The sequence below is a fragment of the Patella vulgata genome, chromosome 1 (genome assembly GCF_932274485.2).
Source record: "Patella vulgata chromosome 1, xgPatVulg1.2, whole genome shotgun sequence".
Taxonomy (NCBI): Eukaryota; Metazoa; Mollusca; class Gastropoda; family Patellidae; genus Patella; species Patella vulgata.
In genome coordinates this window covers 37,670,592-37,801,184 of record NC_065879.2, presented here as the reverse complement: position 1 = coordinate 37,801,184, position 130,593 = coordinate 37,670,592, and the positions used below count along the sequence as shown (strand labels likewise).

Sequence of the window (130,593 nt, the reverse complement as noted above, 5' to 3'; positions counted from 1 at the left end):
TACAATTTTGTTTCATACAATTCATTTTATTTAAGAAACGGCTAATCCTTCAACCACCACTTATAGAAGTTGATTCACAATATATCAAAAAATGCTACCCTGTCTGTTTCTATGACGTACGCGATAGGACTGGCATTGTACTAGTAACCTTAAGAATAGAGTTATAATAATCTCAGACATTGCCTATACATAGACGGCAAACCAGGTGCTAATAGATTGTATAACCATGAAAAATGTCATTCATTCAGCAAAAGTGTACCAAAATACTTTGAAAACAGATGGTAAGATTTAGAAGTTAACTAAAAGAATTCAACAGTCAACCAAGATGAGTATTTTGGGGGGCTTATTTATACCCGTGAACTATATTTTAAAATCGAATAAATTTTCACGATTTATCACCTCCAACCATGGGCGTGGATTTAGGGCCCCCTTAGAATCGGAAGGGGGGGGGGGGCGAATTCGCCAGGACAGATCTTCAGGTTTATATCCACACGAATGTCCCGTTCCGAAGGCTATCTAACCACTGCCTTGGGTCTCGCCACAGTAATTCATCTTCACGATATCTTCCTCCTTAATTGTAGCCAATTTTACTATATCATCATATTACCCCTAGTTACAGCTTTCATCGAAATAACACTGGTAAACTGTTCGTAATTATTATTTTGGTTTGGTAATGAAAGGTTCCAGGGTTCGCCCCCCCCCCCCCAATAGTTCTGACAAATCCACGCCCTTGCCACCAACAGATCATGAATCTCTAAACACTAATGCCAAGTCCGAGGAGAACAACACAACAATTTTATCTGATTATATTGTTCAAAATGCAATTGATGTTTGTGGAATAATTGAAAGTGGCTGAATAATGACTGTTCGGATTCATCGACAATTGCAGCTTTAGTAGCCGATGGATATTCTATACTATATTGCCCTCGGAGGTTCACGTGGAAGAGGTGTAGCACTTATATTTAAGTCATCTATTAAATGTAAGAAAGTCCGTCATGAAAGAGGGTGGGATGGCCAAATTGTTAGCACGTGCGTGCTGTATTATGAGGTCTGTCATCGAGTCAACTGACGCGGTTTCGATTCCCCGGTTGTACATGACAAGGAGTTGGGTCGCCTGTCCAACCTCGTGGGTTTTCTCCGGGTTCACCGGTTTCCTCCCACTGTTAAAGACCCCTATTGAAATAAAATTGAACCATGTTAGTCCCGAAATGACCTAGTTTGTGTCGAGTAGATGTCCCCCTCTCTCCCCCTCTCTCTCTCTCTCTCAAGGAAACTAGGATTATTACAATTTATCGCCCACCCAATAACAAATTGTGTCAAAAATTTATGGAAGAATTTAAATTTTTTCTGGACCAGCTGCAAAGTGTAGCTGCAATATTATACACACTTTGCGCAAGTAAAAATAGCTTAAACATACGTTATGTAAGAGCTAAACCTGCCTATTGCAGGTCTTTCTTTAGGCCTGAAATGTTTTCTAAATTATTAATTAACCTATCCAGGCCATAATCAACCCTTGATGGCATCGGATTTCTCCGATATTAAATAGATTAGAACAGTTCAGCCATATTTTGATTTAAGCTAAAAATGGATGAGCGAACAACCAGTACGCTGGTTGAAATTATTGCACACCTCTTGTCAGACCTTCAGAGGCTAATATTTTCGCTCGCAATAGAGTAATTTAAATGAAAGTTTTAAATTATTCATTTTACATTATCTATTTTCGAACTATTATAGCAAGAATGGCTAGCTCTTTATATAAATCTTACATAATGTATCTTTAAATTGCAAAATTTTCAACGTCATCACAGTTTGCATGGAAATAAGCAATTATGTTACAAATAGTGAAGAATGGAACACTGAATTCTCAATCTTATCTTACCGAACAGTTTTTGTATACTTTTGAGGTGACGCGAAATCGCGTGCGTTTTCTAATTCTGGTTCGGTGGCCATTTTAAACGGGACAGAAATATCGCGTAGACGCTTTATTTGATTAAATTTATGAATTTATGTTAAGTTTCACCTTTAATTCAATGGGAATTGGTTTATTATATGTAGTACAATTAGGTCAGTTTAATTGGAATTAAAGGAGTCCTTAGAATGACACCCACTATTGTGGCTGAAACAAGACGGAAGCCAATCAGTAGTGGAACCATTTCTAGACTAAGTGTTGTACTATTATTACGGGTGGGGGGGGGGGTCATGTTGATAATTACATTTACTCTACCGCAGTTGATTTTTGTGAAATGTTGAATAACAGATCTTTCGCACAACATGTGTCTTCTTCAACTTATAATGGTGGACATATTCTCTATCTGGTAGCCTAAATAGAAAATCTCCTACGAGTCTTTTTTGATATAAAAAATATCAACACAAGTCGATAAAGTAAAACAAATGAGGCCCTGCTGAGGTTTTCTTATTTACTTTATCGATGAGTAAATTATGAAATTTATTACACAAGCGATATCTACTGTAGAATGTATTATTGGGTGATAATAACTAATCCACGTGATCGTAAACTGAATAATCTCGGTGTCTCGGACAAATTAATATCCTATCATTCCCCGGCAAGTTTTGATCTTAAAATCAAGAAACCACAACTGACAAGAAAGGTTGTAACATAGAGGGTTTAAACACTTGAAGCGGAAATGGTTGACTTAGATTTCAATGGGATTCAACGTAGTGAAGATACAAGAGAAATCAACCCAGTGTCACTCTAAGCTTGCTCAAATTTTGGACTCACTTGTGCCTCTAAAATATTTACTGTTCGTCCCAACACGCAGCCAAAAGGGGCCGTGATAAAGTTGAACATCTGTGGCGAAAAACAAATCTACATATCCATAAACATATTTATAAATGTTTAATATAAACTAACAGAAGACGATAAAATTAAATTTTATCTGATATAGAAAATGATGAAAACAGACAAAAGAAACGTGTATAAAGTTGTGAATTCACTATTGGATCATAATGCTGAGCGGACTATTCTCCCGGACACTGATAAAGACACTAAACTCGCGAATTTATTCTCGGATTACTTTCATATACAGAAAATACGAATCGAACTTGGTGTTTAAAATTAAATAACGCTACTGGCTTTAACGCTCATAAGTTTGATAAGTTCGAAAATTCTGTTTATTTAGAACAGTTTAACTTGGTTAGTGAATCTTTTGTTTTAAACCTAATAAAATTTTCTGCTCCTAAATCTTGTGCATTAGATCCTGTTCCGACTCTTTTTCTTAAAGACTGTTATTCCTGTTTTTACCAATATTATTTATTCTTGCATATCATCTTCTACTATTCCCGACGTTTTCAAACAATATTATGCTACCCCTTTAATTAAAAAGTTTGCACTGGTTCCTAATGTTATTCAAAATTACAGACCTGTCTCTAACTTAGAGACAATATTATGGTACCCCTTTAATTAAAAAGTTTACACTGGTTCCTAACTGGGGTTCCTCAAGGTTCTGTTCTTGGTCCGATTTTATTGACCCTTTATACGCCACTATTAGGCGATACTTTCAGAAAATATGGTCCCAGCGTTCATTTGTGTGCAAATGATACTCAGTTATATATTCCCTTTACACTTTATTATCCATCTTCTTTCAATTAATCAAAACTACAACTTGAGAACTGTATTAGTGAAATTAAAAAATGGATGTCGAAGAACAGAATGATGATATAACCGAATATTTGTTATTAGGTTCAAGGCATCAATTAAAGATACATCAGTTTAATAAAGAGTTGGTCATCTTTACTATAATAATTCAAATATAGATGATAAAAAAAGAAAATATTGAAAATTTCATTCAAATTACTTCATTCTCAGCCAAGTTATCATTGTTTGTAGTTTTGACAAGATGTGTGCACAGTTGTAACCAGAGCACTGGTATAATCGGGACTTAGCCTCGCTTTTACATTTTTAAATTAAATTTTTAAATGCCGAACCGTTTTAATCTAGTTAAAATCTCCAGTATCCTATGCCATCGAGAGTCGATTATGGTCTTGTTTTGTTAATAAATGTCTAATTAATAGTTTATATAACATTTCAGGCCTAAAGAACGATCTGCAATAGACATATTTAGCTCTTGCATAATGTATGTTTAAGTAAATTTGTACACAATAATACCCCTGTTGTAATTGGTATTTCCCCTTATTCTGCTCGTAATATTAGCGCACTTTTTGATATATGCTTAAGGGGGTTCAAGTAAATGATATTTGTACACTGTGTTATTTTATTATCAGAAATATAGGTAAAATACGTAGAGGCCACTAAGTCACTTGTTAATTCTCTGGTCACTTCTCGACTAGATAACTTTAATTCACTATTTAGTTGGTTTACCTTTAAAGCTTATAGATAAATTACAACCGTACAGAATACTGTTACTTTAACTAAGAAATGTGACCCCCATAATTCCTGTTTTATACACTTGTCACCTGTTATATATCGAATCTCACCGATTTCTCACTTCAAGATATTTTCTGAATATATTATATGGAAGAGGGTATAGTTTAAGGATTTTGTCTAAAGCTAGTGAATTTACCAAAATTTTATCTGCACCGTTAGCTATATACAGATTCTACTGTACATGTATATGATGAATTCCCTGTGCAGAAGTTCAGACACTTCGTTTATTTGTATGATTAGAATGGCTAGCCCCGTTGCTATAGGTTGCGGTGAACTCACATGTTTGAGATTACGTAAATTACTGTTAATTTACTTGGCACAAAGCCCGGATAATAGCTAACGAAGCTATTCAGTTTGTCTATGCCCCCTCACTAATCATGGTCATTAACACATACCCTTACTATACTACAGATATTTTTTTTAAATTTCTCCAAGCTTTTCGAAGAAAGCCGGAATTATTTAAATAAAAATGAAACGAAATGAATTGGTGACGTCCTACTTCTCTATCCGGCAAACGACGACAGACATACGCCTTGCAAGATGCACTGAGGGACATTTGCCTGGACAGCGGTGCTATGATTTGCTCTTATATCGAATTCCAACTACCAATAACAATGAGAATACTCATGCTGAAAATCCAGTGAGTCATCTTGTTACGCACTAAACCACCATGGCTTCTCTGTTAAAATGTGTTCGTCCGTCACTTTTTTCAATGTTAAGCTATGGAGGGAAAAAAGCGACGTCGCCCTTTACAAAGCGACGCGTTGCCCTTTGCGTCGCGCGTCGTTTTTTAAAATTATTTATAGATTGACTTCCCTTACTCTATAATAGGGAGACTTCATTATTTTACATTTTTAAACATGCATTATGCAAGAGCTAAATCTGATTATTGCAAGTCTTAATTTAGGCTTCAGATGTTATAGAAATTATAAATTAGATCTTTATTTAAACAAACAGATCAAAATCAACTCTGTAGACCCACGGATGGCTCGGCTACAGCTCGGATTTAAATAGGATTTCACTAATTGATTAAATCAAATAAGGGGTAACCTGATGAAAATACGTCAGTTAGATCGAGGCTAAATGATAGAGTGTACCATTGAAACCTTTACTTGATAATCGAGATATGTAGGTGGAGTTAACGCCTGTCAATCAAACGATCGGCGAAGGTGAAGACGCATTTCGCTACCATTTTTAGTCAAATATTACAACGATGATAACTATGTTCAGAATAAAGTAATTTTACTGAATTTTTCAATATATTCTTCTTTCATCATCTACTTTTGAACTGTTATAGCAAGAATGGCCAACTCTCTATAAAAATCTCCCATAATGTATCTTTAAATGTAAATACAATTATTCTTAAAAATGCAACTGCATTTTTGTAAGTTATTATTTTTTTTTTATTATCAATTATTATTTCATTTATATCCTTATATAATTTTTTTTTTACTCTCAGAAATTTTGTACTAGCAGTAGGGCCTCGCATAGGCGAGGGGGGGGGGGATATGCCCGGGGCGACACTTCTTGGGGGGGGGGCAAATTATCTAAGTGCATAACATAAATATTCAGAGGGGAGCCCTTTGAATATATATATAAGGTCTAGCCTCGATCAAATGGAGGGTTGACTGGGAAATAAACATACAAATTTTACATATTTGTTGATTTAATAAATAGTTATTTAGATTAAGTGTTAAAAGTATAAAAAATTGGATTTTGAAATTTCTTTAATCATAAAAAAAACTGAGTGCAGGCACTGGACAAAGAAGTTACAGTATGCAAAGGGTGGGGCGTCACTGAAACTTTTGCCCCGGGGCGCCACAATTATGCTTGTGAGGGTCTTGCTAGTAGCTGTCTTTTGTTACAATATCTCATTCAATGATTATCGACTGTATGTCTAGGTTAACTAGTGCAGAAGTGAACGTAATCTTGGATTCTTTCAGTCTTAATCCGATTTCTTCAGGGTTGCTAATTTATTCGTCGTTTTTTTTTATCCCCCCCCCCACCTCCATTATTCATTATTTTTTTATATATATTCTCGTATTAATTCTGTCTGTAAAATGTAAAAACATCAAGGGATGTTCATACTATAAGTAATACAACACTTGAGAACCTATGATGTAAATAACGGAAACCATACCCACACGTACGTAACTAACTTACGAAAATTAATTGGTGGCTAGCTTTTTTTTTTCGCACGTATACAGTGAATGGCCATTTTGCTCAGTAATCCCAGCCAGAATTTGGCTTTTTTCTAAATTTGCGTTAAAGTTTAAAATATTTGTTTTAGAATTGAAATAAATTAACTATTAGACAATCCCAACGCTAAAAACATCAACAGAATTGATTGTTTAGATCTGAAATAGACACGATCGACGTACAAAATAGTGCCAAGATGGCTGCAGACGCTGTCAATAGTGTCATTGACGACAACGTCAATTCTATGAGTTGTAAATGTTATTTTTGTGAAAAATCATTGGAAGAAGAGAGAACAATGTTGGGACTGTACGAATTATATAGTCTTAATGGGTACAAAGGACACAATGCTGAAGATAAACCTATTGCATACAATGTAAGGTGTTGTTGACCTCATGACCCATTGACGTCAATGTCATGACCTGTGATGTGTAGATCACGTGATATGGACAAGATGGCTATTGACTGTGTCTGAGATACTTCTCCGCAGGTAGCGTGTCTCAGATGTTCAGAATGCATACCCACATTGTTATCAGTACACTGTCATCATGTGTATGACTGTATGTGCACGAGGTCATCCACACTAGAGTTTGCGATTTTAAGTTTAGAACAGAACTTTAAAACATAACATATCTGGATATTACAGGCCCGGCGGAGTGGGGGGGGGGCTAGGGGGGGCTATAGCCCCCCCCCCCAATAATTTGGCCGCAAGTACTCTTTTCTCCAGGTTATTGCGGCCCCTGGACCGCGCCTATAAGGACCTAGGATGGAAGCCCCCCCCCCCCAATCAAGAATTGCTTCCGCCGGCCCTGTATTATAGAAATGTCTTGTTATATAAAGGATATTATGGGCAGTTCCTTGTGTCCAATATATACATTACTGTATTGAAGATAAAATACCAAACGGCAAATAAACTGCAACTAAATTCTCCTGGTACATGCTCATTTTATCACCAAAACTATAAACAATATCGGTTTAGAAAAAGCCTTTTAAAGGGCGACTTCGTGTTAAAAAGTCGACGTCGCTTTTCGTTATCTATAGCTTAACAATAAAAAAGGCGACATTCGCGTCGCGCGTCGCTTTTCTCAAGGGCGACGCGGGAAATGGCCGAAATGGAACACCATACAATAACAGTCTGTATCTTATGACTAATAAGTACTATTAAGTAGTCGATGTGTATCCCGTACTAGTGACATGGTTCATATTTTTCTTTGTTGCTCTGAAATTTATATGGTGAAAAAAATAGTTGATATCATTTATATTTTTGCACGGAAATGTACAAATTTTACTAGTCAATGTTTTAAAAATTTAAATTGGCAATACAGAAAGATTGCACGAAAGCGGCACAAACACAAATCGATTTTTTAATTATGTAATTTCTTGGACTAAATGCCAACATTCTCAAAGGGGCCCATAGGAGAAATGTGTCCCGTTAGTGCCTCTTATTATACATCTATGTACAAGCGAAACACCATTATTCAGACCAAATTTATTGAAAAACCAAACTGCACAAATCTACTTTATATACCTACTCCTGTATTTTACAAATTAACTCCTATTTGTCAGAATTTGGTGATATATCTGTCTGTCGAGCCTCTATTTTTCATCTACTTCCAATTGTAAAAAATTGGTGCGGAGGTAACCAGATCTACCTGAAATACTGATTGTTCTATAAACCGGACAGACACCAGGTCCATGAATTATATGGGGTATTATAATGGCCTATTGTTCGAAACAGCAAAAGCAACCATAAATCTATCAATATCATCTAAAACCAACTTGGAGGCCTAATACACTTGATAATTACCTGTATGGTAAATGTGCAATGTACGATCTTATCTGATTGAAGGTCGTGTGAAATGCTCAGATTACAGTTATTTGGTCTGCTGATGCTAGAAAGTTGACCCTTTAGGTCAAAGGTATTATTGTTTGTCAGCTGAGAGTTAAAAACATAGTTCCAGCCTGTATTTTCGTAATATTGCCGGCTTCTGTAAATGACAAATGTCATGGCCTTTTTCACTTGGGTTTACTGCTAATTAGATCCCAGCTTATTGGAACGGTTAAATTGTAGTAATTAATCAGGATTTTAATAGTGACTTTCAACCAGAAGCTATGTGAGTGGGACCAATGGCGAGCTTTGCGTCATGGTTTTGAGTTTTTGCGCCCCCTTGAGTTTTTGTGCCCCCCTCGCAAATGGCAAAAAATCGAGCGGTTTCATAATCATAATCATAATTCCTAACCAGTGTCAAACATATACCGTGGGTCAGATATTCCACAAATCGACTCTAGCATGTTTCATACAGCCCAATATTAGCCGGTGGCACGTGGGAATGGGGGGTTCCACCCCACACCCTCCCCCGCACACACATATAAATTGTTTCTTGGGGGCTGCAACGGGATCTTGTTCCTCATGCAAAAACATGGGTCACCACGCCCCTGTTTTCAACATGCACTAATGTTACGTTTATTATTGATTAGACCGTATCTACTGTGATATCATTAAATAAATAAATGGAATATGTATGTCCAAACAGTCACATATGAACCAAGTTGCACTATTGATTGTATTATTGTAGATGGTATAACGTGTCCATATTGCAGTCCACAGTCTAGTTTACTTGAAGTAAAACGTCCCCGGGCATGTCTTCTATATGGCCATGACCTGTCTTAAGTGTGGACATTGGTCAGTTTGATTGATGTAAAGCACACGCTATAATAAATAAACCAGTCTTGGTCTGGGCCTCTAATTGTTCTTCCAATATCCATTGAAACCAACAACTGATATGTCTGCCATTTATAATAGATATTGAGGCTGTAATGATTAAGGAAGATTTTTGCCAGGGCGTTGTTGCAAATATGTCTTACAATTTACAACAATCCGCATTTAACGCATATTGTTGGAAACGGGTTTTGTCTAATGAAAGAAAACGAAGTGAAACGAATAATCCGAATATGGTTACAAAGGCTATGTTATTGACGTTTTCCACTTGATCTTTGTAGTTTGTCGTGCAGGTTCGACACAATATACCGTTATTGTGAACAATCTGCATATTTATCAGATATATTATGACAATGTATACATAAAGTAAATCGCAAGCTTTGACTCTGTGTCATTGTTAATTTGTATGTCGTAAATCGTACTCGGAAACACCTGGTAATGGTATTGATTTTTAGTCTCGGTCACTCAGAACCTCCTAGTCTTCAACGTACGGAGGCACTTGGCAAACCTCCGCAAATTCCAGGACCCTACATTTAGTCTCGGCCAGTATCTTAGGCCAAGTCAAGTAAGAGTTGCGCCCTTTTCTGCTATAAACCCCATAATTATTTGATTATTATAAACAACCATGAATCGTGACGACGAATTGGGATTAATTAAGAAACACGAATATGGCCTATGAAGCGAGAAATTTTACAATAAAAAAAATTTAAGTGTTGGCATGAAATGGCATGCTTAATTAATTTCTTGGGCGTCGACATTTTGTTTTAGGACTAGTTACCTCCCATAGACATTGTTTAGGATAATGTAAAAGACCGGAAAATCTAGCCAATATTATTATTCCCAAATGTTGACAAGACAACGCATCCAGACTCATATTCGTAGAATATTTTTCTCGACGATAGAGACTAATTGATTTTAGGCGTCGACAACTTGCCTTTTGAATTTATAGCCATAAACGGTTGTTATGAGAATAATGGGTTTAACAGGAAGATAATGGTTTCGTTGTCTAGTTTACCTGTATCATTTGTAGGCTAATGGTGTATATAAACTCAGTATGAGAATGAAAATAGTTTTCTTGGCCTTGAAGCTTGTTTTAGAATCTCTCAGATAATGTAGGATGACCATGAGATTAATGCTGATCATAATGTGTACGGTGTTCACAAATTGTTAAGAGTCAACCCCAAAGGCGGCAAAGTTAACTCCATTATTATAGCTATCTGAAAATTCCGATATTTGATAGGGTTCAAGCCCGGTCTTCATTTGTCAGGAGTGGCGCCCGCTAGGCAGATAAAGAAAGTGTGCTTAGTCGTTCGGATGGAACGAGAAACGACCAGTGTACCTATTCGCGTGAACGCAAGAGAACCATTAATAGCAGGAATTCGTAGAAAGGTATAGGGTAAAATTCATCGATCTCATAGTAAAAATTACCACGTGTTTTTCTCAAAATTACTGAAGTATTACGTTGACGAAACATTGAACATTCCATTCCATTGTTATCCACTGAACAATTCGTGGGGATTTCTCATAAGAAATATTCAAGTTCTGACATGGGATATAACGATCATGGGATACCATTGATACAACGTGAGAAGGTTTTTCATCATTTGCTATCCACAGCTAAGATCAGACTTCTCACATATTAATTGATACGTCATTGTGTAGGCGTAAAATATCACAAATATGTCACCGCGTCCCACCCTTCACTTACATCCGTCTAGAAAATAATGCCTGGGGTTAGTGGGGATGTTGAACATAGCGATACGAGTACTCTTTTCCACGCTTGATTTCCGAGGTATAATGCACCACCAATTGGTTAGTTTGAGCTTTATTCACGTGTTGTATTCATTCAAATATTTGTACATTAGACAGTCAAATGTACTCAAATATCTTACAAAATCACATTGCATACATTACATAGCAACTAAAAATGTCAGTATGTCATATACAGTTGAACGAAACATTGTTGATGAGACAATGAATTCTATTCAATTCCCAAATAACATCGTTTGTCGAGGTTTTTTTACGTCCGCTTCCACCTTTGGTGATATCGCAGACAAGCCCCAAATAAATGTACTTCATGCCTTTTAAAGTTAAATGTATGCTTGGCTGCCCATGATAGCAAAAACAATTTGCGGCTGAACTGGCGCTTCAAACATACAATAATCACGCGATGTGATAGGAATAGACAGCTTACATTCAACAATACGGGCAGCTACCTTTTTACACCGACTCAGAAGTACATTATCATACATGTATTTACAATCATATTATGTCTGTAGAAAACTATAAGTTATGTACATGTGTTAATCCAATTTAAATTTATTCGATCAAATTTAATATAATTTGAAAACTTATTATATCAAGACCACCTAGACCACGTCGTTGGATAATTGCAATTAAAAGGCGAACATTGTGATCAATTAAAATAATTAAGTATCTAATACACTCACAAATTATGGTGCTCCCTCAAAGGTGCGTAACTTTCGCGAGGACGTATTTACATTTTCCGGTTACATAAATTCTTTCTTTCTCACGTTTTTAAGTCATTCACAAACATTCAAATTATCAAATAAATAACCATTCACCCTTCAAAAACACACACGTTTATTACAGCTGCCTTGATGATTCTACTTAAATATGAATTGAAATGCTAAATTATATTGTTACTTTTGTACGGGTGCCGTCTGGGTTCTTGTCGTACATTCGCGTCCTTGAAAACAGATGGTTTTATGATAATCATTCTGTCTGCCAGGACTCGGCACCCATATAACGTTTATGAATATCAACGTTCTCCAGTTGATATATAAATGGCAATTTGTATCCTCTATGTAAAATAAATCACTGCACGGAGAGTCTCGTATTAGAAAATAATTGTAGTTTTTAAACAAAAACGTCCTGATTGTCAACAAGACTGAATGAATCCCCATATTTATTGATCGAACAAGAACTTTCTCTGCTCCACTTTCAGTACATGACACTCATCTATAAGCCAAATGACGAAATACTGCCAGAGTTCTGAGTCACTTCGCCCTCGTAACGATGAGTTAAGAAATTTGCTGTTTCTGTCAGTTGATGTAAAAGTCCGAAAATGCCTTGCAAGTGGTGTCTAAACGCAGCAGAGGTTTTTTTGGAACTATCGTCTGCGTTATCCTCCAGTTCGCAGAAATCACCATCACGGGCAGGTCCTGATATGATTTCGTGTTTCACGGCATTTAGCATGGAATAAAAACTATATAAGTCTGAACCAGCAGGTATGCAAGGCACTAATGCCTTATTATTATTTTCTTCCGACAAAACACCAGTGGACTCCCCGACATCCATATCCCTCAATTTACTTGGAATCATAACAGCTTCGTCCATATTTTTCACGGCTTGTACGAATTTATACAACGCCGATAACAACGACTGTTGTTGAAATTCTGTTCCATTCGTGGTATTTGAAGCTTCATCCATTCTGTTTTCCATTTTGATCAGTTAACGGTATCAGTAAATCCCAGTAACAATTTAACAAACTTTATCATTCGCCGAGAACCTTTATATATACCGGTAAATTCTAGTTAATCATGTACTCACTATCAGCATGCTTTTATGACGAAATCAACCGGGAGAGCTTTTGAGCACATCTAACTTCTCATTCAAGGGGTGTCCGTATTTTTATATCAATTTTTCCTGTCGATCGCATCCCCATTTAATAATCCCAATATCAATGTGCCATACTAGATAAGTATATAATAAGAATAAGTGGGTGAGTATTTATACGTGGATATTAAATTAATATAAAATCTCTTCTCATAGCCAAAGATAAAACTATATGTCCCTAACGATCAAATGGACTCGTCCCCACAAACAAACGAAGCCAAGAAGGCGAAGCTCGTATAGTCGCTTCCGATTGGCTTGTTTGTGTGGTGTGTGAGTCTAATTCAATATTACGTGAGGTTGAAATGCGGAACTTTCTTTAGTCAGTTCAATGGGACCAGTTAAATTATGATGAAGGCAAGGAGAATTAAACTGAATATAAAAAATATTCACTTCTGCATACATTTTGTTGACATTTATTAAAAGGCTCCCAGGCTATGCAATTTGGGACGATGGCATGATGCTATCTACGTTTCGTTTGGTTGTAGTTTCTCAATAAAGGTAGTTCGTCAAATATAGATTGATTATATTTACAAACATAGGATGGACACAGTAAACACAAATTACTCACGTTTTCGGCTGTTTTTAGAACCGTGGGCGTGGCTGAAAATAACGGAACAGGTATAAATTACATGATCTACACCGTACGACAACCCCAACATTCATAAATAAATACAAATATAACAACATAATAATTATATAGACTAATAACAAACAACATTAAATTATAATATTAACTGTAAGTCGAAAAGTGGTTCATTTTGTCAGTTATTATTATAACTCAATACTTGTTTTAAAACTTTGTAGACCAAAACTTAATAGTATCCCTTCAAAGCACAGAATAGCCCACGTCGATAATCTGTATTATAATTGTTTCGTATTTCTATAACTCTTTAATTTACCTTTAGCGACTTAGTTATATCCGATGTATTGTCCAACAATTAAAGGTGTGATAATCTGGCATTCGATATGGATTGTCGATATCTAAAATAAACTATTCTACCATAGTAATGTGTTTAGTGATTGTTTCTTATCCGAAAAACGTGTTCGAAATTTACGAACTGAAATATTTTAATTTGATATGGTTCTTTAGATACAAATTTAACAAATCTAAAAGCTAAAAGGTGTTCTTTTACAAGATCGATTAAGACCAAACAAAATGTAGACGATACTGTATTGTTTTCGATTTATGTGGATGGAAATTATTTATCCCTCAAATCTATGGAAGGGTATCGCTGCCAATATTAAATGCTCTGCTACAATGTCTTTTCCACTGATTATATGTAAAAAGTACAATGTACAAAATCCTAATACCGGTAATGATAAAGTCAAAATACCTCTAAGGTAAGAGTTAAATGTAAAACGTAAAATGTTAAGTGTTAAATGACAAATGTTTTGTTGGAAAATGTTTTTTTGACGTGTCAACATTTTACATTTCTCTCATTACATTTTACATTTGCGCTCTGCCACATCCCATTTGTCATTCACGCTTTCTACATAGCAACTTTCGCACAGCATCAAATTCCATATGCAAATGTAGGATATCACGTGACTTATTAACATATACGGAAACCTGGCACACTATAATCCAGAACAAGGATATTCACGACACTATTACAGGAAATCAGCCTAGCACACAATAAAAATTTACTTAACTTGACACTTTGGATGGTACTTTACCATGATTACGGGGGTGGGTGTGGGGGCTGTGCAATGTTCAAATACGAAATTCCAGGTATCATGTTACATATTAGTGAAAAGCACGTTCATTTCTGTTTGTAAATATATAAATATTTTTCTGGTACAATCGTATTTTCATAATTCAAATCCAATAAATATCACACTATTAAAGGGGTATTCAAGTAAAAATACTGGTCTAAATACGAAATTCCAGATACCATGTTATACGTACCACCGATTGCTCTTTTCAAATATGCAAATAATTTTCTGGCACATTCATATTTGCTTAACTTTACAAAATAAGATTAAAGTTGAAGTGACAGAAGGGTGGGTGGGGGACTAAACTAAACTTAAATAAAGATATGGGCTTTAATCAAACATTCTGTATGTCCATACTAAAAAGTGTATAGTCATTCCTCTCTTTAAATACATTATTTTTTTGTTGGGCACAATGCTTATATATTGTTGTTTTTTTAATGGATCAAAGTTAATTAGGCTGTACTCAACTCTGTTTATAGAGAGACAGGAAAGAGTGGGGGTGTTTAAAATATCAAAATACGGGTATTAATACGAAATTCTAGTTATTGTGTTATAAATTACTGGAAAGTATGTTTTATGGTTGTTTGAATCTATCAATTATTTCCTGGCACATTCATGATTACGCACGGTCGTCTAGATAGTTTCTTACAGTGTCCCAGCTTGATTTACTGTTATCGTGCGGTGAATATACTTATAGTGTGCCGGTTTATAGTGTGCCGCGTTTCCGTATATGTTAATAAGTCACGTGATATCCTACATTTGCATATGAAAGTTGATGCTGTCCGAAAGTTGCTATGTAGAAAGCGTGATTGACAAATGGGATGTGGCAGAGCGCAAATGTGAAATGTAATGATAGAAATGTAAAATGTAGACACGTCAAAAAAAAAGCATTTTCCCACAAAACATTTGTCATTTAACACTTAACATTTGACGTTTTACATTTAACTCTTGCCTTAGAGGTATTTTGACTTTATCATTATCGGTATTAGGACTTTGTACATTGTACTTTTTACATATAATCAATGGAAACGACATTGTCGCAGAGCATTTAATATTGGCAGGGATACCCTTCCATACAAATCAGGCAAGGATTTATCCCTCAAATCAGGCAACTATATGATGACATCATGAAATAAAAAGAAAAGAGTCTTACGTAAGGCGGTTTTAATAATTTATGAAGCAATATGATTTTTTAAAATAAAAGTACTCCTTTTTTGCGTATGAAATATTGGGTTGTTAAACACGTTTGGTGTTTACTGTCATGAGCAGCGTGGTGGGTAACCGAATCATTAACGCGTGCGCGTTGAATCCGAAGGTTTGTCATTGGGTCAAATGGCGTGGTTTCGATTCCCCGCTTGTACGTGACAAGGAGTATGGTCGCTTGTCCAACCTTGTGGGTTTCCTCCTGGTCCTCCGGTTTCCTCTCATTGCTAAAGACCCCTATGCGCAAGCGAATTAATGAAATAAAATTGAACCATATGTTACTCCCGAAATGACATAGTTTGTGTCGAGTGAACGTTAAACCCCATTCCTCCCTCCTCTCTGTCATCAGCAGGTACTAATAAAGGGTGTTTATCGTCTGTCATGTTTATGTTTATGATTACGTCATGTGTTAGTTTTCGTCCCATTTGACAGACTGAGAGAAATAGAGAGAGATGAAATGAAATGGGGTATAAACGCCCTAGTGTTCTGCTCCGACTGGGCAAATGGAGACGGAAATTTTGCCTGGACAGCGGCGCAACGGCCTACTCTTACATCGAATTCTAACTGCCTCGGGACCTTTAACGTGCACGTTAATGTGTACACGGGACCTCGTACCATCCGAACGACTATACGTTGTCCCTTGCCAGGCCCTAGGTCCTACACAACTGACAAAGAGAAACCACTTTGTCACAACCAACGCAGGGCTCGAACACGGAGCCTCCAAGTTAGCCAGATAAGTTCGTACCTACTGACTCCCAAATAGAGATTACTATTCAAGCAGCACAAATAAGTCATTTCTGGACTTTCGTATATATAGCCGAATCATCAAGATTTGTTGATATTTCTACTATTAGTATTAATGTTAAAAATACTCTACCAATTAATATTACTCAAGCACCTGTTCAAACCATTCGCAACGCACTTCGATTGAACACGAATGCTCAAAGTTGTTCAAACCGTGGCGACTCATTGAGAACCGTGTCTTCGATGAAACAAGGTCTGCAAAGCCCATATCTACAACGCATACGGCAATCTTATAGATTTTACAACGGCAACTATATTGGCTTCTTAATCTTAAGTCGGGAATACATTAGAGATTATTGAATATGATAAACATACATATTGTAGTGGTGTCTGTGATGAATACAACCAAGTTAGAGTAATATTAATCAAAAATATTAAATCTAACAAATTGTCTTACATAACAGTTCAGGTAACAGGTACGAACCGATCCATTACTACGTAATACAAACATAAATCATTCAAAATCTTATATATGCAAAATAGTTCTAACCTGTCTTTCAACATCTTATTAAACATTCAAAATACTCTAGGCGTTTTCTTTCTCTATATAAAAAGTATCTTATTATGAAATACAGGTGACGTCTGTATATTTGAATTATGTGGTCTCTAAAGTCAATGACTTGGACAGAGATTGTCTACACGCTATAGCGAATATTATACAATTTTGTTTAGACCATGTATTTTTAAAACCAATGCTGAAAACCGATGTGGTTTATTCTCTCATGACTCTGATGCTACACACCAAAACAAATCCGTTATAAACTGTAGCTCTATATCGCGTTCACAAGGTTTTCTTAATAAAAGGGGTCGTGATTCCAAACAGAAAGTCGCAGAACGCTGAAAATCGATAGGGTTCGTCCTTGAGAGAGAGAAAAAATCCCTTAATAACCGTAGCCTTTGTATTTTATACGGTTTGTTTTCCTCTAACGGTACTAACCCTAATACTTCACACCGAATTTGGAACTCGTCCTCTCAAGACCTCCATGCTCCAACAATAGCCCCACTTCTATCGCGTTCACAACCCAGTTGTTGACGGATGGACCAACGGACAGGGTGACGACATGATACGCCAACACTATGATACTGTATTATTGAAAAGTGTATTACATTGTATATATTTTAACACTGTGACATTGGTATTGTGGAGCTATGGAAATTGCAAATTGTAAAACTAAAATACGTATTTTGAACTGCTGACATATGCAGTTTGTACAATGAACATTTAAATAATATTGACAACGTTATCCTTCCATATCGATCAACCCAATTTAACATTTTATTTTAACACAATGACTCTATTGCTGTGTTTTGTGTTTGGCATAGAACGACTTTGCAGACTGAAACTCAACGAATACCGCTTGCCAAAAATCTCCCTGCTTCGATTTTAATATTTTATGTTAATGGTTTTGTGTTATATGACAATTTTGCCATGTTATGAAGTTGTACGTCAAAATATGTTTTATGTGACAATTTGATGATTTATTAGAATTTAGTATTTTATGTAACTGATATAAATATCTACCATATGAATTATGTTCATGAGGAAACATGGTTTATTAGACAAATTATGTCCAGAAAACATGGTTTATTGGACAATTAATGTCTAATAAATCAATTATTCAACTTGTTACATAACAATGTCTATATATTTATATAATAACGTATAAAAATGTCAAAACAATAGTTTGATATGACGCGTCGTAGATTTAGAAACGGGAATACGCAGGGGCGCCGGAACCCGAGTACCATGCAGGGTATACAAATGGTTACCCCTGCCCTTTTCTGGGGTATACATGTATACCCATGCCCTAATGATGAAAGTTTTCAACCTTTTTACTAGTCTATTCATTTTTAAATGATAGATATGTAATTGCTTTCTGGTCGGTCGCGAATCGGCTCTCGCACTCTCATTATCAGCTATCAGTGCATCCCTTGGCCAGATGCGACATCTGAAAACCTGGACTAGGTCCACAATGTCTCAGAATTCTCTGAACAATCGACTATTTGCCAAAATTCACAAGTTGAGAATGGACGAAATAGACATTGTGAAAATATTATATGAATTTATTGTGAAATCTGATCAGCGCGTCAATTATTTCGGTCGATTATACTCTCATTACAGTGTCTCGTCAACACTTGCTACTGAATATGAGCTCTTGCAAATATTGTGTCTTTAAATCTACTGTCTCGTTCACAAAGCCTATTCAATTTTCTAGAATTGCTCATGATACGAAAATTGTGAATAGTCAGGCTTTTGTCTCTTTCATTATCATGTATTTTAAAGGGTTTTATGTTAGAGTTTGGAATACTAGAGGCGCTCTAAACAGCGTTCTCGGAATTGACGAATTTCAAAATTTTCTAGAGGCCGGGGGACCCCCCCGGACCCCCTATCTTTTGGTACCCTGGCCCTCGCGCCGTTCCGACGCCCCTGGGGTTACGGAAGGGTGACTGCTATACCTGTCACACAAAATCCATGTTATCCTAGGAATAAAGTACTTCTACGATTAGGGTCAGGCTAGCTGTTGCCTCACATAAGCTTTTGATTTGAATGTTTAACTTGTCGATCCCGGTGTGGGCCGAAATAGTTCATTGGATTTTACAGCGTTGTTCCCCTTATCAGTGGAGCAGGACAGAGTCTGGCAAGGGGCAACGTATAGTCGTTCAGATGGGACGGAAACCCGAGTTCCCGTCTACTCGTTGGCGTACACATAAAATAACCCCCGGCAGTTGGAATTCAATAGCCCGGAGCAGAACAGTGAAGCTATATTAATTATTTATTATGGTTAAGTCTAATATTTTCACTGTGTTAGAAGACCTTTTTGTTTCACACTTGAGTGGACATATTTTGAAAGATTAAAATATTCCATTGATTGAGGTCATCTATACATGACATCTGAAAAGTATAGCAGCTGAAATGCTGAAAATAATCAAGAAGCTCATAATAAATAAAGAGACAATGGGTTTGGATCCACGGAGACTGTAAACCATTTGCTTCAAATGCAATGTTATCTACCCAATAACTTGTCATTATAATTATTTGACACGTCCATGGGCTCTACTCTAAGCGTTTTTTATTATTAGTTTATCCAGGGACCACCTTCATTAGACCGGTTGATGCAGAAAAGTAGGATATTAAATCTCATTTCATTTCATCCATATATCTTTATTTCTGCACTACATGGAAATAAGGATTACAAAATTATATTATTATTATGTTGTTTCTGCAGTCAAAACATTATCCATATTCCATTATTTTCCTTTCATTTTCAACTCAAGGTTAGAGAATCCTTAGATTGCAACTCCAAGCGTCCTTGAGAGAATGGAGTGCCAAGTTCAATCATAGTAGAAAACAACAAGAGTCATAGGCGTGATATGTGAATGTTATAGACCCATGTGTACTGGTGTACCGGCTATTGACCTGAAGAGGAAAAAATAATAAGCGATAAATAACAGTTTATGAACTACATGGACGGTGTGTGTGTGATAAGCAGTAGCAGTAGCCCATGCCTTAATTCATGCGTTGTTGCGCGTGTAATAAAATAATTATCTTCGGTGTATATGGCTCTACTACTGTCACAAAATCAAGGAGTTAAACTAAAACATATTTTAAATCCTACCCAACTCTAAGAGACTCTCCCATCCGTTTTCTCTGTTATCTGATGTTATTCGTCGATAAGTTTCATCAGATTATTTGACATATATCATGAACTATTTGTTAATTAAACTTGAAGAGCAATATAAAACATATACGTAGTGACCGCAGTTTTGTACTATAAAAACACTAATCTTTATGAAACTTTGTACACTTTTCAACCTATTTGACTTAGTTTTTAGATATAATATTCATTCCGAAGCATATCTCATAAACCGTTCTTCATCGGGATTTTCCGACCTGGTTTCCCCTTGTCAGTGGTGCAGAACAGAGGGTCTGACAAGGACAGCTGTCTAGTCCTTCGGATGATATGAAAAACCGAGGTCCCGTGTATACATTGGAATGCACGTAAAAGATCCTTTGGCAGTTGGAATTCGATATATGAGTAGGCGATAGTGCCGCTGCCCGGGAAAAATTTCCCTCATAGCACACTGTATGGCGTATGCCCGTCTTCATTAGCCCAGTAGGAGCAGAACTGTAGGACGTTAAACCCCATTTCATTTCATTTCATAAACCGTTCAAGATATCTTTTTGAAACTTTATACAAATATCAACCTCCTATAATAGTTTTGCCTTGGGATTTAATAGTTTTAGTGTTTAAATAAATTTGACTTAGTTTGTGGTCTACAACTTTTATTCCGGAGCATATCTCACAAACCGTTCACGAAATCTCTGTGAAATTTGATTAAATACCAACCTATTTTACCAGTTGTGCCTATAGCAAATTAGAATTATCTCGGATTTAATTATTATTGTGTTTCCATGGAAACAAGTTTTGTCCCGATTTCCTTTCCGGAGTATATCTCATAAATCGTTCACGATATCTTTATGAAACTATATACACAATTCAACCTACTATATCAGTGATTCCCAACCTGGGGTGCAAGTCCCCACAAGGGAATATTTGATACAAATTACTATCGCCTGTCTGTCCTCCTCCATACACATTATCGTGCATCTGGCACCACCTCTACGACAAGGATTTCATTCGGCTTGTACAAAACTTAATTAGTTTTCGTATCAAAGGGGGGCATAAAATAATTTGCAATGTTGGGGTGTGGCATGGTACACAACAGGTTGGGAACCACTGAACTATGTAGTTGAACCTTTATCCTAATTTTGAATTTCTTCGATTTAATAATGTTTGTGTTCGCATGGAGACAAATGTATCTTAGGTTTTGGTTTACAATTTTTGTTCCGGTGCATATCTCATAGACCGGTCAAGATATTGTTATAAAACGAGAATTAACCTTTTGTGCCTGTGCTATTAGATACTCTTGGATTTAATAATTGTTGTTTGTGTTATAGGTTGCCTGATACTATATATCCTGTACATACTACTAGTATTGATTTATATAATCACCTATAAAATACGATTTTAAATCCCATTTTATTCTATCCACAAACCTTTATTTCTTCACTGCATAGAAATGAAGATTACAACATTACATTACGTTATTGTTTATGCAGTATGTCCGAGAGCGCAAAGTATTGATGACGGTCCTCTTGTACGTATATGTAGTAGAACGGACTAACGCCAACTTTCTCCGAGAGTAATATAATCTCCTCGGGTGTGCTGTGGGTTGCTTTCGATGGTTTCTGATGATAGAAACTAATCTAGGAGATAATATTTTATAGTAAATCTCTATTCAAGCTATAGACTGAAGTTACTATTTCAGAAATCTTGGACCAAATAAATCTCAACCACACAGATGAGTGACGCACTTGAGGTCGTCAGTTTGGTAGGTCGTGTACAACAGATGGTACAACTTCTCACCCACACCATTTATTATTTTGAATGACTATTAGAATTTAAAACTGGATTAAATACAAGTTAATGTTCAGTTAGTTGTTATATTGTATCCTGACCTCGATGTTAAATGATGTGGAGCCGGCTTCGGCCAATATTTGGGGTAAAAAAAGCGTAACGGTCATCAAATTACTGCCCAATGGGTCTGAATATCATATAGATAGTTATATTGTTCACAAGAATAGAGTGTATACAGTATTATATTTATTTATTTGTTATCATCCACTGAATAACCCAGAAAAATATAAAGAATTATGACCATTATGATAAAGTTAGTACGTGTATTCGATCCTTTATTCTATTATATGGTCAGTTTATAATTAGAGCTTTACTAAGTACATGTATATGACGTGTAATATTTTATAAGAAAAGTACAACGTCAATCAGACCAATAATAGAGAAATCATGTACATTATAAAGCCAAGTGTAAGCCTACCTATATAATAATCTCCTAATTTACAGTATTTTTAAAGTCAAGTCAAATATTATATGGTAAGACCACTGGTCCCGAGTTCACAAAGCATTCTCAGACTTAAGTTAAGAATTTACTCAACTTTCAATCATTGTTTATGAGAAATATCTTTGATCCAGAAACACAAAACTTTGCACATAGTTTCTTATTGAGGTATTTGATACATTAAAACAACAAAAGTTTTATAAAGGGCTATATTTAAGTTAAAATAAGGCGAACAATTTTGAGTAAATTCTTAACTTAAAGGAGCTAAATCACTAATATTTGGGACCTAGAAATTGACACAAATGGGTTGCAAAGCATATAATAATGTAATGTGAATGTATATAAACTGATTTACATTTAATCGCTCCCGTTTTTACTGTAATTTCTTCTAATCAGTTATGTTCGACGAAATACGCAGAAGTCTCAATCGAATGGTAATCTCTAGCGTCTGGTTATTCCAGTCTACACCGACAGTATTTATTGCGCATGCTCTCCAGATAAGAATATGCGGTCACCGTTTGACTTGACTTTTGGAATATGTCTAGCATCGTTCTTCGAGTTCATTGTTACAAATGGCACTGAAACGCATTATGGTACACGATTCGTGTACAATGCTAAAATGTTTATTTTGTCTTAAATATTAGATATCAGAAACCCATATGTTCCCGGTAAGATCACAACATCAATGTTGATTTAAATTGACCAAAAATTCGTGTTTTCAATGTCGAAGACTTTGGATGTTATTGAGTTAGAGACTTAGCTACTTTAAGTCTGAGAATGCTTTGTGAACTCGGGGAGAGGTTGAACAATGGGCGTTGTTCTAAAGCTCACATAAAATTGCAAGAATTGTGCGATTTTATTACGATAGTTCTCTGGTAGCGTTCAGTGTCAGTGTTTATGGTCAACTCCATTCGGATTTATGGTGGATGAGTGTGGTTTAGTTCAGCTGGACTTACAATCAGCTATGACGTTTGTATAAAATGAAAAAAAAAAAAAACTTGACTGTACAAACAACAACAACAACTTTACTGAACACAACATATTTAGCATGATTCCAGAAAAGGTTACAGAATAGTTAAATATACTATTCAAAAAAAGTAGGGGATATTTGATTTTTAAGTGTTATTAAAGTCACCTAATGAAACTGACGAAGAAACAAATGACAAAATGAAATGAAGTTCACATTCATCGATTTATTCCAAATGATCGTTAGACTAAGTAAGGCACAGACTGACCATTATAAGGGTAAAATGATACCCGGGGTCAAACAGCAAAGTAACCACAGCATCACAACCAAGTCAGTAACGGGTAAATCCTCCTCTGTTTGCCAAACAAGCATTGATCCGACGTGGCATACTCCTAATGAGACGTCTAAGGTCATTTTGGTCCAGATTGTCCCATTCCTGTTGCAACGCAGCAGCAAGTTCTTGGACATTGGCAGGACGTTGTTGACGTTGACGTAACCTCTGTCCAAGCATGTCCCAGACATGCTCGATGGGGGAGAGGTCGGGACTCAGTGCTGGCCAAGGTAATGTGGTGATGTTCTGTTGTTGGAGGTAACCTGTAACGATCCTGGCCCTGTGACATCTTGCGTTGTCATCCTGGAAGATGAAACGGCGGCCATGACGTCGTGCGAACGGCACAACATGGACTGCCAAGATGTTGTCCCGGTAGTACTGGTCTGTAACACGCCCTGCAACAACATGTAAAGCCGTTCTTCCAGCAACAGTGATGCCTCCCCACACCATAACAGAACCACCCCCAAATCGATCATGTCTGATGACGTCAACGTCTTGGAAGCGCTCGTTTCGACGACGCCACACCCTCCCACGTCTGTCCAAAAAATCAACAGTGAACATTGACTCATCTGAAAACATCACATTGCTCCAGCGTCGATTATCCCAGTGTTGACGATCCCTACACCAACGACGTCTTGCCTGAATGTGATGATCTCTCAAACAAGGGATCACGCGAGGACGTCGGGCGCGAAGGTGACCCCTATGCAGTCGATTCCGAATCATCTGGCCACTCACTCTCACACCAGTGTCTGTTTGAAGACGAGCGCTGATCTGATTTGCTGTGATGACACGATTTCTCAAGGCCAAGGTACGGATAAATCGATCCTGGGCTTGAGTTGTCGCCCTTGGTCGACCTGAGCGTGGTCTGTCCTGTACAGATTGTGTATCACGGTATCTGGACCATAGCCTGCTTATGACAGACTGAGAAACATTCATCGTCCGCGCCACAACCGCCTGTGTTGTGCCGATCTGTAGCATGCCAAGGGCACGTAACCTTTCATTTTGGGTAAGCCGACGCATATCAAAATTTGTTTTCTGGTCACTAAAACAATTAAACTGATGTTTCCACCCTGGAATTCAATGCCACAATGACTGTAACATTCAAAGTCAGAGTCGTGCAAATCTTGGGTTGGACCCCCATGATGATCCCAAGCATCACCTGCATTCCATGCGGTAGCTATTGGTGCGTTTGGGCGTCACATGTAACTGGAAATGTTCCTTCTGTTAGGTTCTATAGTGACTTTTTTCGTAGTCATTTGCATATTTTAGTATTATGCCCCCAAAATCAAATATCCCCTACTTTTTTTGAATAGTATATTTAAATAAATTCGTTTATCCCATTATTCTTTTGCAAATCAGTTCTTAGCTGCTCGTATAATTAGATGAACGAAATAAAAAATTTACCTTTTTAAGTATCTATAATCTTTCTGTGTTTGGGTCAAATATAAAAATAACATTATTATCTTATGAAGATGAGAAGGATAAAACGTATCAAGATTAGTTAAATTGTCCTATAATATGAATCATTCACGGTGCATTAAGTGTCTACTTATAATTTATCATGTGCATACATCTTAATGAAACGAGCTGGCGCTGGAAATTTGGAGTAGAGTGTCAGGTCAGTAGTAATCAGTATAGAGATAAGTTCAAATAACCTAGCTGTGGTGACCACTGATTTTCCACAACAAGGGCGGGTCTAGTGGGACGCACCAAGCACGTAAGGAGCACGTAAAATAACCCTTGACAGTGGGTCATAGCGCCGTTGTCAGGGCAAAATTTTCCTCATACTCATATATAGCGCACTGCATTGCGTATGCCCTTGTTCGTTGGCCCAGTCGATGCCGAAAAGTGGGACGTTAAACCCCACTTCCCAGTTGTTCATTTCTGGTAGTTCTGTGTTTCGTTTTCTGGAGACATATGGATGTCTGTCTCGAGAGTATTAACCAGGTTCTTCTGGCAGCCACGCAGTAGCACGACTAGATTTAAAGGAGCTAAATCGCTAACATTTGGGACCTAGAAATTGACACAAGTGGGTCGGAACTCATATAATACTGTAATATGAATGTATATAAACTGATATACATTCAATGGTTTCCGTTTTTACTCTAATTTCAAATCAGTTATGTTCCGCGAAATAAGCCAGCAGTCTCAATCGAATGCAAATTTCTAGCGTCTGGTTATTCCAGTCTACATACGCCGTTTGGTTTGGTGCAATATGTCTAGCCTCGTTCATCGAGTCTCTTGCTAGAACTGGGGCTGAAACGCATTATGGTACACGATTCGTGTACCAATGGTAAAATGTTTATTTTGTCTTAAATATTGGATATCAGAAGCCCATCTTTTTCGGGTAAGATCACTGCAGCATCAATGTTGATTTAAATTGACAAATAATTTGTGTTTTCAATGTAGAAGATTTTGAATGATATTGAGTTAGAGACTTAGCTACTTTAAATATAAAACAGCCTAAAAAAAATATGCAAGACGATGGTCGGAATAAATAAATTGTGCAAATAGTCGCGGCTTTATTAGCAATGAAGTGTGGTTAATCTTGTCACAATTTATCTGCTTTATTTAGTTAACTAAGGTTAAATTTTTGATATCAAATTCACTTATACTAATTAATTTATTCGATGTAAAAAATAATAGGATATTGATATTATGATAAATACAAGTGGAGGTATCGAAGATATAAGTTATATTATATTGTGTAAATGTACGTGATTCTATAATATAGATTACTTTCTTATCAACATGTCAATTATATAGGTTCATGACAACGAGGACCTTTACAAGTACACAACTGGTCCTATCAGTGCGTGTGATGTACAGGCCTCACGTCGATAGCGTGATATGATCCGTCGTTAACTTATTTTAAAGTAGCTAAGTCTCTTAACTCAATATCATCCAAAATCTTTGACAGTGAAAACACTGATTATTTGTCAATTTAAACCAAAATTGATGTTGTGATCTTACCGGGAAAAGATGAGCTTCTGATATCCAATATTTAAGACAAAATAAACATTTTACCATTGGTTCGCGAATCGTGTACCAAAATGCGTTTTCCTCGCGCGAATCGTGATAGTGGGTACCTAGCATTAAGACTGTTATTAACATCTTCTATTTCTATTTTAACACCTCACTCGTTTGCACGAATAAAATGTAGTCAGACCTTTTATGCTCCTTAACACCGTCACTTGTGTAAAATAAAATAGGTTTGAGTAACTTCCTTGTTGAATATGTATGCCAATAATAACATATAACATGAAGCAATATATGGTTAGGCCGCGGTTAATTAATTGTCAGTTTCTCATGACCTGAGTTTGTGAAATATACATGCTAAATAGTGTATTTTAATGCGTCAATTCATTGTTCATATTTAAAGGCAAACAAATATAGTTTTAAAGGAAAAATTTTGGAGCTCACTAAATTTGACCAAATAATTATGGAAGTGCGTAATTATTACGGATGAAAACAGACATGCGGGTGGGTCATGAGAAACAAACAATTAATTAACCGCGGCCTTAGTGTAATTCATTATTTATACATTTGGATCATGGCGTGACTCTTAATTTTTTTAATAACCAGAAGTCCGATTACCAAGATAAATCTAGAAATATCAGATAAATTTATACAAGAAATGGTCCCGTGATGCATAGGCGTACGAGCTCGATGAATGTTTGAAAATTTAACTGCTGCAAATGCGTTTTCCTGCTTTTCCAGCCCGTGAATACAGCAACTTCAATGTGGTCCAATATAGCCTACCTATATGACTTGCCTGAATCCCAAATCCCAAACAGCCCATGAATTAAGCAACTTCAAGTTTCCAGTCGGTTTGCAACCGAAACCCCACTCTATGCCGTCCTGAATTCCAACCACCCAATCAGACTGTTGCAGCTGCATTCACAAATGATAATTGATACCCGAAAACTGTTGCACAAAGTAGAAAATGTCAATTCAGTACAAATTCGTGGTACGGTATTCAATTAAAAGAAAGGTAAAATTATTTTGCCAACTAGATGAAATAAATTATGTTTTCAGTTTACCTGTCTGCCCGAAAAGTAAGGCTGTGCAAAAATATCGATATAATCGATAATCGGTAGAAGTTATTTAGCGATACGATAATCGATATTGAAATTCAAATATCGATTATCGGTATATTTACCTTCTGACGGCAAGTTACGGTCACTTTCACATGACTGAACTTGCCGTAGTCTGGCCTGCAGACGAATGAACGAATACACAACGTCAACACAACAACTTTTTTCCCCCTCTGCTTACAAACTGGCACATTTTAAATATATATTATTGTAAAAAAACTAAACTTTAAGATTAAATACATTATTTTAATATTTTCGTTGTTTTTGTTGTTATTACTAGTTGAAACTAAAATAGGTCACGCACTTTGTGAACAATGACGATCGCACGTGATATGGACACAGATCACCAAATATTTTCAGGCCTCTTTTTATGTTGTCAAGTCTGTCATGACTACTTTTTTGACTTCATTTTTTCAGGAAATTAATGTAAAGTTCCAGACATCTTGCTTCAGCACAAGGATTGCAATACAAATTTGTAACATGCCTCTGAGGTTTGAGATGTTGGAAACATTGAAATATTCCCAAATTTGTGAAAATTGTGTATTCTGTGACCCTTCTGTTAGAGAGGGGTGATCGTAGACCAAATATGGCATTTTTTTCATTCATCAAGGCCTATTTTTAACCATAATTCATATTTATTGCAGACGAATGAACGAATACACAACGTCAACACAACAACTTTTTCCCCCTCTGCTTACAAACTGGCACATTTTAAATATATATTATTGTAAAAAAACTAAACTTTAAGATTAAATACATTATTTTAATATTTTCGTTGTTTTTGTTGTTATTACTAGTTGAAACTAAAATAGGTCACGCACTTTGTGAACAATGACGATCGCACGTGATATGGACACAGATCACCAAATATTTTCAGGCCTCTTTTTATGTTGTCAAGTCTGTCATGACTACTTTTTTGACTTCATTTTTTCAGGAAATTAATGTAAAGTTCCAGACATCTTGCTTCAGCACAAGGATTGCAATACAAATTTGTAACATGCCTCTGAGGTTTGAGATGTTGGAAACATTGAAATATTCCCAAATTTGTGAAAATTGTGTATTCTGTGACCCTTCTGTTAGAGAGGGGTGATCATAGACCAAATATGGCATTTTTTTCATTCATCAAGGCCTATTTTTAACCATAATTCATATTTATTGCACCTATTTTAGTTTATATGTGCATATGTTAGCCAGGGATGGTAAAACATAGCTGTTAGACAGACTCCTTTGGTAATGTAAGTTCTGCAACCATAGATTAGATTAATTCAATCAGTGGCATGTTCAGGGGGTAGGCATACATGTTTCAGTATAGATCTCTAATATTACAATCATTGCAACTGGTTTGCATTTTTTCTGTTTGCATATTGTCCACAGATTCTAAAAATATATTTCTTGTCCGTCCGGATATTTAAAAAAGTGGAAAATTATTGGTATTTTGAGAGATGCTACATGTAAATTTTGTACATTTTTCATCACATGGCAGTAAAAAATTATATTTTTGAAAAAAATTCCAAATTATGAGTGTTTTGTATGTAGTTTCTTTGTTACTTGTCTAATTTTTTCACAGAACTCAGATACTGCCTTTAATAAGAAAGATTTTTAAATTTTAGCACAAAAGGCCTATGGACCTGAGATGCACAAGTGTACATAAAGCAGCATGTGTACTTAAAGGGCCATCATTTTTACAGTTATTCTTTGATTTTGATTACGAAACAAGGGCCAAAGCTATTTTTAGTCTTCCTCTCCCTTTTCCTTTTTCCCCCTTTTGCATGGCGATTTTTGTTGACTTTTTGGTGTAGAATTGAGGAAAAGGGTTTGAAAATACATTTTCTGCCAGGTTTTGGTGAATATTCATAATTTTGATGCGGAAGGATACAAGAGTTGAGAGGTTGGTTACGTTGAAATGTAGGGCCTGAAATTGCATGTTTACTTGTCTCTACTTCCAGCTTGTGTATCTCAAGTTTTTCATGAAGAACCTCATACGTGCTTTTGGGCAAGTGGTTGCCACATGTTGCTCCATCTGTGGTAGAAAGCGTTCTACCCAACGAAAATTTGGGAAAAAGTTAGAGCCGGTCTAAGATACGAGAATTAACATTGGAGTCAATGGGGAAATCTTTAGTGAACTGTGTCCATATAGTAGAATTATCTCCCTTCTTTGCTCTTGATTGATTTGTAGAGAAATTGTCTGCTTTCACGATAAAACTAATTGTATTATTAATGATCAACTCAGCTTTTATTACTAAATCATGTCAGATACAGCCCATACAAAACACGTTTTTGACTTCCCGGGAAAATATCTATATCTCTCGTAATTTCTTGGAAGAATTCTACTTTGGTTTTCGTCAAAATTAACCAATCATAAAAATTCTACTTTGAAAGCCGGTAATTATTTTTTTATTGTCCAATCAATAGACGCCTTCTATTATATTTTATTCTATTATTAGTAACACTGTGTGATCGCCAGTAACTTGCAAAGGGAAACCATGTATTGTCTTTGTATTTATCGGAGATATTGGAATAAAAAAAAGGTTCAAATGAATCAAGAACAAAACGTAGAATAATACTCAAGTTAATCCTACATTTAGCAACTAATTATTTTACATTAATTGATTTTTTACGTACATCGGCACAGTATTAGACTAGGATAATAACACTACTGTAACTCGATCAACACAAATAACAGGCCGGTAAAGTTCGGTTTTTCCGGAAGAATGATAATCGATTATTATCGATAATCGCTGACAAATTCTTGCCGATAATCGATATTGAAATTTCATATCGATTCCCAGCCTTACCGAAAAGTCAGATTGCCAGAAATTTAGGGAGGGGGGGGGGGCTGCCCTCCCCCAGCCCCGTACGACTATGGACACACAACAATTATTATTCCGCGAATGGTAAGCACGTGTGCGCTGTATCATTAGGCCTGTCATTGAGTCGACTGGCGTGGTTTCGAATCCCCGGTTGTACGTGACAAGGAGTAGGGTTTCCTGTCCAATCTTGTGGGTTTTCTCTGGGTCCTCCAGTTTCCTCCCACTGCTAAAGAACCCTACGCGCAAGCGAATTATTAAAATAAAATTAAACCATGTGTTAGTCCCGAAATGACCTAGTTTGTGTGAGTGGATGTTAAACCCCATTTCTCTCTCTCTTTAGCGGTCACAATTTTTATCCGATTTAAAAAAAAGTTATCGAGTTTGAATTTTGGGAAATTGCCCGACAAAATGGCCGCTTCTTGTACACAAATTGTGTAAAAGTATGTAAAACGAAGATTGTAGACCCTCTATACGTCACAATTCTTGTTCAATTTTGATGAAACTTAAAGTAGCTAAGTCTCTAACTCAATATCATCCAAAATCTTCAACATTGAAAACACGATTTATTTGTCAAATTAAATCAACATTCATGTTGTGATCTTACCGGAAAAAGATGGGCTTTTGATATCCAATATTTAAGACAAAATAAACATTTTACCAGTGGTACACGAATCGTGTACCAGAATGCGCTTCAGCCCCAGTTGTATCGAGAGACTCGAGGGACGAAGCTAGACACATTTCACCAAATCAAACGGCGTATGTAGACTGGAATAACCAGACGCTAGAAATTTGCACTCCAGGAGACTGCTGGCTTATTTCGCCGAACATAACTGATTTTGAAATTGGAGTAAAAACGGAAACCATTGAATGTAAATCAGTTTATATACATTCATATTACAGTATTATATGCGTTGCGACCCACTTTTGTCAATTTCTAGGTCCCAAATGTTAGCGATTTAGCTCCTTTAATATATCTTTATCCCAGAGATCTTAGTCCCTTTCAATATTTGCCTATTTCAGACAATAACTTCCTGGGTTATGCCTATGGCCCCTGATTGTACGAAAAAACGCATTTTATTTTTTAACTTGCAAAATGTGGGGGTTTCTTGCCTGGCAACTGCTGGTTATTTTTGTACTGAACTTGCATGTTTTACTTTCCACAAAAGACAATACAATCAAATAGAATGTTACAGGGTCCATCAGTAAATGCTTGTTCAGATCATTTAAAAGCCCAAACACCTGTAAACTTTATTCTATTAGAGTTTGCCATTAAAACGCAACACAAGTTCTTTGCCTTTTCAGTCAATAATAAAAAAAAATCATGAATGGTAACAACCCAATTTAATCAAGCTCATGCATAATATAATGACAGCAGTCATCTTTAAATCAATAATATTTGATGTAAGTAAAATACATACATGTATATATCTAATGACTAAATAGTTTTTAAACAATAATCTAATAAAAAGTACATATTTTTCTAAAGAATATGATTACATGATTTTAATAGATAATTTTTACATAACCATATGGTGAATCTGTGACTTAGAATGCAAATAAAAATGAAAGCTTTATTCCATGATCAATATTGCTGCACTGTAGCCTAAGCCTACATACATAGATAATTAAATATGCACAAGGTAAATCTGACTAATGCAGATCTTTCATTGGCCTTAAATGTTACATAAATTATTAATTAGACATTTATTCACATGCCAGGTTTATAATCAATTTGGATGGTTTGATTTAAATACGATTGGCAGTTAATGATTTTTAAATTTCTAAATGGATATCAAGACTTTGTTTATGATCATAACAATGACAATCGAGATTACACTGTTCTACAAACGCTGATAACTTCGCTCAGAATGAAGTAATTTCAACATATTCCCTTTTCATTATCTATTTTTTTAACTATTATAGTAAAAACTGTCATCTCTTTATCTAATTCTTTTATAATGCATCTTTAATTAAAACAAAATAAATCTCAACATTATGATGAAATATGTCTGAAAAACAAAATTTATAACTACTAATAATTTGACCTCTGCCAATGAACACTATACAGTTGAAACTTTGAAACTGCATTAAGAATTGGAAGGTTTGCAGTTCTTAATAGCAATGGTACATTCATGTACATAATATTATAGCTTAATGGATCATGATTATTTGAAAAAAATTTAAAATGCGGACAAAAGTGTTTATAACAGAAATCTAAAAAAAAAAAGAAGAAAAATAAGAAACAAAAATAAAACAGTATATGAATAATGCATAGTATTGTACCACACCTTCACATATTTTGAATTCATGTCATAAATAATTATTAATATTTCAACAATACAGCATGCATTTAACAATTACTAATAAAATTGTCTAAGGTATTATTATTAATAAACATTTAACCAGAAGACCTTGTCATAGGTGATTTAGTATTTAATAATTTTAATATCTACAGTAGTTCAGCTATATCCTCTAATGTCCCAATAATTAAGGCAACGATTCCTTGAACCATGAATTCTTAAACAAATTGTCTACATTATATTTAATAACATGTGGTCTGTACTGAAGCTAACGTAAAGTTATGTACACATAATAGAATTGTGGAGAAAAATGTTTGAGTGACTTGCACTAAGTCTTACATGTGCTTTGTGAAATGGGAATCATGTAATCAATTTCTGGAAAACTTTAAATTAGCTTACCAATATTTGTGAAAACTTGTGAAAATTTTGTGAAATTCAGAAACTTGAAAATTTAGTCTTCCTCGCTGTAGACTTGTGATTTGGTTTCAACATTTTAAACTTTACTTGCAATTACAAACAGACAGAATTACATGTTTCTCAATATACGAATATTTTACATTAAAAAGAGAACCTGCTCCATTAACTTAAGTTTCAATTCAACCACTGCATTCAAGAAAACCATATCTCTTGGCCATAGGGCTACTGTTCTGTAAAATTCCATAATTCTTGTTTCCTCCTGAGATATAGTTGAAAGTTGGACTAGTTACTATAGTTATGTTTTTATTTCTTATTTTGTTCATCATAGGCCTTTTTCAGTCTTTTCTTCAGTTCTCCAGGAAACTTGTCATAGCATAGCTTACATACTGGCTTAAGATCAAACTCAAAAAATTTTGTTCTGAAAAAAAAATGAATAAAAAAAAATATAGCAAGACTGCAGTAAGGTAATTGAATATATGAGGATGGCATTAATGTCTGGGTTTAGACAATAAACTTCTATTATAAAGGGAGCAACGGTGACTCGGTGTGCAACGTTTACCAGCTTGCTAACCAGAGCAACCTTTGGTTATTATGATTTCTTTACTATAGTCGAACTAACTGAATCCGAATTTCATTTAATCTGGACCATAATCAGAAAATACTGAACCATGCTATTGTAGCATGGTCAGAGTATTTCCAAGATGGCGGGTATCGATGACACATACATGTAAGTGTAGAATATGTAGAAAGAATCTATTTTTATTAAGCATATGATTTTAGGAAAGCTTGAAAGAATTCTAAATGGTTGCTATTTCTAGGAGCAGATATTTTTTGTCTCATATGTTACGCCGGAATCTACGTTGGTCTAAAAATTATGCATTATTTCAATATTTGTGTTAAGAAAAAGTAAAGTCAAATTACAAGGAATTTTGTCCTAATTTGAGTCGTGCAGTTTAATTTCATGGAAGTAGTATTTGTTTATTAAACTGTATAACATCATATAGCATATGGTCAAGTTCTAAAGTATAGTAAAATGACATCACCATGTCCATGGGAGCAGCCATCTTTGAACAGATGATGGTCCGGACCATCCGCCTTTCGGTTTCTAGTTCTGACCACTAGTCGTCAAAAAATTATAACCGAAGGTTGCCCAGATTCAATGTTGGTATTTGCTGAGAAAGTTCCCTGGGATTTTCCAGCTTGCTTTCCCCTTGTGGTGCAAGATGACATACCGGGGAGAAACAGTGTCTAGTTGTTTAAGTAGTGCATCAATAAATCAGATTGCTGTTTATAATTATCTCAAGTCAACTATACAAATAATCTAGCCATCAGACTGCTGTAGGTTATAAAATATGCCCAATACCAAGTCAAATTTAGTTGATATATTATGTTCATTAGATGTAATTTTATGCAAGCCACTGTAAAAATGAGATCCATTCACAAAGCTGAAGTAACCTTAATGCATTTTAAAGATGGATGAATGAACTGACTAGTTTAATAGCCAATTAGAATAAGGTTATAATAACAATAAATTTTTACTTACTTTTGACTCATTTTCCTATCACAAATAGAACAGGCGAAATGATTTACACACCAAGCCTTGTTGAAGGCACTAAAAACTGTAAAATAAAATTACATTTCATGACACAATACTCCTTCAAACAATACCTAACAAAAGCTGTAATGTTTATAATATATCTATACTAATATTTGTGACTGTCGTTTGTCTGTCTGTCTGTAGGTCTGCCCCGAGTATGAAATTTGGGGTATAGGGGTAGCTCGGACCGGGGAGTAACATAGGCCAGGTGGCGTTAGTCTACCGCTTCAGGTTTCGGGGTTATGACCCCCGGGCTGTTCGGGGTTGGCGGCTACACTAGGTCTGCCCCGAGTCTGAAATTTGGGCTATAGGGGTAGCTCGACCAGGGAGTAACATAGGCCAGGTGGCGTTAGTCTACCACTTCCGGTTTCAGGGTTTTAACCCCCGAGCGAAGCCAGGCATTCTGCTAGTTATAGATAAAAGCTTTGTCATCCAGACATAACTAGCAGTTTACAGTTTCTATAAAGTAGGTATAAATATTCATGAGCTCTATCAATGTTATCTTGAAGGATCAATATAATATTTTTTGAAAAAACAACTAATTTCAAATTAAATAGAGGATATTTGTCGTTTTGTCGTGAATAACATATTTTATTTCATCGAGAAGTAAGAAAACTTATATTTTCACGAATGCGTAGCATGAGTGAAAATATAAACGTTTTCTTGCTTAGAGATGAAATAAAATATGTTATTCACGACAAAACGACAAATGTTCTATTTATTTTATGATTTTACAATCATTTTAGGTAAAAACAACATGGACTTCTGCTAGCCAGTGGAATAACACTTTTATTTCACTGATAAAACACGGTATTCCACTACTGATCATAAAATAAAAATCTATCTTACCATCTCCATTAATAATGTTATTACATACAAAACAGATGTTCCCAAATAACTGAAAAAAAAAAAATCAATTTTTACTGATAATTTATATACCTAGTACCACTGGCACTGATCCTACCAGATACAGATGGTACGAATCACCCATTTCACAATTATTGAATTTAAAGAGACATATTTAATTCAACAAAACAATGATTGTAGTTCAGTATAAACTAAAACAGTTGACATAAAATTATTGTTGAACAAAGGGCTTTTGAACCTGGTCATTTAAATACAGTGTTACCCATGCACTGAAATAACATGTATTCAATATTATGTAATGATGTTAATCATAAAGTTTCACAACCAAAGGTAAACAAATTTTATGTTATTTCCGAGTTTTGAACAAAAATATATGAAGATCTGAGACTGACATACAGTATGTTTTTCTTTCAATAATACTGTGGTTTTAGCAGTGGAAAGGACTTCAACTTTGTCACATAACAAATGTGAGATGGGACTCATAACTTGGCATTGATGGCAGACACTGTGATGTACAGCACATGCTTGTATTAAGTTTACTTAAGTTTTGTATTGCGAAAATGACCTTAAACACTGCGAATGAATTTCAAGTCAATCAGATGATAATTTGGTCTCTAGAGCATCTACAAGATTTTTCAAAAGTTATCAAGGGCCATAACTGCAGCAGTAATTATTGAAAATTGCTGAGAATCAGATGAATTTGAAATCAATTACAAGATTTTTCACAGGGATGAAGTTCTGTAAGTCTGCCTCTGGCAGTAATTATCGGGAATCGTTGAAAATCAATAGGATTCCTTATCTCTTGGCCATAAACACTATGTATAAATATCAAGTCCAATCGTATATTAACTTTAGCCTCTAGAGCGCCCACAAGATTTATCAAAGTGATCAAGGGCCATAACTCTGGCAGTAACTATTGGAAATCTCAAAATATCAATAGGTTGCTTCATCTCACGACCATAGACACTGTGCAAAAAATTAAAGTCAACCGGATTATAAATTTTTGCCACAAGATCAAGGGCAATAACTCTGGCAGTAATTATCACAGATGCCTAAAATCAGTAGGATTTTTCTTCTCATGACCATAGACATGGACGGATGGTTGGGGTGATTGCAATACATTTCAATGTGGGCATATAAAAAGAAAGTATAAAATTTACTTGATGATAATGAAGTTCACAATAGGCCAACCCTTTCTTTTCATAATGTCGTGTTCCTAAAAATGGTTTCTCGCATTTGGCACAAACAAAATGCTGAAATTTACAATAAAATATATTATTAGATTCAATTTAATATAATCTTAGTTCAACAGATCAATATAAAAATCCGCATATTTCAATGACAAAATTAAATTCCACCTGTGACAAATTTTTCTATATGCACTGATATATGATGCCATGTAGCTCATGACCATCCATTTGGAGCATCAAGAAAAGATTATGAAGTCATTGATAGACATTACTGATATAATACAGGCTTCACTACAATAGATATAACTTTGACTAACTGACCGTGGTGAGCCTTAACAAGAGACTGGATCACCAGATATACAGGTAGTGACTACAACAATATACCACCATATTTAAATGTTGGTGTAAACGAAATAGAGGAATGCTATGACTTACCTCAACATGCCAAGCTTTGCCTAAAGCATGAACAACACGTTCTTCAATAGGTCTCCTGTAAAATAATTATAATATTAATGTCTAGTAAGCCTTATAACAATCTCTTCATGGTAGAATAAATCATTATAAATACTAAACAGTGAAGGTGCTGATGGTCACAGTTGTCTAGCCTGTGACAAGTTGGGTACACTGGTTAAGTTTGTGAATAATTGATGAAAATAATATATGTACAGTGGACTCTGTCACATCCGACATCGTACGGGATCGTTACAATAATTCGGATCACACAGCGTTTCGGAATACCGAGCTTTCTCCAAAACCGGAAATACTGGAACTTCGAAAACCGGAAGTATTTTTATATTGTAGCTTCGAATCACCAGAATGCTATTCCCATTATAAATGATAAACTTTTCTGTACTTTCAAAATTTTATTATATTAAATAATTAACAATAACAATGCATGCGTACAATATATTCATAAAATCGTTTACATGTAATATCAATGCATGCGTACAATATATTTATAAATATCAATGCATGTACTCGTTTAAGGTAGTTTGCTTAAGATTACCGGAAGCATATCGTAAGGCGGAGTCCTGGGCATTATCTTCTAACAAATGAATTGTTGCGATCATCTTTTCGTCCTTAATCTGTGCGAAGTGTTTAATGTCGTTGAGCATGCGTAGGAATTTTGAATAGGTCAAGTCTGTCGTTAATGTATATTCTTCATCGTCCCCGTCTTCAGTCAATTGTCCACTGTTGTTGTTGTTAGTTAGTTGTATTTTACGTCCGCTTCCACCAAGGTGATTGTCCACTCTGTTACGTGTTCATTTATAATCTGTCGTTCTATGTCCAGTTTTTCAAGCCAATCAAAGTAAACGGCACCTGTCATCCAAGCTTTGCGATTGGCCGACCAATTGACTGGCAGGTTGATCTTGTCCACTCCCTTAAAACATCTCGGGTTAACTGCTTTACCGATCAAAGTAATCAACACAGACCGGCTCTTGCGAGTTTTAATCTCACCGATAATTGATTGGTGATTACTTGTTAATCTTTTCTGGCTTCACACCCATTGTGTTTTAATCTCACCGATAATTGGATGCCTCACACCCACCGTTTGAAGTACGGATTATACGGTGTCGATTCAATGGAAATTATGTTACGGGACGGCTGATTGATTTCGGAATCCGGAACATACAGAATTCGGATTTACCAGCGATTTTTTGGCTGAAGTAATAAGGAAATAAATCGGGACATGAAAATCATACCGGATGTCACAGCAATCCGGAGTGATCAGAGATCGGATGTGACAGAGTCCACTGTATTGGTGTGAATTAAGGTTCAGATCTTTCATACTGCTTGAATTAATATTAAAGACTGATTCTGACAGTTGATGAAATAATACCTACCTACAGGCACCACAGATAGGTATACCCATCTTATCATGACAACGTAAACAAAATAACTCTCCAGTTTTCTCTCTAGCATCTGCTGTCAATTCAGTACTGATAAAAAAAATATTACATTATATATAGTTATATCAGAATATAACCTCAGTACGTTTTTCTATTAAATACATTAAGAAAAGATGAATGTTGGGCACTAGCAAACGAACCATACTAAATTTATTATGTTCTTACCTCCCTTGAAAGATAATTTGTCTGTTTGATAATTATACAGGCATTTGTGCAACATGGCATGTTTACATGATACATTACTTTACCTTGCACTATCGTATTAGTTCTTAATGTAACATGGGGATAAGTACATAAGAAAATGCTATTGTTTTAAAAACTTAAAAATGGCCTATTTAATGATAAATTTGTTAATACGAAATGTCAATGTTTACAGTAGTCGTAAGTTTAAAATACTAACCTGCAATTTGAACAATTAAAGTGATAAGGATGATAAGCTTCACCTTTAAACTTTATATGACCTTCTTCTATAATAGAACTGAAATTAAATATGATAATTGAGACTTATGTTATATCCTGGATTTTAAATAAACTGAACAAGTAATATTGTATATATATGTAAGTTACAATTCCTTGTATATTTAAACAGTGCAGGAATTGTACAGGTTCTATATATTCTGGTGTGTAGCACCAGGGACCTTGGAAGCACAGTTCTAAGTTGCCTCTTCCCCTGTAGTAGGGACTGAACTAACCAACAGTGAGCCTGATATTCCCCCTTATCAATCCCAGCAAATGACACTCATTTTAATGTGTAATTAAAGTTACTTGTTGTACATTTAAAGTATCAAGCAATCAACTTGTTTGTCACTCTGCTTAAGCTCAGCAGAAAATGCTCTGTATTAAACCAGTGTTATCAATTTGCTCATCTCAGCTTAGATGATCATCCACCTCAAGACATTCACTTTATTATCAGCTACACCAAATTTGAGCATTCTACCTCAATTCAAAGCAGATTGCTTATCTCTACTACGCTAAGTATGCTTATCGTGGAACTTAGTACTGATGCTATGCACAAAGTATAAAATATTCATTATTACTTAAAGTAGCTAAGTCTCTAACTCAATATCATCCAAAGTCTTACACGTTGAAAACGCAAATTATTTGTCAATTCAAATCAACATTGATGTTGTGATCTTACCGGAAAAAGGTAGGCTTCTGATATCCAATATTACAGTTACAAAATAAACATTTTAACATCGTGTACCATAGTGCGTTTCAGTGTCATTTGTAACAAGTGACCAGACAGAACAAGGCTAGACATATTCCACATCTCATGTCAAACGGTATGCCATCTTAGCTGGAGAGCAGGGCTCACGCTGTCGGTCGCCAAAGTCGCAATTTGCGATAAAAATATGAAAGTGGCGATTAAAATTTGATATTAGATGTTGTTTTTTTTATCCCAAAATTTTGGCAGATAAAATATTCCAGTCGGTGGAAAAAAAATATGAACATTTTTTTATATAAAAATTATCATCCATTTTGGCAGAAAAAAATTGAAAGCCTGTGTGAGCCCTGCTGGAGAGCATGCGCAATAGACTGGAATAACCAGACACTAAAAATTGCAAATCGATTGAGAATCATGCCATATTTCACTGGACGTAACTGATTTAAAATTAGAGTCAAAACGGAAACAATTGAATGTAAATCAGTTTATATACAATCAGATTACATTATTATATGCGTTGCGACCCATTTGGGTCAATTTCTAGGTTCCAAAATATTAGCGATTTAGCTCCTTTAACATCAACACTAAGAATGCACATTTTAACTTATTCAGAAACAAGAGTAATTTTTGTGTCCCAAAATGTGTGATGGACAGACTGGCAAAGGTTAACCCATTTAAATAATCCCATGCTTTCTTTAAACATACATTATGCAAGAGCAAAATCTGCTTATTACAAGTCTTTCTTTAAGCCTGAAATGTTATCTAAATTATCAATTAGACATTAATTAACTTATCCAGACCATAATAAACTCTCGATGTCAAGGCTAGCCTTCGATGTTGGCTGGATTAGATTCCTATATGCTGCTAACGGCCGTTGATAATTAAATCAACAAAAGTGGATAATCGAGATTAAGCTGTTTATATTAATGATTTTAGTAATGATGACCGAGACTATGCCAAAATTTCACCCGCTTCTTTCTCGGCTCATAGTGGATCAATTTGACTGAAATTTTCAGCAAATTACCATTACACTATCTAGTTTTTAACTATTATAGCGAGAACTGCCATCTTGTTATCTTATCTCCCATAATGTATCTTTAACAGGCGGGGAACATAAAAATTATAAACTTATATAGACTTACTGGCACTTATGGCATACATATTTTCCTGAACCTTTGGCTTTTTCTTTAGCATTACATTCTCTACACAGAGCCCTGTAAAAAAACAAATTCATTCAGATGTTTATTTTGTAACTGTAATATTGCTCAAATAGTATGAGATATCTCACTGTCTAATGAACAGGACCTATTTGTTGTCACTAATATAGCTCAAATAGTCTGACATATCTCACTGTCTAGTGCAGTGATTCTCAACCAGTGTGCCGCGAGATCTTCCTAAGTGTGCCGCGAAATTTTGAACGGCACACTAAGAAAATATGAAAAACCATGTGATACCAATTGACAATTCACTGGTGTCAACTGATAAATTCATTTAGTTTGAGTCATTCTATATTTCTATAACTAGACTCCGTCTACGGATGTATGCCGTTTGATTTACCATGATTATATATTTTGCAAAATTTAAATACTTTTTATATATATTTAGCCAGGTGTGCCGCTATTTCTTCATGTGTATCAATGTGTGCCTTTGGCAGAAGAAGGTTGAGAACCACTGGTCTAATGAATAGGATCTATTTGTTGTCACTTTATTTCCCCCTTTGTTTTATAGATTTCCTTTCATGCAACTTCAAACATACATGATGTAGAAAATTCTGTTATGCATGTTTAGGAATGTAAGCTTAAAAAATCATTGTCAGAATTTCAATTTTTGTGCCAGTATTTTGATAAGCTTTATCATTGTTATGCATTATTTTTCATTAAAATATAAAATTAATTCACCTTCCAGCATTCTTGACAAAACCTGCATCAGACAGTGGTGCTACACACAGTTCACAGCAAAAGCAATCAGGATGCCAGCTATTGTTCATGGCTTTAATAACTCGCCCAATAATAAATTCACCTATAAAATATAAAAGTATCAAAATAGATTAAAAATACTTTTTTAAAACTCTTTTTTCACAAACTTTTTTCACAAACTGTATGTAAAGTTTTGGTCAACAATCTATTTCAGTTTCAAAACTGTGGTTAATCTTGTTGGTTTCAGATTTCATAAAAGAAGATTATTTCTCAAGCATAAATTACTTATCAAATATTGGCAAATATTGGCAAAAGGACTTACCACATCTACCACAGCATGGAGCAAAGTTGACATGGAAATCATGTTCACAGTATTTTCTCCCTTCAAACTGTAAAAAAGAGTTATTCCCCTTTATATCACTATTCAAACTTTGTAAAGTTAGGCCTCCTCCTTTTCAAAACAAAGAGGCAAAATCTTCCTGAAAATATTCATTTCAGCCATACATCATGTTCATTTTCCTCGAGACTAAGCCCAAAAATTGAATGTCCGTGTTCCCCAAATAGATACCAATTATAATATACATACCTCATAGAAAACACCCTCGGGGAATGGCTGAAAGCACTGGGCACAGCTAAAAAAAATGAATAAGAACATGATGATTAACTGTTAAGAACTTTAGAGTTTTAACGATTTGAAAAGAATATCTAAGATTAAAGGTTTAAATGTAAGCTTATTCAATTGCAGCAGAATGATGACATAAAAGGGCCTACAATGTTACGATGTGTTAGCTGGTTACCATTATTAGATATGAATATATAGGTTTAATTGTTAAATAATCATGTAAAATAAAATCTGATAACACTTAGTAAAATTATTAAAATAGAAAATATTAAAATCTTGTCATCATAGAAATTGTTACTTGAGCAGTAAATAAATGTTATGCCACAAAGTAAACAAAAATTTGACAAAGAGTATTGTAAATCACAGTGAGTTAGAAATGGTTGTCATTGAAATAATTTCATTTGTTTGAACCATAATGTGTGCAAATGTGTTTGCAAAGTTCATAGAATTTATATGGTGAGGAGAAAATATATTCTTCAGAATCGGAATAAAGTTGTATCAAAGATCTGTGAACATTATCAAATTGATTCACTAGAAACAGGTTTGTAGGTACAATAATGAATGCCGTGAAATAACTTCAGATTATTCGAAGCATAAAGGTGGGATGGTGATTGATCATTCACAGTAAAAATAATACAACAATATCTAAAGCAATATCAATCATCACAACTGAAGCCATTGACAAATATAACAAATCACAACTGTTCCATCACTTCACAAAAATATCACAACAAATTATGTATAGCGAAACTAAAAACATCAAATTATATTTCAACTTTTAAAAAAAGTTAAAACATTCCCCAAAACTAGGAAAAAGGAACTGAAGTCATCACATACTCACACAAAACATCGAGGATGCCAAACATTGCCATTGTAGTTAACCATTTGCTCATTTGGTTCTATAAAATCGTGGCATTTACTACATGCCGAAGCTTGAGGCGCATGTCCAGTTCTAATAGGAAATATTGGACGAGAGGCATGGAAATTAGTATGAATAATCAATGAATAAATTAAAAGATTAATGTAAAATGATAAAAAATAAAATTGGAAGAATAAAATTATAGTATTTATATTTTGGATTGCCAACCTATGCTAGATTAGTTCATTCACAGTCCTGTTAAACTGTAATAAAAGAAAGAATATTATCAAGCTGTTAGCTGTATTAATGTTAAAGATCCATGCAACTAAATTTTCGGAGTACTTCAGATTTTTCAGGACAATATTTAAAATAATGACTCAAAGATGTCCTTGATATAATATTTTGTTACTTATTAAATATTATTAATGGGTTTGATCCGCATAAAATTCAAATTTTTTTCATCATTATACATGAAAGGAGTTATCTCCCTGCTACAACACGTAAAGTTTGTCAATACAATTCGATACAGGGCAAATTTCACTTTAAAATATTTCAAAACTTTGTGGGTTTACCCACTGAATGATCAGCTCGGGCATACAGCAAAAATAGAATTCTGAATTGCAAATTTTGCAAAGTAAATTAGCACAGAATTTCCGACAGACTTTAATAATAAGATTGGGGCTAAAAAAGGTAAAATAAAGTGAGGAATTCATTACAGCTGAACACTATTATTTATTAATCTGAGGATAAGTTAGGACTGACTGTTTCACCTAAAGTTAATTTTAAGGCAATCTGGTTAAAACACAGATCCTATTTCTTTTCGTTTTTATAGTTCAAAATTTCGTTTTACTTGTCTTTACTACACTTGGATCTGGAAGAGTTATTATTTAACTCGTATTCTGAATGGTGTCAGGGATAATCCAATGAAATGGTCTGTTATGGCGAGCTTTAGGCATGTTTTGCACGGAACTGTGGGTAATCCACTAGTAACATCAATGCTGATTGGTTAATCAAATGTCTGACATCATAGGGTCATAAGTCGGTCTTTTGACCACTGACGTGACCTATCGCTATAACTTATCAGATCTTCGTGTAGTGTAGGCCATCGAAAGTATAAAAAAAAACGAAACGAAATATAGATCTGTATTTTAATCAGATTGATTTTAAGGCTTTTCTGTAACTTTCCTCCAACAAAAGAGCAATTATACATGTTAGTCCAGCAACAATTTAGTTTATTCTAGTAGAACGCATTTCTGATTTTTTTTTTTAAATTTACACACAGTCACAAATATGATAATAAAATATTGCTGTGTAAGTTCTAGTATAAATCTGGATTTACACCCTGGAGCAATAAGCCTTTAATTTACAAATGATTGGATAGATTGTATCCAACAGATAAACATTTATTTATTTATATTAATGTTAGTATAGTTATTTCAAATCTTTAGTAAAATTCTTCTAGATTTGATCTCTAGACTAACATTCTTATGACAAGTGTATTATTTGTTTACAAGATTCATAAAGCTTCACCTCAGTCAATATCCTAACCATTTGGTTGGATTAAACTAACAATGAAAATATATTTGTTGCCATAAACATTAGACCTCACAAGATCCAAACAACGTTCATATATTACAATTCATCAGGTTTTAAGTACTAGTGTATAGTACACAATTAGACCAAAAATCTCTGACTCCCTCCCTAGCATCTTTGATGGACTGTGCTAGCCAGAATGATAAGGCCCTGACATTTGTCAGTTTTCCTATAAATGTTTGGCAGTTTTTGAGATTGTGTACAAATATATACACACCCTTATATATCTTATATTATATGTTACAGTAAAAAACCCAAACAACTTGTGGATAAAAATAAGTTCTGATGGTCAAATAAATAATGAGAAAGACAATTCACACATGCAATCTAAAACAACAGACAACACAACTAACTATTAACTAAAGGTATTAGGAAAGACAACACCAAAAGAATAAAAATAAAACAAAAAACTTAGGTCAAAGCTGAGAGTACATGGTAATAGTAAATAAAACGTGGTGACACTCATAATTTCATAATTTGGATGACATTTATTTCATTATAATTTAGTGAATACTCTAAAATCTAAAAACTGTACGTGGGTGCCCATATACCATTTCCCTTACAGAAACCAACTTTTATAGTTTATTCACATACATACTTTAGGCCTAATAAGACACTAACTACACTGTAAAACCCTTTCAAATTTGGAGACAAAAACATAACATGCCTAAAACCTCACTACTTCATGCAACAAACATAGAGTCGACAATAAAACTAAAACAGAGGGATCAAACACCAACATGAAACATAAACAAAGGAAATGCATCTAGGAGTCAAACCTACTAAGATCACTAAATATAACAGTAATAAAATACCCAACACACACATCAGTTTCATTTCAAAAGATTTTTTTCTCATATTTTTTCTATCATGTGTGTGTAAGGTTTAATGTATAAGGTGAAATCTACAATTTTTTTGCAGACAGGTAATGAAGAAATGAATTAATAAAATAACATAATTATTAAAAATAAAAACAAGTACAAGTGTACTATGGACCAGGAACTGAGCATGATGTCATGACTCATCACCACCATCTTCGATATGTAAATAAAATCAAATTCTGCCAATCGATGTGCAATTGTCCAAGGAACAAGCATGTCAAGTTTCCAATCTGTTTCACTTTCTGTGAAAGCCTTCTTATACCTCTATATTAGATGACTGACCTTCATAAGTTCAGGTATGACTTCTACAGGTGATGTCACATCACCAGGCATAGATCATTGGCTCTATGGAGCATGCTTTATTTGCATAAGATGTTGTTGCATGAACTTGTCAGGACAGAATGGTACCGTTTACTGATTTTATATACCCATTTACACTAAATAGGAAATAGTTTTATCTAGATCTACTTCAAACAACTTTATCTATTTTTCTAATACTTCAAAAAATGTTCTAAAGTTTAATTTGAACGAGAAAAAAAGTTAATATTGCGAGCTTATTAACCAGAACTGATGTTGCCTCTGAGAAGAACAACAATTAGATGAGTAGTGCTTGGGGCCCTGTTCCTGGTCCAAATAATAATATATATATGTATGCTATTATATTAACCAGAATACTGAAAGAAAATATCATAATAATCATTGCTAAACCTTAAAAGTACCAACAATGTGCATGATAATGTAATGTAAAAATAAAATCGTTTTTAAAATACTGTTTCTATCTAATTCTTATATTAAGCTTATTTTTTTAATTTCAATTTTTAACCTTTTTTGCCAAAATGTATAAAATATAGAAAGGGTAAATTGGAATAAAATACAATATTTACTACTAGGTAAATATAGATTGAGGCCCTAATTACCTAAATATACCATCTGCCTACACTACATTAAAAGGTCAAAGGTGAGGCCATCATTCCAATGTCTATGAGTAATAGGTGTGTTGATCTATTTTAAGAAATAATCTAGTAATACTATCTGGCTGTATTTAGTTGAAGATAGAGGGAGTGGAGTACAATTTCTAAGCCATCACCACTAAACATTACATATACACTTACCTCTAAAATATACACAAGTTGTATATAAAGTGGTTAATAGTAGGCTTACGCATTAATAGGGACAGCATTTTCATTTCTCAACAAATTTACATTGCCATCTTTTTTTTTGAAAACTAAATTTTCTAACATAACATTCAAACTTTTTCGGAGCAATGGTGGCTCAGGGAGTAAGGAACTGACTGATTAATCTGGAGGTTAAAGGTTCCATATCGGTGCTGATAGAGAAAGTTTCTCAGGATCCCCCATGTCATGAGTTGTACAGGTCGGAGAGGGCCTGGCAAGGAACAGTGTCCAGTCGTTCGGATGGGATCGAAAATTGTGGTACAGACTCGTGTGTACACATTGGCATGCACATAAAAACTGATATTAGTTGGAATTTGAAATAAAGAGTAAATTGCCACTGTCCAGGCAAAATTTCACTCTTAGAACACTGCATGGCATAGCACGATTTGTATAGAGAAGTAGGACTTTAAACCCCATTTCATTTAAAACTTTTACCTTCCTTAATATATAAATACAATTTTCGAAAGATCATTCTAGAGACAAGTGATTCAATCAAATATTTGTGAGAAAAATGTTTTGTGTTTTAGAAAGATAAGAAAACATTGTGAAAATCTAATGACTTATTTTTTCTAATTAATGTTCTTCAGTTCATCAATCACTTGAGATGTGGTGTGCATCAATTACATGTAGTATTAAAAAATCCTTTAATGTTTATGAAAAAATTAACACAGACTACGCCTTAATGACATGAAAATTACAAATTATTTTTTGTTCATAACATGGTTTATAACATACGAGAAAAAATTATACTTACACGAAACAGTGAGTATGCCATACTTCTCCATTTGAGTTGACTATTTGTTCATGTACTCCGAAACCCTCCCCACATCGGCGACATGCCGCATTACCCAACGACATGTTTGAACTGAAAAAATAAATGTTTCACTGATTTTAAATTAATTTGAAATGGTATAGTTTTTGTCAAAAGCTTAAATATTACCACTATTTTTCTATTCTTCACTGAGTCAACATTTTCTACACTACTATATATAAGTTATCATATTTTAGTGTTCCATTCTAAATCTGTTGTATATACACCTAGAAAACATTATACCTCAATGGATACAAGAATGTGCAGGTGGAATACATGTTTAAAACAGATAATATATTACCCTGTCAATGAGTCAAATATTTATATTGTCAACTTGTGTTAACTTCCGGGCACTTGTATCCACTCAAAACATCTAATAATTTCCCTACTTTATGAAGCTTTGATGTACATGTAGCAATGTTTATTTTTTTACAATTTGACATTAATAATAGGCTATCAATATCATAGGTGTAGCTTATTTTATAATTTATTTATATTATGGAGTATCTTTTATGTTATGTTTATCTGGTTTATGTTTTCGGTATGTAAGTTTACATGTACATGTATGTTGAAGTAGAACCAGCATGTACACTTGGTTCCAATAAAGATTATACAAGGTCCTCATCAGGTTCCAATAAAATTCAATAAGTTTGACCGATTCCCATTATTCATGCTCAAACCATTCCCAGGACAGTTGTGTATAGAACTCTTTGTGCACAAAAAAATTCAATTAAGGTATATGTCACATAGGTGGTATTCTTATGTAACTACATGCACATAGTTACATATGTACTAAAATAACCAGGCTAGACTTGATCTCAATTTACACTTCCAAAATATAAAGCATACCATATCAGTTCCAAAATGACATCACCTACCGTTCTGTCCAGTTTCCAGGTCCGTACTGGAGATTTTATTCAATCACATCATTTGATACTCATAAAAATAAAGTCATATCCAAGTTCTATTAAATCAGATGATAAAGTTAGACTTCAGTACCATTACGGGTTATTCTTAACATAATCCAGGTGAATAACTCCATATTCAATTTCAAACTAGTCAGAGATTTGATGGATAGGCCTACATCTTAATAAAATTAGATGCAAAATCTACATTTTAGAGAGTTTACAAGGTCTCTTTGATATGTTCTGACGACTCCAGCAATAACAGATAAATCTCATACTGATTGTAAAACAAATCTAAATGTTATAAAAAAAAATTCTATACAATCAAATGTAATTAATGTAGTGAACACAAAGCAAAACGTAAATGGATCTGTTTTTAAACCAGGTTGGACAAATCTCATTCAAAATCAAAAGGTGGGGGGGGGGATGTGGTGGTGGTTGACAAATAGTTTAATGTGCACGCGTTAGGTTAGCTCATAACGTTTGTCATTGAGTCAAGCGGCATGGTTTCGATTGTTGAAATAGAATTGAACCATATGTTAGTCCTGAAATGATCTATTTTGTGTCAAGTGGAAGTTAAACCCCATTTCTCTCTCTTTTCAAAATCCAATCCCATCCCACGTGAGTATAAGCTAATAGTCCATTAAAATGTGAGTACATAAAAATGTATTTTAGATAATGTCTTAACCTAGATGTTAGCAGGTACACTAAACAGTTTAATATTTCAAATGCTGAATGAGCCAGGGGCATAGAGTAGAAATTGCATACGGTACATAAAATGTACGTAAATATTAGAACTAATTGATTTGAAAGACATTAATTTTACCTCTGTCGCCTTAGGTCTTGAAAAATGTTTATGAAATCATACTTTCTGAGTAATAAACTCTTGCTTTTGTACAGGTCATGACAATTTATATAGTTTTGTGGGGAGCAGGGCGGTGCAGGAACAGGCATATTGGCACCTTGATGGTGTGACTCAATAAGTGTACCGGTACAGCGCTGGCTCAACATGAGATCTTTTGTACATGTTGGCATGCACATAAAAAAGAGCCCTTGACATTTGGAATTGAATTGATATACCAGGTAACAGTAGGTCATAGTGCCGCTGTCAAGGCATATTTTTTGTCATAGCACACTACAAAACAAGTTGGTGCATTATTTCTGAATGAATACTGATCTAAGTACTGGGGTCAGGGTCATGTCAATTGTCAAATCTGATTACCTTAAATAACAAAGTACACCTAAATAATACTTGTCAATCATCTATTTATTATATCCTCAACCTATTACAAATATATCAATGTATTACTGTTATCATTATAACATCAAGATTGAAATTAGATTCAAAAGAATAACAATCTGATTTAAAGAATAATATCTTAATAAAAGAATTTTTCTATATCTTCCATAACGGGTAGTAGTGCTGTAGGCTTCAGTGAATTCAGGATTTCTACTTACCATAATCTTTCGAAACAAACACTTGATCTTATAGAGCTTGTTCCATCATTAATAGAAATAACACCTCAGATAATTCAATATCTTAATACAATGAGGTTTGGGGCACATTTAAATTGTTTAATTTTGCCAAGTTGCACATAAACTGAATCATTTTTTGGATATTATTATTTGACACAGTTAGTTATGCTTAGACTAGTTGGTCGATTCAAATTGTTAAAATGTTTGTTAAATTCAAGTATGCATTACTTCCCTTCTTTTGGGCAGCTGATTTCACTTTATAAGCCATAAAGCTCACATAATCCTCAGCAGGAATTAATCTTAATGGAACAGTTAATAGTCAATCAATACATTGAGAAGATGTACATGTACCTTTTAACCTCGGCTAAGCTCTGGCATAAAAATCTAGGTATGGTAAACAAGTTGAATCAGTGTAAGACACAGATCTAGAGTAGAGGCCATACCTTATGATTCTTTAAAATATTCTATATTCCAGAAAATACAGTTACTTAACTACTTTCTGTAAGACATAATTCTACCAACAATCATTGAATGCTTAATTCTTCAAAACTTAACATTGCTATCACAAGATTAGACATTGAAGTTCAATGAAATAAATAAGTTATTATTTACCCCAACAAATCATCATCCGTGCCATTCTCATTTGGTGGACGTCTTCGCTGAAACAGTGGACTCTGTGTCGTAGAATTTAATGGTTGAAGTTTGAAATTACCTTTCACAACAGCCATTGTCTATTAATCTAGTTTTTAGAGTTTATGTGTATCCAATGAAAATTTTACTCCAATTTAACATTTAAAGAATTTACCCTGTGCACACACCAGTATTCCTTAATGTCACTACACAAAAAACAAATAAAACTCAATGAAGCATCAGGTAAATGTCACCAGAAAATGAAACCTGTCGTATTAATAGGTAAAGCAAAGCACCTTGAACTTGTGGTTATCACAAATTTAGCTCTCTATATACAATTAACCCTATCACTCTGTAGACCAACATTATACTAAGAGGAACAACAACTGAAATTGTATGGTTGTAAAGATTGATTCTAAATGTCTAACACTACAGCCAATGGGGCGTGAAACGACCAACCGTTTACTCAATCTCTTAAACCTCAGGTAAGAGTGGTTAATTACACTATAAAGTATACTACATGTGTCTAGGTTAACTCAAGTTTACCATGTATGCAAACTAGTCTCTTAAGATTTAAAAGAAAAAAAAACCAACTGCAAATGAAAATTTAGAATTAAAATCTGAATCCGAAACAAAAAACAAAATCATCTGTTTTCCAATACCATTGTTTAAAAATGTATATTTATTTATGTCTACACACGACTACAGAATAGCATCAAACTCTTTAATCAAATCCGACCAATAAAAACTCACATAGTAATCCTCATATTTAAACTGTAACAAACATAGATATATCCTTGTTACATTCCAATATAACAATAGTACAATAACAATAGTAGTACTAAGCCTATACATTAATTTACATACTCTCCACCATGTTATTTTGTATCACCTACTATACCAAGTTGATATTTACATAAAAACTTCATTATTTATCACTTAACAGCGAATAAACAACATACAAGATAGATGTATGACAAACTACATAAGTACATATCTATGTCACATTAACACCATTTATTCTGAATTGATAAATGTTGGAGCATGCCAGGTGAGGTACTTTAACATGATTCAGAATAAATGACCAGAGTTACTGTCTTTAACACATGGATAACAAATAGCAATTTGTACAATAAAATTCTATTCAATGATTTTTATAAAAAACTGAATTTATTTACTCCCATTCCAATATACTAAAATCATGAGGAAACTTTTGTCAGCCAACACCAGGATCAAACCCTCGATGTCCTGAGAAATGTAAGGTATTTTGTATGGGATGTAAATATAAATACAATCTTTGATAAATAAGGAATGTCTTCTGTAGTTTTTACGCATGAGTGAAATTACAATTTATAATCCATGTTTGTAGATTACGGATATAACGCCCATCCTTTAGAAGGCACTGATTTCAAAATGCAGGTGATTTATATAAATATTCATGGTCTAAATCTGCATTCCAAAACAATGCATTGACATATTCTGTGAAAAACAGGAATAATTTTAATCTGAATTTGAAATTAAATTACAAGGTAGGAAGATTACAAACTAAAATGTGATATTCTATGAAACTTTTACCATGAATATACAATAACTTACATTATGGAAAAAGAACACATTTACGCGCCATGTCAATCACAGTGACCACACAATACGATATTCCTTGGAGACACTTGATTCACAAGTACTCCCAAATACATACACTCAAAATCTAAGAATATAATCCTTTTCAGATAATGCAGACAAATATAAATCCCTTTCTACTTTCTTAAATCACCAATAATTAGAATTAAACACTGTAGAAACATATCTTTCTTAATCTATCTTTTTTTTTTACACAAACAAGAGAAGCAAATATATTAAATATATTTTAAACTATATAATCACATCCTTACAGCTGTATTACCACATCTGAATTTTCTACAAACAAATATGCATAGGAAATCCAGTGCTTGGTTTAAAAGGGACAATATCAGATTTACTATAATGGTGTCACTCGAAGCGTATCATAAGATATGGATTTCAGTGTTACTATTATATTACATTATACATACTATCAATCTTATCACCTTAAATACCAACCATTTCTAGCCGCTATTTTACTACCTCATTTACATATCAAACAAAACATCTGAATACATTTACTATTATTGTGATCTCATTAATCTCACAAATTTAGTGTAAATAGAGCATTTAACACTTTAGAAGACAAACAAACAAATGCATCTAACAATGGCAACATTAGGTAAACAGAAACTGCATAATTTCATTTAGGAACAAAAGTGTCAATTGCAACTAAGTATATAGAGCAAAGTTAAAATTTGACCCCTGAGGCACTTGTATATCTGTCGTATTGTCAGTTATAATTTGTAATATCAAATATAAAGGGTGTTGACTAGAACACACACTGGTTTTAGAAGTGGTAAAAATATCAGTTAAAAACTTCACTGTAGATACTTTTATAATGTAATGTGTGCTTTTATTAATAATCATTGGTAAAATAGAAGTCTTGTGTAATGGTTCACATGACTTTTTGTTATGAATGAAAAATAACAACAGAAGGTACATGTATATTATATGACAAACACAAATATAATACGGTAAGTGAAATGCATTGGTTGGGATTTTTAATGTCAACCTTCATTTTCAGATTATGAATACTATTTTTACAGGGTTGCAAATTTACTATTTTAATTCTCAAGTGATGTTTACTTTACTCTCAATATGAACTCTTAACCAAGGAAATAATGCAATGTGGAAATTTGCCACCTGCTTGTATGAAATTCCAGTTTTGCATCCACTTCATTTGAGTAGAAGATTGAAATTGTCAAAACATTTTTCAGGATTTGAACACCTAAGCTTAATAATATATTAAACAATTCGGTACACTTCAAAAGAGAGAGAGAGAAATGGGGTTTAACGTCCACTCGACACAAACTAGGTCATTTCGGGACTAACATTATTATGGTTTAATTTTATTTCAATAATTCGCTTGCGCGTAGGGGTCTTTAGCAGTGGGAGGAAACCGGAGGACCCAGAGAAAACCCACGAGGTTGGACAGGCGACCCTACTCCTTGTCACGTACAAACGGGGATTCGAAACCACGCCACTCGACTCAATGACAGACTTTATGATACAGCGCGCGCACGCTAACCATTCAGCCATCCAACCCCCCCGGTACACTTCAAGCTTTACCAAATCTACTACATGTAGGTAGTGTGAACACAAATTATTATCCACCTCAAGATAGTAAATATATGTGGACACATTTATTGTTTCATTTCATTTCAATGTGAAATCAAATTATGATGTTTTTTTTTTATGAATAAATAACTCCCTGTTTATACTTACAGCCACACAGTGAACAATGCATCATTCATTCAATTTATCAAACAATTCAAAATAGGAAATTTAAACCCTTTCTTGATCCGATAAAAAGGGATATATACTAAAACATTTTGGTTACACCCTTCTTTTTATTCTTATAAATAAGATTTTGTAATATGACCTAATAAAATCAAATAGAAGATGTTAAATTTAATGTAGGCCTACACAATATTGTAGTCTTTGTTCACAAACATGTGGGAGCCCTAGTGGCTAAGTGAGTAAGGTGCGGACCCACTAACCAGGAGGTTCAGGGTTTGATCTCCGTGTTGTGAGAGTAACTACTTAACATGATTTTTCAGTGTGGTTTTCCCTTATCAGCGAAGCAGGACGGAGGTCGGGCAAAATAAATCATTGAGTCATTCAGTGGGAACTAAAAAACAGGAAACTGTGAACACGCTGGTGTGCATGAACATGTGAAAGAAAATTTGACAGTTTGAATTCGATAAGGAGTAGGTGAAAACACTGTATATTGGGCAAAATTTCCCTCATACACACGACATGGTGCATGTATGCTGTCTTCATTCGCCCAGTAGGTACAGAAAAGTAGGCATTAAAATAAAACTCCTTTCAATGCATTACAATAATTACATTGCACAGACTTGTTTTTTCTGTAATAAAACAAGATCTTCAATATGGTAGTATATTTTCAAAAGGTAGGTTGCCAGGAAAAGAAACATAAGCAGCTAAGTTGTCCGGGTAGTCAACAAGAGTTGTCGCATATTTTTACTTTTTTCGTTAATGAAACATTTATAATACATTAAAATCTGATTAAAAGTAACAACTCATTAAGTAATTATCAGAAAACCATTAGAATTTGTTTAGTTTTTATAAAGTTCTGCCCCATGCTAACGTTTAGTATACGAAATTTTTAACATCATGGATTTAGCTGTTCAAGTCATAAAAATTCATTGAAAATCAATATACTTGTTCATCTCAAGACCTTAAACTCTGTATCAATCTGAAGTCAATCTGAAGTCAATCGGATGACAACTTTAGCCTCTAGAGCTTAACAAGATTTTTCAAAGTGATCAAGGGCCAAAACTTTGTCAGAAATCGTTGAAAATCAATATGATTCTTCGTCTCATGACCTCAAACACTGTGTATAAATTTAAAGTCAATCAGATATTAACTTTGACCTCTAGAGCGTCCACAAGATTTTTTGAAGTGATCGAGGGCCATAACTCTGGCAGTAATTATCGGAAATCGCTGAAAATCAATAGGCTGCTTCGTCTCATGACCTTAAACACTGTGTATAAATCTAAAGTCAATCGGATATTAACTTTAACCTCTAGAGCATCCACAAGATTTTTCAAAGTGATCAAAGGCCATAACTCTGGCAGTAATTATCGGAAATCACTGAAAATCAATAGGCTTCTTCGTCTCAAGACCTTAAACACTGTGTATAAATTTAAAGTCAATTGGATTTGGATATTAACTTTGACCTCTAGAGCGTCCAAAAGATTTTTTGAAGTGATTAAGGGCCATAACTATGGCAGTAATTATCGGAAATCTCTGAAAATCAATAGGCTTCTTCGTTGCATGACCTTAAACACTGTGTATAAATTTAAAGTCAATCGGATATTAACTTTGACCTGTAGAGCGTCCACAAGATTTTTTGAAATGATCAAGGGCCATAACTATGGCAGTAATTATCAGAAATCTCTGAAAATCAATAGGCTTCTTCGTCTCATGACCTTAAACACTGTGTATAAATTTAAAGTCAATCGGATATTAACTTTAGCCTCTAGAGCGTCCACAAGCAATTGTGCACACCAGACGGCTGGAAGGACGGGGGCGACGGCAATATACAACATTTCAATGTGGGCATATAAAAAGAAATGTGGTTATGGTATCCCACCTGCCTAGCAATTAAGATTCATTACTACTGGGAAACTTATAAATTTTATTAATATTTTTAAAGTGAAGTTTATTATTATTTTACACCAATAAACTTATTTCTAGAAGTTAGACCAGCATTTGATCCACATGTACAGATTTATTCCTGTAAAATAAGCTGATTTATTGTGGGTCTTACACATGTTTAATGTGAATAGAAACACAGATCTTGTATTATTAAAATTAAAACCAGCATTTGCATATATTTATCACAATTCATCAAAACTTTTCTTCAATCTAAGAATTAAACTTATGACAGTTGTAAATTTTTATAAGATTATATATCTTCAACATAATCTAAGAATGTGGTCGACTTTTTGTTTTGCCTGAATTTGTGTCAATTTCTAATCAATTTCTAGCATAATCAATCATACTAAATATTAAAATCTTTTTTTTAAAAATAAAACATGCACTTAACTTACTCTTCATCAACTTCATGTTCTTTATGATCAACATATTCCACCGCTTCCATCTTATTTTATTATTTTTCACAATTAATATTAAATTGATTTCAAAAATGTTATTTCGATCTTAATATCTTATTTTCAGAACACTGCTTTTAGATCACGGCAAATGTAATGCATAATCCATTACAGTCTGACTGGCAAACACATTATAAGATTCAACTAATGTTGAAAAAGGTCTCAGATCCGTTCCAGATGTGGGTATGTCTAGACCATTATGCGGGTCCTAGATCAACCAACATTACAATTTCTATAATTGGTCAATTAAATAGCGTTAATAGGTAGAAAATCTGTGTAGTTTGAATATGATTGGTCATAATGATGAAAACAAATGGGTGTTATCTACAGTTGTTCCTCTGTGTTGTATATTGGTCAAATGCGGACATGTAGTGAAATACTTTAAATATGTGACTTCCATAGTATTTCCTTTTCTCTCTTATCACACTTATCCATCATTGTACTCATGTAAGTATTAGAATGTAAGTATACTGTACCTAATATTAATCATATATCATTGTTGTTTATCACTAAATCCAGTACATAGTTTTAAACACATAGTATGACATACATTGTACATGTACCTTGGAATTTCAATTTTTAATTATTAAAATTTTTTGATAATTTTGTGTTATTATGGGATTTGTTCTTTTTGATCATTATGGGATCATTTGTGCTATTATGGGATCATTTTTGCTATTATGGGATTTGTTCTTTTTGATCATGAAAGGATACAATGCAAAAACAATAATACTGAGTCTAAAGCATTTCAAAATCTGTTGCATTCTCAGACTTCAGTTAAGAATTTACTCAAAATTATTTTAAGCCCTTTATAACTATTGTTGTTTTAGTGTATCAAATACATCAGTAATAAACTACATGTATACTAATCTAGTATATGCTGTTTGAAAAAAGGTTCCATATGAAAACAAAGATCCAAACAGATGCTTTTTCACACACAACCAATGCACAAGGAACCAAGCCAAACTGGGTACCAAGTCATACTGCAACTGCAACGCTGGAAAAGTATGCAACAACACACTGCTTGCATCATGAAGTTATTCCAAATATAAACAGCTAAATAAAGGGCAGACTCACTACAGTTGGTGAATGGGAAAGATTTGCTTTGGGAAAACAATCTGGCATTTAATGTTATGCAAGTTTTAACTGCTGTCTATTGTATATCTACTAAAGTATTTCCTTTTCCTATATATAGTTAGATTTACTGGTGTATATGTATATTAACTAGTGTGTATTGGATATTGACTGAAGTATACTATATATTTCATTTACTATCTGAAAATAGGACTGGTGTTTTCTAATTTGCAGTATATTGTATACATACATGTATATTGTTCCATATTTGTGACACCTACTGACCACTATTTATTTCTTATTCCAATATATACACTTTTCTTATTCCAATGTAAACTTTTATGTACGCCACACTGACAATTAAACATGTGAATTCACAACATCACACCACAAATAAATCCATGAAAAATGAATTTAATTTGCAGAGTTTCTGTACTTTATCAAAAGTGACTGACAGCCAAAAATTTGAAGTCTAAACCCTGGTCAGTATTGAACAAAAAAGCAATTATGAGGAAACTACCCGTTCCGATAAATGTCTCCATTTAAATAGCACATCTGACAGAAAAACATATTCCTATGAAATAATAAATTCTTCTCTTTTTTTAAAGAATTTATTGTATGTTTTGAATTTTAATTCCTTTTTTATACTTAGTACTTACATGTCAAAACTGTCTGTTATTACTGCTGGCATTCTTGACTTAATACTGTAATTAGTCTCTGTGTACTAATTGATCTTTTACAATTATCAGTGAATAAATATAGATCAACCACTATATAAAATAAACCACCTAACTCAAGTAGTTAGCAGACTGACTCAGAAGAAGTTTCAATCTTACAAGAAACAGGAATGTATAAATATATCTTCTCATTCTCTGTTTACCAGTAGTGTTTTTTATAAAAGGGTTAATGGGATTCAGATTGTTGAAGACTGGTTAATAGAGTAACAGGCTAACAGCAGTGATAAGGAACAGAGATGAAAACTTTATCAAAATATCAATTTATCGGGAGGAACCTGCTAATCTGGTTTTCTTAGACTTTAATGTTTACAACCTTTTATCCAACCGCCAAACCTGTACATGTATTCATCATACACCAAAATTTTAATGTAATTTTTGTACATAAAATGTTGGTTTAACTTCAAAAGAGTTTATATATATGTATCTTAAGTTGTTAAAAATTTTCAGGGACCAACTTATTTTGAGTTAAGTTAAAGGAACTAAATCTCGTAACTCAATATTTCCCATGATAATAATATTCAGAATTAAAAACATGAATTGGAATTCAATATTGGTCCATTTCAATAAATATTGATGGTGTTATCTTGCCATGAAAATATAGGAACCCAATATCCAATATTTAAGACACAATGAACATTTTAAAATCACTACACGAGTTGTGTAGGCTATGGTTTTGGGCACCATTTGTAATGAACAAAGAAAGAAATAACCTACAAGGCATTGTGGAAGTAATCAGTAATAATAAAAATCTTAGTAAAAGTAGAATCAACTAAGCATTCATAAACGACTGTCGGTCGGTTTGGACAGAACATCAAATATTTCACCGAACATAATTAATATATTATTAGAAATTACAATAAAATTATTTTCAAAATTGAATAAAAATCACTTTATATAAGTCATTCATATTACATTAATATGTGGTTTTTGACCCATTTTTGTCTATTTTAAATTCAAAGTAAGCCCTTTAAAGATCATCCTATATTTAAAGATGGGTTCTCGCGTACAAACTGGGTGATTTAATGGTATATATGGACTAAAAACATATTCAAACTAATTAATTTGTCATAACTTTGCTTCAAATCCTTCTCAAACATTGTAATTGCGAAGGAATGTCCTGCTATAAAAATTCGATCAAACCGGGCCCGTATCTAGACACCATTAAGCGGGGGGGGGGGGCATTACCTTTCGGTAGGGGGGCGAACATTTTGAGGAAATTTTCGGAAAGGTCATTCTAACAGACTGTTGTAATCATCATGCTATGTAGTTACCTAGGCGTCTAATAAGCATTTTAAAATAAGTATTCAAACAAAAAAAAAATTGTGATTTTTTAAATTTATTTAAAACTATTTTAGATTAGTACAAAAAAAATGGTCTATAAAGTAATGAGATACCGCGGGATTAATATGCGCATAGTCGCCTGAATTATACCTCCTCCTGCTTAGGGAAGCGTAGTTTTTTTAGGTTAATATAAGGAACTGTGTATACTTTAATGATTGTTAGCAATTTCTGAGCGGGGGGGCGAGCATTTCACGCGGGGGGGCCATGCACCCCCCGCGCCCCCCTGTAGATACGGGCCCGGATCAAACCAGGTCATGTTTACGTCACGTGACTTACCTATTGGAAGTCAGAGGAGAATTCATTGCATACATAAGACGATGTTGTCTTTAATCGCTTACTATTACAAATATCGAATCCTAATTAAATTCTCAGATTATCCACTACCCGCGTCTTTTTCCGTCATTTTTATCTAGAAAGTGTTGTACGTCAAACTCTTCATAAAGTTTATCAACTTATACATAATAACTCAACGTCGCGTGTGACCTTTGACATCACGGGTGCAGAAATTCCTAATCGTTGGGCTGTTAATTAGGGGAACCCTTACATTTTTGTCCGGTATACCCTCCATGAGTGTTTTTTGGGAAATCCAGTATTTTCTAGTAAGATTGGATATCTCTACTTTCCATATATATACCAAAATTACCATACTTTTTTGGAAATAACCACCCGATAAATACTTTTTTGGGAACCCATCTTTAACCACTTTTGAACATATAGATGTAGTATCATTTTGAGACCATTTTTATGGTAATTTTTTAATTTTCTACAGAAACATGTACGCTGAAGACAAGGGGAAGAATTTATGCCAACATTGACATTGTCAACTAATCAAATAATCTTGATGTATATATATTGAATGTATTGTGTCACACAGTCATCTATCAAACACTTTATTTTTATAACATAGTCCTTTATTTAGTTTGGTGAATGTTAATCATGACATAATTAGAACATCAGTGACAGACCCATTGACTGCAATTATTTTACTATTTACTAACATCTCATGTTATTTTCTTACTTTCTTACATTATATCTGACCCCAGATGTTCAATGTCAAGATGGCTAATTTGAGAAGAAGACTGATTTTGAAGCCTAGTCACAACAATATTAAGCTACTACAACACAGAAGATCAAAATATAAAATTATGTCACTCAATTCAAGTTCAGAAGTTGGTCCAGTTGATAATACCATTGGGTGAACTGACTCTCAAGACATTATAATCAACATAACATCACAGGCTGTTTAATAATCTCTTATACAGGGTAGTCAAACACTAAATGATATCCCATTATCTTATTTGATTTCACTTTTCTGACTGATTTTGTCAATGAACCTAGTGAATCGCCTTAGACTTAGATTAGGAGGAGTTATCTCCCTGTAAAAAAGTAAAGCGCTTTACCTGCTCTATGTTGCAAAGCTTGTCAATAACAAATTGTTCAGTAATAACTAAATATCGCACCTTATTTCAAAGACAAGATTCCCAATACAAAAATATACCCCTACACCTACTAATTGTTTATGGATTAAGGTATGAAAAATGCCTGGGAGGCATTGCAATCGTTTTTTCGGGAGTGCCGAGTGTGCCGATTTTTGACGTTGTCATTTATTCTTCTTGAACAATGGAGTCATATTTGGTATCAGTTTCTTTCTGTCTAAAGTCAATGGTGCGACATCATTCTTTTGGAATAGATAAATATAAATGATATTTACCTGCCGGTCATAAATAAGGATTTAATAATATGGGAACACCTTTATCTTAGTATTAATTATTACCCTCACATTGCCATGCGCTAAATTTCACTTCCGGTTTACAAATTTGGTAGTTTTCTGAGATTTCTCGATTCCAAGAGGAGTGCTATAAGATAGCCGACCCCCGCGCAATGTCCATACTGTTTTCGGCACATTGTATATTAAGTAAATCGAATATGCGATAAATAAAAGAAAAACCGACCCTTGTTTATTTAATTATATTTAGCCGTGCTGTCATATGAAGAGCTGGACTATAAATATAATGACTTTTTATTGTATGGCAGGTGTAGCTTTTGAAAGTGATGGTGCAAAAAGGGTTTAAAAATGAAAAAGAAATAAACCCATTCCTTATAAAAGAAACGTGCCTATAAGGCATATATTATATCGAGAGGAAATGTAAATAGCTATGCCATTGTATTGTAGGCTATTATTTCTTTGGCATAAATTATAGTAGAATTAGAGGGTGAATCCCTTATGAAAAAGTACACGTTTCTATAGAAGTTTGTGGGATTCTATAGAATGCTATAGAATGCTGCAGGAAAACGAAATCATTCTGGGTTTTTTTTTACATGACTATAGATTCAAAAACATATACAATAGTTTTGTGTAGGATTGGTAGATGAATATTTTCCAAGTGTAATTTCCTATAGAATTCTATAGAATACTGTAAGAAACTATTGGAAAAAAAAATAAACCTACAGATTCATTGGTGCTGCAATAGTTTTCTGTAGAACTAACTTGTATCCTCGAGTCAGTTGAGTAATCCTTCAGTTTTCTATAGCCTTTGTGATAGTTTGCTATAGAACTAACTTGCATTCTCATGTCAGCTGTGATTCCTATAGATTTGGTGGTAAAAACTATAGTTTTGTATAGAACTAACTTATTGTCTCAAGTCAGTAGTATATTCCTATAGTTGTCTATGACATTCTGTTGAAAACTAAGAATTTATATGTATACTGTACTTAAACCATTTTAACAAATAGCCTACTATAGTTTCCTACATAATATTATAGAAACAATGTTCTATACTACAGATTTCATAAATTGGCGATGTCTTTTATTCATACTATAGTTTACAATAGAATTTAGTGATTCACTTGTGTGAATAATGTAAACTTTTCCAACATAATTGTCCTGGATGCAGTTTTCCTTAATTTATTGTGATACCAAATGACAAACTAAAATAAGCTTACCACGAAAAATAAAATATAAAGTATAAAATAGTGTATATAATATGAATGAAATAGTTATACGATGTTGACACTCAAAGGAATTCCCCACCCCACCCTCCAAAAAATGCCAGTAAATGTAGATGTTTACAACAAAAATATCAGATAATTAATTATTCTTCAGAAGTCAATGAAATAAAGACACAGTTTATTTAAATTTTAATAACTATAGCAGATTCTGTACTCAGATTCTGTCAACCGTGAATACCTGTCGACAAATTATAATTAACAGCCAATGTACTCTCTTGAAATCTGTTTGGCCATTGGCTGAATTTAAAATTAAAAAATTCAGTGTATTACAACTTTAGTATTAACAAGAAACTGAAGAGAATGGTGGTGTTTTTTCACAGAGTCGATTAAAGATAGAAAGATAAGTATACTTTATTACTTTTCTTAACAATAATATTAAATTACTTTAATTAGATAAGATTTATGTGATTTTGTTATTTATTTAACTTTATTACCTATTCTTTTCCCTATATTTCAGTTTTACCAAGAAAAGAACTTTTCATGGTTCCGGCTGGTGAATCATCAACAGAATTCAGATTAATCCATGAGAGAAAAAATGAGCTTATCAATTTAGAAGAATCCATGAGAGAAAAATAAGCTTATCAATTTAGAAGAAATCATTGGCCAACTATATTTATTCCCAAAATAAGATTTAATAAAAAAAGTCTATAGAATTCTATAGTACCCATTCCTACAGAAAACTATAGTGGCCCAATTTCCAAACTACAGCTAGAATACTACAGTATTCATTCCTATACATAACTGTAGAATTTCCTACAGAAAGTGCAATAAAAAACCTATAGAATACTATAGTATTTTCCTACAGAAATTTTGCCATAAATCTGTAGGAAAAACTATAGGATGTGCGCTACAGAAACTGTAGAATATTTGGGGCCGTTATTTCCTACAGGCCCCCAAAATTCTGTAGAATACTATAGAATTTTATCCTATAGAACATGGGACACGCCCCCCAAAAAACTCTATAGATTTTCTGTAGAATTCTACACTGCTATTCTGTAGGACTTTTTGCTAAGGGATGGTTTTGGCCTAGCCTTAGGTTATAAACATGCAACGATTCAACGATGATATCTTGCTTGCAACCGAAATCCCACACATCAGTATTACCGACCTGAATTTCTTATCAAGCAATCACACTGTTAAGCAGCATTTCACTTTCCGTTAAATAATGTTGATAGCCTACCCGAAAAATTTTCGCTACTTAGTGTAGGATTTTGTTGAAAAAATTAATCCCCCCCCCCCCCCAGGCGTAGTGTGTTTCGTATATCTCCGTGGAATTCGTTGAATCTAAATCTCGCGGCTGGTGAAACGTTGGGTCATTTAATAGAGCGGGAGCCCAGGGGGTTAACCTAGCTGAAAAGTGTACCAATGGTCTCCTATATGGTATCAATGTATGTATATCTGGTATCATCAGAATGTAAGTCTGCCGGGTTTCTGGTGGCGGGTGTGGTATTCCACGCCCTAAATGCCATGCCCCTCAACTAGTCTAGATTAACTCAAAAGTGTACCACATGAAAATCGCACAGCAATGTACCGTATATCTTCGGGTATTACAAAAACACTCTGACAGACATTTCTAGTGGTGGTGAACCCCTGACAGAGCTATGTAATTGCCAGACATTTGTAGTGATGGAGTATCCCTGACAAGAGTTATCTAATGTCTGTTGGGGTGACCCACCGCACAAACTGTCTGGCAGTGGTCATTCATGACTCCTGTGGTGGTACTGAACAACTCCAAAGCTGTTTTAGGTGGTACAGATTTCAGCTAATCAGCCTAGCTTTGGTCTAAATATTAGATAACTCTTGTCAGGGATACTCCACCACTACAAATGTCTGGCAATTACATACATGTAGCTCTGTCAGGGGTACCCCACCACTAGACATGTCTGTCAGAGTGTTTTTGTAATACCTGAAGATGTACGGTACACTGCTGTACGATTTTCATTTGGTACACTTTTGAGCTAATCTAGCCTAGTTGGGGGTCATGGCATTCAGGGCGTGGAATACCACACCCACCACCAGAAATCCGGCAGACTTACATTCTGATGATACCAGATATACATACATTGATACCATATAGGAGAAAATTGGTACACTTTTCAGCTAGGTTGACCCGCTGGGCCCCCGGTCTATTAAACTAAATTACAATGACTTTTCTTTTCAAAAATGATATACATACATATTTACACGGATGTGGAATTTTTTTTAAGGAATCATAAATTACACATCGATAATAGTTTGTAGCTGTAATAAATGATCATTTGCACAGAAGACGTCTGATTCCTGAAATTCGTGGGTGTGACACAAACAAATAACTAAATTTCAATTTCCAGGGACTATTGTTCTATTTCCCGTTGAGTTTTGAATGTCTATATAGAAGGCCAAATTAAAATAAAATAGCTAGAAACGTTGAGAGAAATACAAAAATTCTCTTAAAAATGTTTTCATTATTCGAATTTTCAACTGCAGCGTCTCAGATGGATGTCTTTTTAGCTACGATTGGAAGTCTTTAATTTCAACTAGCAAATTTAATTTCTTATTGACATGTACACATTTAACATCTTAAAATAAGATCATTTATACTATTAGGACACCATTTTCGCTTGGCTGCATCAAGCGATGTTTTTAACCTACTTTTCCCTTTGTCTATGTTGCGCATTTTGAGTGGCTAATTACATGTAGCTCCGCTTTCATGGTGCCAGACCTCACCGGTCTTAAAATGTCGGGCGTAGCAAAAGCTTTTAACGCTTTGATTTAAAAGAGATGATTTGTAGCCGTGTCCGGTAGAATTATATGCCTAATTGTAGTTGGGTATGACAGGAATTTAATAAATAACAACAACTAATCGTTGTTTTGAAGAAAAAATTGACAGGTTTGCTTTGCGAATTCCGATGTGATCGGCATCTTCCAGAAAGACTATACTATTAGTACCATCTTATCCCCAGACACGCAGGGCCGAGATATGACGTTTTTTATAGTGGGCTCGAACTTCGGGACTTTTTCAACTACACAGTTGATGTAATCACCGCGGCTCACTAACCAGGAGGTTCGATTCCGGGTTTGTACAATGTAGTTTCTCGGGGGGGGGGGGGGGTTGGCCGAATGGTTAGCACGTGCGCGCTGTATAAGCCCTGTCATTGAGTCAACTGGCGTGTTTTCGAATCCCCGGTTGTACGTACGTGACAAGGAGTAGGGTCGCCTGTCCAACCTCGTGAGTTTTCTCCAGGTCCTCCGGTTTCCTCCCACTGCTAACGATCCCTACGCGCAAGCGAATTATTGAAATAAAATTAAACCATATGTTAGTCCCGAAATGACCTAGTTTGTGTCGAGTGGACGTTAAACCCTCTCCCTCTCTCTCTCTCGATTTTCGACTCGTCGTGACAATGGTGTATGGCCGGACAAGGAGAATCCGCGTTTGGATGGGTTACGGGTGGGACCTATATATAATATAGGTCTAGATGGCAGGCGTGGGCCTATCTTCATGATTAGGCCTATCTCGGTGTTGCAGAAAAACGATCAGGCCAAAACCAATTTCATAAAAGTGTTTTAACGACTTGCCAAATCGATTTGTATAGAGGTGATCAGGGTAAATAATTTGAATTAGACGGACGTTAAAGATGAAAATTTGATTGAATGGAAATTACTTTGGCTAATCAGTGGTCGATAAAAACGCCTTTTAAAGTTTTATTTCGATTCCAATGGGGATAAGGATGCGGCGGTGAAAAGTCACACCCGTACCCAATTTTCTCTTCGTATTACGGTGCTTCCGTACTTTTTTTTTTTTTTATCAGCCTGACAATTATTTATATCTGGTAGGCCTAAGTCTTTTCCTCTTCACCAATGACATACTAGGCCTAATTGTCGTTCACAGTAATTCACTCACAGAGTAAAATTTACTCTGTGATTCACTTTTCAAACAATGGATAAAGGGAGAAGACTCCAGTTTTTAAGCATGATGCACTGTTTTCTTTTTCAATTGAGTTAAACTTTACCATTTTTATTCGACGGCAGCCTTCTTTCAACAGCCACGGATAAAATTGTAAAAATTATCCAGTTTCAATAGCGATCAATGCAAACTGTAACTTTTAACACATTTTATGCTTGCGTGTTACTAATTTGTCTTTTAAAATGCTTTATTTATTTTTCAAATAATTTCAAAATTGTTTAAGAATTTTTTGGCAGCGAATAAAAAGTTAATATTGATTGATAGATTAGATCTCGACAAGGATAGTGGAACGAAAATTAACTGTGGATCAATTTGTTTCGGTTTATTTACTAAGACTAAGAGTAAGACTTAAAAAAATCTCAGTCTAAATGTTGATATTATATCGACGGAAACCAGATTTAAAATGGCAGAAGGCTAAATGTTGATATTATATCGACGGAATTCAGATTTAAAATGGCACATAGGTTTACACATACTAAACTTAAAGGTTGTCTGTCTGGGCTACAGTTAGCTCCGTCTGTGTGCCTGAGGTTACTGTTTCGCTCACGGCCTTCATTTTTTCAAATAAAAACGAAGGGTTCCGAATGTTATCTTGTGACCGAGTGTCACTCAAAAATATTTTTAGTGGCACATCACGTTTATATTCCTCTGTCTTAGTGGGAGTTTTCTGGAAACGGCCCCTATATCAAATGTATTGCTGTTTACTATAAACTCTGAACATGGCTAATTTATGTAAAAAATATGTTATTGTTGTGTGTGTACTAATTAATTTGGCAATGCTATGTTTAGCTGACGTTAAACCAGAGAATCTAAAACCATCGATAGATGTGAAAGAGGAACAGAATGTCTCCAAACATCATAAAACGGACAGTTTGACAATACTTATGTTGTTGGCCCTACTGTTACTTACAATATTGACAATTTGGTTTTTCAAATATCGACGGTTCCGTTTTGTACACGAAACTGGTTTATCAATGATTTATGGTAAGTATCAACAATTACAATACAGTGTTGGGTAAATGAATGTAGACTTTGTAAACGGTGTATTTTTTCACCCATGAGATATTAAAACCCAATTCAGAAGATTACATGTCATTTGGGACTCGCGTCATTTGGGACTCAGAATAGGGACTATTATTAGTATTACATTTGCACAAACATAAACCTTGGCCGTTGGATGGCCGAATGGTTAACGTGTGCGTGCTGTATCATAAGATCTGTCAATGTCATTGAGTCAACTGACATGGTTTCGATTCCCCGGTTGTACATGACAAGGACTGAAGGAGTTGGGTTGCCTGCCCAACCACATGGGTTTTCTCCGGGTCCTCCGCTACGTGCAAACGAATTATTGAAATAAAATTGAACATATGTTAGTCCCAAAATGACCTAGTTTGTGTTGAGTGGACGTTAAACCCCATCTCTCTCTCTCTGTTAGATAGGAATGATGAATCGATGTATTACTTTATTTTCACTGCATACAGCCATACTGGTATACATTTACAAATGATGTAACAAAACAGAATGCCAGTTAAATTCTCCATAAGCAAACTCGTCCACATGAAAAGTCTAGTTATGTCGTCCACAAATATGAAAATATGTTGATTGACTTTTGCACACAGCATTGGTTATGTTATGGATATGGAGATAATATTTAATTAAGTGTACCGAGTGATGCTTTATCGTCGCATCCATGCGTTTGTCATAGTGTTTGATATATAGTGTTTAACACCATATCACCGTGTCTTTGAATGGCTTCCGTCTTTTAATTTGTTAATTAGTTTATTGTTACCGGTGTAATGGCCTATTGGCTCATTATGGTCTATAGATCAATAGACAAGGCTTTATTGTTGAACATGTGCTTTATTGAATGGTAAAACAATATGGATGCCCCTACTCTTGTGACCACTAGGCCTAGAGTGTACAACAGATCATGTGATAGGTCATGTGAGTTATTTATAGATATTTAAAGGAACAGTGCTTGAATATGAATATATATGAGGATATTACATCCCTCCCTAAATAAAATGAAAAGACTACAAGCACTATACCGTGAAGTATCTAAACATAAAATATAATACTAAATGGTTCATGGAACAGTTTTAAAGTCTTGTAGTGGTTTTAGTCTTTGATTTATGGCATGTTCGGTTGTAGGAACTGCATATGCAGGGATTATTGTGCCCTAGTTCACACATACACCAACATAACATTTCTAGTTTAACACATATTAACACATTTCTGACCTTATATAGGTCTAATGCACAAAGGGATTATTATGCCCTATACAACACTTGTGCATTTTAATCACATCTGTAGTCTTTTAGGTAAGACGGTTTATTTCTTGTCCGATGACTTGTTCGTAACTTTATTGGTGTATTAGACGCAATTATTTTATCTGTTGACTTCTCCGTCGGTATTGGAACCGGTTTAGTGGGTGTTTTAGGTAGGTATAACGGTAAGTTATTATTTGGTTCCAATTCCAGATCTTCCTTTTCTTCGACAGGAATGTTAAATCTCACTTTCTTAAATCTTGAGGAGTTTCTAGTTATTTTCTTCTTCCCGTTTTGCGCAGTTATCATGCTTCCTTTACGTTTTATGATATCATACGTCTCTGGCTGATACGTAGGAACTAATTTTCCTTTTTCTTCGCTTTTCAGCATTACTGTATCTCCAGTCTTCAAGTCACTTGGTTTAGCTTTTACCAAGTCATCGGCTCTTGTCTTCATTTCATATTGTATTTTGCTTGGCTGTCATTGTTTCTAACAATCTCATCGATAATTGTATTGTATCGAGGTTCTGTTACAGAAGGGAGCTTAGTATTCGGCTCTCTTCCGAATAATAATCGATGTGGTGTAAAACCTGTAGAGCTATGTGGTGTTGCTCTGTATTGGCGTAAAAATCTACACACTTCTTGTTTTCAATTACGCTTTTCAATTATAGCTGCTCGTACTATTTTCATTAATGGTTTGTTAAAAGCTTCTGCTTGTGCGTTTGCTCTAGGCCAACAGGGAGTTATCCTTCTGTGCCTAAAACCGATGTTTTCAGCATATTTCTCGAACTGGTAACTGTTGAACGGACTACCATTATCAGTTTTGATAATTTTAGGAATTCCGAACGTGCTCAGAATTTTGTCCAAAACAGGAATAGTTGCATTCGCCGAAGTAGATTTCATTATCTCCACCACAGGATACCTTGTGTATTCACCAATTACTACAAACAAATAATCACCACTTGGCAGAGGTCCACAAAAATCAGCCCTCAGGTTTGACCATGGTTTGTCTGGTAGATCACTCATCTTGAGAGGTTCTTTATGTTTACGATCTCGAGTCCCTGTTGTTGCTTGACAAGCAATGCATTTCGAAATTTTCTCTTCCACTAGTTGGTTAACGTCCGGGAACCATATTTTTGATCGTATAAATGATTTCGTTCTTGTCATACCCTGGTGACCTTCATGGGCAAGTTCGACTGCTTTTTCTCGTAATGATTTTTGTAGAACTATTCTTCCTTCTCGAAGCAGTATATTGTCTTGGTGGACAACTAATTCGTCTTTAACCGATTTTAGGGCGTTCAGCTCTTCTAAGTTGATTCCATCATTAGTATTCAAGTCCTTAGCAAGGTACCATTTACCATTCCTTGCAAATTCAATGGCTTTCAAAATAGTCTGGTCCTTCGCAGTTTCTTGTTTTACTTCATCTAACGTCATCGCCTTTGGTACTGCAGACTCGGCAAGAAAGTTGACATATTCATCTGCTAATGCTCCTTGTTTTGAGCTACCATCAACTGGATGTCTTGACATGTAATCTGCTATATTTTCTGTTCCAGGCTTGTAGATTATGGTAAATTTATATGAAAGTAGACAAAGTCCCCACCTTTCTATTCTTAGAGGTGGTTTTGATTTCTGCCAGATACGTTCCAGCGGCTTATGGTCGGTGATGATTAAGAAGTGAGGGGAACCACGGAGGTAAGTATCAAAATGCTCACATCCCCATACAACACTAAGTGCTTCACGTTCAGTTTGACTGTATCTGGATTCTACATGAGATAAAGCTCGGCTTGCATAAGCGATAACTTTACTGTCTTGTGTCAAAATTGCGGCTAGTCCTACAGGACTTGCATCAACTATTAATTCTGTCTTCTTCCTTGGATCGAAGTAAGCAATTACAGTTTCTTCAGAAAGTTTTTCTTTGAGTTTGTCGAAAGCAGCATCTTGGTCTTCTGACCATTTCCATTCGACGTTCTTGTGTGTCAATCTTCGCAGAGGCTCGCTAATTGTTGCATAATCTTTGATAAATCTTGAGCAATAACTGGTCATACCCAGAAAACTTCTTAGGTCCTTTACTGTTTCTGGTTGTCTTGTCTCTCTGATGGCTTTGACTTTCTCGGGATCGGGAGACGTTCCATTTCCCGAGAAAATAACTCCAAAGAACGATATCTTGGTTTGGTGAAATTCACATTTCTTCTTGTTCAGAGTTAAACCAGCTTCTTCAAGTGCTTTAAATGTTGCCTCTAATGCTCTGTCGTGATCAATTTTGGTTGCACCAAAAACTATTATATCATCTGAGATATTCTTTGTACCAGGGATATCTTGAATTATTCCTTGGATTGTTTCTTGAAACACTTCTGAGGCTGATGATCTACCGAAATTCAACCTTTTATTGCCAACTCGTTATCGAATTTCTCATAATGTAGGAGTATAATTTTTTATGACGTCAACTATCTCCATTCACAAGATGACCACTGTTTAGACCAATTGCATTACGTCTTTCTTGTATATTAGCCCTTATTATTGAAAATTGCATGATTTTACAAAAGGGAATTTTACAAAAAGGGCTGAGGATCACTACGTGTGCCAAGAATTGGCGGTAGTGGCTTTCCAAAGGGCCCCAGTCACAGGGTTTCGAGGGTCCTGAGATTTACAGTTCTTTCCTGTTGATTTACATGTAGATGCAAACTGGAACTGATGATTTCGTTTCCCACATCTAGCGAAAAACAAATGAAATTGGGTTTAACATTCTGCTCTTCTGGATTATTGAAGAAAGGCAATGTGTTATATGATGTGCCATTTTGTTCCGTCGACTCATCTCCGAGATCCTGATGTTGGGCTTGGAAGTTCCTCAGAATTTTCAGGTGAGTTTTCCAGTTGTCAGTGGTGCAGAACGGCGGGCCTGGCAAGTGTCTAGGTATTTGGATGGGACAAAAAAATGAGCTGTGCACATGGAATTGGTCATAGCCCCGCTGCCCAGACAAAATTTGGTGAAGAAAAGTAGGACATTAACCTCCATGTTATGGATATCTTGATAGTACTAGAAGCATCTGACATTTCCATATGACAAAGCCAAGATGAAACTCACATTTTAAAAAGAAAATAAGAAGCTTATTCAAACCCTACATTTAATTGTCACAGCTTTCCTGACCTCATTACTGATACGGCTTTCTAAGCATTTCTTGTGCCAAAATAGTAGTTTCATTAATGATGGAGGATTCTAATTAGATTATGCGATTTAATAGTAAGTGCACCAAACATGAATAAACCCCCATTAAACAAACACGCCCCTTTTCTTGGACTATGGGGTCCTTTTATTGTATTGGGGACACCTCCACTAGACTTGTGGGCCCTGCCTCAGTGGGTTCATATGAATTTTTCTCCCTGGATTTGGTGTTTTCTTTATGTTTTTATACACCAACATTGTAATGTGGTCATATATATTGTTGTCTCCCCCATCGGTCTGTCGTCCACAATTTCTTGTGAACACTCTGCAGAGTGCAGACTACATTTATTTGAAATTGATATTATGTTTTTTTACATTAGTGAGATGAAGACTTACTCTGAATTTTGTTAATACGTGTATGTTGTATTTTGAGATCAATCAGCGGTCGTCAGCGTTCAATTGAAAGGAATCGGCAGTCTTATATTTTATGTAACATATAATTATAATCATAACGGTTGAAGATTTTATCACCATAATCAATAAATGAAATGGGGTTTAACATGCTACATTTCTTCGCCAACCAAGCTAATGAAGACCGGTATATAATCAATTAATTTACTTATTAATATAGATTAATTAAACAGGTTGATTATTTAAATTTAAACATTGCACCAAGAGAAAAGAATTAGAATTAATACTTTACATTGTATCAGCTTACATGCTATATAGACCTATATATGCTGTGTTATAGCCCATTGTATAATGTCAGAAATATTCAGTCTGGAATCTTCTGTTACTCATATTCCCCGGTGGATTTGTTTTTGGACAATTTGTCAACAATGTTTAAGCTATCATAGTATCATGTGAAGGTATAATTGCTTGTTAATGATTTTGCTGAAGCGTTGTTCCAGAAAAATAGATTAGCAAATCAAATGTTTTTCATTTCAAAGTCTATTCAACAAAATTCTGTCATTTAATAAATTATATAATGTAAGCGAATAAATTTTGTATGATATTTAAGCTGTCATGTGAAAGTATTTATTGCTTGTATGGTGGCATGGTTAATGGTTTTGTTGAACATTTGTTTTGAAAAAAATTGATTGTTATTTTTGCTTTGTTTCAAAGTCTATATGTTTGTACTTTGCTGTTTAATAAAGGATTAATTGATAATATCAATGAATAAATTTCTTTTCTTCTTTTCAAAGTCTATGTGTTTGTACTTTGTAGTTTAATAAAGGATTAATTGATATCTAATAAAATGAATAAAATTTGTATATAATTGTAAACATATAAAAGGCCTACCGGTAGACTTCGAAACTATTGGTATTTGCCTTTTAGATAGGCTTAAGTTAATAAGTTTTTTTAATTAAACCTGGTTTCTATTCTGGCTTATTGTTGCAGTATGAACAGGCCGGCTTAAAATAGCTGGATTCAGATAACTTTGGGATTGCACATTTTCTGACTTTTAATGAAGTTTACATACCGGTACTGCATAATTAACTATAACCTCTTGATAATGGGTTTCAAAACTGATAAGCTGGTTTTGCGTGTAATGTGAGTCTCCAGGCTTAAAAATCAACTACCGGTTCATATAACAATATAAGGAAAATATAGACCATCAGACTATAAGCAGTAGAAAGTAGTCTTCCCAAAAGACATACATGTATTGATCCAAAATGATTAAAATCGATCAATCCATTCCTTAAAATGATATGACCTCTAAAGTTCAGATCTCTTTCTATGGGGTTAAAGCGTGAATTGTAATCGTAATTGTCTTGGACACTATTGAAGTACAAGCACTGGTATAATCTAAGTGATTATTGGCCCTCTGTTTATATTATCAGGCTTTCAAGAGTTGATAATTTGTCGAAAACACAATCAAAACAAGCATACTGACTTCCACAAACTGCTGATATGGAAATAAAATTGTAACAAGCTGGTTTAATAGAAGAGAGAAACACATTTCAACATTTTATTTGAACATATATTGAAGAAATCTTTTAGAGGCATTTAGTAACTTGGTAGATCAATATACTATAACACATACATATGTTATGGGAAAACAGCTACTTATTTATTTGGGCAACTTTCGAAAAGTATTCTCTCAACGTTATCATGCTGAAGAGGTCTTCTTATTTAAATTGCATCATATTTCTAAAAGATAGGATCAGTTTGTACACAAGTATTAAGACAAAATAATCATGTTAAATAATTTCACCAATAAAATGAAAGCTCAACAAAATGATAGAAAATGTTCCATTAGATTTGGCATATTGTACTAGTAATATTATTTGGTATTTGTATGCCAATATTATATCTGACTATCATTATTAATTCAAGTAGAATCGGTAGCATAGTTTATTATAATCTGTGTGCTGGACTACATGCTATGTCACCAGTTCTAATCAATATCCTCTCTGTTAACTACCATTTTGTCTTGTTTCAACATAACTACCACAATAAGATTTATCAGTCTGTACAATCACACCATAATATTCATCACATCTTCAAATTTTATGCATTTAAAACACTAGAAGCTGTTGTACATGGATAAATGATAAAGATAACATGTATATTTAGATTCACAAGCTGCTAGCTTCAGCTTGTTCAAATGAATAAGTGATCATGTTCTATGTAAACCAATACATATTTATTATGTCTCATTAATTAATTTTTTTTACTGTAGTAATAGTAAAATAGGCTTTTTGTTAATTTTGACCCTACATGTACATGTATATTCATGCTGTGGAAGACATTTTACAGATTAGCAGTAGTTAATTACTTGTTTTCATTTCTAATTACTTTTAAGTATAATTTTACTTGTTGCTGAAAAGGTTTAACCATGGACCATAATGTTCATTGTCAAACATTGCTGGTCCTACCCAAAAAGTCTGTACTGTCACCAACTTACTGGTCACAATGTTACCTCGTCAGCAATGCATATACAATTGTCCTATTCTTGATTTTGGCTACAGTTTCAGTTATATTTTTTTCAGGTCTGATAGTTGGAGCAATTATAAGATATGCTGGTCCACTTGGTAAAAAGCCAGATTATGCTAAGGCTGCACTCATCAATGGTACATTCTACGCCAATTCTCCACCTGAGACACTTTTTCTGTCTTTACCAAATTTTAATGACACCACAAATGAAACTATTAAATATAATCTAATAGGAAAAGTATACTCAACTGAACCTGATGGACTTTTGGAGAGAACTGTAAGTATTGAATTATGAAAAATGTTTAATTATTTATAGTTTTAGTGTAGATGTTAGAAATATAAATTATATGTATAGATAGACAACATACACAAGCAGAAATGATTCAAAACAAGAGTACTGGTAGTTCCCCTTTTTGAGATTTAGGGCACATCGATTATATGGATTCTTTTCTGAAATTTGTTCATTACTTTATCTTATTTATGTTGAAATTTATATAGAATACTAGCTTTTATAAGACAATCATTAATAGGGAATTTCATCATTTAATACTGCACCAAAAACAAAATAAATAGTAACATTAAATGTCTTGTAAAAATAATGGTTGTTAGGAAGTTAAGTTATTTTAAAATTGATAATTTCTATCTTTTGGTTTCCTATAGCAAACAAACAAACTTTCTTTTTTGTTATACGCCCACATTGAAATGTGGTGGTATATTGTCGTCGCCCCTGTCCGTCCAAAAGCTAAAGTTAATACCCGATTGACTTTAAATTTATACACAGTGTTTAAGGTCATGGGACAAAGAAGCCTATTTATTTTTACCTTTTTCCGATAATTACTGCCAGAGTGATGGCCCTTGATCACTTTGAAAAATCTTGTGGACGCTGTAGAGGTTAAAGTTGATATCCAATTGACTTGTAAATTTCTACACAGTGTTTAAGGTCATCAAAAGCCCTTGATCACTTTAAAATCTGATTGATTTTATATTTATTCACCGTGTTTACGCCTATATATAATCGTTTCGATTGACTTTAGATTGATACACAGAGTTTAAGGTCTTGAGATGTACAAGTATATACTATTCAAAAAAAGTAGGGGATATTTGATTTTTAAGTGTTATTAAAGTCACCTAATGAAACTGACGAAGAAACAAATGACAAAATGAAATGAAGTTCACATTCATCGATTTATTCCAAATGATCGTTAGACTAAGTAAGGCACAGACTGACCATCATAAGGGTAAAATGATACCCGGGGTCAAACAGCAAAGTTACCACAGCATCACAACCAAGTCAGTAACGGGTAAATCCTCCTCTGTTTGCCAAACAAGCATTGATCCGACGTGGCATACTCCTAATGAGACGTCTAAGGTCATTTTGGTCCAGATTGTCCCATTCCTGTTGCAACGCAGCAGCAAGTTCTTGGACATTGGCAAGACGCTGTTGACGTTGACGTAACCTCTGTCCAAGCATGTCCCAGACATGCTCGATGGGGGAGAGGTCGGGACTCAGTGCTGGCCAAGGTAATGTGGTGATGTTCTGTTGTTGGAGGTAACCTGTAACGATCCTGGCCCTGTGACATCTTGCGTTGTCATCCTGAAAGATGAAACGGCGGCCATAACGTCGTGCGAACGGCACAACATGGACTGCCAAGATGTTGTCCCGGTAGTACTGGCCTGTAACACGCCCTGCAACAACATGTAAAGCCGTTCTTCCAGCAACAGTGATGCCTCCCCACACCATAACAGAACCACCCCCAAATCGATCATGTCTGATGACGTTAACGTCTTGGAAGCGCTCGTTTCGACGACGCCACACCCTTCTACGTCTGTCCAAAAAATCAACAGTGAACCTTGACTCATCTGAAAACATCACATTGCTCCAGCGTCGATTATCCCAGTGTTGACGATCCCTACACCAACGACGTCTTGCCTGAATGTGATGATCTCTCAAACAAGGGATCATGCGAGGACGTCGGGCGCGAAGGTGACCCCTATGCAGTCGATTCCGAATCGTCTGGCCACTCACTCTCACACCAGTGTCTGTTTGAAGACGAGCGCTGATCTGATTTGCTGTGATGACACGATTTCTCAAGGCCAAGGTACGGATAAATCGATCCTGGACTTGAGTTGTCGCCTTTGGTCGACCTGAGCGTGGTCTGTCCTGTACAGATTGTGTATCACGGTATCTGGACCATAGCCTGCTTATGACAGACTGAGAAACATTCATCGTCCGCGCCACAACCGCCTATGTTGTGCCGATCTGTAGCATGCCAAGGGCACGTAACCTTTCATTTTGGGTAAGCCGACGCATATCAAAATTTGTTTTCTGGTCACTAAAACAATTAAACTGATGTTTCCCCCCTGGAATTCAATGCCACAATGACTGTAACATTCAAAGTCAGAGTCGTGCAAATCTTGGGTTGGACCCCCATGATGATCCCAAGCATCACCTGCATTCCATGCGGTGGCTATTGGTGCGTTTGGGCGTCACATGTAACTGGAAATGTTTCTTCTGTTAGGTTCTATAGTGACTTTTTTCGTAGTCATTTGCATATTTTAGTATTATGCCCCCAAAATCAAATATCCCCTACTTTTTTTGAATAGTATATTATTGATTTTCAATGATTTTTGATAACTTGAACAGCTAAATCCATGATATTAAATGTTTTGTATACTAAACGTTAGCATGGGCCAAACAACTTTTAATGATTTTCTGATAATTACTTAATGAGTTGTTACTCTTAATCAGATTTTAGTGTATTATAAATGTTTCATTACCGACAAAAGTAAAAATATGCGACAACTCTTGTTCACTGCCCGGACGATTTAGCTGCTGTGGGCGTATGTTTCGTTGCCTGGCAACCTATCTTTAGATTTGTTATGATCTATGTTGAATTCGTGTTTTTTGTAGTGAAGTAGCCATATATTTTGGTGCATGTCGGTTTTTCATTTTTTTCCCTCTTAACAGAGAAATATTACTATTGTAGGTACTGGAATTATTCATTTAAACCATTTAAATTAATATAATTACTGGTAGTTTAGTTTCAGGTAAAGATGAGAAGATTTATAAAAGAATTCAATGTTCCAATATTTTTGTACTTTATTCAATATGCCTGGAATATTTTAGTTGTGTGTAAATGATAATAAAAGTTATAACTAGTTGATTTACAATGTAGTATACTATTTTTATGAATCAGCTACTTGAGGAAACTATCGTGAAGATATCTATACAAAAAGAGGTACCGGTAGCTAGTCTGTATAGATATATTAAAATCATATATATGGAATATTGGGACAACGTTTGGTTTATTGAGTTTTTTCTTTTGCATAGATTTATTTTATAAATTTTAATAGCATTGGAATGATGCTATAATAACTAATGGCATATTCTTCACATTATTTTTTATATTATGCACTTATCAATTATTGGAAAAAAAACTTTTTGGCTGTCTTCTTTTAAGAAAATTTTGTGTTATTAAGGATCACTTACTTTAACATTGTTGAAGTGAACAGACCTTGGAATGCAGTCTGTTTAATTTAAATGTATGGTAGGCATGGGAGTATATTGTGGGTTATTTAAGACATGTCCTCTTGTATAGTTTATCACAAATGGTTTATGTCACACACAACACCTCTGTCTGTTGTCAGTCTATCCCTTCATCCGACTTCTCATTCGCAACTTCTAAATGGATTTCTACTAAATTTGGAAGGTATGTTGCTTGGGTCGTGAATATTCAGTTTTGTTTAAATTGGTCTTTTTAGATTGGGGTGGGACAACTTCAAGTCTTAAAGCGATAAGTGTCAACATGGTAGTCCTTATTCTGTTTTGTTAAGATAAAGTTGCTTGACAACATAGATGCAGGGCAAATGATGAAACTTAAACTAAAGCAGTGACGAATGTAGACATTTTCACACATTTGCGTCTTCTTTTCTAAATTCTTTAAATGGATTTGTGTACCAAATTTGGTTGGTTTGTTGATTTGGTGGTTCTAATCTTACTCTTCATAAGTTTTTTTTTTACAAATATCCATTCTATTACTTCTTCAGTATGACTTCTCTATATATTTATTTTGTACATTGTTCTATACAACAAATGATGCATGTTCTGATAATACTGGTGGTAAATTGTACTTAAGAAGATATAATTGATATATTGACACATGTATGGATTCTTTATATCTTGTTAATGCATGTCTGACAGCTAGACAACCCTTGCCTGTTCGTCCGTCCACAGTCTCTTGTTTGTACTCAAACATCAAATATTCAGGCCTATTTAGTATCAGGTTTAAATTGATCCCTATCGATTTAGAGCATTATTGCAGAAGTAGTTTAACAGTTATCACAGACTGATTTATTGTTCATCAACGGTACACATAAAAATTGTGTTGTGTTTAATGTGTTCCTCTATCGCTAAATGCCACTAAAAGATTATACATTTAGGTTACTGTACTTATTTCAATCCAGAGAGTACTGAGTAAACGCTGGAATGACTTAGTTGCTGGATGCTTGATGTTTCATTGCCTTACAACCTTTTTATATGCCCAAATTGCCCCTGTTTGTCTGATGTTCGTTGACAATCTACAGGTCACAATTTTTATCCGATTTTGACAAAACTTGAAATATGGGTTTATCTCCAAAAGATCTTTGTTCCTTTTGATATTAGAATGTATCGGACCGTAACTTCGTGGATTATGGCCACTGAATGTATGAAAAAGCGTGTTTTTAGCTTGTGGACACTCCAGAGGTCACAATTTTTGTCCGATATCGGATCGTAACTTTCTTGATTATGTCCCTGATTGTACGATAAATTTTAAAGCTTGGTCTCTGTCCATCTCTTGTTATCCGATTTTGGTGAAATTTAGAATATTTGTTTATATGCCAAAGTTCTTGGTTCCTTTCGATATTAGTGTATATCATATTGTAGCTTCCTGTATTATAGACTCTGATTGTACAACTTGTTCTCTGTCCATCTCTTGCGAAATGTAAGTGTATCTTCCATGGCAACCGCTTGATGGTTATTGCTTTGTATGGATTTCTCCTTGTTTTAAGAGTTCAATTTAGTTAATTCTTACCAATTTTATAACTTAATATAAACGACTGTAATTTCATATTTTATGCTTGCACTCAGAGCAGTTTAATTGTAATTCTATAATAATTATATTCTACATTTCTGTTACAAATTTGTACAAACTTGTGTATTAAATCTTTCAATTTTAGGTGACATTTGATCCAGAATTATTTTTTAATGTGATGTTACCGATTATTATATTTGAAGCTGGCTATAGCATGAAAAGGGTAAATATATAATTACATAAATAATTGTTTTATCTATATAATTACATAAATAATTGTTTTATCTCGCTCTATGGCCATTAATTAGTGTCTACCTATATGTATTTTTGGCATTTGAAGAAGATTTTGTAAGGCCAAAGATTGATATCCCACCAATCATATTGTTAGAAAAACTTAGACTCAATGAATTGGCTCTAATCAAATTACAGGTGATCAATGTCTAAAGGGGAAGAGTCGGTTTTCCCAGAATATGGAATATGAAATTTAGGGACTCAGTGAATTGGCTCTAATTAAATTACAGGAGACCAATGTCTAAAGGGGGAAGAGTCGGTTTTCCCAGAATATGGAATATGAAATTTAGGGACATATATCCAACCTCACAAGGAAACTGAAGGTTTATATTTCTCTGAGAAAAATATCACAGAGCTTCAGATAATGGACAGGACTAGGATGAAGGGTTGCAAGATTCTTCCACCCATATCAACTACTTTAATTCAATAAAATATATCTGGGATTGCTTCTTTAAGCCTGCAATAGATTTCACAATTTTGCATTTTTAAACAGTTATTTTGTCCCCCAGATGAGATATCATGAGTCCCAATTCTTATAAAAGTATTTCTTTTTATTTCAGAGACATTTCTTTAAAAATTTAGGGGCAATTATGTCCTATGCTTTTATTGGTACAACTATATCATGTTTTGCTGTTGGGTAAGTTTAAATTATGTTCTGTCGTTCTGTCACAATGCTGTGTTTTTCTTGTGTGTATTTTACATACCGGTAGTTAAATTATGCAAATTTATCCTGGTGACAAAATGAATTTATAAAGCCATAAGATATTTCCTTTAAGCATATATTTATATAATGAGGCCATCTGTTCTATCAAAAAAAAAATATATCTATATGGAAGTATGATAGATGTAAGTGTATTTTTAACAGAAATGTATTCATTCATGCTCCTACACCCTATTACAGAATGGATGCTTGTAAAATTTAGAATGATGTATTTTAAAAGACATTGTAACAATAAAATAATGTATGGTAAATTTTAAATAACTTACAAAATGAATAATCTATCTAATTTTTTATTTTCCTCACTAGCTAATTAGATGGAAGAGAATAAATGAATTTTTGTGTTACTGGTATTCATAATAATACCATAATATGTTTCCTAATATTATTTTTCAGTGGTATAATGTTTGGATTAACTAGATTAATGTCAATAGATTTCTCTCTCAATGATTGTTTTTTCTTTGGTGCCATAATATCAGCTACTGATCCAGGTAAATATTCTTATAATGTACCAGTAAATATGAATCCCCGGTTGTACGTGGCAAGGAGTAGGGTCGCCTGTCCAACCTCGTGGGTTTTCTCCGGGTCCTCAGGTTTCCTCCCACTGCTAAAGACCCCTACGCGCAAGCGAATTATTGAAATAAAATTAAACCATATGTTAGTCCCGAAATGAACTAGTTTGTGTTGAGTGGACGTTAAACCCCATTTCTCTCTCTCTCTCTCTCACTCTCACCAGTAAATATCTGTCAAACTTTACAACAAAAAGGAGACTCTGCTTGTACATCAGTTAGGCTCAAACAACTGAAGTGGTCATTAACCTAATTGAAATTCTTTTCCACATTTTTACATTAATTAATTGATATTCAGTAATTACCGTCACTATATTCAATAGAACAGCACTATTCTGAACAATTTTAATTATGGCTTTGACAACCAAGGCATTGTTGATAGTTGTTTGTATGTCATGTTGCCTTGCTATATTACCACATTATAGTCTAATATTGCTAACATTAAGTTTGTCTTCATTTGACCTGACCTTTCATATAGCCAATAAACCGATGGAATGAAGTTAAGCAATTTGTTTAGCTAGATTGATTACAAATCTTTATTTATACAAAATAGTATGTTTAAATTTTCTTGTATTTCAGTGACTATGCTGGTTATATTATTGTTTTGTTATATTTCTATAACTATACTGGCTATATTATTATGTTTTGTTATATTTCAGTAACTATACTGGCTATATTTAATGATCTAAATGTGGATGTAGATCTATATGCTCTAGTATTTGGTGAAAGTGTATTAAATGATGCTGTAGCCATTGTCTTATCAGGGTAAATTATATTGCTTTTATCCATTTAACATTAATACTTGGAGATAAGGTTTGACCTATTGGTCTAAAACTGTGCACTGTGCAGGATTTAGGTATATTTATGTCTGACTCACTATTGGTCAGGAATAATTCTGATCAAACTTTTAAGGCCCAATATTCAAGAATCCTAATGCAGTTATGGTCATCTAAAGTTAACATTCCTTTCTATTTTAAACCACTATCTTTGTTTCTCTTTTGATTTTTAAATGACACTGCTCATATATTTTCACAGACATTGAGGCAAAGCTGGTATCTAATTTTTCAGTCTTATTTTTGTTAAATTTCACTAAAGGAAATGTTTATTGGTTTTCTACAGTGTTTCTTAATTGTTAATTAAAAGCATCAAATGATATTCTACAAAAAAAAACATTCATAATATGGATGGAAATCTTTAAATTATACTCATTTACAAATAATGTGTAAAAATTTATTTATAGGTCTGTGGAAAAATATGGAGAATTGTCTGCAGGTAGCTTTGATTCAAAAGCTTTTTTTGGTGCACTGGGCAACTTTGCTGCAATATTTACTGGAGCTTTTGCAATGGGATCTTTAATGGGTTGTATTACTGCTTTGGTATCCTTTTGTAAATCGCTTGAGGGAGTAAACTTGGAAATTTTAAATTGACTTTCACATTTGATATTCTTTACGATCATAATAGAGATGATGGTTTCTTGTGATCATTTAATATAAAAATCTCCTCTCTCAATTGAAAACCTGCGGCGCTAAGGAGATTATTTTGCATAGCCTATGTTTTATGTTATAATGGACTGTCTGTATGGATATATTTAAATTGGAACTAGCAAGATATTAATATTGATAAAGAGTGGCAATTAGGATTGTCTGGATATGTAATGGTTAGTAATAAATGTCAACAAGGAAAGTAAATCATTTAAAACATTTTATTTTGAGAACAGTTTCTTCAAGGTAATGTCAGATTAGACTGACCTGTGTGCTGAAGCTACAGTCCTTATATCTAAAATATATCTAAAGGGACTTAATGATTTTGAATTCTTTGTTTAACTTTTAAAAAGGAAGTAAATTGATACAATCATTGTTGAAATATGCATTCATATGCAAAAAGGTGTCCATAAAATTATACTAGATTATAATCAAGCGCAATCTGATTAAAATACAGATCTATATTTCGTTTCGTTTTTTTATACTTTCGATGGCCTACACTACATGAAGATCTGACAAGTTATAGCGATAGGTCACGTCAGGGGTCAAAAGACCGACTAATGACCCTATGACGTCAGACATTTGATTAACCAATCAGCATTGATGTTACTGGTGGATTACCCACAGTTCCGTGAAAAACACGCCTAAAGCTCGCTGTAACAGACCGTTTCATTGGCTTATCCCTGACACCATTCAGAACACGAGTTAAATAACAACTCTTCCAGATCCAAGTGTAGTAAAGACAAGTAAAACAAAATTTTGAACTATAAAAACGAAATGAAATAGGATCTGTGTTTTAATCAGATTGTATCAAGCGTTAAGTGTTTGATTTGCTTATGGTTTCCTATTGACATACCAATTAAAGGGAAAAAACCCTCATTCAGGTACATAGATATCAATGTAGAAAAAGTATCTGATTTTATTTTATGATCAGTAGTGGAATACCGCGTTTTATCAGTGAAATAAAAGTGTTATTCCACTGGCTAGAAGCGGACAAAGTAGTCCATGTTGTTTTTACCTAAAATGATTGTAAAATCATAAAATAAATAGAACATTTGTCGTTTTGTCATGAATAACATATTTTATTTCATCTCTAAGCAAGAAAACGTTTACATTTTCACTCATGCTATGCATTCGTGAAAATATAAGTTTTTTTGCTTGTCGATGAAATAAAATATGTTATTCACTCTAAAACGACAAATATCCTCTATGTATATAATAGTTTTTATACGCCCACATTGATTTTCAGCGATTTCCGATAATTACTGCCAGAGTTATGGCACTTGATCACTTTGAAAACTCTTGTGGACGCTCTAGAGGCCAAAGTTAATATCCGATTGACCTTAAATTTATACACAGTGTTTAAGGTCATGAGACAAGAATCCTATTGATTTTCAGCGATTTCCGATAATTACTGCCAGAGTTATTGGCCCTTGCTCACTTTGACAAATCTTGTGGACGCTCTAGAGGTCAAAGTTAATATCTGATTGACCTTTAATTTATACACAGTGTTTAAGGTCATGAGACGAAGAATCCTATTGATTTTCAACGATTTCCGATAATTACTGCCAAAGTTATGGCCCTTGATCACTTTGTGACGCTCTAAAGGCTAAAGTTATCATCCGATTGACTTCAAATTGATACGCAGAGTTTAAGATCTTGAGACGAACAAGTATATTGATTTTCAATGAATTTTTATGACTTGAACATCTAAGTCCATGATATTAAAAGTTTTGTATACAAAATGTTAGCATGTGGCAGAACTTTATAAAAACCAAACAAATTCTAATGGTTTTCTGATAATTACTTCATGAGTTGTTGCTCTTAATCAGATTTTAGTGTATTATAAATGTTTCATTACCGAAAAAAATAAAAATATGCGACAACTCTTGTTGACTGCCCGGACGATTTAGCTGCTGTGGGCGTATGTTTCGTTGCCTGGCAACCTATCTTTATAAAATTGTATTTAGTGGGATCAAGTGACTTATCTGTAAGCCACACTCCTAATCTGTTAAGTTCTTGTATGCAACAGATCATTATACCTGTTTCATTGCTTAAGTTTCTACCATTTATTCCATTAATATTTTTTTTAACCGTATGTACAGATTACTAAATTTACAAAGATTCGTGATTTTCCATTGTTAGAAACAGCTCTATTCTTTCTCATGTCATACAGCACATTTCAAGCTGCTGAAGCTGCTAGTTTCACTGGTAAGAAAAAAAAAATGAAATGGGGTTAAATGTCCTACTGTTGGGCTCCGACTGGGCTAATGAAGACGGGCATACGCCATACAATGCTATGGGTGAAGGGGGGTTAGCACTCGCGCGCTGTATCATATGGTCTGTCATTGAGTCAACTTGCAGGGTTTTGATTCCCCGGTTGTACGTGACAAGGAGTAGGGTCGCCTGTCCATCTCGTGGGTTTTCTCCGGGTCCTCCGGTTTCCTCCCACTGCTAAAGACCCCTACGCGCAATGAAATGACCTAGTTTGTGTCAAGTTGACGTTAAACCCCATTTCTCTCTCTCTCGCTATAGGTGAAATTTTGCCCGGACACAGTGCTACGGTCTACTCTTATATTGAATTCCAACTGCCAAGGGTTCTTCTATGTGCACTCCAATGTGTACACGGGACATCAGTTTTCTGTCAGGCCATCCATCCTGTACCAGTGACAAGGGAGAACCACGCCGGAAATTCCTGATGAATTTCCTCGAAATTCCTGATGAATTTCCTCGAAATTCCTGATGAATTTCCTTGGTCGACACTGGGATTGAACACTGGACCTCCGTGTTAGCTAGCCAACGCTTTCACTGAGCCACTGTGGCTCCTCACTGGTAAGAAAGTACATATGTAATTATGTACAAGGCATAAATCCAAACAATATCCTACTGGAGATAATATTCAAATACCCCAAGCCCAAAAGATCCAGAGGGGAACAGAAAAGAAAATGTTATGTTTCCTATTCAAGCTATTTGAAACTCAGTAATACTTTTCCAAAAGAATGTAAACTTTCAATTTCCACTTAAAGTTGACAGATTCCATATTATGTGAGTCCATAGCTGCCGTTAAAGTATATATATAGTTCCATTATAAATTGTGATGATCACTCGTGTAGATATTTGGCTATCCAGGCAGTTGGGGATGGCGTGGAATTTGGGGAGTAATTGATAACTATATACATAGAAATTGAATTGTATTTCTACAAAAAAGTACCACAGAATTTCACTAAAAGATATACAGACAGGATAGAGTTGCATTCACACGTACTATAATCTAAACCTGTTTAACTATTTTGACATTGTTGGTTAAAGCTTAGAGTTAATTATGCATGGGCACATGTCGTCATTTTGCCATGAAGAAAGCTTACTACACATGCCCAAAGCAAACTGGAGCTGGTGATTTTGCTCTGACATGTTCAGATGACAGAGATAATACAGTTTTTAAGAAAAGCCTTCTCGAAGACCGGTACAGCTTTTTGAACTGGTTTATTTGCCAGAAATTACCTGCTCAGCGGGGATTTTAAATTGCGTACATGTATCTGAACAGGCTATTAGAGTTTTCCACACAAAATTACCCTGTTTGATTAACTGAAATATAACTCAGATCACTCCTTTTAATAATGTACTCTAATACAGTTTTGGAAATGTGCCCTATTCAAATAAAAATATGAAGCCAAGATATTTTCTGTAATGAATATGTGATTGTTATTTTAGGTATTGTTGCAGTGTTATTCTGTGGTATAACCCAAGCTCATTATACATACAATAATTTATCTTTGGAGTCAAAGCAAAGGACAAAACAGGTAACTAAACATCAAATTTTAACTATACAGAAGTAATATATAACAAAAATGACTCTGACAGTGAAAATAATTAAGAACCTCCGATTCTTTTATACGAAAAATTTCTGCCTTGTAATTTATGCATTGATGAAGCTAAATGGTCAAATTATAAAATCTAATTGGTTGTTTCTGTAAGACAAATACTGAAACATAGTTATTCCCAGGGGTGGGGGGTCTCTCTGCCCGGGCTCATTTTGGCGTGTATCTGTGGTAAATGGAGGTCACTTTGCTAAATCACAGAAACTGGAATTGAACCTAAAAACATATGACATATCAAATACATGTACTACATTTTAATTTTACTGGGTAATAATAATCAGATGTGCACGATGTTTGACAGGACATCTTTAGCAAGCAAACAAATGGAAAAACAAAAACTGTGACCATCAGACGCCAAAATATCAAAATGAAAATGTTTTCATCACATAAACTATTCGTTTATTGTTTTTCAATACCCAACATCATGTGGAACTGGATTCAAATGGAAGGGGGTCCGGATACCCTGACGGCGATGAAAGCCTAAAGTGGAAGGAGGGTGGACCTCAAAGGAATATATCTCTCATTATTATTATTGAATGCTTAAACTTGGTTATATACAATTTATAAATATATTTTTTAATTTCAGTTATTTGAATTGGCCAACTTCTTGGCTGAAAATTTTGTGTTTTTGTATATTGGTGTGTCTGTTTTTACGTTTGAAGCATTGAAATGGCATGCTGGCTTTATATTCACAGCTATCGTATCCTTACTGAATAATGTCCTTATGGTTCCAGCCCAAATTTTTTCCACTTTGACTACAGGGACAAATTAGGTCAATGACTGTATATATAAAGTTCACGCAATGATTTATGGGAAATGTTGTCTCAATCCACCAGTTACCGATGCATTCTGCTTAATTCCAATGCACAGAAAAGGTCATTCATTCTTTAAACTAATCATAGTACATACAGATTACTCTGTATGACCTTTGAGACAGTATAAATTTATGCTATTTTTGTCCAGGCTAGTATCATATAATAATAGTCCCCTATTAATGTAATCTGAAACATCATTATTTTTACTGCTAATAGAAAGGTGCTGGGCTATAAATAGAGCATTTTATTAATCATGACTCTAATATTGACCTTTCCTCTCATTTTGATGGTCTATCACTTTTTATACGCCCACATTTTCATGTGGACATATATTGTTGTCGTCCCTGTCCGTCCGACCGTCCACAATTTGTTTGTGGACAATCTACAGGTCACAATTTTTATCACATTTTAAGGAAACTTGAAATATAGGTCTATCTCCCAAAGATCTTGGTTCCTTTTGATATTGGCATGTATCGGACCATAACTTCATGGATTATGGCCCCTGATTGTACGAAAAATCACGTTTTTAGCTTGTTGACACTCTAGAGGTCACAATTTTGATCCGAATTTGATGAAACTTGAAATGCATGTTTATAACCCAAATATCTTGTTTCCTTTCGATATTTGCGCATATCGGATCGTAACTTGCTGAATTATGGCCCGTGATTGTACGAAAAAAAGCGTTTTTAGCTTGTGGTCCCTCTAGAGGTCACAATTTTTATCTGCTTTAAACAAAAGTTTTAGTATATCACCGTTACATCCTAATGATAGTTGAGTTCGGACCAAAACTGCCGAACAAAATGGCCGCCCATTGTACGCAAATAGTGTAAAATATGGTATATCAAGGTTGTGGACCCTCTAGAGGTCACAATTTTCAACTGATTTTGATGAAACTTGGAATGCATGTTTATAACCCAAATATCTTGTTTCCTTTCTATATTTGCGCATATCGGATCATAACTTTTTAAATTATGGCCCCTGATTGTACAAAAAAACCACGTTTTTATCTTGTGGTCCCTATAGAGGTCACAATTTTTATCCGCTTTAAACAAACGTTTTAGTATATCAGCGTTACACCCTAATGATAGTTGAGTTCAAATTTCGTGAAAATCGGACCAAAACTGCCGGACAAAATGGCCGCCCATTGTACGCCAATAGTGTAAAATAATATGGTATATCAAGGTTGTGGACCCTCTAGAGGTCACAATTTTCATCCGATTTTGATGAAACTTAAATTTATGTTCCCAGAAAAGTATTTATAGGGTGGTTATTTCCCAAAAAAGTATGGCAATTTTGATATATATGGAAAGAAGAAATATCCAATCTTACTTGGAAAATAATGGATTCCCTGAAGCGCATACAGGACAAAAATGTAAGGGTTTCCCTAATCGACAGTCTGACGATTAGGATTGTCTGCACACAGAGATTGAGCACTTGATGTACATTTTGATAGACTTTATGAAGAGTTAGACGTACAACACTTTCTGAGATAAAAATCACGGAAAAAGACGTGGGCAGTGGATAATCCGAGAATTTAATTAGGCTTCGATATTTATGATAAATAGATAGCAATTATGCCATGAATCCTTCTCCGACTTTGCACCCGTTGCCAGGTAGTTTGTCAGTGAAGTCACGTGACACAAACATAATCTCTTTTAAGAGATTTTTTTATAGCAGGGTATTCCCTCGTGTAAACAGTGTTTTGAGAAGGATTTGAAGCAAAATTATGATAGATTAATTGGTTTGAATATGTTTTTAGTCCTAATACATCATCAAATCACCCAGTTTGTACACAGGAACGTATCGTTAAAACATATCTTTGTGTTCCAAAAATCTGAGTCCTTTTGATATTTGCGCATTTCAGACCATAACTTTGGATGCAGCTATGGCGGGTGTGGCACCAGGCAGGATAAGCTTACTCTTCCGGACACCTGTTACCACTGCTTGTCGTGTATTTTGTACACGGTGAACAGTCCATTTGCTGATTACACTATTTTGCCTATACTGTTTTTTTAGGACTTCGAATTTTGTCTAATGGTTTGGATTGTTCGTACTTGGTTTTATTTTATTTCTGGATTATGGTCCCTGATTGTACAAAAAATCATTTTTGTTTTTAGCTTCTTCTCTATCCATCTCTTGCAAAATGTGGACATATCCTGCCTGGCAGCCACTGGTTCTTAGTATACAAATATTTGTTCTGATCACTGAGTTATTGTTTGTGAATTGTCCCGGGTTCGAATCTGAGTACTCATTGACGTGCACATAAAAGAACCCTTGACAGTTGGAATTTGAAGAAGTCTAGAAGAGTACAGAAAGACTGCTGTCCTGGCAAAATTCTCCTCCTGGCACTGAACACATAACCATTGAAGTGAAAATTGCCATGTTTGTCTCAAATTAACTGATGTAGTAATGTAATACATTTATGATTCCTTACCGTGTCCTAGTTGGGTATTATTGTAGGAAGATTCTTGAATGTTTATCCTGTATCATTTCTACTCAATCTGGGCAGAAGTAATAAAATTAAATTCAATTTTCAGCATATGATGATGTTTTCAGGTATGTCAAGTCATGGTGGCAAATTATATTTGTTGTCTCACCCGATAGAGTGACCTAAGATTTCATGTTGTAAAGTATTTCCCTGAGAATGATTTTGTCAAAGTTAAGGATGGATTGGGTAGTAAAAGGTTTATCTAAGGTTACAATTAATAAAGGACATTGCTAACTAAAGTGACGCATAACACGAACAGTATGAAAATCACTAAACAATGTAAAATTATTCTACAATATGTTGAATTGATATTAAATCATTGATGACCGGGAGAACCTCGAAGTAAGGATCAAAATTTTGGAAAAAAAAAAAAAACGGAAGTGGGACACAGGAAACCAGTTAACACTGCTGGTAGTCGACCTATTGTTGCTGGTATCTTATTTTCCATGATTTTCGGTTTTGATTTTGAAAAGTTGACAATTTGCAACCGTTTATAATCACAATTCCGCAATTAGCTCTGTATTAAAATTGTCAGGGGTGGACTGGCTAGCTCTGGACCCACAGACCAACTTATTTCATCATCTCGTTATTGGGGTGGCGTCAGTTCTTAGTGCTACTCCTCCCTCATTAGGGAACAGAATCAAATGAAACTTGGCATATACCCTTTGTAAGGAATACCACTCCCTTTTGAGGCTTTATTTTCTGTACTTGTAGGTCGTTTAGCCCCTCCCCCGCCCCCCAATAGTGCCCTAGGTTCGGTCTGCCTACCCTCCGTTGGAGGCCCCAGCACGGCTCTGGTTTATAGTGTTATATTTTCAAACCATTTATGCCACCCTGGAAGCGAGGGCCTTGTAGGGTAATCTGTCATTGGTTAAGTACTAGCAATTTGTTTAACTTTAATCTGGTTTCACACCACTCTTTGCAAGCACTGAAGGGTTATTTTGTTTCGTTTAAAAATCGTGGCAAATAAGTACATTTTTACAAACCGACAACCACAAAGCTTTTCATACAAACTAATTGTAATTAATTTTGAATTTAGGATCATTACTTTGTATTACATTAGATCTCAATAAACATAAAGTTTGTGTTTTATTATTAAGGATTAAGAGGAGCCATAGCGTTTGCTTTAGCTATAAGGAATACATCTTCTGATTCCCGTCAGTATATGGTATCAGCTACAGTGATAATAGTATTGTCTACTGTGATATGTTGTGGAGGTTTAACTACTCCTATGTTACAATGGTTACAAATCAGGTAAGATTAAGCTTGTTTAATCATTTGATATGGAAGTATGGTACCCTTAAAAGAAATTTTGACGCAATATAGCCCTATCGGTGCAGACATGCTATTTAACACCATTTATTTATTTCTTTTACAAGTCTCCAGATTACCTTGCCTATTAATACTATTTCTAATCTTATCGTTCACTTAATCTCCTAAATGGTCCGAGCTTCCACTAGATCCCCCCCCCATGAATTAATTTGGACCTTAGTGGAGATGTCTTAAAAGTAAACTAACTTTAAACTGTTTAAAACTATGTTAGGCTTCTTCAAAAAATATAAACAAGTTACATCTCAGAATTTTTGTTTAGGTTGGAATATATATTTATATTCTGGAGATTTTCAGGTAGTATTGTGATGTTATTACATATATATTTATTGACATGAAATGAAATGGGTTTAACATTCTACTGTTCTGCTCCGACTGGGCTAATGAAGACGTGCATACACGCCATACAGTATGCTATGAGGGAAATTTTGACCAGACAGCGGAACTACGTTCTAGTCTTATATTGAATTCCAACTGACAAGGGTTCTTTTACATGCACACCAGGGATCTTAATCGGCTGTTTTTTGTCGGCTTTAGCCGATTGATCTTTAATCTAGCCGATTGGTAAAACAATAAACCGGCCACTAAGGTATCACAAATCAATCTACTTTCGGCTGATTTACAAAGAATTAATTATCAGGCCAATTGGTAAAACAATGAACCGGCTACTATCATAAATCAATCTACTTTCGGCCGATTACAAAGAGTTAATTATTACTCGTCAATTAAGAAACCCATCAAAGAGTCAATCATTACAATGAATACCTTCGGCTTATTTCATAAATACACAACTTAATTACTTGAAGTACTTGAACACCTCGCAGAATGACACCAGGAAACGTAAACAAGATTTAACTGAAGAGATGGCGGCGTTGACCTTGAACTTCAAGCATGCAAGTCATCAATGGAAATTCCAAAAGCCGGAGATCCTCCCACGTCCAATATAGGTCAACCAAATTATCGGCAATAAAATACCATATTAATCTGACGATCATACCTACGTAGCAAAGAAAGACGATGGCAGAACAAAGAGTTTAATTCCTAAATCTATAGAAATTATTTCAAATCGGACGTTAATCCGAAATGCGTATTTCATAGCAAAAAGAAACATTGCCATCGAAAATTATGATTATGAACAATAATTGAACGATTTGACAGAACGGGACATGAAATGACAAAAAAATTATATCGTGAATTTTTTGTGTGGTGAATTTATTTCTTTAATATTCAGTGAAATTGAGGAAGAGATCCTCTCAGATATCCAAACGAGTCCTGCTGCGTATACTGGTAACACTAAAAATAAACTAACCTGAATCACGACAATTGGCCAAGTGACCTTTTGTACGTACAGCATATTTCCGAGTTCTGACTACACGGAAACAGATTTTTGCTACTTTGTTATTTATATACTTTTTTTATTTTTATATATATTAACATGTGCTTACAAATAATATAATTTAAAAAAAAACATTTGTATGTACTTGTAGTTTTTACTAATTTATAACTTCCGTTTAGTTGGATGAAAGCAAAAGTAGGAATATGCAATGCAAGTTGCTGAAATAATAATGACTATAAATGTCGATAATATAGCGATGTATGGATACAAGTATGCAATTATAAAGGTCCTGTTTATTCGGAGTTTCAGCTATTATTATCCCGAATACGTTATGCAATTAGTGAATTATGCAATTACTGTTGTGAATAGAGTATGAATAAACCAACAAGTTTGTTGTTGAAAAGACGACTATCCGTTAGGCCTACCCGTGGCCGGTTCATTTCAAAATGGATTAAGAACCCTTATGCACACTAATATGTACACAGGAGCTCGGTTTTCAGTACCATCCAAACGACTATCTGCTGTCCATTGCCAGGCCCTTCGTCCTGCACCACTGACAAGAGGGAACCACGACGGAAAAACCTAATGAACTTTCTCGGTCAACACAGTGATCAAACACGTGACCTCCAGGTTAGCCAGCCAACATCTTACGCACTGAGCCATCATGGTTTCCTATTACATGTGTGGCTAAGTAAGGCGCTGGCTCAAGTCTAGAGGCCGCAGGTTCGATCCCGGTATTGGCCGAGAAAGTTCAATGGGATTTTCCGGCGTGGTTTCTCCTTGTCAGTGGTGCAGGACAGAGGAGCTGACAAGAACAGCTGTCTATTTGTTCGGATGGGATGAAAAACCAAGGTCCAGTGTACACATTCCCGTGCACATAAAAGATACCTTGGCAGTTGGAATTCGATATAAGAGCAGAACAGTAGAACGTTAAAACCCATTTCATTTCCTATTACATGTATGTATATTATGATCTTGTTGTTGTGTATATTATAATATTGTATATTATAGGGTTGGTGTAGATGAAGAATTAGATACTATACAGACTGCAGAAAATACTAGATCTGTTAGTCAGGTGAGATTTTCATTTATAAACATCAGGTAGTTTCAGTAGGCTTATATAATAGATAATTCATAGGTTTGATAAGGCCACACAAAAAAATATTCTGCTTCTCAGACAATCCTTTTAAAAAAAATTGATGCGGAAGCACGGTTTTTGTTTTTTTGTTTTTATTTTGTTCAGATCTAGATCTAGCTAGTTTTTTTCATTTTTAAGAAACACACAAAACTATTTTGAATTTGATAATTATTCAACTCTTAAACCAAAAAAAAAAAAGGTTCTGTTTCCTGTAACGGATGGAAAATAGGGGGTTTTTTTTATTTATTTTTTTTTTAAATATTAGATCTAGTAGATCTACCGTAATCTTCAATTTTGTGTTATGTTGAGTCGGCGCCGTGAAACATGAAGCGCTAATAGATTGGTAGATGGAGTTCTTGGATAATTGTTTAAAGTGTATCAGAGGCTAGATTATGATTTGAATATTCTCTTTGGGGGCAAATGAACGTTTTAATCATTCTATGCTGAAAAAAAATAGTGTAGGGGGGCGATTTTGTTCAAGGAAAGAACTCGCCATAAAAACTTAAAAAATCATATCAAGTCATCGCACGAAATAGGTCTGTAATAAATTTATTTGTCTTGTTTTAAATACCAATAGAGCAGATCGTATCCACCTGTTTGATATATATTTTCACTTAATAGAACGAAAGTTGTGAGGATTATAGCTTTTCGAAATGTGCAGTGGTAAATCTGTACTTAACCTGTAGTTTCGATTTTCACATTAGTCAGCAATGTCGCGTCAACACTATGGCAGTTCTTAATAATCGTTTGCTGTACCTGCCTATTCCGATGGTAAATGCAGATTCAAAGAACAATGACATTTATAATCATTTATAACAACAAATAATATAGACATTTTCACGAATCCGGTAGACTTGGAGTATTCTGAATGGTCGCTCAGTGAACAAAAAAGTTTTTATTTCTCTTGAAATGGATCGGTAGGGTTACCGGAAACAGAACATATTTTTTTTGGCCTTAATAAGAAAATCTAAATATTAGTAAGAATTTGAAATATCCGCCGGAAAATTCTGTGACTTCATCTATCTACATTAACTCCTGGGAAAATGTTTTCAAATCCACCGGTTTTTATTTTGGCGATGGTGACCATTACGTGGTATTGTACCGTAGTCATTGTTAAAGTATGGATTTTGCTGGCAATTTAAATCTAAGTCTGTGCCATCAATCTCCCCCACGGAGAATATTTTCAATCATCTCTCTCACAGTCATATTTCTTGGAAAAGATCAGACATTTAGATCGTAAAAAAGCCAGATTGACAGCAAAATTGTCACCATTCAATTGTCACCATCTTTCCAAATGATAAATTAACATTTGATTATTCACTGCCGTTTGTGATTGTCACGTACTTGATGGTTACGTACTTGATAGCCAAGTCTAGTATTTATTTCCTGTTGTCAAGGAACGTTCAGTTTAACTACCTTTAATCGCAGGAAATATGAATGAGCGAAAATTATTGACTTTGTTTAAATTTTAAATTTTTATTTTCTTAAAAAAAAAAAAACGTGTGATGCGGCCCATTATTGATAATGCGCCGGTATCAGAGAACCAGAATAATTGCTTTGTGTGGTTTAAGGATAACAAATACTCAGTTTTCTAACGGATCATGCAAGATGCTGTAATTATTGTCTATTTAGACTATAGAATTAGGTGTGCAATCACCATTAAAACTGTTCTGAAATAGTGTCCTATTAATATACATTGACGTTAGAAAGTTCACAGCTGTAAGATATATATGTGTATTTCTTCATCCAGTTGCTTTCATTGTGCTCCTCTACAACTATTCAAAACTTAGTAATTAGCGCTTGCGCAACTTTTCTAAACTAGGTGTCAGGGTGTCTGTTCAGGGAGAAGTTTCTTCCCAATATGAAGCTTAGCGCCTTTCATAAACTTGCCTTATACCAAATTCTTTCATACCATATTATACCATATTCCGCATACATGTATTATTGTAAGGGGTTTGCCTGGCACAGAATTAAGATGAAATTAAACAGGGAGTTTACAAAAACAAAATTGTCCATGGAAAGAAAAATTCCGGTTGTCAGATTTGTCACTCAAAAAAATCCTGATTTGGGAGGGATGTTATTATTGTATAATTTCGGCCATTTCTTTCTCATTACTGGATAATAATTATCATCCAAAATTAGAATGGACATTAAAAAATTAGCAGACAAATTGATGGTTGCCATTTCATAATAACAATGAGTTAATTTACGAATGTTCAGTGCCATTTATGATTGTCAATAACATTTATTTTAACCCTAGTCCAGAATTCTTGATACACAAATTTTCCTTATGCATTTTACTTTCCGTACTGTGTGCAAATGGAAATTTTTAATAGTTATCTCCCTTTAATGTGAAAAATATGAATGTGCAAATAATCAACGGGGAATAAAAACAGGTCATGCAGCCTTTTTATAAGCCCACATATTCATGTGAACGTATATTGTCGTCGCCCCTGTCTGTCTGTCCATCCACAATTGTTTGTGAACAGGTCACATTTTTTATCCGATTTCAATAAAACTTGAAATAAAGGTTTATGACCCTAAGATCTCTGTTCCTTTCGATATTGGCATGTATCGGACTGTAACTTCAAGGATTATGGCCTCTGATTGTACGAAAAATCACGTTTTTAGCTTGTGAACGCCGTAGAGGTCACAATTTTTATCCGATTTGGTTTAAACTTGAAATATATGTTTATAACCCAGAGATCTCGATTCCTTTCGATATTCTTGAGATCGGACCATAACTTCCTGAATTATGGCCCCTGATTGTACGATAAATCACGTTTTTAGCTTGTGGACCCTATAGAGGTCACAATTTTTTAACCGATTTCAAAAAACATTTGAATATATCACCGTTACACCCTAAGGATGGTTGAGTTTGAATTTCGTAAAAATCGGACCGAAACTGACAGACAAAATGGCCGCCCCTCGTTCGCAAATTGTGTCAAAATATTTTGATGAACCTTGAAATACATGTTTATAACCCAAAGATCTCGGTTCCTTTCAATAATCGCGCATATCGGATCGTAACTTCCTGAATTATGGCCTCTGATTGTACGAAAAATTGTATTTTTAGCTTGTGGTGCCTCTAGAGGTCACAATTATTATCCAATTTAAAAAAACGTTCGAATATATCAACATTACACCGTAATGTGTGATGAGTTCAAACTTCTTGAAAACCGGGCCAAAACTGCCGGACAAAATGGCTGCCCCTCGTAACAATCAGGTATATCAAGATTGTGGACGTCCTAGAGGTCACAATTTTGATCTGATTTTGATGAAACTTGAAATGCATGTTTATAACCCAAAGATCTTGGTTCCTCTTGATATTCGCGCATATCGGATCGTTACTTATTGAATTATGGCCCTTGATTGTACAAAAAATCACGTTTTGAGCTTGCAGATTCTCTGGAGGTCACAATTTTTTTCCGATTTTAAAAAACGTTTAAATGCATCACCATTCCACCTTAATGAAGGTTGAATTCAAATTTCGGGAAAATTGAAATGAAACTGCCTAACAAAATTTCCGCTCTTTGTACGCAAATTGTGTAGAAGTGTGTAATACGAAGGTTGTGGACCCTCTAGAGATCGCAAGTTTTATCCGATTTTGATGAAACTTAAAACATATCTTTATATCATAAAGATCTCAGTTCTTTTTCATATTTGCACATTTCAAGCCATAACTTTCTGGATTATTGCCCCTGATTGTACAAAAAACCGTGTTAGTTTTTAGCTTGTTCTCTATCCATCTCTTGTAAAATGTGGGCGTATCCTGCCTGGCAGCCGCTGGTTTGTCACACACAGCAGTATCTGAGAACCAGAATATGTCTCTTTTATGACCTTATTTAAGTTAAGTTAATTATTGTTCATATGGGGTTAAAACAAACTAGAAGGAGGGGGAATGGGAATGACCAACTGGCTTCCCCCCTAAATATGTCACTGCTTCAATGTATACTCTATTCTTGTAAATGGTGTTCTGTCTGTGTCTAGTGTCACTTTTGTGTGTGCTGCGCGTTTGACGATCCAGGTGATGTATTTGAGATCGTGAGTATAGTAAGCCCTGATTGACAGAATGATATCACTATCAGTACACACCACCTCTTATACTACTGCATTCCTTTAAATACTATATCTTTTTGGTAAGTATTACGAATGATCAAATATAAATATCCCTGATACTACTAATAACTAAGAAAGTATTCCTTGAAATCCTTCAGGTTAATAAATAGCAATTTTTTTCATCTTATAAATATTTAAAAAAAAACCCAGTATTGATTTGACTTGATCAGATGAGTGAGAAATGAGTTGACCTTTGCTCCTTGAAAACATTAGTTATGCTGATGACTGCCAGATATCTGGATAATTCGAATTTCTGTACTTGTTTTTAATTTAGCATTTACATTAATCAGTAATTGTATAGTTTATTCTATTTAGATTATACATTGTGCATATGGTACAGTATTGTATCACATGATGCAATTAACTAAAATCTTATTTTACTAAAGGGTGGTGGGATATTTGCTATTTTCTCGAAAAGATTACCGGTAATTAAGGGAAGAGTGAGGCATTAAATCTGCTGATAAACAAAAGCCGAAGCTCCCTTCCAACTCATTTGATAATTTTGAAATGATCTGTTGAGTAGCTTTGAATTGAAACATAGACGTTGTTATAATGGAATATATTGAGGAATAGTCTCAATATATATGTTTATTCGGTTTTCTTGGCATGGATATTAAATAAATCAAGTAGTATATTTTGGCACACAGTCTTATTAAATTACACTTGCTTAGATCAGACTCCAAAAATAACAGATATCTGATAAGGAAGTAGTTAGATCTTCAAAATATATGAATAGGAAGGAAATAAAAAACTTAAGATTGTTTTATTATACACAAGATCCTTTTAAGTAAAAACTGTTCTGTAGTTGATTCGATAGCCAAAAGCACAAAATTGTTGAAAAACTGGCACGCAGAATTAATACATTAGTGCAAGGATTGGAATTCTTGCATTAAAAGATATCCAGAGCTTTTTTGTAGGATAATTTTCTGAAAAGAATCTTTCTACACAGTTATTGTTCCCCGCCTTTCGAAGAAAGCATGCGACTATTAAAATGGTTCGTCCGTCTGTCTGTTGGTCACACTTTTTGGGACACAATAACTCTCTTTCTAATTGAGTTAGAATGTTCAAACTTGATGTAGGTGTTTATTAGGTCAATGCCTTGATGGAGTTCGAAGATGAGAATTTTCTGCGTTGGGTAAGCAGTGATAAGCAATTTGATTGGTTGATGCTTTGGGACACGATAACTTTAGTTCTAATTAAGTGAGAGAGAGATGAAACTTGGTTTATAGTTTCATTACATCAATACCTTGACTAAGTTCGATAATGAGCATTTTCTGCTCAGGGTAAGCAGAGCAATAAGCAATTTGATTGGCTGAGATTTTGGAACAGAATAACTCTCCTTCTAATTGAGCTAGAATGTTCAATTTTGGTGTATGTGTTTATTAGGTCAATGACTTGATGGAGTTCGAAGATGGGCATTTTCTGCTTAGTGTAAGCAGAGATAAACAATTTGATTGGTTGATGCTTTGGGACACGATAACTTTAGTTCTAATTAAGTGAGAGTGAGGACACTTGGTGTATAGCTTTCTTTACATCAATACCTTGACTAAGTTCGATAATGAGTATTTTCTGCTGAGGGTAAACAGAGCGATAAGCAATTTGATTGGTCGAGACTTTGGAACACAATAACTCTCCTTCTAATTGAGGTAGAATGTTTAAACTTGGTGTAGGCGTTCATTAGGTGAATATTGTCTGCTTACGGAAAGCAGAGATGAGCAATCTGATTTTGTGATGCTTTGTGGCATGATAACTTTGGTTATAATTAAGTGGGAGCGATGAAACTCCGAATATAGATTCACTATATCATTACCTTGACTAAGTTCGATGGTGAGAATTTTCTGCTTAGACTAAGGAGAGATTAGCAATTTGATTGGTCAAGACTTTGGAACATATCAACTCTGCTTTTAATTGAGGTACAATGTTTAAACTTGATGTAGATGTTCATTAGGTGAATGTCTTGACTGGGTTCAATGATTAACATTTCGAACTGAAGCTAAGCAGAGCTAATCAATTTCATTGGTCGATGCTTTGGGACAAGAAAATCTTGATTCTATCTGATAGAGAGTGATGAAACTTAGTGTGTAGTTTTATTGCTCGATACTTTTGAAAAAAACTAAATGTGTGATTAATCTATATGTGTCATCTATTTATTTTGGGATTTCGGCCGGGGACATCAGCCTCACTGTTGGCTTGTTGTTATTATTATCCTTTTGTTATCTAATTAAGTTTTATTTACTAACATCTACCAGGCTATATCTACACAGAGACAATACAGCACCATGGGTCCTTCCGACCAAGCAGCAGCTCCGACACAAAACCAACCGGTTTGTCCACCAATCATCAAGCACTTTTTTTTTTGTTGCACTGCATCCTTTCTCTATTTAGTTTGATGTGTGTTTGCAGTTATTTTGTCTTGTGGCTGTTCTATAAGACGTTTGGTGGTTACACAATCTATCATATTTTAGAGGTTACAGACTGGGTACTTATCTGCTTGTCCTGGCAAGTACAAACTCCCCTTGAGGACAAGTAGATTCCAATTTTGACTGTTTGCATATTTCACCAAACATAATTGATAAGAAATTGCAATCAAAATTTGAAAAATTGAATATAAATCACTTTATATACAATCACCTTCCATTAATGTGTGCTTTTAGACCCAGTTTCGTGTTTGTTAATGTTCCAAAAGAATAGAACTATGCACACTTTAATGCATAACCATAGCATAAAAAAAAAATACAAATTACCAGGAAAAATATATTTTTTTGTAAAAATGTTACATCTTAAAGCAGCTCTAATTATGTATGACCCATTTATGCTCTTGGGAACATATTTTTGAAAGATACAAACTCTTATCTATTGTGACAGGCCAATTAAAAGAGATAATGCGAGAAGCCAAGCACTTATTTTTGCATTCTACTATTAAACAAAGGAACATGTCACTCTTGATCAAGATAATGGGGAAATGTTTGATTTCAACTCATAACATTGGAAATTTAGAAAATTTCCCAGCCTGGGTTATAATAATATGTGCAATAACTATCACTATGCAGTGTTGTTTTCTACAAAGCTTTCTTGTTTGTAACTTTGAAAATAAAATCCAATCTAAACCAGTATTGCAAAGAACAAAAAAGACAGATTTGTCCTATTGAAAGGTTAAATGAATTGACAAATGGACTTGAAAGGAAGCGTGTGATAAAATATGAAGATACCCAATGCAAAGCTGATCAATTGTAGATATAGGTGTATCTGTCAATGACAATTTTAACATTGAAACGACTTAGATTTGAAATTTTTATTTAAGAAATTGAGTTGCTAACATTTCAAACCTTATGACAAAATACAATCATTAAATACTGTTTTGACAATGCTGGACAATGGACGGAAGAAGACAGGACCTGACCAGACAAAAATCCTAAAAACCCATGAAGGTTGTATCAGATCTGTCATCAATAAAATACGGTAGATTGTGTACAATGTTTAGTTAACAAAAAGGTTTGTGTAGGAATTAAAACAAGTTATATTTATTATGAAGTTTATTATACAAGTTTGTTGTATACTGTTTATTTCAGACGGAACTAGAAGATGTACCCCCCGGTTCCCCTTTATTAAATCAGGTACTTACACCTAGATACAAACACACTTTATGAATAAAACTTGACATGTACATGGTACAGTTTCAGATCTTGGATTCATTCTAATGAAAATATTAAATATGAAAACAAAGTAAACCGGAAATGTGCTTAAAAGTATGAAATTTTTCCTTAGAGTAATCCAAATTGTTTCGAAAAATAATATGCATGAAATCTGTCTTCAACTTTTATGCAATTAACCTTTTGTTAAATTTATTTTGTGGCCTCTGTTTTTTAATTTAATTTCAAAATTTAAGTGATCATAAGTTAGCATGTTTTAATGGAGTGGTTTTTTGTATTTTCAAATTGTTAATTTGTGCATAAATGTCCCCCCACCAATCACCATTACTTTTGAAATGGCTAAATAAGTTCATAAACTTATACATTGGAAAGCACATTTTCAATGCTTTAAGGAAATGGTTCACTAATATTCTGCTTCCATTTAGATGGTCCTTACTATATTATCTTTATAGTCTGGAATAACTTCTAGTGTTGACAATTAGATACAGTGGTCAAGTAGGTTCCAACTAGACACTTAACAACTACTTTAAACTTCAAATGGTGATAACTTAAGTTGGAATTACAGGCCTTCACGTCAATATATTCCCGGAAAATAAAAACAGGTCTCCTGAAATTGGAATAAGGATAAATCGCTCTCCTAAATTTCTTGAGGAGAGCTTTTTTAGCATTTGTGATAAGAACAGGGATTTTAATCCATTTTGAAACCAACTGGCCAGAATTGAGTCAAATGACACTTATGAGGCTCCGGTAGCAAATAGGGTAATTAGAAGCTCCTGTTCACTTTAATATACTAAACAGCAAAAAAAATCGTCAGGCAGACACTTTAATCAAATCTTTCTAGAAAAATACTTACTAAATGGATCAAAACAATTTTTTGTGAACAGTATGTTGACACATTAGTGATTAATTCATCACAATTCCAAGACATTACGAGAAGGTTTAGAGTCTGTACACAGTCTGTACACAGTCTATACATCAGTACCTGGGGTGTCCACCGCGAGTGTCAATAACAGCAGTGCAGCGTCTGTACATGGAGTGGCCCAGACGTTTGATGAATGCCATTGGCACCTGACATTATTAAGTCTCCTCAGAATTTCATCCCAAAGATGTTCAATCGGGTTTAAGTCCGGACTAAGAGCTGGCCAGTGCATAACATTTACACTGTTCTGCTGTAGAAAGTCCCGAGTAACTCTGGCGGTGTGGGCACGGGCGTTGTCATGCTGGAAAACGTTTCGATGACGTGCGATTTGTGGTAGGATGTGGGGTCTGAGAGCTTGATCGATGTAGCGCACTACTGTGATGCCGCCTCCTCTCCCTGGACCAAGATTTTGGAACACCACAGGACCCACTCTCTGGTTCAGGCTGATTCCACCCCAAACCATTAAGCTTGGAACTTCCCATGAGTCTCGTTCCGTGACACATTGGTCAGAATAATGCTGGCCACGTCAACGCCATATTCTGGTCCTGCCATCTGCAGTTGATACGCAATACTGACTCTCATCTGTGAACAGACACAGTTCTCCATTGCCTGTGTAGCCAGTTCTGGTGTTGTTGGACAAACTGTAGACGTTCATGTCGATGGCGAGGGGTGAGTTTCAGTCCATGGTAAGGTCTAGGGCGGCGCACTGTATCGGTTCTGATAGGTCTTCCGTGTGTTCCCACTGCCTGACGTGATGTCTCAGATGCCTGTGTGAAGGGATTCTGCACGTGCTGTCACACAACATGGCGGTCTTGTTGCCTTGTGGTAACCCTTGGTCTACCAGTTCGGGGCCGATCATCCGTGGTGTTTTGCTGGCCTGAAAGCGTTGAGCCTGTAGATGGTCCAAACATTGACCTGGAAGCAGAGGTTCTACTCCACTAACCCCTGGGTTAAACATGCATTATGCAAGAGCTAAATCTGATTATTGCAAGTCTTAATTTAGGCTTCAGATGTTATAGAAATTATAAATTAGATCTTTATTTAAACAACAAGACCAAAATCAACTCTGTAGACCCACGGATGGCTCGGCTACAGCTCGGATTTAAATAGGATTTCACTAATTGATTAAATCAAATAAGGGATAACATGATGAAAATACGTCAGTTAGATCGAGGCTAAATGATCAGAGAAGGTGAAGACACAATTCGCTACCATTTCTAGGCAAATATTACAACGATGATAACTATGTTCAGAATAAAGTAATTTGACTGAATTTTTCAATATATTCTTCTTTCATCATCTACTTTTGAACTGTTATAGCAAGAATGGCCAACTCTCTATAAAAATCTCCCATAATGTATCTTTAATCTATGGGGGAGACACGTTTTCAAGTTATCCGCCCTTGATAATTGTGCTATTTTTATCGACCAATCGCATAAATCATTAATTGAAAAGGAAGTTCGCAATAGGAAGTAACTCTCATCGAACAAGGTTAGGAGTTGGCCTAAATGAGAGAAGTCCAAATTATTCGAAATGCATATTTATTAACAACAAATTATATAATATTATATTAATGAAGACCAGACTTTTATGTAGGTTCAAGAGTTTTAATGAGAATCGTTCGTTCGCAGAGTTTTTTGTCCAAGTGATATTGTAGAAATGTTAGTGTGAATCAAATTGCCAGGTTTTAGTTCAATAATAATAAACATAACGGAATGAAACATTTCAGACAAAAAACGAAAAGTAATGATAATAACAAAAGTCAACGATATAGATGTTATACATATTTGCAATCAGCGAAACATACTACAGATTTTGATAATACAATTAAATATAAATGAATTAGAAATATATACATTATTTACATAAATCATTCAGTAAATGGACATGAATATTTTTGGTAATTTGTTATGTAGAGTGTCGTATTCTGAATAGGGTAATATTTGCTTTGAAGTTCAAGTCGGTAATATTCCTGAATAAATTACTGACTTCGTTTATTCGATGGATAAACGGATATCATCAGTCGATCGAAATTAAGATTTTTCTACTACGACCAGTATTAGAAAATGCTGTAACCAAAATAAACTGATACCATACCATGGCATTTCTTCATATTTAAAACACAAATTATTGTTTTTGTCTATCACGTAACTTAGAGTTTTTAATCATTCGTGGATGATAGACAAGCGGCACAATGATCACGTGACAACCATAATTGAAGTTACTTTATATAAAATAAAATTCTGTACGACTATACCATAGGAATAAAACTAAAACACTATTTAAGCTAAATCTAGCGATGCTGGTTTATTGACCTAATTTCAACCGATGCATGTCATGTGTTATCAGGAGTCAGAAAGCATGGAGATCCTAACGGAAAAATATATTATTAATGTCTGTTTCTCGGGATATCCGGTGTTCTATCAGGGATTATTCAATGACTATTTAAATTTAACTAACAACGGGTTAGTGAAACCATAAAATGTACACTCCAATTATTATTTTAATATCTACCTGGAATTGGAACGGATCGAGCGGCGAAGATGGCACGAATCCCGAGATTCGCAATCCATGTTGAGCTAGATGTCATCATTCGCTCCATGGTTTATTTTTACAAAAGAAACTTACTGGAGCTGTTATGAATAACCAGCAAGCTTGTTTTTTGGGGGTTTTTTTTAACAGAATTACCAAAATTACTGTTAAATGTGCTAATTACACGGATTATGGACCAGATGGGCGATTCTCACCAAGGTATGACTGTTATTGTAGCCGACAAGCGAGTTGATTGTCGATATTGACAATATTTTTCGTTACCTCTTATGTGAAGGCCTGGAATTAATCAATATTATATGAAAAGTTTCTGGGCCAGTACTTGTAATTATGTATGGTTTAGTAACTTTAGTTCACTTTTTATCGGACTTTAACTCTTTCATATTTTATCAGCTTGATTACATTTCATTTTTTTTGTCCAGTGCTTATTAGATTTTAAATCCAATATTATTTTGACATAAAGCAAATAGTTACCCTCTATTTACATAGGGGTATAAATACACAATTGCATACTAAATAATCTTATCTGTCAAGTTACTCATCTTTTCAACAATTTCATGTAATAAAATATCTACATGTGTTATACTGAAATAATTTTAACCTTTTTTTGTGATGAAATAGGAAATCTTTAATTTGTTTTTTGTTTCATTCCTTCAATATTCCATATATTATATTTTACTGGTGATAGTTTTATTTATCTTATGACATCTTGTTGCTTGTGTACTGTAAACAGCCAATGAATAAAACATTTGAATTTCCAATGAAACAAACATAGTCCAGTGAACTTAATCTGAATTATATCTTATATAAAAATATCTTAAATACAGAAATATAGATAAAATATTAATTAGATTGTTGAAATACTAAATAAATAAGTCAAAACATATTTATTGATTTATAAGTCATTTATTAAATTTAGATGGGCAATTTTGTGTGTGGGAAGTGGGGGAGGGGGTATTGTCAGGTATTCAATTTACCAAACGTCTAATAGACAGCCTGTGTGTAGTGTGGTAAATATGTGGTTCTTTTTTCTTCAGTTTTTGCTTGGGTTATGCATGCTATATCACTTTTTATAGCTGGACTTATTTCTATATTATTTTATGGTTTTATTCTTATGTTTCATACTTATTTTTTACCTTTCCTTTTTTTTTTTTTTTACCTTTCCCCATCTTATAACTATCATTTGTCTTACTGACAATTACTGCTCATTTCTTCTTGTATTTTTTCGTAATGTCATTATATATTTTAAGGGCTCACATGTTTATTTTAAAGAAAATGTAAAAAATGTTTTTGTTTTTTTTTTGTTGAATTATTTCAATTTTGAAAGTATAATTCACAAAAAAACAATGACAATGTTTTGCGTTAATAGCTTACATTAACATTTCAATATTTTTTTGTATAAAAAAAAAAATTCACACATGATTGTGTTTTGTAATGACAAACATTTCTGGAGTCAGTAGCGGGCCAATGATGTACCTTTAAGCAAATATATTCCATTAATTATAATAAAACACTTCTAAATATTTGAATAGATAGTAGTAAGTGTGGGATTTGATGTGAATATTTTGATTAGATTTCTATCTCTAGATTAGCATGCAGGTTGGCTAAAGTTTATATATATTTTATTTATCTATTTAGTAATTTTTTTTGAATAGTTTATATTGTATATACACTGCTTCTCGATTAGGATTTTAAAAAAGATATTGTGTAACTAATGTTTTATAAGCACATACATAAATAATTTTGCGTATATTTTTTCTAGATTTCAAATGTATATCATTATATATCACAGAATCTTTTTGAACACTTAATGATTTTTTAGTGTATTAATAATATTGTATATTATATATTTGAAGACAACAGAAACAGAAAATAATGGTACTAAGAAATATGAAAAGGCATGGCTGGTTTTAAAATGGTATAACTTTGATACCAGGTAGGTGTATCATTAAATTATGGCACAAAATGGCCTTCTATGAATTGCAGCATTTTTATCAATTATATTTTCTCATTAATGGCCTTTTGATAATCAGAATTGGAGGAAATACCACTGTCAAAACCGTTATATAAAGTATTGGTGATAAAACCCATTTGTATTGTAGGTACATGAAACCACTATTGACTAATAGTCGACCAACTTTAATGGAAACTTTACCCCAGTGTTGTCTTCCACTGGCTAAATTATTAACTACTGAGGAACAAATGTCTCAAGTAAGTCCTTCATTTATTATCATTGATTAATTGTCAAAATTAATAAGATGTACCCTGATTAAATTATATTGGATCTATTATGTTTAAATACCTGCTGAATTTGTTTTGCAATGAGGAGTCATAATGGCTCAGTGAGGAAGGTGTTAGGTGAGAAAGTTCCTCTGAAATTTTCTATGCAGCTTCTCATTGTCAGTGATAGAGGACAGACACCCTAGCATGTCCTTAATAGCACAAAGCATGGCGTGTGTCTGTCTTCATTAGCCTGGTTGGTGCAGAAAAGTTGGATGTTAAACCCCATTTCATTTCATTTCTTGGAATCAACTGATTGATTTGGAATCTTTTATACATGTATTTATATTCATGAGACGAAAAAGTCACTTTCCGATAACTAGAATGGCAAAAGTTATTATTTGATTACCAGTTCTTAATTATTTTGATCATTTCTTCATGGGTTGTTGCTCTTGATCAGTTTTTACCGTCTTGTAAATGCTCCCACTAATAACAAAATGATTGATATGTTACAACCTGTATAGACTGCTATGTTTCGTTGTCTGAAAACCCATCTTTTACAGTATAAATTATAGTACAAGCCAAAACTATTGAGATAAATCCATTCATCCGTTGGGCTTGATTAAATTTTTGCATTGCTAATTTTAATTTCACTTTAGGGAACTACAAAAGAAAGAGAGGATTCTGAATCTGATACAGATATGATATTAGATCACAGTCAGTTATCTATGGGTGATTCCATGGAAACAAACGGTGCCATGCCATCATCCATAAACAGTATTAATGCGGATAGAAAATCAAATATACCGGTAAGTTGAATTTTTGGGGGTTGTTTGAAATCTGTAGATAAGTTTTTGCATTTAGATTGTTGTGCTTATGCAATATATACTTTTCTGCCAATTGCTGTCAGTCTATTGATATATTAAATGTGATATGACATGCATTGACCATAACATTAGTTCAGGGTATTTCAATTAAGATTGTTGCAAAATTTTTGGTCCTTATTTCTATCCATTGATGAGATAATGACATTTATACTATAGAAAAATTATCAATTTTTATAGAATCCACAGTAAATTCAGGTCAGTAATTTACACAACACCATAAACAAATCTCATTTAACAAGAAAGTGTTTGTTTTTTTTAATATTAGGAGAGTAAGAATTAAAGGTCTTTAGAGAATATAGAAATTAAAAGTATTTGAAGTGTCTACAATTAAAAGTCTCTAATGTAAATAAGAATTAAAGATCTGTATTTAAAGAGTCTACAATTAAAAGTCTTTAATGTAAACAAGAATTAAAGATCTGGATTTAAAGAGAATAAGAATTTTAAAATCTATTTGCAAATAGGATTGTCCAACTATTTGGGTTTGATAATGTTGCTAACACAAATTATCTTAAAACTGCTTTGATAATCATTCATATTTAAACCATTTAGATACTGCTTTGGCATAATAAACTGAATTTGCAGGCAATTTGTTAAATTAATCTGAATAATTGCAAAGATTTTCTGGCATCAATTATATTTGTAATACAATAACTTGCACTTGTTCCATTCTTTGTCCTTAAAAGTATTATTAGTGCTTTAGCTGAATAATATTAAACAATATTATGTTTTCATTCTCAGTAATGATGGTTTCAAAAAGGTGAGAAATGTTGCTCAATTGACCGTTTTTTGTTTATAAAGTTGAGATTGGTCATGTTTTGACTGTTTCATATTTCGAAATTGTTATTTTCTGCCTTTGGCACATGTTTTCAACTATTTAACATAACTATTTTTTAAGCATGCTTTGTTAAAATTTGGGGGGTTGGATGGCCGAATGGTTAGCACGTGCGTGCTGTATCATAAGGTCTGTCATTGAGTCAACTGGCCTGGTTTCGAATCCCCAGTTGTACGTGACAAGGAGTAGGGTCGCCTGTCCAACCTTGTGGGTTTTCTCCGGGTCTTCTGGTTTTCTCCCACTGCTAAAGACCCCTGCACGCAAACGAATTATTGAAATAAAATAAAACCATATGTTAGTCCCGAAATGACCTAGTTTGTGTCGAGTGGACGTTAAACCCCATTTCTCTCTCTCTCCTCTCTTGTTAAAATTTAATTCTGAATCCAACTTAATCTTTATAATTTTATTTAGACAGACATTTATAATCCAGATCGGACATAATTAACTTTCCGTGTAGTTCAGTATTTTTATCCATTTTGATGTGGACGTATATTGTCGTTGCCCCTGTCCGTTCATCTGTTCACATTTTGTTTGTGGACACTCTACAAGTCACAATTTTTATCCAATTTTGACAAAACTTGAAATATAGGTTTATATCCCAAAGATCTTGGTTCCTTTAGGATATTGACATGTATCAGAACATAACTTGATGGATTTTGGTCCCTGATTGTACGAAAAATCGCTTTTTTAGCCTGTCCATCTCTTGCAAAATGTTGACATATCTTGCTTGTTAACTTCACAAAGAAAACTAAAACTAAAATACGAATAGGTTTTAATTGATTCTAAATTCAGTTAATGTGAAAATTTCTCTAGGATTAAAAAAAAATCTACAACAAAAAGAATGTTAGGTTTGGGATGCTGTTTTTGAAAGAGCACAAAGTAATATAGCATTATGTTATGGTATTTGTAAGCTTACAGTACAGCAACATTTTACAAGCCCTATTATCCTGTCATCACAGCACATAAAGCAGGTGGAATATGGCTGTGTTGTATTTCTATGTACTGAATACTAATACTTTTATTTTACAAATATTTTGGGTTTATGTACAGGTAAATGGTAAAAATGTTTGGTAAAAATATACTATTAATAGTTTGTTATTGTCTAATGGGTAATGTAATGTACATGGGAAATTCTTGTTTTCATCTCATGGGTAACATTATGTAAATGGAAAATTCTTGAAATTGTTTCATCGGTAGCTTGAATTTGTTTCATGGGTATATGGGAAATTCTTGTTATGACCTCATAGGTAACTTTATGTACATGGGGACATTGGAAGAGGATATTTTGGAGGAGGGTATTAAGGAAAAGCAGTGTTGACCCTGGATTAATATTATCTGAGCATGAAGTGGGATTAACAAGATTCTTTTATTTATTATTAAGATTTTGTTTTGATGCACATAACAGTATTTCACAGTTTTGATATCTCCCCCCCCCCCCCCCCCAAATGCAAAACATGTATTAATCTGTCTTTTTCACTGTATACTATCAGCACAACTTTCTGTTATTAGAATTTGAAAGGGGCATAATGTCAAAACTATGGTACATCAATATTTATACTCTTACAAAACCCAGACATCCTAATGATTGGAAAATAAATTCACATGCTTTACAAATACTAATCTATGAAGAAATTAATGTATTATTTTGAATTTGCTGTCTGCATGTACATGTATGTGGTGAACTCGTAGCCTTAAACACATATCACAGTATTGTTTACTGGACTTCATCCATTTGGGGGCACCTTTCTCACCGTCACCCAAACCAATATACTTGATTACAAATTTAAGCAAAATAAAGAAAAACTGACACAATTATAGAAAGAGAAAAACACAGAAATTCTAATTGTGTAAAAGCCTCAAAGTTATGTTTACGATCTAAAAAGCTGCTGGTGGTCGGTCTTCTAAGCATGCTGCTCAAGTTGATAGACAATGGCTTAAGGCTTTATCTATTTTTTAAATTATATTTGAGTTTTATTTAATGGTGAATGCAGTTATCTTATGTTTGTTTTATTTTATTATTTTCTATTTTATTTCCTCTATATTCTGTCTGGAAGAATGAAGATATGCTTGTACGATTGGATAGCGATGACAGTCCCATATTCCCATGAACTAATACACTCTACCAAAGTTGTGTAAGAAGCATGAATCTTTTCATCCTTGTCTTGTCACACCACCTGCTTTTAATAAATCCCAGCTTTTAATTACCATTATCAATCCCATATTATCTTATTAATATATTCTTGTACAATATTAATTAGTTGATCTTATTGTTTATGCATCAACATTGACCATTTTTCTTTTCTAAAATCCCATATTTTTTTATAAAAGCAGTATCCCTACTAGTCATTCTTATTATTAATTATCCATTAATTAATAATGATAATTTAAAATATGTGTCAACGTGACAGAATGGAATTGATTGATGGTTAATTAAAGTATTGTCATCTCATGTCATCTGTATGGTTACATTGAGAGGTGGAGCAAATGGAAACCAGGCTCGTAAAATTCAGACGCTTAATTTCAACTTGTACCGAGATTGAGCCCAGTCCATTCAAATGGAGGCCTATAGCAGACTCAATATCATGATAATTAATTAAAACCAAATGTGACAAGACCAGATAACAGACTGTTAGTTCTATTTAAGGCCAAACTAATTTAACTTTTAGTTGTATGGCACTTGATAAATAGCACTTGAGTTGTGTGAACAATGTTTTGTTTAAAATTTGAAAACTTAAAAAAATATTTAGAACTAAAAGTTTTTAAGAAGAGAAACCAATTACTTTTTGTTCGCTCAAGAAATAGGAAGTGAAATTTGTAATAGGTGTTCCTGAAGAACAGCAATTCTGTTCAAACAAATATGGCAACTTAAAGGAAAAATTATACAATTTTGATTACGGATCTATTCGATAATATTCCTCTTAAATTACATGTGTGATGCTTAATAATATTATTATATACCGTTTCATATGAATTAGTATGAATTAAAGCAACCTTTAATGTAGTTAATAACAAAATGTCAATTGATTACTTAAACCCAGTCAGTAGGCTAATATCTGATTTTATGCGGCTTACATGTATATTGTTAAGCATCAAAGTTTTCTTTTGAATCACAACCAATCCTTAAACAAATTGATTTCTTTTCTCAGATCTATCACAAATTTTGCTTAATGGGTATGCATATCAATCTGATCAAAACACAGATCCTAGTTCATTTCGTTTCTTTATAGTTCAAAATTTCGTTTTACTTGTCTTTACTACACTAGGATCTGGAAGAGTTGTTATATTACTGGCGTTTTGGTTGAACTAAGGGATAAGCCAATGAAACGGTCAGTTATGGCGACTTCTTGGCGTGCCATACACGGAACTGAGGGTAAACCACTAGAAACGTCAACACTGATTGATTAATCAATGTCTGATGTCATAGGGTCAAAAGCCGCTCGTACGACCACTGACACAACCTTCGAGTACAACTTGTCAGATCTTCATGTAGTGTAGGCCATCAAAAGTATAAAAAAAAAAAATGAAACGAAATATAGATCTGTATTCTAATCAGATTGTATGCATATTGAAAGTTGATAATTAGTTAAACTTGTTTGTTATAATTGTATAATAATTGTTTGAATAAGTATCCTTGTTATAATAATATTATTAATCATTTTCAAGTTAAAAATTAATAGCTTCCATCTTGGGAATTATTTTAAAATTTTAGTTGTTATTATATTATTAAAGACAGGGTAAGTCAAAGTGATGTGATCTCAAATATCAGCATTCAAAGGTTAAGGTTGTTAGATTTGAACTCTGTACATATGCCAATTATATTCCTATTATCTATTCATTGTGTAGATATTTATTTTATGTTATGCATGTGATGTATAGAAATTGATATTATTCATTATTTATTCATTTATAAGCCATTGTTTTTATTTATATTTTATGCTCAATATAAAGAAAATGAGAATATAATTTTTAGAAAGTTTTATTTATTTTTTCTGGTTTTTAGTTCTAATTCAATTAGAAGTAGAATTTGGTGAGTTTAGGAATGCTTTATGTTCGAGTTTGAATGCTTTGGTTGTTAATGTTGCATTATGGACCAACTTGAAATTAGAGTGTTATTCAACTCAAGGCCCCCCTGAATTATTTACTATTTTATTTATCTATAGCGGTTGCAATAACTGGAAATGAAGTTAGATCTTGTTGGTTGCTTGTTTGAATATCCATCTGACTTCAGTGTAGTTCCCTACATTTTTTATACCCTGCCAGCCCGAAACATGCTCTTCACCGTGTTGTGGGACATTTGGCCATTGCTACAGGAATAAGAGTCCATATATAGATCTTCGGTATTAGTTGGAAGGCAAGGTGCTGGCTAGCTAAACAGGATGTCCAGGGTTTGATCCTGGTGTTGGCCGAGAAAGTTCCACAAGATTTTCCGGTGTGGTTTCCCTTTGTCAGTAGTGCAGGACAGAGGGGTTGACAAGGAACAGTGTCTAGTTATTTGGATGGGACAAAATACCAAGGTCCTATTGCGCTTTTGACAGTTGCAATTTCAAATGCCTGTCTTCATTACATTTCAGTATAAGTAAGTTGCCGAATATCCTCACACAAGTTGAAGTTTGTAGCAAAATTCATTTAATTTTGCTTCCATATCCCTGAAATCACAAGTGAGCTGATCCGTATTAGAGAATGAACTAAATTATATCCATAAATAATTGCCAGCCTGTAAAAATGCATATAGTGAAGACGAAATACACACTAAAAGTCTTAAAAATACATTACAATCTGACATTGATTTAATGGCCAATTGATCAAATAATGCAGTTGCATAGTCATCACATTGTTTTGTTTTTTAAGTTTCTGCTTTTGTTTCATGCGTCAAATGATTTCAGTGCAAGAAATAATAAGGATAGATAGAATATTTGTCAATTTGACAATTCTGTGATTCATAAAGTTAAAAACTTCAAATCTACAACAATGACTGTGTTGAGAAATTATTATCTGGGTGCTGGATTAAGATAATTTGGGATATGAATTGCGGAAAATATAATTTAATGAGTTGAATTTCATACATGTTACAAGTGCATGTTTAGTATGATGTTATTCATGAAGTTTTGTAAATGTTTTTATTATGCATGATTCTAAATGTACATATATAGAAGATATGTAAAAACAAATACTTAATAATATAGCAATCTATAGTCAATCAATCATATAAACACTTTTATCCCAATAAGTTTTTTTTGAAAGAAGCTTTATTTAGTTTTTAATCACTAATTAAAGGAGCTTAATCGCTAATCTTTGGGACCTAGAAATTGACACAAATGGGTCGCAACACATATAATAATGTACATGTAATATGAATGTATATAAACTAATTTACATTCAATAGTTTCAGTTTTTACTGTAATTTCTAATTAGTTATGTTCGGCAAAATATGCCATAAGTCTCAATCGAATGGCAACCTCTACCGTCAGGTTATTCCAGTCTACACTGATAGTATTTATTGTGCATGCTTTCCAGATAATTATATGGCATCACTGTTTGACATGACTTGTGGAATATGTCTAACCTCGTTCTTTGAGTCGCTTGGCACTGAAACGCTTATGGTACACGATTCATGTATCAGTGGGAACATTTTTATTTTGTCTTAAATATTGAATATCAGAAGCCCATCTTTTCCCGGTAAGATCACAACATCAATGTTGATTTAAATTGACAGATAATTTGTGTTTTCAATGTCAAAGACTTTGGATTATATTAAGTTAGAGACTTAGCTACTTTAATATTAATATAGAAATATAGTGATTCAATCACTGATTGATCATTTCACTATTAATAAGCAAATTTTAATACATGTATGTTACTCTATCAGCTATTCAATCACTAAATGACTATGTCACTAGTTGCTTAATTCTAATCAGCCAATTTATATATGTCATACAATATCTATATATAGCTAATTCTGTGAATTGTATTTAGTTCTCAATTTACATAAGTACTATGGGGTATTTAGCGGGAGCATTGTTGAGGTGTCAAACGAAAATTTGTAATATTAAATTAAATCATTTTAAAATTGTGTGGCATATTCCATCTTTTTTTGAAAAACCCTGACAAATCACAATGTATCTTATAATATATAGGAAAATATTATATTCAATTTAGTATTGTATTTAATTATTGTGTTGATTTGTGTACTAACCATTCATTTTTAACCTAACAATTTTTTTTCATTTCTTTTTAACAATTTGATTGCAGTTTGAAGTAACAGCTGATGCATGAGGTAGTTTATATTTGACGACTTCCATTCTTTTCTCTTCTCTTTGTTTCCAAACACTTAAATCTGGGTGTATATTGTTGTTACCAATTTCCATTAATGCGACAGCCAAACCAAAATGCTGGCACTTGTTTTGATCGATTTTCGAAGTTGACTTTAATGTCTTTTTTTTCCCTAGTGCACAAAAATTAGAAATTAATATTTTTGGAGAAAATAGTTCAAATTCGTTAAAATTAATTGGAAAAAAAAAAAAAAAGCTTTATCGATCTTGGCGGCTACGGTTCTTGTAAGCTGCTGTTGGGTGTACATTACCATGCTATGGCAGGCTGCCCTTTCTAATTCTGTGCTGTTGACACTTGGATATCAATTTGTTCTTTCCTAGTTATTAGCCAAAATATTCTGGGTATATTATAATGGATATTTAGCAGGGTATCTTTAAGGTCACTTACCACTGCCTTATACCTATGTCTTGTGTTTGTTGTGATGGGTGTTTTGGTGTCTGTAGTTTTCTAGCTTTAATTGTATTTCAATACATGTTTTTTTGTTTGTTATACTTTTTGTGTTTTAATTTTAGAATTCTGTTTCAAAATCTTTTTTTTTTTTTTTTATGTTTAACTTATGTTATGTTAATATAATTTATTAAGATATGTAGATAACTAGAAATGTTTTATGTTCAAATAGTTTATTTCTTTATAATAATACAAACAAAAGCTGATAAAAACTTAAAATGATCTACATTAGAATGTAAGAATTTCTGGTAGTTAAATTGGAATCAGAGGATTGCAAATATAAGCACCACTTTATTCATCAATTCATTGACCAAGTAAACCATATGTATGAATTATCTTCAGATCAGGACAATGCAACAGAAAAAGTAATGGATTTTCAAATTTTCCTGGAAGCATGCCTTTAGACACACTTAGTGTCAAACCTTTACTTTTTAATGTGCTGTGTGGTAGTCCCTGATAAACTACTATATGACAAATAGGAAAATATAAATCTGTGTATTGTACAGCGATACAAAGATCAAATTGGTTAAGACTGAAAAATTTACCTTTGCAGGATAGAAACTAGTGAAGACTGTTTTCATTTTGACTCATTTTTATGCCGAGTTTGACGATGACCTGACAAGATAGCTAGATTTATTCTTTGAATAATCTGATTTAATTTATTTTGTATATATACCATTACATATTATCTGCCCTTCCACAATACCAATAATCTTAAAATAAATTATCATACCGTACCATACTATATATTACTAAAACCAAATTAATTTTGATTAGTTTATTAACAATAATGATAAGATTCATAACATTATGATAAATTTATAAATAGTTTTAAAGAGTTCATTGAGTTCAGAATATTTAGAGAATAAAATGGAAATCACAGAATACACAGGTACATAATGTTGGAAAACAGAGCCAATTAATAACAAACTACAGTTCAAATGCTAAACTTAATTAGTGCTTCACTGAATTTTACATTTGATGAAAAGAGAGAATTATATTGATAAACATAATCATTAAATGAAATTACATGAATGATTTATTATAATGTAATACAATTTAATATACATGTGCTAAAACTATATAAATGCTTGCAAATTAAATCAAATTAAAATCTAGTTGATCAGTTAATTTGATATAACAATTTTAATGTTGAATGAATTTATAAATCAACCTTTTTACACATAAACCATAAATCTTACTATATTTATTTTGTTTTAAGACTTAAAATTGACTGACAGGTTAAATCTCCAAGGCTGAAATATGTTCAAAACAATATCCCTGGTATTAGATTGAAATACTTTAAAGCGTATATTATTTTATAAACTTGCAATGTACACTTAGATAATTATCGATTATACCTACATTGAACATACATAATATATAGATAACACCTACAGTCAACTGGTAAATAGATTAATATTTAATATGTTTCTATGTATACTAGCTTCTTATTTATTTAAGTTAGGGATTAAGTCAAAAGACTTTTGAGATCAATAAATAAGAATACTGCATAATACTAAGGTTATATACGAGACATTACATGACTATTAATGGAGATCCAAATCTTAAAGGGGGCTTGGACTTGACATCATTTTCTTTTAACTTGTCAATGTCAATATAAAAGAGATTAACTTTTAAAAAATATATTCTAAATTTAGTCATGCATTATCTACATTATGGGTCAACATACAGTTTGCCTTATAATATAATTTTATGATCAGCTCTTATCACAAGGTTGTTTAAACCAGGGATATATTATTCAGACCCACAGGAAGAGGATTTCATAATCAAATAATTTATAACCCAAACACAGCAGTGCATGGTTGAAATACTAATTTAAACTAGAACTTAAATAGCAGATTAATTCAACACCTGTTTATATAATAGAGAGATAAAGATTACATAGGGTAATAATGATCTCTTAATCAGATATCAGTTTTCTGAGACGAAGTGACATGACACATGTATAGAAAGCCAAAGATACATAATTCCTCAAAATTTATATGGTTATATTCTGTAATCATATGCTTGGCCCAGTGCATATTTCATATCTCCAATTAACTATTGGTCTAAATGATTATTTGGATAAAAATATGAAATAAACAGCAAATTGTTTTTTTTATTTTATGACCAAACAACTTAAAATGCAATGTTTTAGCTTAAGATACAATACGCTTGAAAACAGCAGTACCCAGGAAAATTACATACCTATCAATAAAAGGTCTTAGGAGACCTGTTGCATTGTGCATTCCTATCAAATGAAAAAAAATACCTTAATATATTACACCCTAATAACTTGATTATTTAGAAATTCATTACTAAATGTGTGTTTGTATACTACCGTAACCGGGTTGAGATCTACTACAATTACAAATTATTACAGTACAAACTGATCTGAAATTAATATTAATAGGGTACTATCACAGAATGTTCACAATATTTTACATTTATCACATTTGCATTGAATATCCTTGCCTAAAATGTCATTGTTCAGCTTGTAACAGATTTGTTGAATCGGACACTGGATCGGTCTCCTTAGGAACAGATTCAGAGTATGAGACATTTTGTGACTCAGTAATAGAGTTAATAACGTTAGCTGAATCTGAGACATTTACAGAGTCTGAGACATTAACAGATCCTGAGACATTAACAGACTCCTCACCATTCACTGAGTCTGAGACAGATTTAGATTTGGAAAATGCAACTTTAGACTGTCTGGGTTTTGCTGCTTTAGACTTTTTACGTTTAATTGTCACAGATCTATTTGGCGGTTTTGGATGATATTTCAACTGAGGGGGAGCACTTGTTGGTCTTGTGAAAGGGGTAAAAGGAAAGGTGTTGTTGCATGTTTTGACAATTCTTGACGAATGAACACAAGTACGATCTTGGGGATGCTTGTTTTTATTTTGTTGTAACTCTTTTATTCCACTTTCCCAGCACACAGTTTGACACTGGTCTCTGAGTTTTGCTATCCTCTTCAAATTTTCCATCCCACGGTTGTATTCATTTTGAAGAAGTTTCAAATCCTCACTAATCCATGGCTGAGGTTGACTTTCATCCATGTAATATTCAGAAAAATGATGGAACCGTCCTCCAGTATTACATGCTAACTCATACAGGAACTGGTTTCCATCTGTGTTATTACAATTAAAAGCTATTGTGTGGATTGGGAGTTTATTTTGATGGAGAACTTGTGCTATTATAGACTTTGGGGGTTGGTCGGGACAGCCATCTGTCAGTAGATATACTGCATCTGCCATGGGATCAGCCATGGCATATTGCAGGGCAGCATGGGTATTGGTTGATCCTGAACAGGTTAAAGCTTGAATCCAGTTCCAGGCACTCTGTAAAGAATGTGGTTTTATGTCAACTAGTCTTGAACTCCAGGCTTCAACTATTGAGCCAAAACTGATGATATTAAATCTCTTTTTGTGTCTCAGCTGTTCATGAATTAACCTATAAAGTTTCTCTTTCACAAATTGAATATTGGGCTCCATAGAAGCAGAACAGTCTATAATAATATAAATACTATCTTCAATTATTGTTCCAAAGACTGCTCTACTACCTTTTTTTAACCAGTTGATCCTTTCCTGTATTTTGTTCAGTGCCACAGTAATCCTCTGTTCGTAGTTTCTGTGAATTCCTGGAGTGACAATCACATGTTTGATAGTGCCATCACTCCAATTTACAGCCGGGAAAAGACTTTCACAGTAAACAGCGTCTACCAGTTTCTTATCATGACATGTAGCAGAATGGTACACATTTGTCACACCTTCAACATGATCAAAAGTCACTTTGGAAAGGGCATCACAAAACTCTAGCTTGTTGATCTCCAGACCATACCTTCTCAACCATTCAGCAGATCCCATACTAGATTCTTTTCTTACCACTATATTTCCATTTCTCCCTTTCCTTCGTCCCTTTGTCTTATCATCTTCCTCTTTAGGTGCATCCCAGTTACTATCTTTTATGAGTTGTTCAATGAATGTAAGGGTATTCCTTGCTTCTTCAAATTCTTCAAACAAAATTAGAACATCTTCTCTGATGCCAGCACCTTCAGGCATGCCACCATACATATTCTTCTTCAAAACTAGGGAGCTTCCACCACTGTCAACGCCATCGGCATCATAAGTTACCATTTCCATAGTGACAGCATACGCATGGAATCGGGCATTTGTACATTTTGCAAGATCTTTTAAATAATGAATTGTATCAATATTATCACAGTTGTAAGAGACAATATGAACTGGTATAGAAGGATTGGCACTGGACAATCTTTCAAGGAACACGCCTCTGCATGAATCTATAGTTGAGCCTTCTGTCAAAAAGTACACTGCCTCATTACTTTTATCTTCCAGCGCTTTTAGAACAGCTTCACAGCCTGCTGTTGAGGAGACTGGAGCTAGTCTATCACAATCCTTAATCCATTGTGATGCCTCATATAATGTGTCATGAGTTACAGGGACACATTGCTCTCGAAATAATTTCATGTCCTCAGCTGATCGAATTAAATTAAATTTACTTATTTGAGATATTTGTTCTTGTAGTACCAACTGAAATGCCCCAAAAAACTGATTGAATTGTTGTGGTGAAATGTTCTTTATATCTAACACAATAGTCACTGATTTTTCTTCCATCACTCCAAATGTTCGTCTGCTCTCCGAAGTCAGCCATGACAGCCGTCTATCAAACAAGTTTATTACTTGGGATAATCTGTTTTTAATTTGTACCAGTTTTTCTTTAGAACACTTCAAATTGTAGGTGTTTCCATCCTTACGAAAAGCTCGCATGAACAATGATCCTCCATAACGTGATGCAACTGGTCTCTTTAAATTTGTGTCGTAATCGTCGCTTAATTTAAAGCCTATTGTCGGTAGCAATTGATGCATAGTTAATTTGTTTTTCTTAAGTCCATAGTTCTTCAACCAGGCTCTCGATGAAACCAATGGCCTCACATCCAGTTCCCATTTTAGCTTTGACTGTCGCCTACTCCTTGCTTGACGGTCCACCATTTTGGCATTAAAAATTCTAACTAAATGCCGGCCTTTTTGCACAGAAGATGAAACTGTCAAATGTAACACATATCGATAACGGTTTGTTTACCGGTTGTGAAGGAAGCTCCCTAGTCTCTGTTACCTAGTCACTTTGACTGTAGCCTATTGCGCTTCTTTATAAGAACTAACTTATTGTACAAAGCTACCTGGTTATGTTGTGACGTGTCTGTCGGGTGTTTGAAAGACAACACTGCTTTTATAATTAACGACTGGTATAACTAGACTAATCATTGTGCGCTCGACACCATATTGAAGTAATCTTGGTAATAAGGGCTCAAATATGACAAATTATTCGGGTGGTATCGATAATAGTATGTTATAATAATACTTATATCGATAAGTACCATAAGTGGATAGTTCAGGATAGATGTACGTTCTTTGATTGTGTATATTTTGTTATACAAATTTATACCGCATATAAGCCGTTATATTCATAGTAGTATATTCGACGATCACTTGTAAACTTGAGTCGTATAAGCATTCTTATATATATACTGAAATATGCAAAAATCGATATCGAAAAGAAATAGCTAGATATGTGTGATCATACTCATTACCAATTGACTTAATCTCAATATTTAAGAATAGTGCTCAAATTGAGATTATAATTAGAACGACTTAATTAAGAGCGGTGTTTGCGGTCACAAGTAAAATGTATTTGGCGATTTATTTTGCAAGATAGACAAAAATATTATTTCTACCAACTGATGACCCGTCTAATATTATATGCACATTGCACGTCTTAATTTATTTATTAAAAGTTTGAAAAACGCCATTATTTAATTTGAAGCGATTTCATTTAATTTAAAACCGATCTTGACAGAGTTTCAGATCTTGCACGATGTTGTCTAGTAAAAATATTTATTAATTGCAAATCATTTTGTCTCTCTTTTTAGTATGAGGAACACCCGGGAGGAGATTTGGGATTGGGTCATGCAGCTCCTGTTAGTGTCCGTGTTAATATTCAAGGAGGACCTGGCCACAAATTGTGATAGGATGAACACTGCAAAGCAAGTTTGGTCTTACACCACAAGCTATTCGTTATTCCATGCATAAAATTGTTTTATTTTCCAAAAACAATCCCAAACATCAAAAGCATCATACACTTGTTATTTTTTATGTCATTGTCCCATTTTGATAATAAGACCATATTTATCATGTGTAGGCAACAGTCCCAAAGTTTGTACACAAAAACGGTATCCTTTGTGATAGTCTTTTTTTTTAAGCAGAGAATGTTAATAGAACCATACACTGTTTAGCTTTTGTTTGCAAATTTAATGTAGAGTTCCTATGTATACTTATTGTTGTTTATTTTTATGTACAAAATATAGAGTTATATGTAAAAAATATATTCCCCCGAACATAATTACACTATCTGGTCGACCCTGGATAAGAAACCTCATAATTCAACCCTCTGTGTTTCGAGATAAGTGATAATACTATATAGTTTTACCTGGCAAAACCCCAGTGCTAATCACACGGGGATTCAAACAGTAAAACGTTCAATTTTGTCTTCAAAACAACGATTGATTATTTATAACATTTCTACCAAATCCAACTACAGTTAATAATTAAGCATATAATCCTACCTGACACGAGTACAAATCATCTCTTTTAAACTGAACCGATAATGACTGACTTTCCGGCATTTTAAATTTGACATCTTTATGTTATGGAGGCGGGGCTAAAATATGTCATGTACAACAGCCATCAAAAGACGCGAAAGTAGGATAACGTTTATAGGTCGCAAGAATGGTTTTGTCAATTCTGTTAGAAACACCGCTTGATAACTTGACTGTCAATATTTACAGATAACCGAAAGTTGTTTAACTGCATTCGTCTTGGTATGTTTAACTAGTCTTAATAGTAAAATTAACTATTTTTAAGATGTTACATGCATTAATAAAGAAATTAAATCGGCCAGGTGAAACTAAAGGCATCCAGTCATAGCTAAAAACAAGCGCATCAGTATATCTCAACGTTTTTAGCTACACTCTCTTAGCTAGGTCGACTCACACAACTTTTTTTTTATCTGAAAGTTCGATATTTTTAGCTTATACCATAAAAGACCTTATTCATCACAGAGCTCCTACCATCGTGTCTGCCGTTGTATTACTAATTACTAACACTTTCCCGGTAATGCCACTACTCCTCCAGTTATGTGATTCCCAATTATAGAAGCTATGTTTCTGGTAACAAATGTATTTTTCCTGTTATAAACATAGGCCTATTTTTTAAAAAAAAATCCTTATCGAGAGTTATGCATTTAGGGTTGTGACTGTCGAGGTAATATATTTTTATTGTTAAATGTTCAAAATAAATATAGGATTGAATATTCCACAACCCAAAATGTGTGGCACCATAAAGACCTATTTATAGCAAAGTAAAATGTTTTAAATATTTTGTGGATGTTGTATTAATAATGTTGTCGAACGCAGATAAATTTGATTGATGCTTTACCGTCGATGTTACATGTTTTGGAGAGACATTGGAATTTGACGTCTTATAAATGAATATTAATGATATCTCAAACTAAATGTTACGAACTTGCACACCTAATGGACAAAGTTGGTGTCCACCAATTTTATGTGTGTGATAGAACTGGATAGAACACATGCCAAATATAATTTCAACATGGAGATCTTTGCTACAGTTGATTCCTAACTACGTTTTGAAAATTCAGCAACCGAATCGAAGTGGAGAGAGTAAATAGAGAGAGCCGTAGGCTACGCACTGACGAATTGTTGTTCCGGATCAACCATAGCAAGTATATGTGTTAAAATTATATTTGTTATATGCTAACCATTTCTATCATTTATGTAAAATTAGTGGACACCAACATTATCCTTTTAACTCTTCACATCATCGTTGAATATCCCCTTCTTTCAACTACCCGATTTTAAACCATATTTGGACATGGTTTAAATTGACCAAGTATGCGTTTGGATTGGCTATCATAGAAACGACATCGCGGGCAAAAATATCCTCATTATATGAAATCAAGTTCTACCCGTGTACACACACATTCTCATGATAGCGTGTTGTTCATTACACGTGATCAGTTATTTTTTGAGAACTATGCACGCCACTATGGCAACGTGACGTAAATTAGACCAAAGCATCTCCAGTTTTTGAATAATTAAGTGTCAGTTGTGGATATTCAACGTTGGCATCACCTGAAGTTCTGAGACTGTCCTATATACCATAATATTTATATTGTATAATATGTAATCCCTTTTTATCTTATGTTTACTTAATTTTTGTTATAATGTTATTATGTATTTTATTGTTGAAGTTATGAAAGGTTAGAGTTTAAATGAATTTTAAGAGTGAATTAGTCAAATTGCTTATAATATATATATAACTGTTATATTACTCACAGGGGAAATTTTAAATAAATATATTAATGAAATCATAATTTATGCATATTATGTGATATTTTTTATTCCAAATGTCATATTGTATCATACAATTGGTAAGATTGATATTAGAACTAAATGTTGTATATTATTTGCTGAATACTTACATTAATTTAGACTTATTAATTATAAACATGGAGTCTTCTAATTTATATGCCAGATTAAACTGCAAATATACTTTCAGATAATATATAAAAAGGGTCTTTTTCAAAAAACATATTGGTTCATTTATTAGATAGAGAATTGCAATTGTTTTAACAAAATCATTTAGTAGAAAATACGGTTAATTACTCATCTTTGAAAGCGAAACAACATTTGATTTTTGGGAGTATGGTCTTATTGCCCTAAAACTTTGAAATGTATTATTCCAAGCCCGATTTGAAGATTTGTTCTCAAGTTCAGTCTATTTATCTTTACAGTTCATAATTGAATTTAAAATTCAAGATCACTTGACTGTGTATCTCATCTCATTTTTATATTTTTTATCAAACTTTAATTGCTCCACACCATCGTGTTTTTTTTTTATTTTGAGTGTATTTTCTATTTTAGTGTTTGTGCATAAGTCAACCATTGTTTACCTATGTAAATCTCCACAGACTTTCGATTGTCGTTATTGTGTCTTATTTATTGGTTTTGTTACATTTTAATTAAATGTATATTAGATTGTATCGAAAACTAAAGTCTTTTGCTCGGATGTCAACTCTGGATTTCACGCAATGCTTTCATTAATTTTGCTTTTGTTCTGACATATGGCTGAGACCAACGGAACATTGTATCGACTACCAACAAATGTACTGCGTTATTCCGAACTGATGTCAGATAAAAACAAGGATAATTGTTTTGGCTGACGAATCATACACAAAATTAGTAGCAAATATACGTAATTGACCATCAAGATTCTAAACGTTAAAGAGGGCAATCGGTTTTCAAAAATATATCTCTATAAGAATCAATCAAAATACTCATGAGTTGAGTTCTATTAATTATAAAACTGTCTAGGAATAAATCAAATTATTTCAACATGGCTTTAAATAAAAGGCAGGTACATTTGTTTTGTTGTACATGTATTTCTATTTTAGTGATTGTCATGTTCTTTTACCTCTGTAAATCTTTACAATTATTACTATATTATATTTAAGACTTCGTGTCATTTCAGTGTATTTCCTGAATGCACAGTTATAATTTAATGTGTGATTTGGGGTGACAGTTGTTTCACAAAAATATTCTCCTTTATTATATGTTATTTATTGATATTATATTACATTGTATCGAAACCACTATCTCTGGCTCTGATGTTGAGTCTGTATAACACATAACGATGTTGCTATTTCTTGCTTCTGCAACAGGATTTAGACCATTGGAAAATGTATCGAATACCAACAAATCTAGGATTTTTATCCGTATTGACACCTACATAAAAGTTAATAGCAAAAACGGATAATGTAATGAGCTATCAAGGGTCGGTATTCAAAAATATATCAATATAACAGACAATCAAAATCTTCACTTATTTTATTTCTATAAAAAAATAAACGTGTCCAGGAATAAATCAAATTATTTCAACATGTACTTTAAATCAAAGAAATGTACATCGATAGAGTTATCTCCCTTTGTACGGTTTATTGCCATTACTTGCAGGGTCAGGCTAACCCTAAAACTGAAATCACAACAGGATAAACTGAATTTGAACAGTTATTTTTTTTTTCATTTTCGGTCAAAAGCTCCCAAAATGCCAGAATTACCTGCGTTTGTTTTTAAAACAGTTGCACGTTCGTTTTGTCATTTTCCCATTTTCGCCTATGTTCTGTTATTTCTGAATATGATGTGTGTGTGTTTGTTAGAATATGAATTATGTATATATACTTAAATAATAATAAATAAAGCTTGTTTTTAAACAAAAGTATACGCTGTTTGTTAATCTGTGGTGTAGAATCATAACTGTTATCCGAGACCGAACACAAAAGTAAAGAAATTCCTGGTCACTGTAAATATAGCACCACAGGAGCATGGGGTATGGAATCTAGTCTTCGCCTTATGTAAGGTGAATATGCCATAATAAGTCGTTGGGACCGTGGGGGGGGGGGGGGCGGCGTTGGATGGTCCCATGGCTTTAAATGAACATTAAATGTGGTTTAACGTCCCATTTTTCTGCACCGACTCAGCTAATGAAGACGGACATACGCCATATAGTGTACCTTCTCTTATTTCAAATTCTAACTGTAAAGGGTTCTTTTTCGTACACGCCAATTTGCACCCAATATATCCTGGGGTTTTACCCGTTTTTCGTCCCATCCGAATGACTACTTTGTTCTTGCTAGGCCCTTCGTGCTGCACAACTGACAAGGGAAAATCCCGGGGGCGAACCCAAGTCCTTGTTAGCGAGCCACCGTCCCACCCACTAAGCCACCGCGAATCCCATGTGGTTTAGATCGATCATAAGATCTACCATCGAGTTACATGGGTTGACTTTTATCACACACTTGTATGTGGCACGGTGTATAAGGTTGCCTGCCTAAACGCGCGTGTTTCCTATGAGTCGTCCGCCCGCACCACCGCACAAGACCACTATAGCGCAAGCGAATTATTGAAATAAAATTGTACCACCTAGTTCGTGTTGAGTGAACGTTACCCCCCCCCCCCCTTCTGTCTATCTCTTTCTCTCTCTCTCTCTCTCTCTCCCTCTTAGTTGTTGGTTCCAATACCTTTACATAAAATGCTCCTCGCTTGGTTATATTACATTACATTATGAAACGTCGGAATGCCGACGCCGTGGTTTTGACAAAGAAGCGTTCCTAAACAATATACATTTCCTTATTGACAACGCCATATTATTATTTGAGATTAGGGATCAGATAATACAGCAAACGATTGGTTTACCAATGGGAACTGTCCTCTTTTCTTGCTAATGCACGTTTATTTATGAATTCTGCTTTCAGGAACATAAAAGAAAACCTCATTACAATTTTACAAAGTAGCTAAAAGTCTAAACTATACGTTCCGATACATTGATGACATAATAACATCTATTGATGATAACGGAATTTTGAACAAATATAAAAATGAAATATATCCACCTGAACTAATATTAACATTCTGGCACCATAGCTGGATCTGTTCTTATTATAATTTGGATATTAATATAAATAACAGTAAATTTAATGTCGGTATTTTCGGCAAAACGGACAAATTTCGCTTTTATCCGTCAATTTATAGTAACATACCAGATGTTACTCAATATAATGTTTTATTTCCACAGGCATTACGATTTTTAACAAAATATATGTAACGTACAGTGGTCTTTTAGTGTCATACGTTGATTTATACCCTTTTCTTGTAATTTACCTCATATGAAAAATGGCAGTGAAAACGATAAAGAACTTTTTCTTTCTAGAATATACCAAGTTTGACATTTCTTGAAAGTATATAACTGATTACATAGCCTATTGTGAAATTATATCATTGAATAGCGATAGTGCCGCTGCCCGGGCAAAATTTCCCTCATAGCACACTGTATGGCGTATGCCCGTCTTCATTAGCCCAGTATAGGAGCAGAACAGTAGGACGTTAAACCCCATTTCATTTCATTTCATTTCAATTATATTTAAATTTGAGCAGTTTCCTAATTCTATCTGGATTATCGCCCTTATTGTACGATTTTATTCAAATACCCTTTAATCTTTGCATTTCTTATAGGTATCTGACTTATTATTGTATGCAATTACACTGCTGAATAATACCTAACTGTTCCTAAATTGATAGTTTTTGTCCCCCGTAAAGTAGCGATAAGCAATTTGATTGGTCAAGACTTTCGAACATAACAACTCTGCTTTTAACTGAGGTATAAATGTTCCTTGCCTTGACTGAGTTCAATGATTAATATTTCCCATTCTAAGCAGAGCTAAGTAATTTCTTTGGTCCATGCTTTGGGACAAGATAACTTTGATAGAGAGTGATGAAACTTAATGTTTCACCCACTACCAGGTACTTCAAAACCTGAGTTTGATAGTGAACATTTTATGCTTAGACTTAAGCATAAATCATCCCTTAATAAATTATGGACTTATATATGCCCAAACGTGGTTACTCGTACATGTATCTTCCTTACATGTGCTTACATTAAATTTTATGTAGTAATGTAGTATCACGACTGGTACTAATAATATGTAACAGGCATTGCCCGAGTACAGCAAAGCTGATGTGATTGTTTTTAAATAAACCTTTATTATTAAGTTTCTCAAGTGATACAAATGATGTAAATAATTTCGTTTTTCCGAATTGATTTTAATTTAGATCTAAATTGTATGATTAATTTTGTTTAAAAAAAAAATGTGACGTCATTCTATGAGACGCGTAATCTCGAATCTCGCCCAAGCGAGATTCGGTAAGTTGGCATACGCATTGCCAGTTTTTGCCCAGTGTATCCGATCTCGGTCTCAATTTTATTTAGTCAACAGACTGTGGGCACTGAACTAATATAATGTAAAGCCAAGCTTGAGCAAAACACTTTTCCGGTAACACAGGAGCGTAACTAAAATTGTCACCCACTTAATTATGAAGGTTTTATATTTGACAACAATCACATTAGCTTCGCTTTACTCAGACAATGCCTGTATGTATGTACTGTAGGCTAGAGTAGAGCGAAGGTGACGTGATTATTGTCAAATATAAAACCTTCATAATTAGTCTCTCAGGTGATACAAAAATGTTAAATAATTAATTCGTTTTTCCGATTTTATTTTAATTTAGATCTAAATTGTATGATTAATTTTGTTTAAGAAAAAAGAACAAAAAAGTGTGAGAATTATTTCCATTGACGTCAAAAATATGTGACGTCGAATAGTTCTATGTGACGCGTAATCTCGCTTCGGCGAGATTTGGTAAGCTGACATGCGCATTGCGAGTTTTTCCCCAGTGTAGCCTATCCAATTCCGGTCTGAATTTTTATTTTATTTTAATCAAGTCTGTGGGTGACAGTTTTAGTTACGCCCATGTGTTACCGGAAAAGAGATTTGCTCAAGCGCCGGGTTTCGCCCAAAAGCAATCAACAAATGACGTAGTCTGAAGCCACTGTCCGCCATCTTGCTGCACCCAGAAGCACGTGTAGTCTTTTATTTCCACTATCATTACCCGCTTTGTTTACAAGCAAATTCGGCGAAAACATTAGGCTAACAACAGAACATTAGATTTTGTCTAAAATATTGTTTACGTTTTCATATAGAATAAATTCACAAGGGTACAACATTAATTTTTTTCTTAAAAGTGCACATTCTCATTATATAATATATCGACTGATGGCATAAAATGTTTTGAAGCGAACCACGCATTTTGCAATTGGCACGGATAATAATGTCAAATGTGGCATAAGTATATAAGGACAGTGGAAAAGAGGACATAATGCTAAATTATACACAAAAATTGTCATTATTATTAATAGTTGTAGTTTTTTGGAAACAAATTCCTGTTATTTTATTTCAATGTTTCGTGTATAAATTTTTGTTATTTGGGCTTCACTTAATAAAGTTACGCCTGTTAATTAAAATTAAATATTAATTAGTATATGATATGGTGGTTATATTTATAATAGCAGTATAATTTTAATTACCTGAAAATGTATAGGCCTATACAATAAACACATTTTTCATGTTATTTAATTTCAATTAACTATTTTTTAGTTGCTCCATTTTTCCACTGATGCC

At 34.1% G+C, this 130,593-nt stretch overlaps 4 protein-coding genes and 1 long non-coding RNA gene across 27 annotated transcripts; 2 read left to right on the top strand and 3 right to left on the bottom strand.

The window, feature by feature from the left end:
- Positions 1-11,129: 11,129 nt before the first annotated feature.
- Positions 11,130-12,929, bottom strand: LOC126808407 (mid1-interacting protein 1A). Its single transcript, XM_050533105.2, has one exon. It carries the CDS (start codon positions 12,783-12,785, stop codon positions 12,303-12,305), a length of 483 nt encoding a protein of 160 aa, XP_050389062.1. The 5' UTR covers positions 12,786-12,929; the 3' UTR covers positions 11,130-12,302.
- A 19,201-nt stretch (positions 12,930-32,130) lies between these two features.
- Positions 32,131-61,848, bottom strand: LOC126808403 (LIM and senescent cell antigen-like-containing domain protein 1). 12 transcript variants are annotated; one of them, XM_050533088.1, is made up of 15 exons: positions 53,013-53,116; positions 51,103-51,326; positions 48,053-48,163; positions 43,632-43,742; positions 42,755-42,800; positions 42,491-42,557; positions 42,151-42,271; positions 41,395-41,466; positions 39,488-39,565; positions 39,022-39,117; positions 37,613-37,667; positions 37,148-37,240; positions 35,970-36,018; positions 35,067-35,142; positions 32,131-33,941 (listed from the first exon to the last, which is right to left on the bottom strand). In XM_050533088.1, exons 2-15 carry the CDS (start codon positions 51,216-51,218, stop codon positions 33,827-33,829), a joined length of 1,206 nt encoding a protein of 401 aa, XP_050389045.1. In that variant the 5' UTR covers positions 51,219-51,326; positions 53,013-53,116; the 3' UTR covers positions 32,131-33,826. The 12 variants fall into 12 exon arrangements, with proteins under 12 accessions (XP_050389045.1, XP_050389049.1, XP_050389048.1 ...); XM_050533092.1 differs by lacking the exons at positions 51,103-51,326; positions 53,013-53,116 and adding an exon at positions 61,746-61,848; XM_050533091.2 differs by lacking the exons at positions 51,103-51,326; positions 53,013-53,116 and adding an exon at positions 58,616-58,773.
- Positions 51,421-58,654, top strand: LOC126808409 (uncharacterized). Of its 2 annotated transcripts, none has more exons than XR_008788135.1 (3): positions 51,421-51,605; positions 56,950-57,329; positions 57,713-58,654. It is a non-coding gene; the product is annotated as an uncharacterized LOC126808409 (long non-coding RNA). The 2 variants fall into 2 exon arrangements; XR_007674629.2 differs by lacking the exon at positions 51,421-51,605 and adding an exon at positions 53,493-53,717.
- Positions 61,849-67,609: 5,761 nt separating the features above from the next.
- Positions 67,610-126,795, top strand: LOC126816170 (sodium/hydrogen exchanger 9). Of its 11 annotated transcripts, none has more exons than XR_007678253.1 (20): positions 67,610-67,970; positions 75,409-75,629; positions 80,570-80,647; positions 81,276-81,352; positions 81,830-81,924; positions 82,662-82,767; positions 83,243-83,378; positions 85,589-85,694; positions 87,195-87,283; positions 87,948-88,061; positions 90,621-90,732; positions 91,765-91,918; positions 94,341-94,404; positions 100,836-100,910; positions 107,562-107,641; positions 107,808-107,916; positions 108,585-108,734; positions 111,699-111,776; positions 113,645-113,671; positions 122,375-126,795. XR_007678253.1 is itself a non-coding variant. In XM_050542457.1 (20 exons), the coding sequence occupies exons 1-18, from the start codon at positions 67,706-67,708 to the stop codon at positions 111,750-111,752; spliced, it is 2,085 nt and encodes a 694-aa protein (XP_050398414.1). In that variant the 5' UTR covers positions 67,610-67,705; the 3' UTR covers positions 111,753-111,776; positions 115,894-115,918; positions 122,375-126,795. The 11 variants fall into 11 exon arrangements, 10 of the variants coding, with proteins under 10 accessions (XP_050398414.1, XP_050398458.1, XP_050398440.1 ...); XM_050542457.1 differs by lacking the exon at positions 113,645-113,671 and adding an exon at positions 115,894-115,918; XM_050542501.1 differs by lacking the exon at positions 111,699-111,776 and adding an exon at positions 109,551-109,569.
- Positions 117,185-121,719, bottom strand: LOC126816146 (von Willebrand factor A domain-containing protein 3B). Its single transcript, XM_050542363.2, has one exon. It carries the CDS (start codon positions 121,434-121,436, stop codon positions 118,908-118,910), a length of 2,529 nt encoding a protein of 842 aa, XP_050398320.1. The 5' UTR covers positions 121,437-121,719; the 3' UTR covers positions 117,185-118,907.
- Positions 126,796-130,593: the final 3,798 nt, after the last annotated feature.

What these genes read in the sequence shown, in the direction of transcription:
- LOC126816146 (XM_050542363.2), bottom strand. Translation starts at nt 121,436, where the DNA reads ATGGTGGACCGTCAAGCAAGGAGTAGGCGACAGTCAAAGCTAAAATGG.
- LOC126808407 (XM_050533105.2), bottom strand. Translation starts at nt 12,785, where the DNA reads ATGGAAAACAGAATGGATGAAGCTTCAAATACCACGAATGGAACAGAA.
- LOC126816170 (XM_050542428.1), top strand. Translation starts at nt 67,706, where the DNA reads ATGGCTAATTTATGTAAAAAATATGTTATTGTTGTGTGTGTACTAATT. An exon ending in GTAGCCATTGTCTTATCAGG is followed by an intron (nt 82,768 to 83,242) that starts GTAAATTATATT and finishes ATTTATTTATAG; the next exon opens with GTCTGTGGAAAAATATGGAG. An exon ending in TGAAGCTGCTAGTTTCACTG is followed by an intron (nt 85,695 to 87,194) that starts GTAAGAAAAAAA and finishes TTGTTATTTTAG; the next exon opens with GTATTGTTGCAGTGTTATTC.
- LOC126808403 (XM_050533088.1), bottom strand. Translation starts at nt 51,218, where the DNA reads ATGGCTGTTGTGAAAGGTAATTTCAAACTTCAACCATTAAATTCTACG. An exon ending in TGGCATCCTCGATGTTTTGT is followed by an intron (nt 42,801 to 43,631) that starts GTGAGTATGTGA and finishes CATTTTTTTTAG; the next exon opens with CTGTGCCCAGTGCTTTCAGC. An exon ending in GCAAAGCTTGGCATGTTGAG is followed by an intron (nt 37,241 to 37,612) that starts GTAAGTCATAGC and finishes TGTAAATTTCAG; the next exon opens with CATTTTGTTTGTGCCAAATG.